This window comes from Amblyomma americanum, chromosome 1 (assembly GCF_052857255.1).
Source record: "Amblyomma americanum isolate KBUSLIRL-KWMA chromosome 1, ASM5285725v1, whole genome shotgun sequence".
In the NCBI taxonomy this organism is placed as follows: Eukaryota; Metazoa; Arthropoda; class Arachnida; order Ixodida; family Ixodidae; genus Amblyomma; species Amblyomma americanum.
In genome coordinates, this window is record NC_135497.1 from 118,031,340 (window position 1) to 118,134,515 (window position 103,176).

General features: G+C 43.8%; 7 protein-coding genes and 1 long non-coding RNA gene across 14 annotated transcripts; 5 read left to right on the top strand and 3 right to left on the bottom strand.

Annotated features, from left to right (window-relative positions):
• Positions 1 to 3,218: 3,218 nt before the first annotated feature.
• Positions 3,219 to 45,621, top strand: mRpL38 (mitochondrial ribosomal protein L38). Its single transcript, XM_077646655.1, has 9 exons — positions 3,219 to 3,502; positions 7,737 to 7,895; positions 7,977 to 8,185; positions 9,071 to 9,189; positions 16,392 to 16,550; positions 22,648 to 22,784; positions 33,069 to 33,156; positions 38,337 to 38,518; positions 45,397 to 45,621. The coding sequence occupies exons 1-9, from the start codon at positions 3,379 to 3,381 to the stop codon at positions 45,534 to 45,536; spliced, it is 1,317 nt and encodes a 438-aa protein (XP_077502781.1). The 5' UTR covers positions 3,219 to 3,378; the 3' UTR covers positions 45,537 to 45,621.
• A 6,271-nt stretch (positions 45,622 to 51,892) lies between these two features.
• LOC144113537 (AN1-type zinc finger protein 1-like) lies at positions 51,893 to 58,375 on the bottom strand. Of its 2 annotated transcripts, XM_077646662.1 has the most exons (7): positions 58,064 to 58,375; positions 57,693 to 57,735; positions 57,551 to 57,596; positions 57,238 to 57,463; positions 55,757 to 55,950; positions 55,614 to 55,694; positions 51,893 to 55,534 (listed from the first exon to the last, which is right to left on the bottom strand). In XM_077646662.1, exons 1-7 carry the CDS (start codon positions 58,131 to 58,133, stop codon positions 55,367 to 55,369), a joined length of 828 nt encoding a protein of 275 aa, XP_077502788.1. In that variant the 5' UTR covers positions 58,134 to 58,375; the 3' UTR covers positions 51,893 to 55,366. The 2 variants fall into 2 exon arrangements, with proteins under 2 accessions (XP_077502788.1, XP_077502789.1); XM_077646663.1 differs by lacking the exon at positions 57,551 to 57,596.
• A 193-nt stretch (positions 58,376 to 58,568) lies between these two features.
• LOC144113536 (periodic tryptophan protein 1 homolog) lies at positions 58,569 to 60,176 on the top strand. Its single transcript, XM_077646661.1, has one exon. It carries the CDS (start codon positions 58,660 to 58,662, stop codon positions 60,073 to 60,075), a length of 1,416 nt encoding a protein of 471 aa, XP_077502787.1. The 5' UTR covers positions 58,569 to 58,659; the 3' UTR covers positions 60,076 to 60,176.
• A 69-nt stretch (positions 60,177 to 60,245) lies between these two features.
• LOC144113535 (ankyrin repeat and SAM domain-containing protein 6-like) lies at positions 60,246 to 73,715 on the bottom strand. 5 transcript variants are annotated; one of them, XM_077646657.1, is made up of 14 exons: positions 73,555 to 73,715; positions 73,396 to 73,459; positions 70,946 to 71,155; positions 70,080 to 70,265; positions 66,259 to 66,303; positions 64,249 to 64,456; positions 64,018 to 64,115; positions 63,856 to 63,940; positions 63,711 to 63,747; positions 63,048 to 63,230; positions 62,104 to 62,226; positions 61,969 to 62,041; positions 60,435 to 60,502; positions 60,246 to 60,376 (listed from the first exon to the last, which is right to left on the bottom strand). In XM_077646657.1, the coding sequence occupies exons 1-14, from the start codon at positions 73,633 to 73,635 to the stop codon at positions 60,248 to 60,250; spliced, it is 1,590 nt and encodes a 529-aa protein (XP_077502783.1). In that variant the 5' UTR covers positions 73,636 to 73,715; the 3' UTR covers positions 60,246 to 60,247. The 5 variants fall into 5 exon arrangements, with proteins under 5 accessions (XP_077502783.1, XP_077502785.1, XP_077502786.1 ...); XM_077646659.1 differs by having other exon boundaries at positions 73,232 to 73,459; XM_077646660.1 differs by having other exon boundaries at positions 73,533 to 73,715.
• LOC144113540 (uncharacterized) lies at positions 60,499 to 61,967 on the top strand. Its single transcript, XR_013310817.1, has 2 exons — positions 60,499 to 61,487; positions 61,629 to 61,967. It is a non-coding gene; the product is annotated as an uncharacterized LOC144113540 (long non-coding RNA).
• A 41-nt stretch (positions 73,716 to 73,756) lies between the features above and the next one.
• LOC144113539 (trafficking protein particle complex subunit 2-like protein) lies at positions 73,757 to 79,186 on the top strand. 2 transcript variants are annotated; one of them, XM_077646665.1, is made up of 5 exons: positions 73,757 to 73,818; positions 73,896 to 74,148; positions 78,588 to 78,848; positions 78,938 to 79,017; positions 79,086 to 79,186. In XM_077646665.1, the coding sequence occupies exons 2-5, from the start codon at positions 74,116 to 74,118 to the stop codon at positions 79,126 to 79,128; spliced, it is 417 nt and encodes a 138-aa protein (XP_077502791.1). In that variant the 5' UTR covers positions 73,757 to 73,818; positions 73,896 to 74,115; the 3' UTR covers positions 79,129 to 79,186. The 2 variants fall into 2 exon arrangements, with proteins under 2 accessions (XP_077502791.1, XP_077502790.1); XM_077646664.1 differs by lacking the exon at positions 73,757 to 73,818 and having other exon boundaries at positions 73,825 to 74,148.
• A 3,930-nt stretch (positions 79,187 to 83,116) lies between these two features.
• Positions 83,117 to 84,768, bottom strand: LOC144113329 (alpha-scruin-like). The gene is made up of 3 exons (XM_077646336.1): positions 84,698 to 84,768; positions 83,293 to 83,435; positions 83,117 to 83,226 (listed from the first exon to the last, which is right to left on the bottom strand). The coding sequence occupies exons 1-3, from the start codon at positions 84,766 to 84,768 to the stop codon at positions 83,117 to 83,119; spliced, it is 324 nt and encodes a 107-aa protein (XP_077502462.1).
• Positions 84,769 to 90,185: 5,417 nt separating this feature from the next.
• On the top strand, positions 90,186 to 94,901 carry LOC144135186 (beta-scruin-like). Its single transcript, XM_077667930.1, has 5 exons — positions 90,186 to 90,373; positions 90,609 to 90,853; positions 91,731 to 91,915; positions 93,294 to 93,350; positions 94,663 to 94,901. Exons 1-2 carry the CDS (start codon positions 90,198 to 90,200, stop codon positions 90,826 to 90,828), a joined length of 396 nt encoding a protein of 131 aa, XP_077524056.1. The 5' UTR covers positions 90,186 to 90,197; the 3' UTR covers positions 90,829 to 90,853; positions 91,731 to 91,915; positions 93,294 to 93,350; positions 94,663 to 94,901.
• The last annotated feature ends 8,275 nt before the right edge of the window (positions 94,902 to 103,176 follow it).

Below are 103,176 nucleotides of genomic sequence, written 5' to 3' on the forward strand. Positions count from 1 at the left end.
CTAAATGCTCATGAAAACCGCTTATGACTGAAATTTCTCTACCGCGTGCGAACATATTGCATGAATGAGGTTGGCAGTAAAGTGCAGGAAAGCTTATCTACTTGCCCTTTAAGGGAAGCTGAAGCAATTTTCGAAAAAAAATGAGTTCTCTACGTCATTTTATAGTTCTTAGTCCGCTGAAAAAGAATATCTTTCAAAAAGAGCGGAAATAAGCGCAAAACGCTGTTTTTTGGAAGAAAACGCGCCCCATCGCCTCGGGGCGCAGAGAGAACGCCGCGATTGGCCGGGACCGTCGTGACGTCATCCACGGGGATGATCGGCCGGCACCGATGGCGCTGCGTAGCGCGTTGCTTCAGCTGGCTTTTAAGGACTGCGTTTTGGAAATTACGGATAATTCAAGCAGTGTTGAACAGCTTGGACTTTCGCCATGCATGTTCGAGCCATCAGCAGCTTCAGAAAACGGCGGAACCAACGACGCCGCGGAGTGCGCCGGCAGCGAAAGTCCAGTCGCGACATCTTCGCGTGTTGGAAATCTCGACTGGATGGATGGATGGATGACAGCTTTTATTTCCACCGGAAATGGAGACCATTTACTACTAACCGCCGCCGGCACGCAGGCCGGGAGAGCGGGGGCCGGAGCCTCCGTGAATAAAGGCTTACAAAGATTTTATCTCTTCGCGGCATCAGCCGCCAGGCGGATTGACTTGTTTCTGCCGAGCGGGTTCTTCGCTGCGCAGTAGGGCTTCCCAGCTTTCTCTGCTATCAATATCTTCGTCCACTCCGGGGCAGTCGGCGCATTCCCATAATCTCTGCTTCCGGGTAACCGTGGAACCTCCGCACTGTCGGAACATGGACGAGCGCGCGCAAACCTATTCCGAAATCGTTGAGAACTACAGACTAAAAAGAAAACTGGTGCCACCGCCGGATAAGAAGCTTGACAGGGGTATAATAGAGAAGCGACCGCATGGAGGTGCCTGCAAGCCGGAAATTTCGTTAACCCAATATGGGCATTTCACGTCCTACCAGGGTAACACGAAAACCAAATCTCGACTGATACGTATGTTTTGCATAGGTGCATGCGCGTGCATATCTTTTGTGTAGGTGCAAGTGGCAATAAAAAAAAAAGTAAATTGCGCTGAAACGTTGTCGTGTACCGCTGCTGCATAAAACCCTGGCCACCAACTTCTTTCCGGTGACAATCTGTGTGTGTGTCCTCCTGTTCCTGCGTCTTTTATCGCTGTTTTTTTTTTCTCCTGACCAACTTCTTGTAACGCCTGTAAACGTGATGTAATTCAGATCACCGGCACGCTTACGCGAGTCGCACGGGGTGAGACATTTGTTTGTTCATTTGTTTATAGTTACTTGCCTAATTACTCCCGAAGGCCTTTTAGAACTACAAAAGAATGCCAAACTGGATGAGTTGGAGTGGGTGACTGCTGTACTGTAGCGCGAAGAGTCGAGGTGACCGGGAGGAAGGTCGTCCCGTCTGCGCTTTCCTTTCGCATGTTCGGGCTACTGTTCAACCATGAAAATTCTGCACTTACTCCCGTGCGTTGTTTTTTTGCATGCTGAACACGCCTTTGAACAATAATTATGGTTTCGTTTCGGAGCTCTCAGTGCTGCTCATCAAAACTAGTGTGCTGCGAGATATATATAGTTGCTGTTGTTGCGTATCGAGGTAACCAGCAGAATTACTTATGGCAGATATATGCTTACCGCGGCTCGACAACTTTGCCGTTCTGACTCAAGGACAGATTTGCATGAATTCTGGTGCCATTGTCGATCGTCAGCCATGACCAAGCGCTCATGAATGCAAATGTTTGCATTGCTCAAGTATACTAGGTTGATATAATCGGTTTTTTTGTTCAGTTAGGTGCAGCGGCATGTGATGCGCGCTGATGAAAGATTAAGGGAATTACTTGTGCTGTCATGAGCTGCAAGCAATCAGGAAAAAGCAAAAAGGTACATAGTGCATAAGGAGCTCAAAAGGCGTCAAGACTGTGTACCTCCAAGACAGTGCTCGAAGTGGCCTTAGCTCAGCATGGATGTGAACCATCTGGAAAAGGCAGTTTACAAACAGGTAAGAAAGTTATATAACGAAAAAAGAAATATTGATGCACACATTTTGTGCAGGCAGTTTCGGCACGCTGCGTACCACCAGATTGTCTGGTTAACGTGGAAGAGGCTGGGGGAGAACCACCGACGGATTCTACCAAGCTGTGTGCTGAGCGCTGTTCGAAAGAAGTACCATGCCAAAACTGGTTTATATACTGGCTTCAAGCATTAGACGGAACGCCCGAGCGAAAGAAAGTAAACGGCACTGGCAGAAGATTACGTCGATCTGTGGTTCGCCAAAGCGCGGGCCGCAGCGAAGCAAGCGCAGCCGGACGGCCGGCCGACTCTTCGTGAATGGCGTCACTTCCGCCAGTTTTCCCTCTCTGCCGTCCCCCCACCCGGCGCTTCCGGAAGCGACGAGGGGAGCGAAGAGCGGAACGGCTGTGAAAGAGGAGAACAACTAGGCGAGGAGGCGGAGAAAAAGAGAAAATAGAGGAAAAGCGAAAAAAAGAGGGCAAGGAGGGTACAGGAGGAAGAGAGGCGCCGTTGCGAGAGGGGTTTCGGCACGCCAACGAGGAAATTGCCGACAACGAAGCTTGAAATGAGAACATGCGCACGATTACTTGCTCGGTAGCGTGGCAGGCACAGTTCCTGTCTACGCCAAACTGTGACCTGCTGCTGTGACCACTATGACCTTGGTGGCCGTGATGCCAGAAAAAAATCGCACTCATCTGTCTTGCTACTCGGCTCTTTGCCCCCTCCCCTCCCATCTCTCACGGCGCGGTGGAGGTGACCGCCTGTGTCCACTAAGAAGTGAAACAGTTGCAGCGCCTTTCTTTTAATAACAATAATAAACGTCTCACGGCGCACCTTTGCATAATTTGATGAGGCATAATTGAGGCTTCAAAGTTACGTGGTTTCGAGCAAAACTGCAAAAACCTTTGTATGGCAAAAGCTCCTTTTTGGCGAGCACACAAAGCCAACTCTCAACTGCTCTGAGCACCCGGCAAACACGCGCAATTTTTTTAATTAGCGGTAATATGTGTATTTTTATTTCTTTTTTCCAGGACTAAGGAAGAATCCAATCGATCCTCCAACTTTATCTGGATTGTATTGGATCCTAATTTAGATACAAGCCGTAAATCAGTCCAACTTGATCCAGTGCTGCCAGGGTGCTGCGCACGGCATGGATGGCATGGTTTTGCCAGTGGTTTAGCGCTTGATACTGCTGCTTCTGCCTGATCGAGGGTTGTGTCTTATGAAAGTGTTACTTTGCAGCAGAGTTCGTAAAATACCTGGACGCAACTCTTTAAAATTTCAGCAATGGCTACACTGGCCGCATTTTTGAAAAACTTTCGGGCTTTGAGGCGCCTTGAGCCTGCAATGGCTCGTTGTGTTCGGCTTCCGCCAATGGATACCTTGAAAAGTTTGGAAGAGAAGATGCAAGGTTAGTGTCATTGAATGTTATTTGTAGCACACAGTTTGAAACGAAATACCTGGGATTTTAGGTTGCAGCTGTTTATTGTAGCGGTGCTAAATTGCTTTAATGCAGTGGTGGTCCCTGTTTACACTTTGCTCCACTAAATCTAACACCTTGCATTGGTAAACGTGCACACATTTTGGCTAAAAAGCATTTGGTAAGCCTTACTGGTACGTTTCAGTCAGTTCCTTTTGTGCTAATTGGCTGAATTAATTGCAGTAATTTGCTCTTGGCCTACGCAATTTGTTTGTAGACGGTAAAGGGCGAAACGAGAATAAGTTTGCCAAATGATGTTTGGTCGGAGTTGAAGGCTCCTTTACGCTGTTCTGTAATTGGCAGACATCACACACGCATTTTAGGCACCAGCTTCAAAGTGTTACGCCGCACGGAGGCTGATTCGGTGCTCTGTAAAGGGCGGGCGTGTGCATGAAGCGTTAGCATTAGAGAAAATGAAAGGGGACAAGAACGGAGTAAAACATTTCGGTCGGACTATTACGTGCCTATGTATAAAGTTATGCCAGATTGAATAAGAGCTTCTACCTGTAACATTCCGGATGCCTTTTATTCCGTCCCGCAGTACACGATCGCGCCTTTGGGAGATTTGCGGAGCGAGCAACTCCAGGGGTTTTCTCCAATAGTTTGAGTTAATTATCGCATTGTATTTCTTGAAGCCCCCGTATTCCGGCCCAGGAAACCGTTCTTCAAAATACCAAGTACAGTTATCTTAAAACAAAGAAAGTATCGTACCGAAACCAGAACTCTGCACTCATACACGCGTCGAATGGCCTCATCGCCATTCAACGCGCGTGTGGCCTAAAATTCCTCAAACCTCAAAATTCGTTCCTCACGCGGGGAGTGGGCAGTAACATAAGATTAACGTTTGTGACGTCGCAAACGCAGTGTTGCCCGCAGAAATAAGCGGAAACGAGGCCGCAGAAGCGGCAAACTTCATTTCTGTTTTGGGCAGGAATAAATTGTTGCATGGCTGCAAAACGTAGTGGCAATGAACAGGACGGGGAGGAAAAGTTCTCGCAACAACACTGGAGCCTGACCCCACTGCAGTCCTCGTGTTGAGCACTTTCTTGAAAAAACACCACGCTACTGAGTACAACAACAGAATATGAACTGACGATGTACATGCAACACAAGCGCTTGTCATCCAACATCCTTTCACCTTCTCGTGTTGTACCCAGTAGCCCATTTTTTAAAGATGGTTAACCAACTGGCCCCTGTTTTCTCCTCACTTGAGTAGTTCCATCTCAAAATTTAGCAATCATGGCTATGAAAGTTATACATATCAAAGTCGGAATGTTTAATAGACTGTGCGTTCTATTTTTTGTGGGTCTATCATTGCACTGTTTTAGAGTGTGTAGTTTTTAATTTTTAGGACATGAATATTCATGAACAATAGAAAGCCGTAGTGTGTTAGCTTGTTTAGGCTTCTTGAGGTTCATGGCAAAAGCAAGATGAACTGCTTTGCACTCATTTGTTTTCCATTGTTCTCAGTCATACATTTTTTCACCCAGCTTGTCACTGTTGCTGTAATTAGGTTCAAGTAACCATCATATAAAGGCAGCTGCGGTAAACTTTGTGGTGTTGCTTTCATGGGTCCTGGTTGCGCTAGCAAAGCCTTGAAGTGTAGCTGTTTGGGCTTCTTGGCATGATGTAACTGTAACAGAATTAGCGCAAATTCACGAGGATGCAGTTAACGGAATCGACAAGATGAATGCTGTTTGGCTTGTCATGGCATTGTGGTAACTGAATTCTTATCACAGTGCAGATCAGCATTCAGAGGTACCTATGGAATGTAAATATGAACATGTTGTTATCCGACAGAGGGACGGGTTGTCGGAGCATACATGTACAAGCTAGACAGTTGACTTGCTACTGGTAAACAATATGCCGCTGCGGTGGCTCGGTGGTTGCTGTGCTCCGCTGCTGACTTGAAAGATGCTGGTTCGATCCCGGCCGTAGCGGTCGCATTTCGATGGAGGTGAAATGCTAGAGGCCCGTGTACTGTGCGACGTTGGTGCACGTTAAAGAACCACAGGTGGTCGAAATTTCCGGAGCCCTTCACTACGGCGTCTCTCATAACCTTAGTCGCTTTAGGATGCTAAACCGCATTAAGCCAAACCAAACCAGATTGCAGCCCAAGAGGGACACTTTTTGGTAGCAGACGGCCACTTGCCCCAGATGCGTTATGAGGTGCATTCGCTAAGAGCTAAGGTTTCAATGCAGGCTAGTATTTCTCTAAAGAAGGTGGCTCATTGAAAGATTGTCTGTAAAGGATGGTAAATTGGGCAGATTTGTAATAGTTCATGAGAACAGCTGCACCCATAGGCTCGGTGAATGTAGAGCAGGAAAGTGGTATTTTATTCAGAACGTTGCTGAATAAAAAGGAACATTACAACATTACTGAAACATTACATAGCTAAACAGAGCAGAAAGCACAATTAATTTTTTATACCTACTAGCCATCACGCCTGCCCTGTCTTGTGTGTTCCCTCTTGTCTTCGTTCTTTTTGCTTTGTGGTTTCTGTCAATTAGATAGCCATCATGACAAGTTCGGGAAAGCAGCTATAGCTAAGTGCTAACTTACTATACAGATGTACTCATACCTGAATAATTCTGCTATGGGTCTTGCGAATATAGGTTTGAGTTTAAGCTTTCGCTTACCAAGAGAGAGATGTTTGTTGTGCTTAGTATGACTTGGAATACACAATGTGTGGTTGAGGCTTGAATTGCCATGCAAAGAGCAAACCGTGTGGTCCTGAAAAGTTATGCATTCAGCTGCAAGTAAAAAAAAGTAAGGTTACTTGCCATGCTTGCACAGATTGGTTTTGCATTGACTAAATGTGTAGAGTGCACCAGCATATGAGCAGCAAATGCAGTGTTGTGCTCATAACCACTGGGCAAGAAGAATTAGCCGGAAGGCACAGTGCAGAAGGATAAGTGATTAGCTGTGAGGTTCTTACTACAGGAAACCATTTATATGTCAGCAAGACAAAAAGGACAAGTTCCCCAATGAGAAAAAAAATTCACAGGACGGTTACAACTACGAAACGCGAAATTCAGGGATAGCTGTGTAGGCATTTAGTTTTGGCAGGCGGCTGTTTCAAACAGAGCCACCCGTAGGCTTATGCGACTCAGGTTGGCTGTGACATAAGGTGACATCAGACGACAAGACACGTACAGAGGCACAGCATTAATAACACACCATACGTGGTGTCATGCGGGATGATAACCATACCCAGGTTGCTGTGGTAACTGGTGGGTGCATTACCATGGCAACCATGGTAACGCACCCACCGGTTACGGCGACGGTGGCAACGCGCAAGCCAGGGACAGTCGTCTAGCTATCGCTGTAAAAGTAAAAGGGACTCTTGAAAAATTACGGAGTGCTGGCAAAATCAAAATAATGGCTGGTACTGGTTAGCAAGCAACACATGGCAAATGCAAGTTTGTCTGCGATGAGTAACTATGAGAAGTGTCAAGTAGTTGTGGAGGAAGCTTGTCTCTGCCGCTTGGGTTAACTGGGAAGACATTCTTTTTTGGTGAGAAGTCAGGTTCCTACTTCCTCCCAAAAAAAGAATTAGAAAACTGTGCACATTGTGTATACAGCTTAATAAACTCAAGGTAAAATATTGTAGGAAAGTGCACTGTTCTGAGTGGCAGAGGCTTAGATTTGCAATGAACTTTCACTTCGTGCATTATCTAATATCAGCATCTCAGCATGGAGTGAAGTTCAGTTTTCTCAGGTGCAAATGACCGATTGTTGAAGCGGTCAGGGGAGAAGTATGCAATTGTGCATGTATTTTTGGAAGTGAGGATGGTATATAACCTTCCTTACTGCCTTTATTGCAGTGAAGTTTTATTATAAAATTCTGTAAGAAGTTTTTCAAATGAACACAGTAGCCAAAATACCTGAAAAACATAAAATTAGTTGCTGGTAAACATGGAATTTCTTAAGAAAAAGCAAGGGCTGATGAGCAGATGTTAATTCATCCATAAAAAGGTGCTGTTTGTCTTCAAATATTGTTTTCCAACAGATCGAAATTATGGCACGTTTAGTAAATATATTGGAAGAAAGGTGTCATTATCAAGCATTAAGAACCATATAATAATTATGTCAGCATGTCACCTTCACTTTTATAGCTTGCTCTGTACCCATGTACTGACCACTGGTTCATTTGATGTGCAGCTCTAAAAGCAAAAGAGCCAGTGTTTGAAGAACGAGTCAATATTGGTTTCAAGGTCGCACCTCACAGTGTCAATAAACAAGAATGGAAAAGACAACGAAAGATAATCCAAGAGAACAAGGACAATTATGACCTTGCTGAGAAGTCACGTAATGGAACCTGTAAGTACTGTTTGCTCCAGAATAAAAGTTCAAGACTGCTTGGAGTTTGCCGTCTGACTCGTTTTTGTCTTTTTTCTTTAGTGAAGATACAATGTGAAAAAGCCAGGCAAGAATGGAGAAAAACCTATGCACCAATGCACGTGAAAGAAGTGGCAGACCACTACGGTGTCTTCAGAGACCTTTATGAGTTTGGATTCTTTCACCCTGTTATTCCAGTGGATGTTTTGTACGAGTATGATGCAGAGTATTTCACACCTGTTCATTATGGTAACATAATTCTTCCTTCTGAGGTAAGTCTACTTGGTTTCCATTTATTATAACTTAGTTACTTGATTTTAGCAGTGCATTTGTAGAAATGGAATTTTCTTTCCAACGTGCTCTGTAACTGGTGAAGTTCTCATGCTTGGTACAGTGAACAGGCATTAAGGAATCAAGAACAAGCATTGCTGATTAAGTTCTTGATGTGCCTCAGTTGTAGGATAGAAAATGAAGCGGGGGAGGGTGGGGTGCAGTAAAAAGCACGGCAATGTGGGAACAAAACAGCCAGACAGTAAGTAAGCGAGCACATTACATATATGAGAAGCATTGGCCTCTGTGTCATTCTTGTCTATGTCTTGCTTTGTGCATTGTTCTTATACAATGTTTCAACTCCTTTTATCGTAGTGCCCATTACACGAGGGTGGCTGTGTTGCTCCTCTTGCATTGCCTTCTCAAATTTTCGCTGCATACAGGTTTACACTGCATCCCTCGGAGGCACTTCACTGGTTTTATGCTCTTAGCACATTAACTAAAGAGAGATTCCTTTGAAGTTGTACTTAACTTGAAACCCAGTGTACAGAAGCTTAAACGAAGGCACAGTTGCAGTGATGCTATGAAAGGGGCCAGCTGGTGGTACATGCTGCTGGGTATGTACTGCATTTTTAAAAAAGAAGCACCATAGGTTGAAGGAAGGAACTTCACTTGACAGAGTGCAACTGTCAGCCAATTTTGGGATTGGCCGTTGAGGATTTCCAACACCCAGAACATGTCAGTTGATGGTCGCATTCTGCCCTGTGAATTGTTTTTTACCTTATGGTGTTTTGCCTTTTAGAGATTCAGTGCATACCTAGTGGCTTGTAGTTGCAAGTATATTCATGTAAGTAAACACTGTAAACAAAGCTTCCTTCTTGTTGCAGGCTGCAAAAGCACCAACAGTTTTATTTGATTCCGAGCCTAACATGCTTTGGACACTTGTCTTGACAAGCTTGGATTCTCATCTCCTTGAAAATGACAAAGAGTATCTTCATTGGTTCATGTAAGTAAATTATAGCAATGCTTCTTTCACACTGTACGTTGTTGTACTGAATATTGGCCAGTAGCAGAAGCTTATAGACTGTATTTGGTAAAGAATGTTCTTTTAATTATTGAATGTGGTGTGCAGTGCACACACAAAGAAATGTTAAATAGAAAGACTCCTTACCTTAAGAGAACAAAACCAGAAACCCTCCCAGCTGTGTAAATGTGTGTGTATGATACTGCTTTCCTGCCAGTTTGTGCAGGTGCCCCACAGGGGTCACCTGTTAAAGCAGGTGTTTGTGTGTACAGTGCAACACCATGGACCCCGAGCCCCCACACTTAACTGTGTTTGGCATTGCCATATCTTGGGAAAAGGGGATCCTGGTGGTTGAGCCAATGCCGAGTGTTTGGACCTTTAAGGCCCCTCAGCATTGGCAACACACCACTTTGGCCTCAGCTTCCTGTAGACGGCACCTCTGGCTTGAACCGACCGGGAAAAATTGGCAGTCTCCTTTTCCTGTCCTCCTCTCAATCTTTCACTCTCCTATCTTCTATCTCACAACTTTCCTCTCTTCTTGGTTTTCATTTTTTTTTGTTTTGTGGCGGCTAGGGTTAAGCTGTCGTGGAGTAATTACCCTGAGTTGCCCCATATGTGGTTATAGTTAGGGAACCTGGGTTATACAGCTGTCATGGGCAGGGCTTACTGGCAAGTTCCTGTCCCATCCCCTAGTTGGGCTCCATGGCGAGTGGCTGGCACCATGACCGAAAAACTTATTTTTTTTATGGTTCCCCCATTTCCAAAAATGATCGCTGTCTGAAAAAAGGGTGGAATGAAGCAGCAGGCTTTTTTCACAAATGAAAGGTAGCATTCCATAAATTCCATGTCATCCACAGCGAAGTAGATGAAAAACAAGCAAGAATCCTGTCCCCCTTCCTGGTATCAAAGTGCTTGACAGATGCATTGGGCCTGCGCTACAAGGTATCCGAAATAGCCAGTGGTGACCTGCTTCTCGAGCTGCATGACATCTAGTACTCAAAACTTGCAAACATCGTGTCCATAGGGGAGAGCCCTCTCTCCGTCACTTCCCATTGATCTCTGAACTCTGTCCGAGGCCCTGAAATTTGCTTTGTACACCTCACAGAAAAAGAAATGCTTGAAGGGCTCACCGACCAAGAAGCTATTGATGTTCACCAGATAAAGATCCGAAAAGATAACAAGGAAATAGACACAAGACACCTGGTCCTGACATTCAACATTAGCACGTTGCCTGAAACAATTGAAGTCAGCTATTTAAAAGTAAACATAAGGCCATATATTCCTAACCCTTGCAGATGTTTCAACTGCCAGAGGTTTGGCCACGGCTCTCAGAGCTGTCGCGGCTGTAAACCTTGCACATAATGCGCTTTGAAGGACCACCCTTCTTAGGGATGTGGTGCTGCCCTACTCTGTGCAAACTGCGAAGGAGACCACGCTGCATACTCCAGGGCGTGTCCGTCCTCAACGAAGGAATAGAAATAATCACCATAAAGACAAAGGAAAACTATTTCATTTAGAAAAGCGAGAACGTGATTTGCGCTTACAAATACATTCTCCTTTACTGCAAAGCCAAACTTTGTCAATGTGGTACGTGAGCGCGGCACACCACGCCAGGCTTCAGCACCTGTCTAGGCCACACGCAGTGAGCCTGTGGCAGGGCCGTCTGCATTCACTGGTGGATTAGCTAACACTACTCCACCAACTTGAAACCAGGCTGCGCAAACCCCCGGGTCGGCGGGCCTCAAGGCCTCTTACCACACATTGAGATCCTACTCAAATGTCCACGTGCCTGCTACACGGTCATCCAGCACCTCTACAGAGGTGGTGGACACGACCCAAGGCAGCCCTGTGCCTTTGTACGCCGGACGGACAGCCTGACTCCTTGGATCGTTAAAAAAAAAAAAGTGGCTGCGAGTCACGGGGCCAAAACCAAGTTAATCTAGCTTTCAATCTTTAAATACACAACGTTAAGATAGCTTTCATAATAAAGTGGAACTGCAGAGGACTCTTAATTAGCTATAATAACATAAAAGACATTTTAAACTTAATTTCTTCAGTTGCATTATGTCTGCAGGAAACCAATTTAGGCCGTCGGCACACAGTTGTGCTTAAGAAATATACTGTTTTCTGCCGTGACAGAGAAGGGGCAAGCAGGCTCTCGGGAGGCGTAGCCATCATTGTGAAACCTGGTGTAGAAGCTTGTGAGCTGAAACTGAAAACTAGATTCAAAGCCCTAGCAGCCACTGTGGTTGCTTACAAAACGATTATGCTGTGCTCCATATATTTTAAACCGCACTTCAAAGTAACACTGCATGAATTAGAGAACCTGTTAGAACAGTTACTGGAGTTATGTCTGGTACTCGGAGATTTTAGTGCTCACTCTTGTTTTTGGGGCAGCAAGAAAATCGATAGTAGAGGTAAAATAATAGAGGATTTTATTCTGTCTAGTAACGTTTGTCTGTTGAACTCTGGTAAACCTATATACTGCTCCTCAATTTCAGGAAGAATGAGTGTTTAGATCTGTCTTTTAGTTTACCGTCCGTTTTTAGTGATTTTAAATGCGATGTTTTAGGCTACCCCTATGGAAGTGGTCACCCACCAGTTTTTATCAGTTTGTCATCGTCACCTGCAGTCATCTCAACTAAACCACGACATTGGAAACTGCATTTAGCTGATTGGGCATTGTTCAGAGAAAAAGCCAGTTTAGACAGTATCCTCTCAGAAACGCATAGCACAGATGTAAAAAAGGCAAAAGCTAAAGCCTGATATATATGTCGCAGTGCTAAAAAACATAAATTGAATAGTGTGCGCTAACAGGATGAACACAGGAAACTTGGAGAAGACGAAAGAAGCACATTTGAAATGTACCAACTAGCCTGCCAGAAAGTTTAACTAAAAAACATCATGACAAAATTATCTGTCTTCTATAAACAGCTCAATCACATCAAAATGAATGTGGGAGCAGGTTCGAAAATTAAGTGGCAGCTACCCCCATTCACAATTCTTCTGACAGACCCTGGTATAGAAGAACAAGCAGACATTTTGGGTGAACATTTTTCTACAGTTTCTAGTACTTCACACTCTACCGAGTCTTTTTTAAAATACACAAACACTACTGAAAAACAAAGGCTTCCTATGGGTGGCAGTGTCAACGAGCCTTTTCTCTAATCCCGTAAGCTTCTTGATGTCCACCAATGTGGTTTTAAAAAGTATACTCTGCAGGTCCGCCTGGAAAACACGGTCCGAGAAGCATTATGCACATGCGCAACATTGTCTTGCGGTCTTTTTTTCATATGGAGAAGGCATATGACATTCTAAGTTCGTCTCGGTGCTACCCTCTCGAAGAATTTCACTCGGGAGAATTGTGTGGAGAATAGTAAAAATGAATTCCTTAGCCAGCATAATTCCACAGGCCATTATGTATTCAGTCGATGACCTTCAAATTGCATGCACGTCATCTAGCTTATCAACTTGTGAGCAACAAATACAAGTCACATTAAACAAATTAGCATTTTGGGCAGACAGAAATGGATTTAGGTTTTCTTCACAAAAAACAGTTGCTGTTCTTTTCTTGCTCCAAAGAGGACTGCAGAGTGATCCCACCCTCCACTTGAATGAAACCATACTTCCAATAAAACAAGAACACAAATTTTTAGGCCTAACTTTTGACAAAAAGCTCACATTCCTACTGCACATAAACACCCTCAAAAAGAAAACAACCGAGTATCTGAATATGCTCAAAGTACTCTCACAAAAACGCTGGGTGCCCCAGTGAGATGTGCATATTGCACATCTATCGCTCACTAATACGCTCTTCCTTAGACTATGCATGCGTAGTGTATGGGTCTGCAAGGCCATCATACCTTAAAGGTTGGATCTAATACAAAACCTAGGCTTGCGTCTTTCAACTCGAGCATATAGAACATCCCCTGTAAATAGTCTTTACCTATAAACAAATGAACCGCCCCTTACAGACTGAAGAATAGTGCTTACCTGTGCATATTTACTGGAAATAAGGCCCCCACCCAAACATCTCTGTTACCCCGTAGTTACTAAATGCCCATCCAGAACACACTTTACCAACAAACCTCATGCTGCCACACCACTCCTCCTCCGCTTTGAAGAAAAATGCCAAGAAATAAGCATACTAGACGCACTTCCTGATGTTGCCCGAAGACCTGACACCTTACCACCTTGATACATGTGTCCTGCTGTATGTGATATTACATTGACACGCAAAAGAGCGAACCCCACAGGAAAGTATACACCAAGAGTTTTTAGCAGGAAATGGAAAATATGAGAAATACATACTTTCTGCACTGATTGTTCTAAAACAGCACTCTATGTAGAGAGTGCGACAATACAAGGGAAATGGGAGAAGGTAGTCAGGCTGTCTCAGTGCGCTTCAATTTTCACAGCAGAATGTTTCGCCATTGCTGTAGCTGTAGAACAAATAATGAAGAAAAACATAGAGAACAGTGTTATCTACACTGACTCCCTCAGCATAATTACAGCAATAAAATCCAGAAATGCAGTTGAACCCATAATAAGAGACATAATACATAAGGTGATAAAAGCTGATACGCAAGGACATAGAATAAAAGTCTGCTGGGTCTCTAGTCACATGGGAATTAGAGGGAACGATAGCGCTGATGCATATGCCGCACTTGCCCGTAATGGTAAAGTAAAACAAATTAACCTACCTCATAAAGACTGCGTGAAGTTTGTGCAAAATAAACAGAGCAAAATAGCAGGCTTCATGGGACAGTGAGGTTAACAACAGGCTGCATTTTGTAAAGCTCGTCCTGGGTGAATGGAAGACCTGTAGGCACGTGTCTCCGCATTGGACACTCATTGCACATAACTTCTACTGACGAAACAACACAAACCTCTTTTGAAAGATGGGGAGATGAGCTCACACTAAACCTTATTTTATTCTCATGTTCAAAACTCTGGAAACTAAGAAAGAAGCACTTTACTCAACTTTATAAGGATGCATTCCTTTTCGCTGCTCTTGGGAGATAACGCAATTGTTAACATGTCTTGTGTTCTTAGCCTTTTAAAAAAAGCATATGTTCTTGAGAAACTGTAATTTTTGATCCACTGCATCACTTTATTATATGATACACTTCTGACACTTTCTCATTCCTGAGAAGAAGGCTAAGGTCTTTATTGGATTTGTTGGGAGCCTCCAGATCCTTTCCTAGTCAAGGTTGGTCGCTGAGGTTACCCAACATTCTTATAAAGCTAGTACTATTAGCCATTTGTGAAGTTTCTTCTCTTTGTCATTACTAGGTAGTACAACTAACTTTTTAGGCTTTTTATGCCACCATTGTTTGTTTTTTTCATTTTTATAAAATTCTGCAGAAAACAATTTTTCCATAACTTGAACTTGGCGCATTGCTTATGCACCATTAAACCCAATATAGCACAACACAAAACTTCGTGCCGATGCTTTATTAGGTGTGTTTTCTTGTGAGTGGTTAGCTATAGTTTTTATTATACGCTGTGACATTTTGCTTATCAGTACATCTAGCATTGACCACATTGAGTTGCCTTCATGAAGTCCTTTTTGTTTGGTTTCCTCAAAATCACTCAGCAATGAAAGCAGCCTTGTATGACTGAAAAGGCATCAGTCACATTTTTATATGAATGTACTTAGTTTTGAAACCAATCCATAGGGGGTAGTGTTAAAGACTTTTTTTTTTTCTGGTTTATGAAACATAAGACTATAATCTGTGCGTCTTGATGCATCTCTTAGATGACGGGAGAAACTGTAGAAATGGCACCAACGTTTACGTATCGGCTTGTCGTTGTCATGTAATTTCATTTAGCGAATACTGTAGTTCATAGACATGTTCATAAAAGTTTACTGTTATTCAGTGCCGTTGACTTACAATCAACTTTAACAGGGCCCTTTATTTTTAAGAACTGTTGCTGCAAGTGCTAAGCTGCCTGTCCATTTTCTTTCTTCTTATTGCTCTGCTTGGTATAGTGCAAAATAACTTGGAGGCTATGGGCTCGCATAATGTGGCTAGTGTGCCCTGTAAGCTCCTATGCCATTTTTTGCAACTGCTAGGAACTGGGGCTGTCACTCATCTTAGCAAGTTGGAAACTTGTGCACTTGTACTGTGAGAGCAAGGAGAAGTTGCAGCATGGTCTAAGGGCCACAGATGTAGCATTTTCAAGCAAGCATCTAGGTTTTAACCTTGAATTTTTTGGCATCGCTACGTTAAACATTAATGAAAGGGTCATTTTGTGATGTCAGCCTTTAAGTGTGACCTGTTCTGGGCTTGTAGTTTTACCAGTTCCACCTTATAGATAGTGGGTGAAGTTGTGAAAACAATTGAATGCTCTGCAAGTGATTATACCATTCTTATTTTATCCAGTGAGTGCTGGTAGCTGCCTGTATGGATGCATGAATGATTTAGCTCACTCCAAAATTTGAAGGTTAACTTACAGAAGTCTTAGTAAAATCTATGCTGTGCAACAAATTAATGCTGAGAATCGTGCAGGAGGAAAATATAAGCTGTACTTTGGCTAGAAGCTTTTATTCATGTTGCAGCTACGAAGGGAAACAGGAAGGCATAAGAAAACAGCATTGTAGGCATTGGCCAACACTGGAAATCAGACAAGTATTTGGGACTAGAAATAAGCAGTTGCAGAGTACATGCTGAAAATACCTCATGGCAAATGGCTCTTGTGGGGAGCTGTGTACATGTGATCCTTGTTGTAGAACGTATGTTGTCCCTCGAACTTCTAGTGACACGCCCTTGTCACACCATAAAGCCTTCACTCAAAACAAGTATCAAAGTCTTGGTGGATCTGTCTGCCTTCAGAATCAGTGTGTAAGGTGGCTCTCTTCGAAATACCAAGTTGCCTGCATGTTTGACTGCCGTGCTATTGGATAGCTATGATTGCTTGCATAGATAGGCATGGCGAGTACACGAGTAATCTCTGCTGAACACATTGCTAGTCATGTTATTTTGCTGGCTATCTGCTCTGCTGAAGTATCAGTATTAATGTACTGATGTGTGTGTTTAGTGTACTTGTGCATCAGCTGCTGTTTTCAACAACCTATGTTGTATAATTAATTCATTTGTCTGTTCATCAGTTTATTCACTCAGTCACCATCTGTTTCACTTAACCACCCACTCATTAATTATTCTATTTCTCTTCTACAGTGGCAACATAAAAGGAAACCAGGTTCCAAGTGGTGAAGTGGTGTGCGACTACATGCAGCCTTTTCTTCCTCGTGGTACTGGCTATCATCGGTTTGTGTTTGTTTTGTACAAACAAGAAGGATTAATTGACTACTCTAACCAGAAATTGTCTGCAAACAGGTGAGAAGGTGGTTCAGATTTCTTGAAGCAAGTGCTGACTATACCTGTAAACCTGAAAAAAAAAAAAGCGTAATCTCTTAGTTGATGACCCGTATCTGTTTGTAAAAAAATTAATTACGCATTACATTCACTCAGGGTTGCTTAGCATATCCAGAAGCAATACACGGGACATGAGATTTCCTGTAAATCAAACTAAACAAGCGTTATGTATGGACATTCACTGTACACAAGGTTGGAAAGTTGGGTGAATAGGTAACGATGATTCGGGGCGCATGTGCCTGTTTGTCTTTTAGTGTTCCGTTTCACCTTGGTCACCTTAGGTTCCCTTCAGTCGAAAGTAAGCGCCTGTGTTGTGTACCCCTTTCTTTGTCCTTCATCCTGTTCGCGCTACATATCATGGATGACTGTACACACATGGCACAAGTGCTAAAATTGGGGTGCACACAGACATGCACTCATTTTAAATATGAGGTGCAGACTGCGTAAAGGATAATGTGCATATTTAATCGTCTTATATAAGTTTGAAGAGTTATATGCATCACACAACACCCTCCACCTCAATTGTGAATGGATTTGCTCCTACCTCTATTGGGTTTGGTAAAAAGACTTTTTAATGCAACAAATTGCTTTTTGAGAAAAAGAAGGTAGTATGCAGAGAGCACGTACCTTGATTGTGAACTGTATGCAGTCTGCGCTTTTAAGGTGGCTCTGCAGCTCCTTTCTATTGATAACAAAAATACCTAGCAGTCAACAGGGAACCTTACATGTCATGTCATCTAAAAAAATTCTTTCAAAATGTGCTATAAGAACAAGGAAGGAAAAGGTGTTGCTAGCTGTGGCATCTGCCATCGAAACCTGAAGCACTTGAGCTGCGGCCAGCATGAGAAAAAGGGCAGGGAGAGGCAAAGAAAGAGGGGAGCAATAGGATAGGGATAGGGGTAGCCCTCTTTTTTGATGCTATTGCTGTTATGGACGTCAGCAGGAACGACACTATGATGACAATTATAACTATTATACCTTATTTGCACGATTATAACGTGAGGGCAGGGTTTGAGAGCTCAAGAGCATTTAAAAAAAATTGCATTTATAAATGCAGTCTCAAACTGTTCAGGCCAACCATAGCCGACAGTCCCTCCAAGAAACACAGGCATGACTTCAGTGGCAGTGCAGGTAGAAAGAAGGGATGAGATAGGACACAAAAGTAGAGCGCTGACTTCAAACTGCTTATTTCACCAAACGTGCCACGTATATATAGGTATACACCAGCAAGATGAAATCTGAAAAAAGGCGAAAGAGCAAAGGGGAAACAACACTCGTCATGATGCCACAACATAGCACCAGGAACCTAATTCCAACCATCAGGTTTAACCAACTAGCCCAACAAGCATCAATCTTAAACACAGGCAGCATGTTAAATTTGCGGAAGCAGCAGGTATGTTGACATTCTTTAAAGGGGCCCTTAAAACACCTGAGGAGAGTGCATAAACTCGCTCCATCTCTACATTTTGTGGTCATGAATGCCTGAGCCAAATAATACACTTCAACATGCAGCAGAGAACCCTCCTTCATGTTGCATATCTGCGTATGTCTGTTAAGAGATTGCTGTTAGATCCTTTCAGACGTCACCCAGCCGCCGTTGCTGTGGCCAGTCAACCATGTTGCTCCTATGGGTCAAGCTCTTCCCCCTTGGGAATTCCCATGCGTGTCGGCAGCCAATGATGGGGCAGAGTGGGTGCGGCCAGCAGAGCAGCGCCGTCCTTTGAGCATGCAAAAAGTGACGAGAGGAGACGGAAAAGCACGAAGACGCAGAAATTCAAATTTTGACTATAGATAACTTCTTCTAACAGATGCATTAAAAACATTCTTACTGGAGGATATTAAGTGGTATCCTTTAACATACCAGGCGTACCACCACTTTACTCAGAGCCCCTTTCTGAGCAAGCAGCACATCAGATGCACGTGTGACAACCTAGCAAAGCCAAGCCTGCGATACATTAATGCATGCAGCCTCGTACGTAGCTGCAGCCGCTGTCACTGCCATGCTGCCTACTCATTGTTTCATGCTGCCTAGTCCTGTGCTCATTTGCCCTTCTTTGCTTTCCTAACTCAGCTCAACTCTTTCAGTGCCTACTCTTTCTCAACAACCTGCACCGCCTTCTTTCCGTATCTATAGCCACCTTCTCCTTTGCATTTGCATGCTGTGCGCTTTGCCCCAAGGTCATTAAAAAGCTGGCTTCTCCTAGCAGCTCTCAAGCCTGGTGGTGAAAGTTGCGCTAGCTACCTTGAAAAGCTTGGGGAAAAAAATTTGCACTATTGGTTCTGAATATAACGCGAGGTGCATTCTGAAGCATTATCTGATGTTTCCCGTCACATTTGGCGTATTCTTTGTTCTCAATTCATAGAATTAAAGGTTTTCTGCCACTGAAAGTTAGGAGCCTTAGTCATAGCTGTGATGCTTTGGTATTTTGAAACACGAGAGGAGTTGTCTATTGAGGCAGCCAACAATTGAAGCAAGAGTCGATTTTCTCTTTAACTGTGCATCAGTTATATTCCATGGCATAACCAAAATTCCCTCACTTAGACCCCAAAATTCCCTTTGTCCCAGGAGCGAATTGAAAACCTCTGCTATTTTGAATGAATGAGACATTACAGAATGAATGAAAAATACCTCAAACTGTAAAAGTAGTAGTATGTGGTTATTTCTTAAACACAACAAAAAGGAAAGAAAAGATATTTTCCGAAAAGATTTTTGCTGGCCGCAGGCACCTGCTATCGAATACAGAAACGCCTTAGCTGTGCCCAGTGGAAATAAAGTGACAGTGAGTAGACAGAAAGGTGAAGTAACAGAGGGGACTGCTAGGGAGAAAGGATAAGGTTAGGGGCATAGTAAATCGCACTAATATCAATAAAGTAGCTGTACATGACCTAGTGCCTGCCCACGGTTGTCTCAACACTGCACTGCTTGTCATTGCGGGCGAGTGTCCACTTGTGTCATAGCACCCGCGCAAACTCTCCAAGGTGGCAGCTGCTAGGGCACAAAGAGTCTCTTCTTTCCCCTCTTCGATGCAAAGATGCAGAGATGCTGAAGCAGCTTGGAGTGGGGTGAGGCACATGATGCACACATGCACCGCAAAGCGGCAAGTGGCGGTGCGGGCACGGAAGGGAAATATGTATGTACAAACTACGCGCTTGGCGTGTCCTATCACAAAAAATAAATCGCATGCATTTGGACACTGCACAGAACAGCCGGCATTGGGGTGCTTGGCAGTAATCATCATAGGTAGCACATGCGGAGCGTCCTGTTGTTGTGCATAACTATCTGGCGAAGAACAGATGGGATGTAAGCGCGTCTGTTCAAAGAGCACGCAGAGGCAAACTATAACAATTTTCTTTTCGCCATATTTTTACTCTTGAAATCTGTTGAAAATGGGGAAATTCCTCGAGTGGCGCATCACTGTTGCGCACTAACTCAAAGTTTGGAATTTATTTATTTATTCATGTTGCCTCACAGGCTGCAAGCATTGGAGCATTGAGTGAAGGGGAGGGGGATACATAAATAGGGGTAATGACAGGAGCTTGAATAACATGAATAAACAATGCTTATTGACAGTTAGTGCTGATCACTGAACATTAAGAGCATCATTATACAGTAGTTATTGATGCATCAATAATTAGAAGAAAATTAGGCAAAGGTTTAACCTGGCTAAACCTAAGTAACCAAAGTGAAAGCTTGTAAGTTAAGCAGTTAAGACTGGTAAAGCTTGGCTAGACTTGGTTGCTGCTTGGTGGTAATGACTGTTGTTTAGCCAAGGTTAATCAGGATTAGCTTTAAAGCTTTCGCTCTGGTTACGCTCTTCGTCTCTGTGCGGCAGCCCCTCGGCGAGCTACGTCCACTGGATGATCGGATTTGACCGGTCGTCTTTGCAACCTCTGAGACGCAGACAGTGCATGAGGCGTCTTGCCTGGATCATCCGTGACGAGTCCTGCCGTTAATGTCGAGAGCTGTTGCAATCCGTTGGCACCAGCTGAGGCAGCGGAGGCTATCTAGACAGAGTGAGCGCACGGCTCCGGCGTAGCTGCGGTTGAGTGATGTCATGGTTGTCATGTTACTAGGCAGAGGTGAGCGCTAGGTTTCAGTGGTGGTGACGGCTGATTGACATCGTAGCTGTCACGTGGTTTCTCCTCAGTTCAAGGTCAAACTCGCACATACGGCTCAGACGGCGAAGAAGCTATGGAGGGGAGTAGTAAAAGCTTTCGCTTTTAAAATGACCTTTACTTTGGTCCTAAATGTAGCTGAATCACAGATGTTTATGATGTGTTCTGGAAGGCGATTCCAGTGAATAATAGCCTGCAGCAAAGTGGATGTATTAAATGCAACAGTTCTACCTGAAAGGCGTTGAAAGCTTAGATATATTTTTGCGAGAAATACTTCAAATTCATTATTATGCTATTTATTTCGAGGAAGGAAAAGAGATAGTGTGTAATTGCTTTAACCACCTATTTTGCATGAGTGTAACCTGTCCATTCCCAGCCATCCCCAAAACATTGTTAATGGCAGCTTGTCTGGGGCAAAAGTTTGCCTATTGAACTGTTTTGATGATACGTGCTCATCAGAGGCTGTGATTGCTCTTCACTCATCGGGTAGTGGTAGCACAAACTTAGCTAATTGAAGGCTTGTGGCAGTAATGTATGCAGTGCTCTGGGCCATTGGTGAATAAAAATATTTTCTTTTTCCTAACGATTCTGATGACAACAGTTTTGTTTATCTCTAAAAGGCGCACCACCATGTGTATGTACTGTCATGAGCAAAAGTGGTACAGTAAAACCTCGTTAATTTGACCCCGTTAATTTGGATAATTCGGACTGCCGCCAGTGTCCCACCAAACGTCCATGTAAGACTATCATGTCAGAAGCTCGGTTATTCGGACGGTTAGTTTGGGCGGGCTTCCCGAAGTGGTGTCATGTCGAGGTATGACAGGCACCGCACGCTATCATCCATACATTCGTCATCTGACCTGTGTATTACATTCTTTTCCCGTGCCCTTCTGACATGGGCGCAATGGCAGGCGCATTGCCGATCGGCAGGCCACTGTTGATAGGCCAAGTCCAGCTGTATAGTTTCGTTTTTCGAGCGTCTTGGCCAGCCAGCAGCGACTGCGGCTATCAGCTAGCCAAGCCTATCGCTGCATACTGTCTAGAAAAATTACCGCCTTATCGCTGATGTTTTGTTTTTCGACAGTCTTGCCTCTCATGCCGCTGCGCATTTCCGTCACTTCCGTCCAAGTGGTATTTCTGTTCTGCAGCGCGTTAAAACTCCGTGCCCGTTGCAAGCTGTCTGCTGTTTGTGCGGTGAAGCCTCCTTACTCTCTATGCTATATGTGAAGGAGCTCGAGCGCTACCGCGTCACACTCTGAGAAAAGCCAGAGAGACCCTTACCATTATGGAGCTGTTTCAGCTACTTCTGACACTCCCGATAGCATGAAAGAATTAAAACATTTGACTGGCATTGTCACGCAGCTTTAATTTTATAAGGAGGTGACGATTGCCCAACTTTTCACTAAATAAATTTTTCTTTCATGCGAATGGTTTTTGACAGTTTTGGGTGGAGGTGGGTGGGGCATTCGATAATTCGACATTCGGATAATTCAGGCGTTTTGAATCAACTCCTTTGAAGCCTGAATTAACGAGCTTTTACTGTATATAAAACCAGTGCTTTGGTTAGACTTGATTGCTGTGCCACTTTCTAGCAGCGTTTCAGCAGCGCATACTATCCAGACAGATGAAGAGGTGACCGTTTTCATCCAGAGGCATATCATTTTGTTCGTTTTAATGAGTGGCGCTTTGGCTTGGCATAAATGCTGAGAGGTACCACAAGAGCAGCAAGCCATGCATCTGCATTTTATGCAACTTCTTTTCCTGGCAGTATTGTAATGAAGCACAAATGCTGTTCTTGTGTAACGCTGCTTGGATTCTTATGTGGCTGTAAATATGCTTTTGTTCATTTCACAAAAGATTTCTGGTATTATCCGCTGCATTAGAAAATAATTCTTTTGGACTCTGATTTTTGTTTCCTTTTCTATGCTTTGCTTTCCTCTAGTACCAGCCTGAAGGAGAGGACATTTAAAACCTATGACTTCTACAAGGAATTCGAAAATGTGCTCACACCTGCTGGCCTAGCATTCTTTCAGTGCACCTGGGAGGACAGCCTGGTGGACTTCTTTCACAAAACTTTGAGTAAGGATGTTGTAGTAGTGTACAAGAATGTGATTCTCCGTGTGAATGTAGTGCACAGAGCTGCATAAGGTGATGACCCATGACAGTGCTCTCTGAACAAATGAGGCTCCGTGTTGTACGAAGTGGAAAATATAGTTTCATGTGAAATAGATTTTGGTCCAACGTTCTAGGGGAATCCCCTAGGTAGAGTAGATTTGTTACAAGGGAGTAATAACTAGCATCTATCCGAGCACAGCCATACTGCTGCAAAGGAAAGCTATACAGCTTTCCTTTGTGTGCGTGTGCTTGGGTCGATGCTGATGAGTAATACTCCCTCACTGAAATTGAATCTGTGTGAAACTTTTGCTGGTTTACAATGCCTGGCACGATGATATTCTTCAGGTAAGTTCAACATATATTTAGTTACTTTTGCTGTGCAGAAGAGATTACCAACGGTATTTTTGACTAATAACTGCCAAACCCACCACAATGGCGTTCAGCTGCTCAGCCCAAGGCCAAACCAACCACAATGACGTTCGGCTGCTCAGCGCAAGGTCGCGGTATGGGATCCTGGCCACGGTGGCCACATTTCGATGGAGGCGAGTAGCGAAAATGCCCATGTGCTTTGCAGTGTCAGTGCACATTAAAAAACCCCAAGTGGGCGAAATTAATCTGGACCCCTCCACTACGGCATCTCTTGTAGCCCACGTGCAGCTCATGTTTACCATGCTAATGACTGCCTCAAGTAGTCATGGTAGTCCTTCAATCAGGAGATAAGGAAGTGCCGAATAGTTGAGGTCATACAAAAGTAAGTGCATCATCGTAGTTGTCTTCTCACTGTTAGTCACATGTGAGCTTCCATCGAAAAATACAGTCAGCTTGTATATTGCAAACTTCGGTGTCTTGAAGTAAAAAATAATAGCAATAGTAAAAGGCAGGGGCACTATAAAAATTATACAATACTGTATATAACATATCATTACAGTCGACTGAAAATCCGCACGGCTGATTTTTCGGACATGCTTGATCATTTGCACTCTTTTTGCAGCACCGCGACATGGCTCATAAAGCCAATGTATAAGAGCGCCTGAAATTTCGGATGCACCACAACTGACTGCTCGATTTTTTGGACCTCGTTCGCACACGCCGCCATTATCCAAGCCGCCATATAATGTGTACAGTGGAACCTCATTACTTCAAACTGCAGGATAGATCGAAAACTTGATCAAATAAAATGAAATTCAAACTTAAAGGGGGCCTCTTGCGATACTGAAATTCTGCGCAAGTCGGCACATTGCACCCGCGTGGTTCCGAATTCGCACGGTTCTTGAACGTCTTCTGCCGCACAAAATTTATTAAAAGCAGTCAGAATTCGCCGAACTCATCTATGCCGAGTCTTTCGTTTCGAATACAGAAAGAGGTAGCAGCAAAGGGCGTGGAACGGCGAGCGCGGAGACTGCAAGCGCAGGAGGAAATGGTGGTGCATTTTAAAGCGAGGTCAGCATACTCGCAGTGACCTGCGGCGAAACGTAACGCAACCCTGACTTTTCTATCATAAAACAGTAAATAACTGGCGTTTCGATGACAGGCAAGACGCCCCTCATTATACGCAAGCCACCGTAGAGTGCATATCGTTGAATATGATGCCGATTTTGGCTCTAGTCGCTAGGCCTAACGAGGGAGGCCAACGCCAACGGAGCGCTTGCTTCGGCTGTTTCTCGGTTCTTATTGTTTCGCCATCTTTGCGTTCTCGTTCTGGGCCCATTGTGCTGCGGACATAATGCAGTTCCTACAGCGGCGTGATCGCTTTTGCCGTTTAGACTTTGTCCCAATCCTTGCATTCATCGGTGACATGCCGAGGGCAGCACAGCCAGGAAGAGCTCGTGAAAGCGGTTGCTGCCCGTCGTCTGTGCATGTGTCGCGCGACGAAATTTAGTCATTAGGAGCTTTAGAAAGTGTGCAACACAACTGACCTCTTCCTTCAGCATAATGGCAATAAGTTCGTGAATTTTTCCATGAAAATTGATTTTCTGGACTGCCTGATTTTTCGGTCGTTTTCATGGTCCCTAGAGGGTCCGAAAAATTGGTCGTCAACTGTATATTGTGATGTTCTGCCTGCATGCAGAGCACTGCTGCGCCCAGCTGTGCCAGCGCACATATGTTAAGAGCGCCGGCAAGATGGTGTGGAGGGGGTATGGCTCACAATTAGACGCATGCTACGTGTATTCGTATGTGCGGTGACTGGACGTGTGGGCCGCACCGCCGAATTGTCCGGGCCCAGCCAAGACAGTAACAAAAAAATCTTGCGAATCTCATCGGGTGTTTTTTGGGCAATTCGAGGGCGGCGGCGATGCAGGGCCAAAGTTTAGCCGCTGGCGAGCCCATTTGTACCGGAAAGCCAGTATCTGTTGAAATTGGGGGGAAAAAACTGTGACGTTGTGCTGATGCCAGAGCAGCAGATAGCCAGTGAAAGCTAGACGAGGTGTCACTTAAGTCAAGTGCATGAATGCAGGGGAACATTTGTCTTGTGACATAGTTTTCTGCGTACTTGTCTTGGGGCTAAAGGTCTGAGCATCAGTAAGAGATGGGCGTTGAAATAAAAACTCGTTGGCTGAAGCAGCACTCGATGATCACACAGAGAGACATGCCAGCACTTTCACCTTATGGCCGTACTGCTTAGGTAGTATAAAGAAAAAAATTGGCGGTAGTTTAGCTCTGGTTAAACCTGGAGTGACGTGATAGCTACAGCTGGCTGCGTGGAACTTGGTCACGTGACCAACCACGCGACGAACCACGTGATCAGCCATGGCGCCGCGCTGGCAGCTGCTCTGCAGCATGTGACCAACCACGTGACAGCGTGGCGGCGCCGCCACGCTGAAGGCTCGAAATGCTACCGTAATGTAGCTATCGCTACAAAAGAAACGTTAGGATGCTGTGTTTGTCAACCAACAGAAGCGTAGAGCCACAAATATCAACTAAGGCCACCAGCATGGCTTATCATGCATCACAGCAGCGGTAGAGCAGTCAAACCTGTCACCAGAGGCGGCGCATTTGTGTACCAAGCGCAAATTTTACGCGTCATCCCAAGGAAACACGATAGAATACACGAGACTTAAAGGCCTCCGTTTCGTTCTGTTAAAGTTCAGCAGACTGCCTTAATGTCTGCAGTGTCGATGTCTTACGCTAACGGCAATAATGCGCTCAGGTGCACGGAAGGCTTTTTATTACGATTTCATGTGAAAAGGCACCCTCGCTGCATTCCTCGGTATTGGTATCTGACGCACTTTTTGGCTACATTGGGCTCGCATGCTGCCGCACAATTTTCCAACTACTCTGCGTGTGAGACATCAACTTGTTTAAATTTTGCCGTGAACGGCCACCGACATTTGGGGGGCATGGCTCGTTGCGCAGTTCAGCGACTGGGAGAAGTTTTGTTTTTACGAGGCCTCTGGAGCTCACAGTCAACACGGTGACAGCACGGTGGGAGTTCGTGCTTATCTTCGCATTTTTCTTATCTGATAATCTTTTGTGCGGGCGCTTTGAGACAAAAGAGGCGCATCAAAGCCATTTTTAAAGCACTTCTTTTTTCACAAACTTCTGCCCACCTTTCCATGTACTGTGGCCTCGTTTCTCGCGTTAGATATGTATTTGTTTTTTTCTTCTTTATGGGCCACAAAAGCCAACCCTCACATTACAATCATGGTTGTGTTACATTCGGGTAAATATGATATGTATTGTAAAGCTTGTGGCTGTGGCAGTGGCCATATGCAGTGTGCAAAACTGCGTATCATTCTCAAGTATGATAGGTTAAATAAAAAGTAGATGTTGACCTTCGAAAATCTCAGGTTATGGTTGGCATCTACTGGATTTAATGTAAATTTTCGTGTTCAGGTGTTTCCTGGCTGATATATTTTTCTCTCTTTTTCTATGAAAAACATGTACAGGGAAAAGGCCGCTTTTTATTTTTTTGTAGTGCTAGCTGTCCCCGACTTCGTTGTCCCATCTACATGCCTTCTCCTTGTCCTTCCCTCTACAGGAAGGAAAGAAGAGGGGAAGTAAAGGGGAAGGGAGAGGAAGGCGGAGGAATAGAGAAGGGAAACGCACCAAGGTGAGAGGATATGTGGACGTGTGCAGAGAGAGCAGTAGCACTCACGCGCAGGTGTTCTAGAGGTTCGGCTCTCACTCTCCTCTTGCGACATGATTCAGTTGCACCGCGTGTGATTAACGGCTTGAGGATGTTGCACGTTTACAGGCAGCATCCTGAGAGCATTTGTCCTCTGTTCAACCTGCTGCATGTTTGTGGATCTGGCCTCCCACAAACATGTAGCATTCCAAGCATGGTGCTTCACCAGGGGCTACTGTAATGAGGTGCAATTTATTTTTTATTTCATTCATTCATGTACCTAAATTTCCTGTGCAAGCAGAAATGGCAACTGTTAGTGGCAGTAACCAGTGACAGGTGCAACCTGCAAACGAATCTGATATTCTACCTCGGATATGACGAACATTAGTATGCCACCTTGGATACAACGAACCTTGATATGCCATCTCGGATATAACCACCTTTTGTATGCTAACCTCGGATATAACGAACTTGCATATGCCACCTCAGGTAGAACGAACTTTTGTGTCTGGACCTCGGATGTAATGAACTTAGTGTGTTGACCTCGGATATAATGAATATTGGGCTGCTAAGGCATTCAAACGATCCGCGGAGTATCTCCTAACAGTTTTTGTTGGGGCATATGTCTCAGAAATAACGGCAAGTGAACAACACATAACAATGGCACAAAAAATTATTTTGGATTTGAACCAACTCTGATGTAGAGCATGCAGCTGGTGAGGTGCTTGAGACTGCTTGGCTGTAGCAGCAGTGGCATGCACACGTTCGTGGCAAGTGTTTTGTAATTGTACGCACCAGTCGCCGGAGACTAGGTGGGATGCACTGAAGACAGGTGGCACTATGAGGATAGGGGCTGCGTTTTATACCAGAGCAGAGAAGTGCTTAACCGATCAGCTACAGGAGCTTTGTGCGGTTGGACTCGAGGACCGATTCAGAGTGCGACCAGCACTACCTATGACTCATTCTAGAATGTAATCAAAAAGTACCCCAGGCAACCATGTAACTGGGGAGTGGCGATGCCCTGTCTCTTAATCATATAGCCCCTCCCCCTCTCCCTTTGTAGACCCTCCTGCCAATACTTTTATTGGACATGTACCACCTAGCATCAGTTTCTCAGCTCATCATAAGGGCCAGTTTTCCACCAGGCCCTGGGAAAGTGGAGCAGAAACTTCCAGACGACCACCTTCATGTGTGCGCAATAGACATACCATGTGTGGTTACAGTAGCCAAGTTCCAAGCAGTTGGGTGGCTTGCTGAAGCAAATGCTTACTTGTCTTGGGAAGATTTTTCTTCTGTACCTTGCATCTTCATACCTTGTTAACCCTTTGAAATCTGCTCAATCTTGAGGGATTTCTTGAGACTGAATTTAAAAAGCTGAGTCGTCAAAATGCAGGTTTTCTTTTAGAAAAATATTGTGGCTACTCATTTTTGCAATAAGAGGGCTAGAGTAAATTAACAAGGTCATCAAAAGTCTGGGACTCAGTAGTCCAGGCTTGTTAAAAAAAAGGGAGAGAAGGAGTAGCTTTAATGGTTTAAAAATGGGCACAGTCAAGGAGAAAGTGTAATATCAAGTCTGCAATTAACCTCTTTATAAAGCATGGGGATGCACACTGTTGTGATAGAAGGCAAGTATACTGTGCTAACAGTATCGGATATTCGCCAAAAGAGAAATGCTGCAAACTCGCCTACATGCCAGTTTGTAGGTGTCGCCTAGTGTCCTGTGTGCTAGATAGGCTTAAAAATTCTCTTTGACCTTTTCAGGCGCCTTCTTTCTCTCCATCAAAAAAATATCTTTGCACCTAAATATTATATTGAAGCTCCAAGAAAGAGAATTCATTAAATTTCCAGTGTAGAGTTCTAACGGTTAATAATTTACAGGGATATACAAAATTTTGTAAAAACTGTCATAACTGATGCAGATAACAAATCGAAATGCCAGGAATTGTTATCTAAATGCTCGAAGAATTGCAGCATCAGTTTTTGTTTTGAAGATACACATTACACACTGAAATTGTAAAAAAAAAAATTATTACTGGTGGCAAAACCTGTCTGCACAAATGGCAGACGACGTGCTGTTCTGAGAAATCTCATTTGCTGCATTCACTATATGGCTTAAAAAGCAGTCTTACTCGCGACATGAAGGATGCTAAATTCACCTTAAACAATAAAATCACTGCAAGGAGCAGCACACACTAAGAAAAAGCTGCGAGTTCGATGTGCACACAATTGTGTACAAAGCAACTTAAAGGGATAAACAATTCAGGACAACTTAAGTCATGTCTGCCCTTTTCACTTCCCCAGAACTCACTTGGAGACATTTTCATTTTCACCGGTTTTTGTGTGTGCACGATTTTCCACACATTTTTTTAGTGTCTGTGGGCTTCATTTTCTGTATCTAGGCTTTATAGTCAGTATGTTGTCAGTGAGGTCGTTCACCTTAATGATGGTCTGCTGTACTTGCAGCTCTAGAAATTGCTGCTAGGTTTTGTTTGTTTGTCTCATGCCTGTACAAGTGCACTTAAAAACGTTAAATACTAAGACTTTTGAAAAATGCTGAAGGTGTTGTATATTGAAGAAATAGTATGGTGGTTCCAAACAATGCATGATAGGCAATTGTGGCTTTGTTTAGAGAGTATTCCCATTAAAAAGACATTTAGGGAACGACAGTGCTTTACTAGATAAGTGGTAATGTGCATGCCATGCTTGAAGGCTTTGCGAGGTAGTTGCAGTGCTTCCATGCTCTTTTTTTTGTTTTGAAGGTACTGTAAAAACCGGACTATAGGTATGACCGGAATATAGGTGGACCCCCAACTAACCAATTCTAAAATAAAAATGAAAAAAATTTTTTTCAATGGAAAAAGTATCGAAAGTCACCCTTACCTTGAAACAGATGCGACTGAACAGGCTGCACAATGGTGACAATATGTATTTTCATTTATATGCTGCCTATACAACCTTTGTTCATTAAGTTTCGAGACATTTATCCCCAAAACAAATGTTGGTGCGTATGTGTAGCGCCATCCTTTCGTGCTAATCTGATCTATTTATGTTAATTGCTGTGGCAGCGGCTAGATGTCACTACATGTAGAAAAATACGTTGTCGCTAGTCGCCTGCGCATTCTACTGTGAATGAATGTGGCGAGACGGACGTCCACCTCAAACAGCGTGTAAACATAATATTCTGTGTGTAGCTGGGCAAGACAGCCACACAGATGTATGAGCTCCTTCGCGACGCTTACGGCAACGAGGCATTATCGCAGGTGCGAGTTTTCGAGTGGTGCAAGAGGTTCGTTTCGAGGAGAACGGCGGTGGAAGACGACACAAGGAAGGGGTGCCCTTCAACCTCGCGGAATGAAAACAACGAGGCTCGGATCAGGGAAATCGTACAGCAAGACTGCACCATTACAGTCCGCATGCTATCAGATGCTCTAGACATTAGTAAGACAACATGCCACCAAATTTTGCGTGAGAATTAGGGGAAACGAAAGCTGAATGCCAGGCTTGTGCCGCACTCCCTCACGCAGGACCAGAAGGACACGCGGTCATCAGTGAGCGCTGGTTTGCTCTCCGAGGCAGAGAAGGATGCTGCATCCGTTGACAACATCATTGCTGAACAAGAAATATGGTGTTTTCAACACGATCCTGAAAGAGAGGCAGAGCGCCAAATTGCGGTCCACAAGCTCTCTGGCGTCGAGAAAGGTGCGGTGACAGAAGATCAGAACAAAGACGATGCTGATAGTTTTTTTCGATGCCAGAGGTGTCATACACCACGAGTTTGACCCACAAGGGTAGATGGTGTATCAGGAGTTTTATATCCGCATGCTCTAACACATGCGTGATGCACTGCGACGCCGTCGCCCTGACTTATGGGCAACTGGACAATGGAGCCTTTTCCACGATAACCCGAGGCCGCACACTGCTCTCAGCGTGACAAAATTTCTCACCAAGCACAGCATTACTGTACTTCCCCATCCGCCATACTCGCCAGACCTCTCCTCATGCGATTTTTTCCTGTTTCTTCGTGTGAAGAGAGCCCTAAAAGGTCGCTGGATGGGGAGCGTGGAGGTCATTCAAGGCGCCACGACAAAGGAGCCGACAGCCCTGCCAAAAGAATCGGTTTCCAACTGTTTCCAAGACCTCAAGAAGCGTTGGAAGCTGTGTATAGACTACAAGGGAGACTATTTTGAAGGGGTACTTAACAAACTATTTCAATGCTAAATGCATTTTTTTTAATGGACTCAGTCTCGGAACTTTATCTAACAAAGGTTGTATGTACACCCGGCCGATTTTTTAACAGTATCGCGCGCCTATCGACCCGCATGTCTGTCAGCACCTTATCGTCACGGCACGGAGCGGTGAAAACAAACGAGGTAGGCGCATGTGTACGTTACTCTCGCTTTTTTCGCCGCTCCGTGCCATGATCTCTACTGCTTTCACGTGGATGCATTCGGCAGTCACAGACAGATATCTTGCATGCAGCTCCCGAACGAACTCCGCATTCTTTCCTTCCAATTCTGGATACGCTGCGGTGCATTCATGGAATGATGTTTTCTTCTGGTTGCTCCAAGTTGTAATATGCAGCTTCTGCCTCCGCCAGTACCGAATGCTGTTTTCAGGTACTCCAAATTTGCGCTGTGCCGCCAGGTTACCGTGAGCTTCCACGTTCCCAGTCGTGTTTTTCTTGAAAGCGACGGTGAATTGCTGTCGGGTTCCGCTCATTTTGAAACAAAACGTAAAAAAGCAGCCTTTAACCAAAATAGGTTTGCAACAACGGAAACACAAAATGGAGTTGCCACAACGTCGCCACGCCACGCTGCTGCTGATGGCGATGGTGATGGAGGCTGTTGACTTCAGCTGCCCATTGTTGCAAGACTTCCGTAGTTTTTCTGCCAATGACTGGCATATAAGACGGGGGTCTACTTTTCGCCATGGTTTTTTGAGTTCGACCTTTATTCCGGTTTTTACAATAGGTGGTGAGGAGCTGTGTGACAACGCTCTCACTTTTGCTGTTTAGAGGAATGTTGCTGAAAAAAAAAAACAATGCAGGGAAATATCTATTTTTGAAATGACAGGTTTGTTTCTCATACATAAATTACCCATTATGTTACACCAATATGCTCTCTTTGAGCACCTAAAAATTTGACCTTCAGTAAGGAAAAAGTGTATTGACTATACATTTTGCCTATGGTTCTTCAGAGCACTTGCATTAATGATATCGCTACAACACTTTGTTTTTCTTTCCATGTGCTTTGTTCAACACTGCCGGCATGTAGTCTTATCACACTGTTGTCACATGAGACGCAACCAGATTTGTCTGGAATGATTGCCACTAGCTTGCAACAGTTTCTGTGATATTCAAGGTTCTTGTTCGATCTTTGGGTGCCTTATCTCAAAAGTGAACACAACTTGGAGCGATGTCCATTCTTAACCCCATGTTCATCGCGTGTGCATGCTGCCATGGCTGCTGCCTAGTTGTGTTCTGTTTGTGGGCCCAAGTTTGCCCAATAATCAGTTTCCTTTGAAAGCCTTCTGCTGTCTTTCTGGCAGTTGATAGAAAAACCTTTATCATGTGGATGGCTTGAGGCCACAGAGGATTAGGAGTGGGGGGGTTAATAGAGGCCAGCTATGGCTGCCTCGCATATGAAGCGCCATAATGCACCCAGCTGAATCCAGTCTTTGTATGTCAGTACCAAGGTCAGTCAGTGCTGCCGATGGCTATTCTGCAGGCCTGTACAGTTCCGCACAAAGTTTGGCTTGGTTTATTGGGGTTTAATGTCCCAAAGTGACTTAGGCTATGAGGGATGCCATAGTGGAGGGCTCCGGATATTTCGACCACCTGGGGTTCTTTAACATGCACTGACATAGCGCAGTACATGGGCCTCTAGAATATCGCCTCCATCGAAATTCAGCCGCCGCAGCCAGGATCGAACTTGCGTCTTACGGGTCAGCAGCCGAGCGCCAAAACCATTGAGCCACTGTGCCGGCCGTTCTGCACAAGGTGACATATCGGTATGGTCTCCTCACGCCTGCGAGCTGCCCGATTGTCATCACTACCCGTGACAGAATTGTCTAGCAACTGTTTCACTCCTACATTATGCGTTCTAACTTGAATGAGTGAACTTGTATTGTTTACATTTTGAGCTTGTATAGGAGTTACATGTTGTAAAATTATTGCTTTCCAGAAATGCGAGTCCCCACTTTTGAGTATGTCCACCCTCCAGAATACGTCCCAAAGCAAGTTCTGTACCCTCACAAGCAGCCTTTTAACACGTAAGCTGTTCACAAAATTTCTTGTTTATCTTGAGAGTAAGGCTGAAATCTTTGCTTTGTGATAAACTATTGGAAAGTGTGTCTTAAGTGTGCTTTTTTTATGATATGTGGATATAGGTAACAAATTTTTTTTTCTTTGATGAAATAAAATAGCTTTTGTCTTACTGTGCGCAAAGCAGTGGGTAGCTGCTGCCTTAGAAGAAACTCCTGAAATTAAGCGCTGCTGGTACCTAAATAACATTGGATATCATAGCCAGGTCTTACCCCCGTATTCAGAAACGGACCTTATTCTTACGTTTTCTCCTCTGTCACTTAACAGCATCTTGGCGTGTTTCGGAAACCAACCTTATACTTAAATGACACCTTTTCCGGCACTTTAGCGCTTCTCAAAGGAACGATTTGAAAGTAGCTGTGGACCTACCTTCAGTGCTTACTTATCGTAAACAACATGGCGGACTGCAGAGCTTGTTGATTTCACGACCAGCGGTGAGGTGTGATACAAGTGCAGCTGGATGAAATCATCGTTGCGAGTGTTCAGGGATCCTGAAAATTACTGTACTGGAGCAGATGCGGGTACCGGAGCAGTACACCGTGCTGCGTTTGCATGTCAGCACCGAGTGAAGCACGCAGCAAGCGTTTGGAGATATGAGTACACCAAGTTACAACAGTGGCTGCCGGAGCCACATACTTGCGCTTGAGGTTTGAGCAGTGTTGCTTCCATGCCTCGACACCGTGCAACATATGTACGAAGGTTGCTTCATTCCGCAGCGCATCTAGCTTCCGAACACTCCTGCTTTGGGCTGTGAAAGGTGATTTCATGAGTTTCGATGAGTGAACCTGGCTTTTTGGTTGTTTTTCGGTTGCTGGAACATGATTTTCATGAGTGTGTGCGTGTATAACTCCAGTTGAAGTGATGATCAACATTGTGGTGTGTGGGAAAGAATTCAAGTTTTTGTCAGTGCTCACGTAAGTGAAAAGTTTACAAAGTGGACGCTAAATAAAAGAAATGTGCGTTTTAAAAATGTTCTCAATACTGTGTGCCAGTGGAGTTTTAGTTTGATATCGACATAAGTGGCTTACGTTTTGAACTACAGTGAAACACTGAAAACAAAATCTCGCTCACACAGTTTTAAACAGCAAAAACATGTCTGTAGAAATAGAACGTTCTTGCGGGCTAGTTGGTTCATCGCAGAAAAAAGGTTAGTACTGCGCGAATTAGACATGACAGGAGAACAGGAACAAACACGAACGACTTCCAACAGTTGGAAGTCTGCACCTGTGTTGTCGTGTTTGTTCCTGTGTGTCTAAATCGCGCAGTACTATCCTTTTTATGTCTGTAGACGTTTTACTTTGAAATATGAAACTGATCCACGGTGTCCTCTTTTGCCTTTTTCTCATGCTTGCGCATGCAGTTGTGTACTTATAGCTTTTTCTGAAATATGTATTGAGTGCAGGATTGCCTTGCTTGGCTGGCTCGCGTGCTATCTACAGAATTCTTGGATTATGCTTGACAGAACTGTGGCTTTGTAGTTGATCTGCTTTTATGTGGTGAAAGGGAGAAATTTGACCTCTTTTATTCCTGTTTAGTTCTAGTAGATCTGTGTTTTGAAAATTCTTCTCAGGCTTAGTCACTGTGCCTTCATATGTTGCTGAGGTCAAAACAATGTTGAAACCAGAATATTTGACTAGGGCAGCCAATCTTCCTAATAGTATTTTGTTCTGGGTAATAGCACAAGCCTTCCAGAAATTTTAAGAAGCATATTTCAGCACCAGGAGCTGCATGCTATAGCCTTTAAAATGGGTAATTTATGACTTGGGCAAATTTATCAGCCCCTTTTTCAGTGAAACAGACCACACATAAAAACAAGAACATCATTTCAAACTCTTTTGTTGCAGCTGCTTAGTGAGTAATACATTAACAAACCAAATACATCAGCTCGCTTTTCATCCTTGTGGGCAACACCCTGAGGGAATTTTCACTGCACTGTCAACAAAGCATAGAAAAAAAAAGCTGAAAATGTAGTGACACAGCACAGACAGTACTGAATGAAACCCATGTTCTGTCAGCTGTCAGCAGCAGGCATGGTTCCAGGAAACCGAAAACACGCTTTGACATACGCCCTTTTGGGGAGTGAAGAAATACAGCTTACTGTATTTTGCGCGCTGCTTTTGAGCTTGGTTAGTGCCATACGCTTTATATGGCCTGTGGATTACAAAATAGTGAGCCTGTCAATCTACACTGTGTTAGCAGAAGTGTCACTTAATTACTTTGTTTGCCTTGGCTGTTGAGGAAATTTTAAAGTTTTATATCTGCCAAGTGTTCTTTTGTCTTCTATTTGCTATCACTTGCAGCATTACCAAGGTGAGCAGGCAGTGTATTACACACAGACATAGTCTTTTGTTAGCCACAAATACAAAGGAACCAAATGTATAGCCAACTCTTCAGGTGCAGATGGGCTCAAGAGTGTGAGGATAAAAGAACAATTTGCACTGCTCTGTTCAGCCAGCTTCTTTCGGTCATGCAGTACAGCAGCTGGTTTCACCCACTGGTCAACCCACTGGTCCATGACCAGTGTTTCGGTCACTCCAGTCTGTCAGCATCTGCAGTAATGTTTCCAGTAGCGGCTTTTTATCACATTGTGTTCTTAGCGCCACAAAATATCGACAGCGAACAATAAGAAAAAAGCAAGTGAGTGGCCATAATGCAGGTTACGTAAAGTAGAAAATGCTTTCTATAATTTGTTAGATCGGTATAACGCGTTTTGCATGTGGAGGCACTACATGGGGCAGGTTGTTACATACATGAATTATAAACAGTGCAAGCCCAAAAGCACAAGCAGGCAGCTACAGTTACTATGTCTTTAGCAAATCGCTACGAGGAATGTGTTAAGGAGACATTATATTCTCAAAATGTTTTTCTGCTACTTGTTCTCAGCTTGCCTACCGCAACAGGTTTGCAAAACAGAACTAGTAGTCAGCTATGTTTTCTTGCATGTGCCAGGCCTCCACACTCTTACGTGTTTGAATTCTGTGTAGATATCAGAGCAGCAATCTGAAAACACGTGTCCAAGGATTACTTTGTGACACATTGATTGAAAAACCCTTGATGGGCAAGTGAAAGTGATGTCAGTCACTTCTGCCGTGTTTACACAGACGCCACAGCTGTGAAGGCTGTATTGTTTTGCATGTTCAGACAAATACTACTGTGGCCAGTAGTCACCACAGGCTGTTAATAAATAAGACGGAATATTCAGATTTTATCACAAGTTGGAGAGGTGGCATTGTACAGTGCTCAGCTTATTCCTCTTTTTACACTTAACTAGAAAATATTCCTTCAGCAGATGCTTTTACCCAATAGTGCAATGTTTATGCTTCACAAAATTAAAGCTAGATGTACCTTTTTTTTTGCTGCTTGCTGGATAATCGCCACCATAATGTCAGCTCCACACAGCAGTACAACAACATACAAGACAGTAGATTACTGACAGAGCAACACAATGAAGTGCAAGCTAATACGCAATAGCACATGTAGGGCTTAATTTTCAACACAGTCCTCCACTTAATATTTTGTTTCCTAAAGCAATGATTTGTGAATATATGCAATATGCAGCCAAGTGTGCTTGACGTTCAGGTTCATAAAAGCTTCACCATTGTGGCCAGTTTACTTAGTGCACTGTTTATTTTGCAAACAAAAACATGAAAACTTAAAACAGTGTCCCAGAAAGAATACAGCATTCTGAGTATAGCTGTACCATTCACAGAAAATATTAAAGGGGAGAGGGCAACGGACAAAAGGTCGCAACCCACTACTGAATAAATATGCAGAAATCACAATCACCACTTTAAAGTTCCAGCACTGCCTCTTTTTGCGACGCAGCCATTGACAGAGCGAGAGATCCAGTGCTTGTAAAGCAGGGGGATGCTGGAAGTGGGCTGCGCAGAAAGGCAAATGTTAATTAACGAGTAATGGACTCAGTTCACATTTTCAAAGCGCTATACTTGAGGCAGACTTAATACTGCGTTTTAAGTGCCCGGGAATTTCGTGCAGACATTCTTCCCCAGAGGTCTGTTTTTGCAAGACGAGAACGAGTTTGTGGAAGTAGTGATGGTTGGCCAGCGGCAACATTTCCTTCAACACTTCCACATCAAACAGTGTAAATCACGATGCTAGGTTCAGCACTCGAATGAAACCAGAAGTGTAGCAGCTGCTCAACATGGCTTTGATTTGTGAACATCTGAAAAAGCTGGGCGCGCTTTTACAAGAGGAGGCGAGCAAATGGAAAGCTCACCTTTAGGAAGTGCACTTGTATAGCTTACTCGTTCACAGGTCTCTTTGCTAACTTGTGTAAGTTGCTCGTTCATGGATCGTTTCAACGATACCCAAGTATGTTTCGAGTTCCTTCGCACATGTCGTCTGGCATTACTTGCGCTATTCTCTTGCTGTCAGTCCAACATCGACTTTTTCTTGAGACTTCGCATTCACTCATAGAACAGCAGTTTTGTTCATAAGCACACCGCAGCATCTTGCAGCAAGATACATGGCACGTAAATCACGAGGGTCTCTTCGGCTAGAAAGAGGTCATATGATAAACTATTGAAGGAAATATTCATGTGAACTAGCCATAGCCAAAAAAATTGCAAGCAAAAGAAACCAAACGCTGCAGCTTCGCGCGAAGACTACACCATTTACGAGGCAACGTCAGTGACATAGACACTACCACTTATGCTGTGGTGATGGTTCCCGACTGTTGCTGCTTGTGGCCAGACATAAGTTAGAAGGTGCTAAACTGAGCCGGTTTAAGAGTTTCATTCTGTGCAGTCCCTCTGAAGCATACTGCGTTGTATATATTGCATACCATCCCACAGGTTAACTTCTACAGTAGTAAAACGAAGAATGCAGGGGGAATTGTTCCGCTAGCCTCGCTCCCATGACACGTACATATTATTGGGATAAGAGTGTGTTTCGTATGACCCTCTTAAAATGGCCTAAGGTTGGCTTGCGAATCGGACTGCCCTTTTCCTTACTTCAACTTAAGCTGCTCTTACCAAAGACCATTTTATCACATTAAGGAAAGGAGTGTTTGTTATTTATGCAGCCCGCACATCCACGTTAGACAGCCAGGATGGTTTGTAATTAAATAGAAGTGTTCTCATGCTTCTTTTTGCTGTGTGATGTGCAGGTACCTTGACATGTACCGGGACCCAAGGGACATCCGTGAAGAAGTTTACCTTAAGCGCCTGAAATCTCTCAATCCTTTGGAAGATGAGCCACCCATGCCAAAGTACCCCAATATTTACAAGATTCCACAAGGCACACCAAGCTGGCTGGTGGATGAGATGAGGAAGGAACGCTTTCGCATTGGTTAGTGTCTGACAGGTCCTCGCAAGAGGTTTGCATGTACAGATGCATCGTTCAAGGGGGGACGCAGCTTTCAAATCACGAATATCTCGAATTGAATTTTAGAAAACACCAGATTTCATAACTATAAAGTTTTTCATATTATATCGTGTGATTTTTGCCGGAAGCAACTAAAACTTACTTCAAAAATGTTTGTTTGTGACCATAGGTAGCAAGAAAACTGGCTGAGATCTCCGCGAAAATGCCAGTTTTCTCAAATGAGTTTTTTGAGTTGGCTGTCCTGCTTGAAGAAAGCGTAGCATGGCAATGGCTTTATGGTTTTTAATGCGGTTTGTTGCATTGTGTTCCTTGACTTCTTTACTCAGTGATGCTTCTATATTTCTGAATTACTTTCTCATTTTTTCACTCTCACTAATTTGACATGATGATAATGAGTGCATTATGCAAGTATGGATATAATGTTATGTGTAGAAAATAAAACTTGTGTTCATAAAAATTTTGGAGAATGCCACTGCTTGAACCCATTGCTTTGGCTAAAATTTACGAGTGACTCTAGGCTCCTACTATGTTTTGTTGTCAGGCCAAGCTTTCTGCAGCTTTGGTAGAGCAATGAAGCACATTAAAATTTAAAATGTCATTTTTGTATTCATTTAGTGCTCTTCTCAATAAATGTGCCAAATTTCATTGTTCTACGCCAAAAACTTCCGCTTTAAAAACCCGTGCTCCCCCTTAATCGCCACTGACCCTTGATTCAGTGTATCGAAGTGCACTGTATCACAGTTATAGATAGGGGTTGGTCATTGCAGTTTAAACTAAAAAAAAAACTATAAAAGTATGCCGAATTCACTTTTCAATTCAATTTTTAGCCAAAAAGGTCAGTATACTTTGCTGGCAAGACATATCTAGCTGGCTGCTGAATGTGAGTTACACTCACTTAAAGTTGAAAATTAACTAAGTAGGGAAGCCAGGGGCGTGATGCGTCGATGGTATTGTAGGATAAGAAGCGCAGTAGCGCGATTTGAGGTATTGCTCCGCTAGCTTCCATGCCTCTACAGTACCGGGAAGCATCATCTCGTCGCAGTCTTCTAGCTAAGCACTGTTTCTTCACTATCTCCTGGTTTGAGCAGTTAGTCGGTTAAATAGGTTAACTAAATACGTTTAGGACATTGACACGAAACCGCGAATGGGCGTCACGAAAAGGCATGTTTTGGCTACCGTGACGATTGAGTGGTTTTGAGCAGTTAGTCGGTTAAATAGGTTAACCAAATACGTTTAGGGCATTGACACGAAACCGCGAATGGGCGTCACGAAAAGGCATGTTTTGGCTACCGTGACGATTGAGTGGTTTTGAGCAGTTAGTCGGTTAAATAAGTTAACCAAATACGTTTAGGACATTGACACGAAACCGCGAGTGGGCGTCACGAAAAGGTATGTTTTGGCTACCGTGACGATTGAGTGGCAGTTCCATCAGTGCCATCAACACGCAGACCACATGATGCCCCGCTCTCGTGCTCTACGCAGCGTGACAACTCGACGATAACATTTAAACCTAGTTCTTAAAAGTAAACTTCCACTTCCGTTTTTGTCTGCCAGCTGTCTCATGCATCTTGAGTTACGATATTAATGACGGTCGCAATTTTTTCTAGAAGCACAGCTCCAAGTACTACCATTTGCACGTTAATTACTGGTAAATAAATTGTTCAGGATGATAGATATACTGAGATAGAGTTTAAATGACTTTTGAACACACAGGATTGCTACATTATGTCACCGAAAAAAGTGAGTTTTTCATTCATCAGAATTACTAATATACGCCGAAAAAAACTGGAAGTAGCGTCCTGAAATAAAAACAGAAAAAAGTTAGTCAAATTTTAAAAAAGTGAAAACCAAGAAGTCCAACCCCTAGTTATAGACAGGGCTCCTAGTTCCCCACAATTCCGCGGAAACATGTATTTTCGTTGGAGTTGTGTTTTAGCAGCCACATTTTTTCTTTTTATGTTGTTGACAACAGTAGGAGTGGTCGAAAGATGGGAATGAGATTAATTTCATCATCTGAACACTCTTGAAAACTTGAATCTAGTAATGAGGGGAGGTCTGCTAATGCTTTGACATGCTTACTGTCCAATTTGCTAGCATGTCAAGCACGGCAGGTCTAGTGACATGTTCACACTGTTCTATGAAAACAGTCACAACTCTGGTTTTCGAAAAAAATATTTAATTGTTGTTGCAAAGATGTTTTTAGTCTTGAATAACACTCGGGGCATGCTGTTATGACGGTACCAAGCTGTCCGGGAATGAAAGTGAGTGGAAGACAGAGGCCAAACTCTGTTAGGGCTGTGTCCTGCTTGCAGGCACGACCACATGTGCAGGAGTGTGCACTGGGGCATCGTCAGAGATAATTCATTCGCAGAGGGCATTGTGTCAAACAAGCTGCAAGGACCAGCGTTGAATTGCAACAGCCACATAAAGTTTTAATGAAGGCATCATTGCAGTGTGCAAGGCATGTTTCAAGAGTAGTTATATATTTGTTATGGGGGGGGGGGGGAAGGGGGGTGCATTATGTTTTGCATAGAATACTACAGATTTTTAGTTATAAATTTGCAGAATTTTAAATTTTCCACCACAGGAAAATAAGCATCTTGATTGTCGATTTTCTTTTTAATAGCTGTGCACATTACAAAGTTTCCGAACACCACTTCTTCAATCTCATCTTAACTGTTTAATACCCAAATTATGAAGGAATCAAAGAAGAAAAAAATTGTTACCTCCACATTATGCTGGCTAATGTACCCACATTCAAAGGCCAATTTCAAAACTTTGTTAGGATGTGTCGCCAGTCAGCAACGATTGTTATTTGGTCCATTTTGTGCAGCTAGTTTTAGTTGCTTGAAAGAATGGATCAAAGGCCTTAAACCAATTCAAAGAGCCAGAGGCAGTAAACAATTTTTTATCCAACATACTTCTTATTTTTCTCACAACAGTTGTCAGAAAATGAGAGACGAGGAATTGTTGTACATTGCCCTGGAAGTTGCTTGTTCGTGCCCCCGTTTCTTCACACAGCTTTCTCACAGCGGTGCCAAATATTTTTACTGCAAAGCGCTGGCTACTGAGAACACATTGACGTCAAATTTTGTATGCAAGCTGCGTGAATGAGTACATGGTGTGCAAACGATATGTAATGGATCTGTGACACTGGGCATTAAAGAAAGGGTAAATAGTTATCTCTTGAATTGGGTGAACACCAAGAACTATTGCAAAAATCAACCCCGTAATGCATGGCATATAAAATGTGATACAGAGTGTAAACATGTAAATAATTTTCATTTCTGCTCATATCAGTGGTGAATTCCTAGCGTATTTGAAGTAATGGTCTTCAACATATATATCTGTGCAATATCAATGTGTTAGATGCCAGAGGTGCAGGAGGCCTGCTAAAAGATAAATTCATGCAAAAGCAACCCTAACAGCAGAATGGCCAAAAATTTGTGGTCGTACTATTGCATTGGCAGGGGATGGGGAAGTTTTAAATTTTGCTCTAGATTTACTATATGCACTTTGATATTTGTGCACAGTTTTATCAACAATGCTTTCGTATCCAAAGTACGTATGTAGTCCTAGAGCTTCCATAATTTTTCCTTGCATGTATTATACTAGCCGCAACGAAAATAAGCTGTCCATTTATTTCTTGAAATTATCAGAATTACCTAAAAATAATTATGCTGTAATCACCTTTCCTGTGATAACTCTTCCAGTTCTTTATACTTCTGCAATGAAGGGACCTTATAGTGATGAAATCCTAGAAATTGATGCGTTTTCAGTGCATGGGTGTTACAGGCTTAAGCCGCTGAAGTTATATGTACTCACCAATTTTGTGTCATTTATATTACCACTAAAGCTCGGTGCAGTGGTTGTAACCAACAAAGCTTGCAAAATTTTCAAAATACATGCTTGTTTTCAAATATATTTGTCATAGGCAAAGCTCAGAATACCTCATAATACATGCCAGCATGCAAGGATGGTGTACTACATGCTAGAGTTAGTAGTGACTTATTTGCCAACCAGCAAAAATGAAAGTACTGTAGACTTTAAGATGAACTTGAAGAGACCATGACAATTTGTTCGTCTTATCAGAACTGCCCCCAAAAAAGCTTTGAGCATGCTACATGTACCCCTCTTGCAGGGTATGTTTTCTAGCGAGGAAGTTTTTGTTTCCTTTAATTTTTTCCCCTAGCTTGCATAGAGAGGGCCTCGCAGCGCTTTGAGAGGACCATTATGCGGAGTTCATCTTAACCCAAGGACGTGTGAAACAGTTCATCTTAAGCCTTTTTTTTTTTTTTTTACATGGTCTATCGGAAACCAACCAAATATTCTCATACTGTTCCTATCCAAGAATTCATCTTAACAGAGTTCACCTTACCCGAAGTTTACTGTACTATGAACAAACACAGCTGGCCTGCAGGCCTTTGAAACTGAAAAAAAAACCATGTAGTGGACTACGTGCTCTGACATAGAGACTGGTGCCCCAAGTACTATTGCAGTGGAAGTGTTGTGCCCCAAGTACTATTGCAGTGGAAGTGTTATTACATGTATTTATGTAACTGGGTGCTTTCAGGTAGCGACTGCCGACGCCTCTGTATTGTAAGCAACCCCCCAAACTTTAGTTGTTGAAAATCTGTGCATTTTGAGGCATATATCTCCAGCACGAATGTCCCCAGACATTGCCCCAAATATTCCAGAACCTTCAGTGAGATTTTGTAGTGGTCTACCCTGTATCACTGTTGAATTTACTGTTAAACATAGATGTAACAAACCTCCATGCAGTGAATTCCTCATTAGTAATAGGTTTCTCAATTCCACGATGCTGCTCCCATTGAAGTGAGTGTATTTGTTATCTCTAGGTAACGAAGATGTCCTGGCAGTTCAGCTTGATATAACAAACACACTGTGCCAACTATTTAATATTTAGTTCTGCGCTACTTAAAATTTGACGGCATTGTGGGAAAGTTTTCTTTCGATCAAACATAAAATGTTACCACAGGTATGTCTATGATCGCAGTGAGCAAACACAGGTGACACAACGCACCGCTCTCCAGCACTATCCGCCCCTCTCCGCAATAAATGCAGCAGTGTCCACAGCAGTTTACAGGGCTTGCGATTTTGTAGCATTACACCAAGCTGCTCTGCAACAGTTCATGTTCAGAATTTGCGCAAAACAACAAGACGTAGCAAAGAAGGCATGGGACAAGCCATGTGTGCCCATCGGCGCCGCTCAATTCACATTATTCCAAAGCCGCCACGGTGGCTCAGTGGTTATGTTATGTGGCTGCTGACCCGAAAGACGTGGGTTCGCTGCCAGCCGTGGTGGTCGAATTTCGATGGAGCCGAAATTCTAGAGGCCAGCGTTCTGTGCAATGTCAGTGCACGTTAAAGAACCCCAGGTGGTCGAAATTTCTGGAGCCCTTCACTACGGCGTCTCTCATAGCCTGAGTCACATTGAGACATTAAACCCCCATAAACCAAATCAATCACATTATCCCAGTGCCAGCAGCTGCTGCGCACCAGTAGCGAGGATGGCGGATAGTGTGGCAATGCGAGGACAGTCCCGGGACAGGTCGGGCAGGCCGAGAAAGGAACACGCGACGGAGAGGCAGGTGCCTCCAAAACCCCTGCCTCGACTCCAAAATGCGTAGCGCCGTTGTGCGAGCCATGGCAGAAATGGTGACAGCTGCTGCCACAGTCTCATTATAAGCACAATCGCAAAAGGCTTCTCCATTTTTATAACTTAGAATGATGGGAGGTTACTGTGAACATTTGCTAGGTGATTTCACCTCAATTTATTTTGGTTTTGTTTCTGTATTATCCTTTCGAGTCTTCATTTAAAAACTGCATGTAACGAAAAATTGCATCAATTTTGTCAGTTTCGCTGTATCCAGGTTTTACTGTATTATAGGTAACAGTGTGTGGTTGTAACAAGTTGTTTTCAACTTGGAAGCTGTTAGGCTTCGTTGTATGCATATTGTTTTTCAAAGCACTGAAGCCCTAAAAAGAAGCCACGGGCTAAAATATGGCTTTTTTTTTTTCTTCATTGCAAAACTGTTTCTTCAATTATTTTTTTCTCTGTAGACTTTTCTGTGATGGGCATGAATGTACACCCCTCCAATTTTTTAACCTGAACGCGCAACCGTCGACTGCTTGCCGCAGCTGTGCCGGGAGAAGAAGGAGAGGAGAAAGCCTGCGAGGGCAAGGGCACACCCACAATTCCTGCTCCTGGAGTAAGCTTCGTCTGCTAGGCTGTTCTCATTAGTGCGAAGCAACCCCTGTGCACCATCGGCTTTTATGCATCGGAGGCCCAAGAAGCTGCGAGCAATTGTTTTTATCCACTGCATATAGCATGGGTGATTCTGAAAAAAGCGTAGATTTGGGAACTGCCTAGCATGGCCAAGAAACCAGTTGCAATCGTTACTTATGAAAAGCTGATTGAAGAGGAGCCTCGATTTTTTTAATTTCGTTAAAGCAAATGCTCTCGACACGCTACCCGCAAATAGTACAACTGGGGCCTGTACAGTCGTGCTTGGAACGCAACGCGTTTGCACCAGTTTAAAGCTGCAAACACGTAGCAGATAGAACACGAAACAAACACTCGCAGAACTCGGCCATAAAACTTGCTTCGCACGAAACAGAACAGCCAAGCAGACGACGCTAGCTACAGAGGCATGATCAGTGCGCATGCTCGTTGCTTCTCCCGATTTCCGTTCTGCTTCACCTGAGCACCACTGCACCAGTGAGGCGACGCTCGCGTGTTCATGTTAAAAAATTGAAAGGGTGTACTACACACACTGCCTTGGAAAGAAGTCGTGCAATTTAATGTGTTCCCCATGCAGGAAAATACAAGGACCTGAGGCCTTTCAGCATTTACCCAGAGGAGGAGTATGAGGACCCCAAAGTAAAAGCGTGGAGGGAGCAGAAAGAGTTTGAGCGCAAGTGGGCTGAGCAAAAGGCTGCCAAATCATCGCCATCATGAGTGTGTCTGTATATGTGCAGTTTTCATTTTCATTCATGCATAGCTATTTAAAAGAGTACAGAGAAATAAAAAACTTGACAAGGAATTACAAGAGTTGCTTTGCCATATCTTTCTAACATGTACTAGTACCTGAAGCATGCTGGACACACGAGCATCAACTGAATTGCATTGCTGTGCCACGTAAAGGCCTGCAACTTGCTGTGGAGATTGCGCCTGGCTCTTCGATTTCATGGTGATGAGGGTGCTTTTATGACAGCTTCCTATTCCTTAACACTTTAAGATGCTTTGTCTGCCACCACCGCACATAGCTAATATGCAATGTTGTACAGGCTGCAGAAATAGATGGAAGTTGCTCTATTCAGTTTTTTGTTATGGATGCTACATGGACCGACACACGACCATATTAGAAAAAATTGCAGACATCAAGTGCTTTGGGCAAAATCTGCTGCATGTATGCTGGAAACAGGTTTTTCAGTCTAAATTTTGCACCTTTGACATAAGCATTTTCCAAGTATGAAAAATGTTTTCTACTGCAACACTCCACTGCATTTCAAATGTGTAAGATTTGCTAAAGTTGACAAGCATGCTCAGCTGGAAAGAGTGTAGCAGAGTGAAGACATAACGAGGGAAAAAGACAAATGACTCGTCACTTCTTTCTTTCGTCCTGTTTTCATGCTATTTCACTCTTTCCATCATGTACAGGTGCGGACATAAGTAAACGGAGCACTCCATTCCGTTCTAATTGCAATCTCGCCTTTCCTGTAGGACATCGGGAAACATTTGTTCATGAGAAAGCGAACTATCGTCTACTATTAGCCTGCACATACCACAATTGCCAGTCTCTCGATTAGAAAGCGAGTGAAAAATGTTAGAAGGCAATAGCGTGCTCCGTTTACCTTTGGCCGTGCGTGTATCAACCAGCATAGGTGTGCACACTGTGGGGCAAGGAGGACAGCTTCCCCCCCACATCTAGCAGACATTGGGAAGGCAGGCACAAATTTTGCAGTGTATCCTGCCCTACCATCCAGAAGACATGACTGGTTGCTACCATGAATTTCACCCCCCCCCTCCCCTAATGGAGAGACCTGTGTGCACGTATGCAAGCCAGCTCAACACTTTCTTGTGGTTCTTGCGTAGCTGATCTGGGTGGTCTGAGGTCATGCCATCACCTTTCAAGTATTTAGTTCAAATTAACGAGCTTGCTGTATGTTGCTGCACGGTATCTTGAGTAGGGTACCGTGTAGCGACATACAATAAAAGCTCGTTAATTTGAACTCCATGGGAATGCCGACGCAGTTCGAATTAATGAAAGTGAAGAGTATATGCTGTACATTGCGATTGGGAAGCAGTGAGGTAATAAGGTTGCCCATTGCCCTATTTTATTGTTCTAAATATTCCGTCATCACCTTCAGAAAAGGCTGGTGGCGTTTAGCACGTCCCAACTTTTGCAGCAGAGGGCTGTACCCGAATAGTCACTAGGCTGAAAAACAGCAGCAGGGGATCGACTGACTCGCGACTGCCGCTTTCGACTAAAACAGCCCAACCCTAAGCTCGGAAAGCGAAAGTTGCCAGGACGGCCTCACATATGTACGTTGCTTGATTTTCTGCGCAAACTGTTAAGCCAATGAGCGTGCTTTTGGCGATATCCAGTTTCAATATCGCAAGGGTATCGCCTTCACGCATGGTTTCAATCTCTTGAAGATATTTGGCGCGTTAATTACCGCAGCCTGATGACATTTCCAAGCCACTACATCATGCCTTACCGCATAGGTTGTCCACCATGGCTGCAAGCAAGCGCATGGAAGATAACACGTACAGAGGGCACTGGAAAACCGAGATATAAAGACGTACATAAAAAAGCAACCATGGGTCAAAATCGTTTCGTGCACGACCTCATTGTTTCGGACTCGGAGTGCTGAAGACGCTGCGATGCGTCTGACAACTGATTTCGCTGTAACTCTTTACTAGTCGCGTTGTCCATGCACTCAAGAGCAAAAGCTAACACGGCAATCTAAGTTTACCGAAAGCCTTAATTCGAGATCAGCTCCTGCAAACAATTTAAAGTCTTGTACGACTCTCGGAGGTTATGCAGATATAATTAACAAGTTTTATACAGTCGAATTCAAACTAAAAAGGAATTGATAGTTTGATACATCAATTATTTTATGTAAGAAACTCGCTACAGATAGGCATATCTGTAACCCAGAAGCAAGAATACCTGTAAGTCGACCCATTTTTCAAATTTTGAAAATCCGATGTGGGGGGGGGGGGGGGGGTCGACTTAGAATCGAAACCAAAGCATCGCACCATAAATAAAGGCGAGACAAAGGAGATATCAGGCATGCTACAGTGTGGTTGCATTTTTCGCTGCAGGGCTCCGTCGAATCGCTCTTGGTGCTGGCCTTGAGCAGCTGCTATGTCAACGCGCAGAACCAGCAATCCCATCCCGGGCGAGGCGGCCGATGGTGGCTGTCGATGAGCAGCAAACCGGCACCAGCCCACTCCCCACACGTGGCCGCAGATTGCGCCTGCTGATAAGCGGTGACGGCCCGATAATGCATTCGCGTTCTACTCTCAATAGGCATCGTCCAAGTTTTTTTTTTTACTTTCAACCGCGCTCAGGGGAGCGTCGACAGTTGACGGAAGGGCCGCTGTTCCAATCGCGGCGGCACCCCCACTCGGAACCGCAGTGTCGCCGGGGTGTCGATAGCCGACGGAAGAGCCGACGCCGCTCACGCGTAGTTACGCATTCTACTATACTGCCGGCCGCGTTTCACACGTTTTTAATGCAGTGCTTCGACATTTTTGCTCCGGTTCCGGTAGGCGACCGCGTTAGTTCACAGCTACATTCAAGATGGCTGTCATTCTTTACGCTGAAGAAACGAACTGCGCGCCGGGCCGCAAGTTCGACGTTCGCAACGTGTGATACAGGTGTGACAGCAGCAGCGAGGCTAAATTTTCAGCTGTTCCACGCGATGTCGTTATGTTTGCGAAGTGCGGGATTTCGCTGCGCGACGATGTTAGAGCGACGAGCTGTGGGACCGCAGCAGCGATCACGACGGCAGCGCTAGTGAGGACGATAGCGCAAGTGTGGACAAGTAGTCCAGTGACTAATCCATTTTCGTTTTGGAATGTGCCCATGGGCGCTCCGGCGCGTGGCAGCCGATAGCGGCTGGCGATAAGCGGAGGCCGCAGGATAGTGCTATCGCGTTCTATTATCAAAGGCTAAGTGTTAATACCTCCAAGTTTTTTTCAGAAATGTGATGTGGGGCGAGGGGGGTCGACTTACAATCGTGTACGTTGCACCCACGTCACGCGCTTCTTGCAGCGACGCGGTGCCCGCCAGCCTGCTGAGAGCGCGCTGCTCGCTGGGTATTGCTAGGCCTAGCCTGGTTCGCATCAAAGCCGCAGGTACGGTGGTTTTAAACTAGGCAATGCCTATTACAAGATGCCTAATCCTGTTACCATATGCTATAAATAGAAAAAAAATTATTATAAAGTTAAGGTACAGATGGTTTCCGCACCCACCTTGGCAGTAAAGCGAGCCAGGCAATCGAGGCCGCCGTTAAGCCTTAGTTGGGTTGGCTTCACTGCTTCACAGCGATGAGGCGTGGAAAATGGGTACAATAGACCAATGCCTCCTGAAGAACATGCCTGAAGCGTCTCGATTTCAATGGGCCCCGAGATCGCTACGAAATTGCGCAGACTGGCCGCTAGGCGGCGCTAAATGATGACCCTCAATTTCGGTTTGAATGGCTGGGAGACTGAAGTGCGGCGCCCGATCATGCTGTTTTATCCTTATTTTCGGTCCTTGAGCAACAACTTTTTTTTGTTAATGACAAAAAAACGTTTTTGAATGTCTCAGAGTGCAGCAAATGCTTAAGTCTGAGCTGACTTCCATATAATACTGAAAGAGGATCATCAGTTTCGATTTCGAAATCTGAAAGCGTGCTATGCACGCCGTTCTATCATGCTGTTAGGACCTTTTGTCTGCTGCACAATCAGTAACTTCTGGGCGATTTACAACAAAAGGAACATGTTCGAAACATCCAAGTGCTTGAAGTGGCTAGAAATGCAGCAAAATAAGTATTTACACTGCATGATGCATGGTTGTATATTGTACTGCTGCCAATGGCAAGAAATCAATTACTACTTCGGACAAGCAAAAAGGAAAAATAATCCATGAGATAGAATACGGACTGGAGGAAGTCAGGAATTACCTGTGCTCTCAACTGTAGCCAGGTAACCCGTGGGAAAGGAGGACTGCATGGCGCTCAATGGATGGAAGCCTCCCAGATATTCATAGCCCCTCTATAATGTCCACACTCAAATGGTTGTCAAATTTTATTCCAGAGAAATGGCGTACCTAGGCTGTGAGTGGTTTCTTCTAAGCAGAGGGTAGCAACACTTAGCACCAGTCCTAAGCTGGCTGCTACTTTCAGCTGGTAATTTTATGCAAGAAAGCAGTATTAATTCCTTATGAATGGTATGTGGTGTGGCAGAAGAAAGCAACATATCCTCATTTATCAAAGAATGAGAAGAGGGCAGCTGGCTCCTCCTAAAGTTGGATCGATCTATTGCTGAAAACTAGATATTAATATATCTCCCTTGGTCAAACAAGTTAACATTTCTATTGCACTTTGCTGCACGAAGTGTCAATATTAAGAATGTTTGCTGAACAGGTCTAAACACCTTCCAAAAAATGAAATTGATGTTGAATTTGTGCACATGAGCTGGCTATGATCAGATACAGCTAAAGTCTGCATTGAAAGCTCCACCCACACTCACGACTACTCCACATTAATTTTTCGCGGCAAGAAAACGATCCGTTCTTGAGGCTTTTCTTGTTGCCTAAACAAAGCTAATCACTAGACTAAACAAACTCGCATGGTCACCTTGTTACTAAATTATGAATGCAAGAATTTTAGTGCCTGACTTTAATAGAGTGAAAATTAATATGTTGCTTTTGTTTGCTGCAGAGATTGGTTAGTGGAGGCCTAGTGGTCTGAGCATCCATCTCATATGTGGGAGGTGCAGGGTTTGCTCCCCAGTGCGCCAAGTACATGCCAGTTTCCAATTGGTACAAGCTTTCCCCTGGCCCGGTGTTAGACTTCTCTGGGAGTGAAATGGTTGAAAATGGGTCTTCGAGCCCACTTTGTGTCGACAAAAACACCTTGTGCCATGGTGCTCTTCGGCTAAAGCTGCCTTAGCACCATTCAAATTCAACCATAGTTAATGGAGTAATACTCAAACCCATGGGCCACTGCTGCCAACAGCTGTTCTTTCTTAGTTGTATTCTACTACAGCAAACATAGCTTGCAATCAAGCTGAAGCTTCACCTTCACCTGCTGGAAGCAGGTTGCAGATACTTCATACTGTGGGAGCAGTTACTTTGCTTGTTGCCTAATACAACAGCTTAGTTGCATTCTCAAACTTTTCATACTTGTTCAGCATCTAATCTAAATGTTACGCATCAGTCAAAGAAGTAAGTGGAGCTTCACTGATGCTCCAATCTTAGTCTATCACACAAAAACACGCTACCAAAAGCACAAAACTTTTATGGACAAGCAATGTGCCGCCTGAAGAGTAGCCTGCAAAACGATCATGGTGGCTGTGCTGTAGTGGACAAAATAAAATGCCTCCATCACGTTAAATGTCTGTAGATGTCCTGTAAGGAACATAAGTGACTTGCAAGAAAAATTGCCAAAGGGCTGCTGATCGGCCTGCCGCACCCACGTATCCAGTATGACATATGGGCATACTCAGCACTAAATCCAGTGTTTTGGAGGAATAAAGTTGCACCCTTTTGCCAATGCTATCAAAACGTCAAGACATGCTCGGTGAGATGGATGACTCAATGCTACACATTTTGCGATTACCACGAGCATTTTAAGCGAGGCTTCAAGTGGTCCTCCGAACTAGCCGCTACCTGTACGTGGTTGGTGTTCTCATCTTCTCAGCACCGGTCATCAACAACAGCTTGATAAAAATGCACATTTGCATCCATAAACAGAATTCATGAGCCATTACATTTACTCAGCAGCTTTATAGTGATACAGCAGTAATTTCCAACAATTACGGCTTCTTCTCAGGGTGACACAGAGGTCTGCATGAAGCCAAAATCGTATTGTTCCTGAGAAGAATCCTATCATTACCATTTGCATGGCACTTGTCAGGAATGTTGGGGCATTATGCTCTCAGGTGGCACAGGAGCAAAGGCTGAAATTTTGCACCCTGCTGTCTAAACTTGGGCAGCACACAAGGTTTTCCACTTTGTAGTGACAGCTGTAAGAGGGCCTCCCTTTTTGGGCAAATGGTGTTATCAGTGTAGTACAGTCAACTTTCAATCACTTAAATTCAGAGGACCAAAAATTTATTCGAATTACATGGAGTTTGAATTATGGGAAGCCTTTAACTGCACCTGTTGTTGTCAGGGCCAAAGCATCAGTTGAAATAAACCAGACCTTCGAATTAACCAGGATCTATTTAGGTGGTAACCGAATGGTCCCATATATTCTGCAACAGGTAAAAAGAATGTTATCCAGATGGGCCTGAATCACAACGAACACGTGGGCTGGGCTGTGGGCCTGCACCCACACCCCAGGAAGCAGGGATGCAGTACAGGCCTTGCCACTTGTTTGCCCCAGGACTCGGTGAAAGCTCTAGGAGTTGCGGGAGGCATCTTCATTGAATGACAGTTGGCCGGACTGCTGGAACCATGCATGTTTAAAGAAGTTTCTGGCTTATATCACTGACAGTTCACCGAGAGTTTTGGCAGAGGTGGAGGAATGGGAGAAAGATTTCTGCATTTCCTTTGAACCAAGAGCAAGGTTGTCAGCCTATGAACCACACATGCTCTAATATTAGTCCCATTGACAAAACTTTGCCCTCTTCAAAACTATGGCCTTGTCAACATGACTATAAAATCATTGCATCACCACTTCTGAAGCCAAACTTAACATTAGCAGTACAGTGGAATTAGCTAATACAGCAACACATTGTCGGTATACAAAGCCATGAGTTTTGATTTCCCACCATGCACATGTAGCAGGAACTGTGTAGTAGTCAGTCACTTATACAGGGAAATTTAGGCCACCGTGGTGGCTCAGTGGTTACGGTGCTCGGCTGCTGACCCGAAAGAGGCGAGCTCGATCCCGGCCGTGGCGATCAAATTTCGATGCAGCCGAAATTCTAGAGGCCCGTGTACGGTGGGATGTCAGAGCACATTAAAGAACCCCAGGTGGTCGAAATTTCCGGAGCGCTCCCTTACGCTATCCCTCATAGCCTGAGTCGCTTTGGGACGTCAAACCCCCATAAACCATAAACCATACAGGGAAATTTAGCATGGAGGATAACACTGAGCCAGGCAAAGACAGGGAATTATGAAAGTTTCATTTTTTTTCTGGTCGGGCAAAAAAATCAAGTGATGTTTCTTGAGCTGAAATTTGGGTAAAAATCAGGTTATAAAGCAAGGAGTTCCATAGGGGGGGCTTTTCAAGATATTTTTTGCACCATAAAGAATTTACTGTAAGTGCTCGTTTTTGAGTGAGAAAAAAATTGCTGTACTTTTTGCTCATTATTTTCAAAAATGGCACTAAAAATGGAATGTGCACAATGAGACATTATTCTTCTAATTTATTTCATCTATTCTGTAATGCACGTTACCTCCTGCATAGCACTTCTAGAGCCGTGAAAGATCTGCTTGCTTTGTTTGTACACTTAGAAAAAATTCATTCAGTATCAAGGCACCCAAAATCCCTGTTGTAGGACGTCGTTGGTGTGGTTTAGTGCTTGGTACAATGATGTCAATAAGGAGCCTGGTCTCTACTTGTGTTTTGGTCTCTCACTTCTAAACATACTTTTCAAATTTATCCTCAAATGAAGTAGAGTCATGAATAACAAGCGTCAAGAAAGGCTTAAAACCTTCAATTAACTGAAAACACCTATCTGGAATAAGCACATGTTATCACGTCTTTCCTGTGCTGTATGCTCATCTTTGTGGACCGGAAAACTTCCTTCTCTAGAAGGCGCAATTTCAGGTAGAGATTAGATTTAATACAATATTCAGGAAATCTGTTCGGGGAGCTAAAATCGGGTAAAACCCAAAAATTAAGGGCCCTATATGTACTGTACTATGGAAACTAAGAATGATTATAGCGGTAGAGGTAAGACTGCCTTTGTGAACCTAAAGTATTTTTCACAGAGTGCAAAACACAAAACACTCAAAATATATACATGGGCTAAATGGAAGCCCCTTCAGGTGCCTGTTTTGTTTTGTTCAAAAATAATTATTTTCCTGCCTAAAGAGTATATTCAGGTCTTAAGAAAGGCAATTCATTAGTTTTTTAGTGCAAAGGGCCAGCAGTTAAGTTTTTACAAGGATATACAAAATTCCGCACAAAGTGCCAGGTTGGTTAGAAATAGTAACATCGAAATGCCCTAATTTGTCAAGTAAGTGCCCGAGGGATTGTGGAATCACTTTATGTTTTGAAGGTGCTCATTACTCTCGACATAGAGCAAAATCAACTGATGTTATTATTGGCGGCTAAATCTGTCTGCAGAAAAATGGCGGATGACGTGCTACACAGCTCACTGTTAAGTGAAATATTATTCACTACGTTCACTGTACGGCATAAAAAAACCACATTTGTGACAAGAAGGATGCTAAATTTGACTGAAACAATGAAACCACACCTAGGTGCAGCACACTCTTAGAAAAAGCTATGTGTTTGCTGTGTACACAATTGTGTACAAAGCATCCAAAGGGTAAGAGGGCAACTCCGAAGGTTTTTCCAATATTTTGAGCTATTGATTGAATCACAATCCTTGGAGCCCCATGTCTCCGGCTTAACAAACTGTTTTTCAAAATACCAAGTAGAACAATTTTAAAAGAACAAAAACAGCAAACCAAAACGAAAACTCTGTTCATGGCCAGAGACGATGCTTTGGTTTACGCAGCAATGACATCACATACAGTACTCAAAAAACTCTTGTACATGTGTTGAATGGCTGAAATAGCAACACGAAATGACACTTAGGTCATAAAATGCGTAATATGACTTAATACAATCTTAATAACTTGTTGTTCATGTGGGAAGTGGGTAATAATATACTATTACTGTTTGTGACGTCAGATATGCAGCGTTGCCCGCAGAAATCGCCTGAAATGAGGCCACAAAAATGGCAAACTTTAAAATTGATGCCTGCAGGGATTAATTGCCGCACAGCTCCCAAACTTGGTTGAAAGGATCAAGGCAAAGAGGAAAATATACAGTAGAAGTTTCATTAGAATATGAATATATATACAAAAAGCCCCAGGGGTTGCCGTTTAAAGAAGTCGTTCTGTATGGTAACATGCCATGAATCAAGGCTCTTCAATAAGAAGCTAGGTAGTGGCCGAGATCACTCAAGATAACTTGTTTGCTGCAGGTTTTTCCTTGCATTGCTGACATGAAAAACGGGGCATTTCTTAAACACAAGGCCGCAACTTTGACTCCCATTCTCTCTTAGCAGCCATTAGTGGTGCAGATAATTAAAAAAACTCCCTTAAAAATCATACCATTTTTCTCCTTCTTTGAGCAGGAGATGCAGAGCGGTAATGAATTTTTTTTCTGTCTAGTACAAGAAGGTACCTAGACATATGGTATGAGAGAAAAACTGATCAATAAACACTTAGCTGCTTATGAACATCCATATATATAAGCATTGGGTTACATAGCATAAGAGCACAAAACACAGTGGCACAATAAAGCATTGCAAGACATGCTGTTCATATGCTAGCTTTTGTTGTTTTTTCAAAATGGTGGCCCCTACTAGCACAAAGCTAAAGTTCAACTCTCTTCATAATGATAGTCAGCCGCTAGAGCATCACAGTTAGGAGGTACATATTCAAGAACTAGTGTTTCTGCTTCGTTCAGGAGTTTGGAGTTCAACAGTGTCTCAAAGATGTCGCTCATGCCAAGTGCCTTTAAGGTGCTTGCATGGAACAGGAGCAATCTCTGCAAGAAAAAAAAAGCATTACTGTCTAGAAAGAACTTGATGTGCATTTCAGCACAGTGTTTAGAAGGGCTTGCCTACTTTCTCAGTGAGCCTGTTGTTCTGGTTTGGGAGTTTCTCTATTATGGCAGTGCTGTCAATTGCTCTTCCGACTGTCCACAACTGCAGGTAGATATCTTTATAGATTTCTACATGAGAGCCATAATGAAAATAAAAAGCATTACCTTAGAAAAATGATAAGGCTTTGAGCGGACTTTGTGACCCTTTGGGAAGTAAACTTCGAAATACACCCTGTCAGCAAGAGGGACACTCTTCTCGCCTGCAGCGTGCATCTTCATTTTCATGAGCTTCACTTTCTGTGCCGTAGGAGATAAGCTTGCTTTGCTTGATATAGGTTTCTCAACTGGCTTCTTGGATTCTAGAGAGAAAAAAAAATAAGGTAAAGGCGTAATGCAGAGGAAAGAAGTGGCACATTACTGGTTCTTGGAAACTAGAAAGGTACAACCTTAATAGCAAAGTCATTCACAGTTTTAGGACTGAAGAAAGAACCACAAATGTTTGTCAAGTGCACCAATTATTGCATTTGGCCAGCTGGTGGCATAGTTGCTGCTCAAAATGTCACAAGCCTATTTCATGCAGGAACTATGTTTGAAATTAGGCAGACATGTATGTTTGCTGCCATGATCTAAGCAGTACTTCTAAGTAGAAAAGTGTGAGGGAAACCTAGCAGCACTTGTTAAGCAGATACAATCACAGGGATGTGCATAAGTGCGTTGGAGCATGCTTTGCGGCATGGAAAAAGTCAATCTGGAGCAGCTTCCCCAAGTTTTGTAGCATGAATGTGATGTTGCGAACTGTGATGAAAACGAGCGTTTTTACTTTTAATGAACAAAAAAAGTCTCCTGACCTAAGGCATGAAATGCTGATACCTCACAGCACACAACACACAAAAACTTATAAGCATAGACAGAAACTGCTGTAAAAATAAGCATGTGATCAAGAAAATTCCATATGCTTACAGTCATTGCATCTTTCCAGGTCCAGTCAATATTGCTTAGCCACTTTTAAGTCACTGTGGTTTCTGAGCTTCACATGTTCTAGTGAGTCAACCTGTATACAATCCTGAACATGCATTCTGCCTAGACCACCACCTTCTTACAAGTGATAGCCTTTATATATGTAGCAAGAATTCTGCATGCACTGTTTTAAACATGCATGCTCAGAAAAAAGAATAAAAAAACATTAACCATCAAGAAAAGAAAACAAGGGGGAGGAAAGTGCACCGGACAAATCATGGCCAGACCCAAGTTGCCCAAGCCGAGCCGTGACAACATGAAGCTGCATGTCAGATTGACATGGCCATTCAACATCAAGCTGAATGCTGCATGCAGGCCACCCTTCTCAACCAACACACGTAGGCATCAACCCTGCATTTGAAGAAACACACAGTAGATCTAACACAGCGGTACAGTTCGAAACAATAGGTAAACATTTCCCCGCTGCAGCTGGCCTACAGTGTTGTGAAGTATTTACTTTAAAACTGAATGTTATCCTTGATAATGAGGAAACAAAAGCGTAGCCATAGCGGTCAAGATGCAAATGCAGTAACTGCTTCTGCTCCCATGCTAATTGAGCAGAGGCTGGTGCTCTCAGCATCACCGTAGAACACCATGAAGTGCTTTTTGCGACATAATAGTTGTCTTACCTAGTATTTTTTTCACTACCTTTGTCGTAAGGGGCATGTGCTCCGACTGTGATGGCAGGCATTTGCATTTATGGTCTTGAGCATGCCGGTGCCGCACACAGAAATTATCCGCACAGAGACCACATGTTATTGGGGTCAGCTCTTTTTGTGAGCAGTCACCGAAACTGCAGCAGAAGAGCGTTCCAGTACGACTGCACCTTGCCTCCTTGTCTGTCAGCACATGAGTCTGGGCGGCAAAAGACGTTCAGCGAGCATTGCATGACACTCTTCTTCCGCACAATTTATAGTCAGAGAGACTCAATCGTTTGTATACCTGGACTCGATCACACACATGCGCATCTGAGGTTCGATGATCACTGCTGTTAACGAATGCGCGATGGTACACAAGGTGCATTAGTCAAATGCGTTACGACACGAATAGAACTTTCGAAACAACGGCTCTGCATAATGCTTACCAGAATGTGTTCTTGCAGTGCACACACTCGAAAGGTAAAAAATCTGAAAACGACAGTCAGAATCAGACAATCTGAAAACGATTACGTAAAACGAGAGCACACGGTTACCGTAACTTGCACGCATGATCGGATTCAGTCTTTCCTCATTTACTGATTTACCTTTCCTTACTGATTTATTCATAGAAATGTGCATTGACCAGAACAACGAAACATGATAAATAATGTCGCCCTCTGCGTCTGGTTCTCTAAATGAATATCGCAATTACAACACCAAACTGTTTCACACTCTCCACACGATCACATATGTGAAACGTCACACATAATGGCTCCGTTTTCTAGAGCAACGAATAGGATATAAATAAGCTACTTACCTAAGCGATTGCATGATTCCACGTGACAGTGTTTACCCAGCTGAGGCAGCTCTGCCATAACTTTACTCATACAAATCGAAATCGATGAGGAGTACCACGATATCGTTTTACAGCCTTCCCATAGATGTTTACTTTAATCACTGCGCCTCGATTAATCGGATTTCAGCTAAACACATGATTTAACATAAATTGGCAGTGATTTTAGGTCGACACGTATTGATGCCAATGCAAAAAAAAGACAGTGAGGCCCAGTCAGCCGCGGCAGCCAAACGCAGGCGGCGAACAGCTGGCTAGGCTAGCTAGACTACTGGTTTCGACTACTTGCGGCTTCCCTCGGCCTGCGTTTGAGTTTAACATTTGTTGCTAAGAAAATCCTTGGAACATTCTGTACTAAACCAATTGTATCTGCAATACAGTAATTTAAAATGTCTGCATATTTTATTTTCAAGACTGTGAGACTCTGGGACAAATGTCGTTAGTGCAGCACACAATCAATCCAATCCACTAAAAAAAGAAGTGGGGGCGCACGTTCATAGTAGTTCGTCATACGCTGTCCGCGTGTTCGGATTCCGCGGTGAACGCATCAAAATTTTGCCATGAATTTTGTTCCTTGTCTCACATGGATCCCTCGAGGGGTAGCCAAGGCAAACCCTCAAAAAGTAAAACTGCTCAGTGAACAGCTGAAAGAGCTTATAGAAAAGGGTGCGCCCGACAGCAAAAATGTGGACGGCATGGACGATATGGAAGACTGCAAAGCAGAGGCGTCCGAAGACGACATTACTGCCAAGTACGGCCTGGACACGTACGACGATGAAGACAGCGAAGCGCCGCAGCTGGGAAATCTTGGTTCTCTTGCTGTCTACGCAAACAACGCCGACGACCCTTACTTGGACCCACAGCACGGTGAAGATAGCGAGGAAGAAATTGACGACTTCACCATAAGACCCACGGACAACTTGATTGCGGTGGCACGTGTTGATGAAGATACGTGCGCTACTGTTGAGGTCTATGTCAACAACCACCAGGAAGAGCACCTCTACGTTCACCATGACATCATGCTGCCTGCCTATCCACTGTGCTTAGAATGGATGAACTTCGATCCGACAGACCCGAATCCAGGTAACTACTTGGCAGTTGGCGACATGACTCCTGTGATCAGCGTCTGGGACTTGGACTTAGTTGACAGCTTAGAGCCTGCTTACAAGCTAGGAAAAAAGGCTAAAAAGAAAAAGAATGCAGTGAAGGCTACAATGATGCACAAAGACGCGGTTCTGAGCCTATCATGGAACAAGCAAGTCAGACATTTGCTCGCAAGTGGATCGGCCGATCACAAAGCCCTCGTTTGGGACTTGGATGCGGGTGTCCCTGCTAGGTGCCTCTCAGCCCACAAGGAAAAAGTTCAGTCCGTCGTTTGGCATCCGTTTGAAAGTCATACTCTACTGACAGGAGCATGTGACAGCACCGTGAAACTTTGGGATTGCAGAAGCAGTGATGCTAGCTTCAAGTCTTGGACTGTTGACGGCGAAGTGGAGAAAGTCTTGTGGAACCACTTTGATCCCTTTTACTTTTACGTCTCCACAGACAGCGGTCTTGTGTATGGCTTTGATGCTCGTACAGATCAAGCTGTGTTCACTTTGTCAGCCCACACCAAGGGTGTCACTGGAATGGCATTGAGTGCCTACTGCCCTGGCTGTCTCATCACAGCCTCTGAAGACAAATCGCTTAAGGTATGGGACATATTGGATCACAAGCCTGTATTTGTCTTTGAAAAGGAAGCACTGACTGTTGGCTCTGTGCTTACATTAGCCAGTTCCCCCGATGAGCCCTTCGTGGTGGCTGTTGGAGGTGACAATAAGACACTTGGGTTTGCAGTGGTTGACCTGAAAGAATGGGCTGGGTTGAGCTGCTTTGAAGGCCGGAAGCTGCTCAGAGCAGAAGTACAGACAGATGATGCCAACATGGAGACAGATGTTCCTGCAGGGGCACTTGGTGGCCTTTCGCTTGACACCTAAATTTCTGCTTGCTTACTAACACGCAGTGTATTGGCTCAATATGCCTTGTAGCTGGACTTTGCTCAGCAATAAAGGCACAGGCAAACTTCTGGAATTTTAAAGCACACTTTATTCTTTTGATGACTGCACATAGAACTGCCCCCTTGATCTGTGAAACCCAAGTTATGACTTCTCAACAGGCTGGCCGCATCTTCTGCAGTTCATAGATGGCTTCCTGCAGAACTTCTCTGCTTATTCCTGTTAGAACACCAATTGCTTCTATACTCCCAGGATCCAAATTAACAAATGCTTCCCAGTCAACCTACAGACAAGACACATAGTGAGGTTCTTTCCAGGTATATCAGTGTAAAATGGCTCACCTCATTTTCTTCGAAGCTTCTGGCATATTTGCCGAGACCTAGTGCTTGCAGAATGCTCATTACTCCACCTGAGAGAAGTAAGCAAAGATCTAGATTCAACTACAGTTGACACTTTCGGTTACCAAGATAACAAAGGCAGCCCATATATCCACTGTGACTTTTTTTTGTGACAAAACAACTTGTTGCAATCCACAGATAAGCCTGCTGCATAGGTGAATAAGAGTTCTGCATTTATTTATATTCCTGCAATGTTATGGAGCATTCTGAATGTGATCTATTACTGGGATTTATCTGTTCATAAAAGCAGCTTAGATTTATTAGCAGAAGTTTTTATCTACTAGCTGATTAATAAATAAGCAAGGCTTGGTCTCCAGACTTGATCAATAGTCATCAGCAATTTTCATTGCCACTGTGGGCACTAATACCAAACTAAATATTTTCTGTGTGCTGATGGTGACATCAAAAGGGAAACACGTAATCTCAGTTGCACATTTTCTTTTTTCAAATGATGCGTTACACATTAAATACATGGTTCACCATGTGGCATTTATTTATGACTGTCATATTGAACTATTGTTAAGATGCGTTCAGAGTGTAGGCCATGTGACGCATGAAAAAACTGCAATATAATTGCTCATACGTAGTTTAAATTCACCACAGTAATTAGGCCAGCCTGCTTCAAAAGCTGGAATGACAACAGTGCATTGGAAGTTGCATATCAGTTTTTTTTTTCATGCCCTGTGTGACCCGACGCTACTAACGCATAACAGCCATCAGTCGGCTGATGAAACCACAATGGAAACTGCACCAAGAAGAAATTCAATTATAAATTATTGAGCAGTTGTAGGCGAATACCATGTGATGAACTATATATTCTAATGTCTTGTGCATCATTTGAAAGAAGAAAACAAGCAGCTAAAATTAGGTGTCTATGGTCCATTGAAGGTACCGCAATAATCACGAATAATCAGTGGTAATGTTGTTGGTTGTTGATGACCGGTGGAATTTTTTTTACCAATTAATAAGTTTGTAGGAGAGAAGAAAGGCTGACAGGCCTTTAATGTTGGTGAAAAAACAGCGCACAAGCAGACACAGACAGAAAGAAGGGACAAGCGCTGTGTCTGTCTGTGTCTGCTTGTGCGCTGTTTTTTCACCAAGATGCAAAACCAACTAGCCCATTCAGCTGCTTTACAGGCCTTTAATGATTTGTTGTGCCAGTCACCATACCTTGCGGCATTTCATGGAGTGAGATGGACTTGCTTAGCCTGTAGGTAATATCTGAAGTGGTACTATGATGAACAAGGAAAAACAGCTGCAGTTGCTTTGGTGCCTAATTGCTACAGAATCATTCATTTGGTAAATAAGCATCTTATGCCACTGCAATTTGTTTTTTGTTTTTTTTGCCATCAACTCATGCAATCTAGTTATATCTGAGGCTGTAATGCAATTTTATATTTTTATTTGGGCTTGATATAAGTATGTGCAAGCAGAATTGCATGTCCTTGATAAATAAAGAGCGCATTTGTTTGCTTACCAGAGCTCTCAGATTCAGTTAAAGGAGGCTGTTTCAGGTGATGAAATTTTGGCTCAATGGCCCTTCTTGTGAGCTGCACAGAAATGGAACAACATTCATTTTAAAGTGCCTACAGATTTCTTGGTAAACACACACCTTTTGTGAGTGCGTCCCGATAGCACTATCTGGCAAGGCTGCTTGAACGCCTTCCAGCATTTTCTTATAGTTTGTAAGTGATGGTGGTGCTGCCCAGAAAACAGAGTCTACTTCGGGGAAAATCTGAGGGGAGATAAAATATCAGTACTAAGAAATAATTCACATAATTTTTTTTGTCATATGACATGAACTGTAGGGGCCGAAAGTTCCCAGGATGTGTGAATGGCGATCTAGGCATATAGCTGTGATATGTACAGTTGCCTGATTTCAGTAGCACACATTAGAGAAGCCAAGTCAAAGTGCAGTCTTGAATTACAGGCATACAACAAAGCTATGCACTTTTGGTTGCTGCTTGTGTGTCCTGGGGACTTTTGTCCCGAAAAGTACAGTTGCGCTCGGTATGACTTAATATGTGTTTAGAGCTTCCTTCACGAAGCAAGAGAGCTGGTGGTGGTCGAAATGCATTCACGTAGCCAAAAATTGCTTTCTGCAATGAGTGTCACAGTGTACTTAATTGCTATGGAGTGAAAACTGCACAACTGCTGCTGGCATGGTGCAGGTAATTTTGAACACAACTGCACATACACAAATACAAGGCAAACAGGTGAGAGCCAGTGCTGAAGGTGAACTGCAAACACTTGTAGGTGAAGACAATGCTTTTTCATGCTTGATACAATTACACCAATGTTGCTCCAGCACCAAGTTCCACTTACTAAATTTGGTACGATATGTGTCTGGTTTCCCCACATTTTTTTCAAGCAAACAAGATAAAAAAAAATGTGATTAGCAGCTGCATTTTAGAGCAAAATTAGTCTTAGAGGCCCCTTACATTAAAAATGCTACTTGTGATATCATCACATCAGTTCATATTTAATTTTGCTTGACCTTATTTGAGCTCATGATTAAATATCGTTGATTGACGAGAATTTTTATTCATGACTTACTGTTTCAGGTGATGTAAAAGAAATATCTAAAGCAGGTACTGTCTCATGTGTTGTTGATGTGCTCATTGACTGCAGGTCCACAGCCAGAGAGCTGGGTAAGCTGGCTGCCCAACCAATGCTTGTTAGTAGTGGCTGTCTGCCTCTCCATGTTGTCAGCTTCTGTGTTACACTGCCAATCCACTCCTAGAATGCAGTGTTTAAAACCAAAAAGCGATGTTACACATTTGTCAAAATACGAGCTACTGTAGCATGATGTAGCACAAGTCGTGTGCTACATTTGAAGTCAACGATACCCCCGCTTTAGTTCCACGTACATTTAGTGCTGTGCTGTGGTGAAGCATTGCATAAGTTGCATGTTGCATCAGTGGTCCCTTTTGAATTTGAAGGACAGCATGATCTGTATTCATTTCCGCCATATTTCTACCTTTTACTTGATTAGCAGTTTCAATACAAGCAATATTATGTTTTTATTACTATTTTTGTGCTTTGATACAAAAGGAAGGCTAGTTCTTTCCTGTCTTTTCAGTACAGTTGAACTATATCAATAAATTAAAAAATGCAGCTACTGGTGAGGATATGGGAATGACCTTCCGCAATATAGCAGAAAACTGGCATTTCTATCTGCCCCATGCTAATAAAAAGCACCTATCAAAGTTTACTTACCTTCAGCACTTTCAGGTGCTGTGAGTCATTCGTCTTTCTAAAAAGTTATTCACAAGTTTAATAAGCTGGCCAAATTGCAGTGTGGCTTCCGTTAGTTCCCCCCATTTTCCACCAAATGAAAAAAACCCTGAAATATCAAGTGCACCTCTCTGTTTCAGCCGCTAATTGTGATGACAAGCCAGCAACTGTTTCATCAGCCAGCATTTGGATAATCTTGGTGTTGCCATTCTCTGAAAACAAAGTGAGAATGACGACTTAGGCATGTGCCTGATTTATATAACATGCAAACCTTTAAAGCTCTACAGACCAAGATAACAAGCAATGTCAAGAGCAGTGGCACCATTGAATGCTTCCGTGTAGACATCAGCACCTGAGCTAATGAGGTAGCGAGCAACGTGTAGTTGCCTGTGAAAAGAAGGAAAAAAGAATTAAAAAGACAGACATTGACCATAAGGTTTCTTTAAAGAGAGGTTCTGAACATTCAGTCATGTAATTTGGTTTAAAAAAAAAAAAGGTGGCTACGAATACCACATGATACCCGTGATATACAGCATGCATGAGAGCTGTCCAGCCAGCTGAGCAGTCTTGCATTTCCAGGTCTGCATTGCTTTCTACCAGAAGTGCTACAGCATCAATGTAACCCAATATGGCTGCTTGCATCAGTGGAGTGGTGCCTTTTTTTGAGTGACACCAGTTACAACATGGTGGATGTTCCTCCAAAATTCTTCTGACTTCATTCAAATCACCTAAAGAAATCAGGAGTGCAAGTATAACACATCAGCTCAACAAAATTCAAACTACAACATTGCGGCAACTGGGTCACGGGCCCATTGTCGTTTTGGCTGTGTATATTTGGTGATACAATTCTTACATTTAATGAGCCATGTCTCACATTCTTCCTACCTTAAAAAAAAGTAAGGCTTCAAAAATCAAGGTTGCAATAACAAATTAAAGAAGAAAAGTTTCACAACTCATACTGGTTTCACAAGCGGTGATTGTTTTGGCTTCAAATAGTTGAGCACACTGCAAAAAAGTCTGTCGATGACGTATGTTGATTCCATTTCACCCTAAGCAGGCATTGGAAAATTTAATCATCTTTATTTACTCCGTTTCATGCATACCAGTAAACACTGCCATAAATAGTGCACCTGTTTGCGCAAGCTAAATCAGCGCCCGAAAAATAGTTCGCCATACAACCAAAGTGAACAGAGGCATATTTGGTTTGACAAATGTATCAACTACCATGACTGGCAACCTCCTGCACTTTGTTTTACCTCTTGCCACATTTTCATCCTACGACTCATCGCGACTTCGAGAAGAATGACATATGGTGGCATGGTTTGCGGCTGATAGGACTAATCGCTCAGGCTCCATATGCACCTAAAAAGTAATGCACACACTGTTGATATAGCCAGAGGGCTGAAACACAGCACCCCGCAGCTTCGACAGCGATTCTGAATGCTAGCTCTTCGTTTTGTACAGCTCTTTGTTTTCATCCAAACACTCGCCAAGGCTTCGAGAGGAACGAATGATATTTGGTGGAGTAATATGGTTTTGTGGGTGCACTACTTCCGCAGCCTCCGCTGCATTGCCTGCTGGTTATGAAACAGAGTGTATAGATTAGCATTACAAATGTAAAGAGTAGCTGTGCAGAGTGACTTACATGTAAAAGGTTGCACAATGTCAAGAATGAAATTGATATGAAACTGCTCAAAGCAGTTCTGCATGTACAGAAGAGTGTTGACTGCTTTCCTTCCTCGCTAACGCTGTCTATCTGTGTTCTACCATTTCCCCATATTCCTAGCAGCTGCTGTTCAGGCGCTAGCCCTGAGCAAGTCAGTTACAGTAGCTCGCACCCCCTCCTACTTGCCTTTTTTCCTAAGTAAATGTTACAATAAAATACAGGACGAAGTTCAGTAAGAAAGGTATGAAATGTTGACACTTTATTGACCATGTCTAAAGATGACCTGTCTGAAAACTTCCTTGTGAGGTCTAAAGAGAAAAAGCAGAATTTTCAAGTAACTTGTAGTATGTGAGCTTAGTCTGAGGACGTAGTTGTTGGTTTCATTGTGTCAACTACTGCCTTTTGCCATGGTGTTTCCCAGTTTATGCAAAATGTGCAAGTGGCCAAAATCAAGCTCATCAAGTGCTTTATGTACTTTAGTGCAATGGAAGAAACTCGGGACAGTGGTTCCTCTTTAGAATATTTAATGAGAAGTGTTTACTCGGAATTTTTACAAATTTACGTTTGGAAGCTTTCTTGTATCTTTGATGGCTGAAATGTTAATAATCCACCTAATTAGGTTGATTGACTGCATACTGATTCCACTCCTTGAATAGGATACCATAATGGTTGAGTGCCACCTGCTTATGGGAGTCACCATGGTTCCATCTCAAACCAAGTCAAGTATAAGGGATAGAACACGTTCTGTGATACCGCATTAGTTTTATCCTTGCATAATGAAAATTTTTTTCAGAGCTAAATCGCTGTCTATGTGGCTGCCAAGAATACGTAAAAATTTCCTATATAGACAAAACATTGACTTACATGCTACAATAGCATCAAATATGTCAGTGACGTTTGGGTTGTGCTCTGTAGGAAATGGACAAAACAAAGTCAAAGGCGCAATGAGGACATTATATGCAATGAAATATGCATTATATGCAATATGCAATGAGGACATTAGAACTTGGCTTCTAGCCAATTAGAAAAAAACATTGGCTTGGCAGAAAGAGTAGGATGAAAACATACAGCCCTCATTCTGCTATTCTGAGCGCCTCTGGAAGGAAGGCTGCATTTAGGAGGCATTGCAAACAGGTAAGCTGGTTTGTTAGCACTGTTAAAGAGAAAATAAAACTACAAATGCAGTGGACCTTCATTAGAGCAAGGCCACTTCGTTTAAAAGTTTATAAAGGTCCTGATATGAGTGCACGTGTTTTAGACTGCATTATTGAAAGGGCATTGTCGTAGCGCAAGGTGTTAGCCAGTGCAGTCGTGAAGAACTAGATGGAGGTGCAGAGGGGCTGATTTTTCGCGTTCTCTCTTTTCACTTTGAAGCAAATAACTTTGCAAATTCCATGCTGTAGCATTATACCATGACCTTTCACAGGTGCACATTATCAGATGCACACAATTTGTGATGGAGGAGGTCACAAAATCCTTACATTTGAGTGCTGCCTGTCAACAGGCACCACCACAATTTCATCTCGCTCAAGTCAATGAAGAGGAAATGAATCGGGAGGAATAGAAGGTGAACGAAGAAAGCTGAAATTTGGGTGAGTTGGTAAGCATTCATGGTGGGTGAACAGCGCAACAAAGGCAGGACAAAGGCAAGACAAGCGCTGACTAGCAACTGAGTTTATTGAAGAACGAACCACTTTTCATTCTTCAATAAACTCAGTTGCTAGTTAGCGCTTGTCTTGCCTTTGTCCTACCTTTGTTGCGCTGTTCACCCACCATGGGTGAATGAGGAGATGTGACAAGCACAATGAGACTGCCCAAGCTGTGTGTACCACCTGCTGCAAAAGCTTCCAAGAAAATACAGCCGTGGTCAGAGTGTGGGTGCAAATGTTCATAGGTGAGACACCTCCATTCATTTGTTCACACATACAAGCTGGTGAATGGCAGTGGAGTTCCCCCTTCACACATCTAATAATAAGATTAGTGAGTGGCAGCAATGAGTAGCTTTGGACTTGCCACAGTCATAGGTGCCTTGGTTTGAAAGCTTTTGCAACAGAAGGTGCTTCGTAGCGCCTCGAAACTACCTTTTGCACTCACTGCCTCATATTTGTTGGCGAGCGTATAAAAACGAAAGAAGCAAGTATAGTGGCGATAAATGCTGTGTTCTCAGGTGTGCTGGCATCTGGCAGAAACACTTGCAGGGAGCTGCTTATTTGCACTTCTTTTTACTGCATCTAAATGAATACGCATTCAAGTCGCCAGTTTAAAACAATCTGTTTCTTTCACTGTCTGACGTAGGTACCTTGGAAGTGCTGAAATTCATTGTGATGAATGCACTGTAATGAGTGCATTATACTTTCGAAGTTTCCATGGTCTATAGAGAAACTTATGCTCCAGGTTTTCTTCTCAGTCCTGTTTACTTCCTCCAATTTTACATTTATCGGGAATACCTCGAGAAGTGATCTTGCCTGAAAAAGTTTATGCCCTCATGTACTACCTCGAACAACCCGGCGCCAACACGCCCCAATGTTGGAATTTATTTTCATCGCGCTTTTACCTGGGTAGTACGAAAAAGAAGCGAGTCGTCCTAGAATGTATCGTGGACAAGTCTAGGGTCTTTTTGCTATCACCGAAGTAAAAGCGCGGTGAAAAAAAATTGAAACAGCGGAGCGTGTTGGCACTGAGTTGTTCGTGTATCTTTCCATCAAGGTAGTACGTATCCAGTTTGGGAGCACTGAGCTGCAAAAGAAAAAATTTAATGTTTTTGATAGCAAGATGCCATAAAATAGTTTAAGATGACATGTGTGGCTTAATGTCCCAAAACTGTACATGGGCTATGAAGGGCACCGTAGTGGATGAATATGGATTAATTTTGACCACCTGATCTTTTTGGCCACCTGCCGACATGACTGAACACAACCACTGATATCACACAGCACACTGGTGTTTTTGCAGTTTGCCTCCGTAGAAATGTGGCCACCGTGGCCACCATGGCCAGGATTTGATCTTGTCACACTGGGTTCAGTATTCGTATGCCATAGTCACTGAGGCACTGCAGCGGTTCAGCAGTGCAAGAGGCATCTAAAGGGCGTCTTTAGGGGCTTTTCGAAGTTTCCATGGTCTATTGAGAAATATATGCTCCAGGTTTTCTCTGAAGTCCTGTTTACTTCCTCCAAGTTTGGCATCCATGTGACATTTCATTTGGACGCAAATCGATTTTAAAGTTTGCCGTTTGCTCTCAGTTCAGTGCAGTGTTGCTATGGGCAACACTGCATTTTCGACGCCACAAATATTCCCCGCACATTAATAATCACTCCCCACTGCATTAACAAAATTTTTAGGCTTGTATTATATCGTCTCAGGCATTTTATGAAAGGACTCATCATTTTCACTCGCTCTTTAAGGGGGGACATGGCTCTTAAATACCAAAATATAGCAAAAAAAAAAATGATTTTTTGATAATTCTTGTATCTGCTTGTATGCTTAATTTTTTATGTGCTCCCAAAGTTTCATTGCTGAGATCAATCGGGAAGTTCTCTAAATAAACTGTTTCGTGAACAGTAGCAGCTGTGCATTGCAGGAAAACGCTCGAATAATGGACGTTTTTATTTTTTACGGTTTTGTGCCTAGATACTCAGCTTGTGGACCAAATTTCTTCAAGACTGTTCCATCTATTTTGACCCAGTTTGTTTTCTTGCACTCCTTTGATCATAGTGCGGATCAGGATAGTATTTGTTTTTCGAATTTGTAAATTTTAAATTTCTTCTGTGAAATTTTCTTATCACCCTGCATATGTCAATGTATATTGCATTGCAAAAGATTTGAAACCAAAAAAAAATTTGTTTTGCAAAAAAAAAAAAATCTATGAATGTCGACCTGTAATACAGCAGTAGGAATTCAATGAATGTTGAACCAGTCTTCCGCCACATTTTAACTCTGCATCCTTTTCAGAAGATTTAGAGGAAAAACATATATTAGAAAACAATTTTCTGGAGTTGTAAGAGTAAAATTTTGTGAGAGTAGTTATAAAATTATTTCTTATGTGCTAAAAAATTGCATGAAAATGCATCAAGAACTAGAAAAATTTTTGCTGAAAGATGTGTCCCTTTTAAGCCACAAGTGTTTTTGTAGTAATGTTTGTGACGTTATCTCTGTGTCACACAAAGCATCATCCCTGGCCACAGACTGAGTTGCGGTTTTGGTACGCTGTTCTCACTGTTTAAAATGGTTCCACTTAGTAAATTGATCAAAAACAGCTTGCTATGGTGGAGAGAGGGGACTCTAAGGAATGTGATTTGACTATCATTTCAAAATATTGAAAAAAACCCCCGGCGTTGCTCTTTAAGAGATGGCCATCTAGAAGGCCAAGCATGTTGTTAGAGGTGATACTGGCTGACTGCCTTTGTGACCCAACCGCAAAAGTGTCATCATAAAATGCCGTGTAATATAAAACGCATATAAATATAATATTTATACAAGACCTGACTACGAATGAAGCAGTAATTTTTGTGCAGCAGCTCTTTCAGTACAGCTTGTAATAGCTTAACACACAGTGTTTACTGTATTCAGACAAGTAGCACCAAGTCTCTGTCCTTTAAACGGGAATCAAGCAAATTTTACATAGTTATCACACGCATGACATTGGGAGTCAATCTGCAGAGACATGCAGCAGCTGCACATGGCTTTACCTTGCTGTGCCACCTGTGCAATACTTCGAAGATATTCGGCTACCTCCATTTTTGCACACGCTGTGGCTACATCCAGTGCAGTTTGGCCATAAAAGTTGTTCTGGTTTGGGTTTGCCCGGTGGTGCATAAGCACCTGTGCAGCACGCAGATGGCCTCCACTAGCAGCCAGCATGAGAGGACTAGCACCTGTAAGTATGTGTGCAGTGCCCGGTATTAAGAATGGGGCTACAAGTTCGCACCTTGTTTTACACCTGCCTAATGATAGCCAAGCTACAAGAAAGTGAAATCATTTTTCTTTTATTTGTGGCAGTAAAGGAAGTTACTGTGCATGTCCTTTTGTAGCTTTAGGGGTAAACCTTTTTCAATGGCTTGCAGGTAGTAATAGTGGCATTTAACATACAAGTATGCCAGGCTTAAAAATATACAACTAGATAACTGAGCATCGCATCTACAGTGTGCTAAATGCAAAAAAAAGTAACAATAGCTTTGTTATTTCTAACAGTAAATTATCACCCAGGCCTGTTATTGAAAAAGTAGGCTAAAGGGCCCTAAAGAACAAGTGACCAGTGTGAAAGCTTTGGTCAGTGGGCATAATAACATGAGATTTGAAACGGGGCAAGCAGAGGTTTGGTTTGGTTTATGGGGGTTAAACGTCCCAAAGCGACCCAGGCTATGAGGGACGCCATACATATATATGCACCTTGCTATCATTAATATTACCCATTGAACCAACATGGTCCTTGACCTTAACGCTGTGCTTGTAACGCTGTACCAGAACTTTAGATGCAATAAATTGAGACCTGTTTCAGAGTGCACAACAGAAGGGACACAAAAACGAGCTTCATGACTACACTCAGGCCATTTACCAGTAGCTAGGAGCACTTGGTTCACAGAGCTGCCTCGCTGAAGAAGGGCACCAATGACTGATACATGGCCGTTTACAGCAGCAGCGCCTAAAGGTGTAAGCACTGAGCCACAATGCACAGCGCTGTCTGCAGTGTCTGCTCCTGCTTCCAGAAGGAGGCAAACAGCCGAGTGGTGGCCTCCTCCAGCAGCCAAAGCCAGCGCACCTACACCTGTTCAGAAAGCGACACAGCGCATGCAGAGACAGCAACACAACTCATTTTGTTTATGCTAGTCTTTATGTTCCAAATTAGTTACATGATATAGCAAATGCTGCTGCAATATGTGCTGCACTGGTTTTGAGCCCTTCACTGTGTGCCAAAATATCTGCAAACGGGTGCTATTAAAGCTTTACCCTTTAGCGCCCGGTGCCACAAAATCACAACATAGCGTTTCCACGCTGTGTACTCATTGGTTATTACATGGAGCTTGAATACAACATTTGGTGTCGACATGTTTCCAGTTGCGAGCAATTTTTCACCGAAATGCTTGGAGCCACTATAAGAAAGCTAGGTGAAGAAAAGGCGGAGCAAATATGCGACTTCCAGGTAGCGTTCGAAAACTACCTGTCTCTCATTTTCTGAAAACTTTTGTGGAAAAAAATAGGAAAACATTTGTTGGATAAAATATTGTCTGTTGTCCCTGGCTCTTCAAGTTGGTCTTTCACACAGTTCAGACTAGCTGCACAAAATGGACCAAATGCCCATTGTTTCAAATTCGTGACATACCATTTTCTCCAAGTTCAGCGTCGATAACAAATAGTTGATAATGTGTTTTTAATGTGGGTACATTAGCTGGCATAACGTGGCAGCAATAATTTTTTACTTTGATTCCTCTGTAATTTGGTCATTAAAGAGGTTAAAGTAAGTAATGGGCTCTTGTGAGGCACAATTAGGGCCCTTTGTTTTTGAGTAAAACACAATTTATCCCGTTCTTCCACCCCAAGCAGAGTTTTTAAAAATGAAATTAAACTTGATTCCTACCTGAAAATGCATCTTAAATCGTCAGTGTACAAAGCTGAAGGTACTGCACAGAAACTAGCAAATGTCTTATACTACTGCAGTGGCTTTTTCAGTTAGCTGATGGTTTTAAATCTCTTCTGATGCTTGTTATCCACTGCATGGTTTCATCTATGGATAAGTTTGAAAAGTAGGTCTCAGAAGTGAGAACACAGGCACTAACCGGACTTTTCGTTGGTAATGACACCCTCCTCGGAGGCTGTTGGACATTTATAATGGCTGCGCTAATTGTGAATGATTTTGCAATGCATGTATAAACACATACAGGTCTAGTAGAGACTTGCAAGTGCTGCACATGAGGAATGGTAATACACACAACTAAATAGCTGTAATTACACAGAATAGAAATAGGACGCGGACAGCACTTTCTTAGCCAAGCTGCCATTTCTAGACTGTTTATGAGGTAAAACTTCTTTTTGGGCTAGCTGGTACATCTCAATCTTGTACCACTTCACACAAACACAGGCACACCACAAGAAAGGAAACAGACACACAGTGCTTGTGTGTTGTCTTCATTCTTATAGTGCGTCTGTGTTCACGAGAAGTATAACACAAGATTGTTTACGAGGTAATGAGTGCAAACAGAGAGCTATATGTGAAACAGCTATGTGTGCTAAGAGTAACTTATTTTTGCCGGAAAAAATGACACAAAAAAATGTGATTTATTAAAACACCTGTTGAATAACCACATTTCTGGTTTTGGTTTTACAGGGTTTAACGTCCTAAAGCGACTTAGGCTACAGAGACACCGTAGTGGAGGGCTCTGGATAATTTCGACCACTTGGGGTTCTTTAACGTGCACTGACATCACACAGTACATGGGCCTTTAGCAATTCGCCTTCATCGAAATGCGACCGCCGCGGCCAGGATCGATCCCGCGTCTTTCAGGGCAGCCAGAGCACCATAACCACTGATCCACCACGGCGGCATTTCTACCAGAATTTCAAATCGGAAAATAGCGCCCATTTCTACCTCCGCGAATTCCGGATTAAATAAAACCCGAAAAAGAAGGGCCCTAGAAAAAATAGATGGCTTGAGAAGGGATCTTTTTTTTATTATTTGTTTAAAATATGAGCGTCGGCAGTGTGAGCAAGGTCAAACGGCTCTGGTATAAGGAAGAAGTTTTGGACAAGAACAAAAAAAAAAAAACTAGGAGAGAGAGAGAGCAAGAAAAGTTCATAGCGGACAGAAAAAGGCATTCGAAGAGTAAAACGCTACAACTGCACAAACCTAAGCGGCCGGTTGCATTCACAGTTGCGCCATGGTGTAATAGAAGAGCCACCACAGATACCTGACCATGCTGTGCGGCGTGCATGAGCGGTGTCCAACCGTAGTTGTTCGCCAGATTAACATCGGCGCTTTGCCCAATAAGGTATTCAGCCAGAATTTTGTACCCGTTCGTGGCTGCAATTTGCAATCCTGTTGTACCTTCTGCATCTTGGGCGTCAACGGCAGCTCCTGGAACGGGGAATCAGTTGTACATTAAACGAGGAAAGCGACACAACTTCGGTAATGGAGAAAAAGTACTAACGATTTGTCAACGAACTACGTACTGCTGGCAAATCGTTTTCTAAACACAAAGACAAAAATGACGCGACTTTCTCCATTGATTCACTGTTGTTCATTGTTTGCATCAAAGTAATAAACTGGCGTTTTATGTAACTCGGCCTACGCGTGGGAAGTTCGTTTCGTAGTAAAGCGAATGTGCCGCGCTCGCTTGGCTACGCTTGGATTGGACCGAATTGGCTGGTAGGTCATGGCAGGCTTCTTGTCTTTTTCCACTAATTTAACGCTTCATTTCCTGAGGCTTTCGCTACGTAAGTCTGTTCGGACGCACTTTAGACATGTCTGGCTGCTGCATAGCGTTTTGACTATCATTGGTTTACCGTTTTAGTTTTTCAGCAGCAGTTGTTAAGATCAGTGGTCATGTCTGACAGAGAACGAGGAAGCTGAAGCTGCTGCTTCCGCGCGGGCGCTTGGCGTGTATGAGGTGAACAACTACGACGCTGATCATTGTGAGCGGCGGTACCGTGGCTCACTTTGAGGAACCAAGAAAAGTAGTGTGTCCGGAGAAGCGCTAAAGTGGGAACCCAAACTGACTCAGGAAAAGTGTAATGGCTGTTGCCGTCGCTGTGATCGGCAAAGAGGTAAACGCCCATTTTAATGCTCCTCATTTTATCGGGTATCTCTCACTTTTCATTCTGAAGTAAGCACGGATGTTTGCTCTGTTAATCGTCTAATTAACAGCGTGGTGTTTTCATTCATCTAGGCAGTCTGGCGCTTTGCAGTGGTCAAAGTTCAGCGGCAACATTCGGAATAAGCACTGAGCTGTGTATGACCTAATATATTTAGCAGTTGAATTTGCCTGCAGCTTCATTGAAGGTTTTTATGCTAATAATTAATTAATGTGCCCACTGAAAAAGCAATGAGTATAATATGAAGCAGCAGTGCATGCATATCTTGTGCTTCTAATTTGTGTTATCGTGCTGGAAACCATAGTGCGCCATTGGCAACAGTTTATTACTCGCGTGACGGCTCTTAATTGCTGTGGCTTGACATTCGTTCCGGGTTACCTCGTCCGTGCAATCGTCCTTTCTTTTGTTTGACTTTACAGGGTGTATGGCTTGCCCTGTGTTTTATTTTTTTCTTGTTGTGGTGCTTGGATTAGCTAACTCTCTATATGTCCAAGTAGCATCGAACATATAAAAAACAGTAGTTTAACGTTCTAAATAAGTATTGTTTTCATATAGCCTTTTAAGCGTTACTATAATGTTAGTCAGCCGCCGCGGTGGCTGAGTGGTTATGGCGCTCAGCTGCTGGCCCGAAAGACGCGGGTTCGATCCCGGCCGCGGCGGTCGAATTTCGATGGAGGCGAAATTCTAGAGGCCCGTATACTGTGCGATGTGAGTGCACGTTAAAGAACCCCAGGTGGTCGAAATTCCCGGATCCCTTCACTACGGCGTCTCTCATAGCCTTAGTCGCTTTGGGACGTTAAACCCCCATAAACTGAACTAAAATGTTATTCATAACTGTAAAACGTTACAAATATATTTCAAGCGCTGGTTCCCCGAATTTGACCCATTGGTCTAACAAAGATGTTTACTAGTAGTACTTTGCAACCACATCTTGGATAGTATTCATCGTAAACCGCATACACAACTCCATTATTTTGTTAGTAAACCTTGATTAGCCATTCACCACTATCACTCATGGGGCACCGCTCAGTAATGGGTGTATGAGCTTGACTCCATGGTAATCCATTCAGAGATGAGTGAATTAGTGTTGCATGTTGTGCTGTATAGTGGAGCTCAAGTGTTGCCATCATTGTTGGTTCTTGCAAAGTGATGTAAGTTGTGTGCTGTCACAACTGGTGGGCCTGCAAGCTTGTGCAGGGCTGCTTCACCATTTTCGAGAATGTAACATTTGTTGATTACATGTTTCGTTAATATTAGGGGCAGGTCATCCTAATATTTATCTGTAACATTAGAAATGCGGACATAAAGAGTGTTAAAATAACATCTGCTCAAAACAAAAATCTAGCAGTTAGAATGTTTTGGTGCCACCTGGGTAGTTATCAAACAGCTTGTAATCTGCTTACTGTCAGTTTTTATTTAGATGGATAATTTCACACTGCTATTCCATGCTATTTCTGTAGTGAAAGTAAACTGCTCAGTTGCATTTCAGGGCAGTAAATGTTTAGTAGACCTGTAGCTGGATGCTCCGATATGTATCGAAAACGTAATGTTAAAAATCGTCTGTCTGCCTGTTTGCATCTATTTTTCATGCTGTTGTTTCCTGCAAGTTCCGAGGAGATTTTGTAGTACAGTCAAGCCCACTTATAGCGAACCTGAGAGTCACGTGGATTGCTTTTGTTGTATCCGAAGTTTGTAGGAAATGTACATGCCCTAGTATGGCCAGAAAACACGCTTGGACAAAAGTGCCAATTATTTCTTAAAAGTACCATTGAGCTATGTTTGTTTCTTTGAGACAAGACTGTATCAAGCTGCTTTCTATAAGCTCTCAACCATGTTCATGTGCTGCTGGCTGAGGCATTAGCTGCGTACGAAAGCGATTGAAGTATTCCTGGCAATTGATTACACTGGTTGCTAACCTCATCTTTGTTCCTGTAAGTTGTAAGGATGTAGAGGCGAAGCTACCGTTATGCATCTGCTGTGTGCTGCCTGCATGTGTCGGCAGCACGGAAGATGGAACTTAATTGCACACGTGACGTGTGCCACGTGACCGGGTGGGCCAGGAGTACCTTCCTTGGCTGGTAGTCAAACGTCCCAAATTGCTGTCTTTGGTTGATCACTGGCTGTGTGTAGTAGTTTCGCTTTCAATGCTGCCCCTGTGTCATGTTTGCCAAGCTTCTGCTTCCAGTTTAGATGCGTTACCCAACCAGCACACACGCACACACAATTGACCTTTTAGCCTGTTGTGGCGTGATTGGCCAGTGGTTAACTTTCAGTTTCAGTGCCTCCTTTTTTGTTGTTTTTTGGAGGTTAGCACTTTATTTGGGGGGATCATGGGAGCTGGGAACACTCTTCGGTCGCTGCGCTTATGGGAAACGAATGTTTTTTGACAGCGGGGAGAGTTTTCGGCGCCTCCTAGTTCGTTATAACCCAGTGGTGCTGCCACGGTTGTTCATTTTATCGGAGACGCAGTTCCATAGCCCTAATACCTATTTTGACGGTAGCTCCACGCTTGTTAGTAATAACTGTGGTCTTTATAAGTGGTCTTGACTGTATTTTCTGAAGAGGAGGATAAGGTTGTGCAGAGATGCAAGGGCACGGTAATTCCTTCTCAGAGTGCAGACCATAGCTGTGCCAGTTCCCGCTTATTTCTATAAATATTCATTAAGAAAAATATTTTGGAAACCCTGGGATCATTTTATGGTGTACTTGAGTGGAGACGTGGGTCTTGAAATGGTAAAAGAGTCATATTCGGGCTCAGTATGCTATAAAGTACCTACCTCCAAAGTTTCAAGGCCTAATTCGACCTCCGGCTACTAAAAAAAGTGATATGATGCTTCCAAAGCACTGAAATGCTGATTTTGGAGCAAAATGCGGCAGAACTTCGCACCTGTAAGTTCTCGCGACCGTGTTCCCGATGGCCGCCATTTTGCTCTTTAACATTCGAAAACGCGCTCTTCCCTACATCCTGGTATTACTGTCATGAAGTTGTCTCAGAATATCTGCATTCTGCTGCTTTCTGAGGCCTCTGCAACGACCTTCGTGTGGCTGGCACGCGCACTTCAAGTGTGATTTTCTCCACTTGGTGTTTTTTGCCAACATGACTATCCTTACGGAAGTTTTCATTATGTTTGTTGGTGCAATTTCAATTCAACTTGTACAGTTGAATTCGGAAAGAACTGAGCTATGGAGCTATGCTATTTTTGTCGCTCAATTGAAAATATCAAAGTTTGTGAAAAATAATTTCACCTAATCATATTTCATAATTATGATGCTTTGACAAAACTGAACATCTTTATATGATATATTCATATGTACCTCAATAACAACATTAACAGTACTGCTCTGCATGGCAGGTATTGGCTACAGCTGTATTCCAATAGGAACCAAAAACTATTGAGGGAAAGTGTCCAAACGACCCAAAAGGAATTATCTAATTAGGCTTCAGTTATTTTTCCATATTATGAGAATTTACTGATATATACTGAAAATAACCATATTTTTTGAAAACGGGAGGAAGAAATACATATACGCACCTAATTTCATTACGTTATCTCTAGTAATAAACATTATTTTTAAGGCCTGCGTCTCCCATAAAAAAAAAAAACTGAAGAAGGGTAAGCAACATTTACATGGTATAGCAATGCAAATTTGGGCAGCCCTTATTTTCTGGTAGCCTTTGTCAGGGGAAAAAAACAAAGTACTGAACCAAAACATGCTTTGATTCCAGGCATCCCCCTTTAGTTAGAGTCTTGCATTTGGGAAAAAAAAAAGGGGTGCATAGATTGCCAATATAGTAAGTGCTTGAATGTGTGGCTTTTAGAGCTTGCTGTGTATGTTCACATTACTGTGAAGGTTTGCACAGAGCTCACTTATGTGACTGCAGTGAAAAAAAATTTAAAGGATAACCGTGATTTTGCTTTTCTGTAATGGCCTGGTGCTATTATGTGTAAACTTCTGCTGTTGGCATTACTCCACTTGATGCTGGAACTTGAGTACTGCACGTGGAGTTTTACATAACACCGCTGCTCGCAGTCATTTTCAACTTTTTATCTCCATTGCAATTTTTGTATTGTGGTAATAAGTAAGCAAGTAGTTCAGTCTCTTTGAGTGTCCAATCCTGGATATTGTACATTTTCGTGTTCCAGCCCTGCGGAGAGCAGAACTAATGACGTGATTTCAAGAGGTAGCTAAATGCATTTGAAGCTTGGATGGTAAATAATTTTTTTTAAGTGGCTTAATCGCCCTTGCACTAGCATATAGGAAGACTTAGGCCTACTGGTCCTCTGAGGTGGTGTGGCATTAAAGCACATGTACATAATCATGGAATTTTTCCCGGCAGGCTACAAGTCTAGCCACAGTGGTCAAGATTAGGATGACTTTTTTTATTACAGAACTCTCCACTGTTTGTAAAGACTGCGGCACCATGCAATGAGCTCAAATTTTTGTATACCATACACACGTCTCTGGATGTTGTTGAGGAAAAAATATCACCTGGGAATAAGAGCTCTGGAGATGTTCGGGAGCTGTATTTGGGTCTGCTGTACCCAACAGAAGACTACAAAGTGTATGGTTATGTGACAAACACTAAAACAAAGTTTATTGTAATTGTGGAAACATCACGTACAACTCTCCGCGACAATGAGATTCGGCAGGTAGGTACAATGCCAGTTCATATCACCATCTTTATAAAAAGCCCTCTTTATTGGAATCGTTATTTGTGATTAAAGTGAATCTGTTGCAGATGTTTCACAAACTTCATGCTTCGTACTGTGATGTTGTTTGCAATCCCTTCCATGTTCCTGGTGACCAGATTGTGTCCAAGTGAGTTGTTCACTTACATTCTAAGAGAAATTGTGTACAAGCTGATTTGTTTGTAACATGCATTTCAGGTCATTTGATGTTGCTGTCAATGGGATAATGACGGGAGAATGATTGGCCAAGACGTTGACTACTGCGGCAAATGAAGAGAAAATAAAAATGTCATGTGGAATTTAGTTGTTTTGTTATTTTGTTAATTTTGTTACAGAGGGAGACAAGGAAACCAGACTGAAAACAAGTGTTAAGCCAGCCTTTCAAAAATGGCATCACTCCACTTCATGCTGGAGCTTGAGTGCCGGCTAGTCGAGGGCAACACAGTGGCAGCACTGTGTCCAGCAATCGGTTCAGGCATCTTGCTTGGTGATATTATGACTTTCCGATCAGTGAAGAGCAGTGTGTTTTTAGATAGCACGCCCCATTCTTCACTGTTGATGCCCCTAGTATGTAAATGCACAAGCGTGTAAAAAAAAAAAAAATCTGGTGCTCTTTAGTCTGCACTTTTATATTCAGCCACTTTCTTACCTATGTTTGCTGCGGTACCACTATGCCAGGCCACTGCAAGCTTGCAGGCTTTTTTTCATTATGAATACTCTGAGCAGACATCAACAGAGTTCATGCTGACAGGTTGCTTGTCTCTAGTCTTTGCAGTCTTGCAGCCTCCGCAGAGCCAGATACAACCATTGATAAGTGCTGCAGAAGCAAAAGCTCGAGGTACTCTGAGAGGCTGACCTAGGGTCCATCTGTGAGAAAGGAAAAAGTAAACAGTTACATTGCTGTGATATAAACAGAGTAGTAGGAAATGAAGTTGTGAAAAAAAATTGCCTGTCATGCTTCAGGGAATACAGGAGCACATCAGAAAAAACGGCTTCCACATCTTTCAGACATTCCTCCCATCAGCCACACACATCCCTCCTTAAGGACTACGGCCATGCCCATTCTGGGTTCGGGCATTGTGCTCAACTGTAGCCGCTTGTTATTGTCCATGTCGAACTCCTCGGCAGGACCAAGCAACCTGTAGAAAGAAGCATTGGCCACTTAATTGGTCAGGGTGCATAAATGTTTTTGTCTTTGTGGTAAATGCATGTCAAAGGGTACTAGGGCCAAAAAAATTCAAAATCCACTGCTCTAGCATTTATGACAGCACCAATGTAGCTATGAAATACTAAGTAATGTAAGGTACTGCAGCTAATTCAGGAATATGGATTAAGGACATCCCAAGACAGTCTAGGAGAAAAAAATTTTCCTGACCTTCCAAGATGTCCTGCCAAAAACAAGTACTTTGCCACCTGTAGCAACTGATTCATGGCAGGCCCTTTGAGCCAACATGTCAAATCAAATCAAATCAAAGTTTATTTCCCATCTAGCACTACAGATGGAGGAATCGTAGAAAAAAGCTGCCCTTGGGCAGCTTGACGAGTCTACAATCCTAAATATTGACAGGGAGGCAACACGAGTTTATACAATTTAAAAAAAAAAAAAGCACATCAAGGAAGCATCGGAGAATACACGAAACAGCAATATGTATACATAATGAAACTTAAACAATGTTATTCAAAAACAAATTATGTAGTTCACGACGTGAAAAAGAAAACAAATCGAGGTTAATGTGGATATACCTATTTAGAAGAGATGGAAGTGTGTACTGAAGGCATTCCCTACCAAGATTTAGCCGAGGTGTTGGCACTGTCCATTCGCCACGTCTTGTTGGATAGACTGATTCTTTTTTCCTTAGTTCTGCTAAATTTTTAAGATTTGTTACATTCTTCTTGATTTCTGTTTTAAAAGTAACACTGAGGCGATATTTATAAAGATTATGTGCTTTAATAACTCTGGAATGACAAAAGAAAGCTGCACTTGGATGTCGGAACGGTAAATTATATGCATTTCGGAGATATCTTTTTTGCATTAAATGAATGCGTTCAAGGTTAGTGAATGTTGTCTTTCCCACGTGCCTCTTTCCACGTTCATGGTGAATGTTTTTGTTGCTACCATATCACCACGCTTCCTGATAAGCGTTGAGTAGCCACCTGGCAGAGTAACTTTCTAGCTTTAAGCACGAACTGGAAATCTGCTCTTTGCAAGCGAAGCTGAACAAATCCACCTGTAAGGGTGTATTATGTAGTTATTTCTGCTGTGATAAATACTGTTTCATACAACGTGCATGCAGTGTCAGTATTTATGTTTTGACTCGCTATGTACACAATTGTGTGCAAAGCGAACTTGTAGTTTTTTCTGAGAGTAGGCTGCATCACGCAGCGATTTCTTTGTTTCAGGTGAATTTCGTGACTTTCATCTCTCAAATAATGGGGTTTTTGTGCCATCTAACGAAAAGTATAAATATTTCGAAAACAGTGAGTTTAGTAGCATGTTTTCGGGTATTTTTCTGCAGATATATAAGTATTATTTTTTTGCAATTTCAAGCGCAATGCCCACCTTTGAAATGGAAATTATTTCCGTGATCCTTCGGGTGTGTACTTGATAAGTAGCGGCATTTCAATGTTGCTTTTTTGTTCAATTATGACACTTTGCACAAAATTTTGCATATCCCTGCAAAAAATCAACCGCTAGGAAGAAAAATACTTAGTTTCAACGGAAACAAAAAATGGCATTCAGGGAGTAGATAGCCTGATTCACAAAATGTGATAGGGAGCGTATCTTTCGCATGAAAGACTCGGGGCATTATTCTTACTCCATACGTCTCTAACGCTATTTCTGCCCTGAAAACAGGCAGGGCCGGCATGGTGGAGTGATTTGTAGCTGACTCAGATTTTTCCAACCCGTTCATTGCAGTGATTTGTGGTCGTCTCGTTTCAGCGCTTCGGTGACCGTAGTCTGTGAAAGCAACGCTCTCTTCGCATACCAGCTTGATCCAACTTGTCCCATGCCAACCGTTCCCATGCGCGCCACTGAAGGGACGGAACGAAACTCCACGATTCCTGTGACACCATGACCCCGCACGACTGAGTCGAGCGGGTCGCCGATTTATTCACAGTACACAGTCATGTAGCGATGTTTCTCGAAGGACGAGCGTACCTGTGACAAAGAGCGTGTCGTTAACGTATACTATAAACAAAAACGTAGCATATGGACGGGACGAAGAAGGGCGAAGACAGGACGGTTGCTACACTTACAACTGAAATGAATGAAATGCGACAGTGAACCACACCCCATCCCAGAGCAACAACACGCATGCGCATAACATAAAACAAGGTAAAAACAAACTGATAATCTTAAAACGTGTGGAAAAGGATAAAGAAAGGAGAAAAGAGAAAGAGCGATAGATAATAAAAGGTGCTAAGAAAACTCAAGTGCGTTTTAAAAACTTCAATTCCTTCTCCATCAGATACACAGATGGGGTACTAACGCACGTGCATTCACTACATTTCGAAATTTCCTGGGCTTCCAAGATTTCCCTAGCCAATTGGGTTTTACCACGCCCTACAATCTTAGTACGATTAAGCAGGGGAAAACAACCACTGCACTTCTTGCAATGCACTGGTACGTGTTCCCCAGTTTGTTGGCGAAGTGAAGAGGTATGTTCACCCAGCCTCACGTTTAGACACTTGCCCGTCTGCCCAACGTACACAGACCCACATCGGAGAGGGAACTGATAAACAATATCTGTTGCGCATGAGACGTACGGTTTTCTTTTTTGTGCCACAACCTGGTTCTCTTTCCCCTGCTTAATCGTACTAAGATTGTAAAGCGTGGTAAAATCCAATTGGCTATAGGGAAATCTTGGAAGCCCAGGAAATTTCGAAATGTAGTGAAGGCACGTGCATAAGTACCCCATCTGTGTATCTGATGGAGAAGGAATTGAAGTTTTTAAAACGTACTTGAGTTTTCTTAGCACCTGTTATTATCTATTGCTCTTTCTCTTTTCTCCTTTCTTTATCTTTTTCCACACGTTTTAAGATTATCAGTTTGTTTTTACCTTGTTTTATGTTATGCGCATGTGTGTTGTTGCTCTGGGATGGGGTGTGGTTTACTGTCGCATTTCATACTATTCAGTTGTAAGTGTACCAACTGTCCTGTCTTCGCCCTTCTTCGTCCCGTCCATATGCTGCGTTTTTGTTTATAATATGTCTGACCAACTGGCCCCTCAGTATACTCTGTTAACGTATACAGCTGCGTGGTAGTTTCGAGGCTCTGGCATGGCACCAACCAGCATCCAGCGGTCCTTGAACGGGTGGTATTTCAGGACGGCCGAACCTGAAGTGACAACAAGGCCACTTAATTGTCAACGCTGTTGACATCCTTTACCTGAATGGGTTTTACCTGAACCCAGCGGGTTTCTGGGATCCAGTCCGCCCACAAGCAAGATCACCGGGAAGTGCAGATCGCACGGCTGCCTCGTCCACTGGAGCTCGCGCAGGCCCGCCGACTGCCACTCGGGCTCCACCCGCAGGCCCAGGGCGCTTCTGCGTTAGCGCCGCAAAGACACGGGGCGATCAGGAGAGGCCTTGTTCAGGGTGCCGAGCGTTAATGGTTTCGCAAAAATGTGCGTTCGCGGTACTTTTTAACGTCATTGACCGGCTGCTTCCGAATTTTTCGCTGAACAGTACTGTATTACGATATCTGGCTGCCATGAAACGTACCAGTGAAACTGCATGGGCCGCTTCAAGTCTTTAGTTGTGTCAGACGACCGCGCAAAAAAAAAAGACAGTAGATGGAGCAGCGATACCAAGATGTTCTCTCTGTGCTCTGCGCTCTGGAAGGGTCTGGGATAAAGTTGTGGTATGCCCGAGATATCATAGCTTGCCGCTTCACGAATATTATACAGCAATTTTTTTTTATTGCGCTTTGTAGAACCTGAGTTATCTGCAGTCAAATTTTGAATTTCAGCGTCTTAGCGCCTTTCCCTCTCCTCTCGTCACATTTTTCGCGCCGGTCCCACTTCCGGAAGCGGAACTTCCTGACCCGCCGGAGCTACGCAGCTTATTGGCCGCGGCCATGGAAGATGCCTGACGTCTGAAAGAATTTAACCAATAACCACCTATCAACTTGTATACGCTGGTGCGAGCGATGGAGAAGGGTGGGAGCATGAAATAGTCGCCGGGAATGGTTCGCCTACTTTCGCGCGTGCTTGTGGGTCATCTGCTTCGTGTACAAGTTTATTATTTGGCTCAAGTTTCCAGGACAACACAGTGCAGTGATTGAGCGAGTTGATGTGCTCTCTACGGAAGGTGTTTCATAGCCTGTTTAATGCGACATCATGCGGCCATATGACCGGCACGCGCTAACTGCCATAGCACTAGCCGCCTATCTACATCACGACATCCATTATGACCGATCGATTGTGGGTTTACTAATGCAAGGTCGGCCTTTGCGGCCGCCTTCGGACTCAGCTGTTTCTGTGTACTCGCAGCTTTGCCGGTGTTGAGTCAGGGGCTGCAGGGGCTCATGTGCGGATGATAGGCTCCTCTCCGCGGTCCCACAAGACCTAGGGAGAGGGATACGGGACATATGTGAACAGCAGTGTCATCTGTATGCTACCTGAAATAATTCCCGCCTTTGGAACTTGACTAGGTATGCTTACACTCTGACACGTCATATTGCAATGCATACGTAACAAACTTGAATCTCTCGGTCTGTTCGCTTATGTGTGAACGTTGTCACCCATACTTCGAACTCAAGCTGCACTCTTTTTTCCGTTAGCTCAGCTAAGTCTAGATAAAAATACTTAGCCCCGTGCTCGGGCGTCCGGTATTCAATGGGCTGAGCTGCTGTCTCGCCGGTAGTAGGAGATGACATATTACGGTATGGGACAAACCTAAGCAGCGTTCTATACCATCTGTAATGCGAGCTGGCGGATGATGTTATCGGCTGTACATCTGGAGAGCAGGTGGTGCCCTAATGTTTTTTGGATGGAGTCGTGCACCGCTAATACGAGCCCCATTGTTATGGACGACTCGAATTACGGACAGTTTTTTTTTTAATTTGAAGTCCAAATTGTTTTCACGTATTTACACCTCGTTAATATGGAAACTCACTGTACGCACGATCGACAGGGTGAAACTGCTATAGCCCACTGGGGTCAGTGTCTTTTTGTCGTTGACTGAACGAAGATCAGAACAATCTCGACTGCCCCAACCACATCTTTCCTGTATTTTGAGCGGAGTGCACTAGCAGAAGGTGATGGGAAAGTGCAATTATGCTTGTGCGATTGCCTCATTTCGCAGTCTCATCTCGCAGTGCCAAGGTGCCGGGTCGATGGGCCTTACCAATTTTAGTAATTTTTCAGGAAAGGAAATGGCGCTGTAACTGTCTCACTTCTCGTAAGGAGTCCTCAACCGCACCGTGAGGTATGGGAGGAAGGTGGAAGTGAAAGAAGGAGAGAAGTGCCGTTGTGGAGGGCTCTGGAGTAATTTCGACCGCTTGGGGATCTTTAACATGCATTGACATCACCCAGCACACGGGCGCCTTTTGCGTTTCCCCTCCATCGAAACGCGGCAGCCAAGGCCGGTTTCAAATCCAGGTATTCCGGCTCAGTAGCCGAGCACTCAAACCACTGAGCCACCGCAGCGGGTACCGATTGCCGCATTGTATGAATGGCTTTTACAAAAAGCTCTCTGCCGCTTGTGCTATGCTGAAAGGTGCATTCAGCAGCTTTCAGCCATCTGTGTGCAGATATGTACTAGCGGTTCCCAGTTAGCAGCGAACGTTAGAATGGTATTATAATAATGTCATGTAAGTTGTGCTAACAATGTACTGCATTCAAACGCTACATTAATGTTAAAACTTAATATACAACTTTATATGTTATATCAAAAACGTTGCGCAGACAGAACGACGACGTCCGCTGATGCAATTGCTGCAGCAGTAGATGCCCCCAATGCCCCGATTCCCCCTTTCTGCTATCTGGCACACAGATGTTGGAAGCTAATGAAAAGGCGCTTAACTGCTCACGTAACAGCTTGCAAGTAGCGCGACGCTAACAACAACAACAGGATTTTTAAAAAAAGCTGATGCTAAATTCGTATACAGCGAAGCACAAAGAGGAATGCACGAAAGAGGAAATTTTTAAGTAATTTATTCTAATGCTCACTTTGAAATGTTATTATAATGCCATAAATTAACAAATAATGTTATGTGTTGTACAATAAACGTTGGTTTAACATTGCAGATAAACACCTTTACATTCATGTTACATTTATGCATGTTTAAATGTTTCATTAATATGAAGGCAGGTTATTCTAACGCTTGCTTGTAATATTACAAAACATAAGGAATAGTACATGAAGAACATTGAAATAACATTCGACCAAAACAAAACTAACATGATTGTAATGTTAAGGTGCTATCTGGGTTCGTGCATTGCGAACAGTTTTATAGTAGGACACACGTCATCACACTATGAGACACCATCACTTGTCTCATGAATCGCGTTATTTGTAAAAATGATGGCGACTAGAATAATGCTCTTGAAGCTACTAAGATTTTCTATAATTTCCACTTCCTTGCAAACCACGCATACATGCCGACCTCATTCGTTGAGTGGAATTTAGTGCAGGAATACATTTTACGCCTATGGCCGCCGCTGTGGCTGAGTGGTTATGGCGCTCGGCTGCCGGCCCGAAAGACGCGGTTTCGATCCCGGCCGCGGCGGTCAAATTTCGATGCAGGCGAAATTCTATAGGCCCGTGTGCTGTGCGATGTCAGTGCACGTAAACGAACCCCAGGTGGTCGAAATTTCCGGAGCCCTTCACTACGGCGTCCCTCATAGCCTGAGTCGCTTTGGGACGTTAAACCCCCATAAACCAAACATTTTACGGACATATCTTCATCTCTCTGTCTGCATATTTTTGTCCGTCCTTCCGTTTGTGAGCGATTAACTGATCCCACGCTTTTTATGTGCCAGTATGAGTAACTAGGGCCGTTTGTGCCGACCTCAGCTGACGGCGCTGCAGCTTCTGTCATCTGTGTGCTGCTGCTGTCGAAATTTAAGGAACAAAGACGAAGAAACTGCACGAGCCTGACGACTGGCTGACACTGGGCCGCTATCGCTGCCGCATGCAGACAGAACAATCACATCCGCTGAAGCAATTGCTGCAGCAATAGATGCGCCCCAATACCCCAATTCCTCCTGTCTGCCATCTGGCACACAGGTGTTGAAAGCTTATGCAAAGGGCGCTCAACTGGTCACGTAACAGCTTACAATTAGCGCGACACTAACAACAACAGGGTTTCACAAAACTGACAGTAATATCGTATGCGATGAAGGACAAAGAGGAATGCACGAGAGAGGGAAATTTTATGCATTTATGAATGCACAATATTCTCACGAGATGACCAAAGCGAGGCTCCTTGAAAACGCTGCAACTTTTCATCTCTTTCAAACGTGCAGATTATCTTTTTCATAGTCTCTGTTGTGTTCGAGCACGCTTTAATAGCTTCCCACGCTCGCACATTCTGGTGTCCGCGTTTGCTTCCTTCATATGTGACAGATTTTGTGTGTGGTTGACTCATAGCGTGCAACAAATGTTCCAACGCTAGTGTCCTCGTTCCTCGCATCCGCCTGACCGACCTCATCCGGAACGCGTCACATCATTGGAAAGTAAGTGAAATTAAAACAAATGGTTGTACCGAGAACAGCGAGGATTCTGAGTAGACATGTCGTACACCCGACGCCACTGTTATTGTCATGTGGGTGCCTAAGGGACGCAACGAAAAGAACCTTTATAGGTTCTTTTAGTGGCAACCATCATTGTGCTGTAGCTTATTTATGGATGAGATCAAAACATTGAACAGCACACAAGCATTCCTGCAGTAAGGAAGCACAGATAAGACCACCAATGATTCATTATTACGGACGGCTCGCATCATGGACATTTTTGCTCGGTAAGAAATGTGGGGCACAAGGACTGCAAGCTGCTCAGAAAAAGCAAAGGTCGCAAACATTGCGTGTAACTATTCAATACTGGCCGCCGCAGCCAAGATCAAAAAGATAATGTCATCTGCCAATGGGTCCGTTTGGCCATCTCCTTGACATCAATAAGTGACGCAGTGCGCACTGATTGAAGTCGCAAGTTGAGCTGCCTTTTGCAGCCTTTCTCGACACGCTGCTGCAGCTTAACCTTCGCTTTTGACTTGTTGGTAGCGCAGTCATGCGTGTAGCACCGAGGTCTATTTGGTGCAATTACTCTAAAAGTAAGACTACCCTGTTTCTGAGATTACTACAGTTTCATGTGACACAATCGCTGTCAACAGAAATGTCTTCTTCCGATGTCATCACAGTTTGTCAGGTCGTCTATTCAAAAGAGAGAATGTTATTCCTGATAAAACCAAGTGTCCCTTCTCCGTTCGTGTTTTGTATATCGACAGTGGCATTGGGAAAAAGAGCTGAATGATGTCACCCTTGTTTGCATTGTTCCGAATTAACCCTTTACGGAGCGTGAAATTTTATGAAGTTTGACATTCATACAGATAGTAAAATCGAACTCGGAACGGCTCGATGAACTGATTCCTACAACTGGTCCCAGGAATCAAAACTTCTCTAGCCAAAGTAAGCGCTTGTGTCGTCTCGGTACCTTCCTCGCCTTCGTATTTATGGCTCTTTTTCACCATGAATACGAAGCGACTACCCGAACTGCCCTCTTAAGCTGGGTATACCTACAGCAGTAGCGCATAAGCCTTTCCGCTTGAGAACGGACTTTATAAGATTTAACTTGTCCAACACAACTCCACACCTCAGCCATCCGACAGCAGTTTAGAGACTTCGTCTTTGAAAATCTGACCTTCGTCCTTGAACAATGCCGTCGTGCCATTATTCCTGGCGTTCGTTTATGCCGAATAACAAAATACTCTCGCCGTGTTTTTAAGGTCCCTCTATAAGGTAGCGCCATTCTTGATGCTGCCGCCGTCCTCGCTTTCGCACTTACTATTTTCCCCGTCTTCTGCATCTACGATTGGCTCGGTGCGCTCCCGGAAGGAATCGCACGGGCTATAACGGTGGTTTTTATTCGGCATCGAAAACGAGTGAAAATTTCAGCGCACGTGCAACACACGCGTCATAACCAGTTCCACGCGGGATTGCATGAGTCATTGCGACTGAGCGGAATGGAGCTTTTCATCGTAAACTGACAAAAAAAAAACGCCGGCAAAGCTTCGCGTTTTTAATATCCGTGGACAAGCTTTGACCCTTACGCAAGCAATAATGGACAAGGCGGCTCGAGGAGGAAAGGGGGAATACCTTCTCAGTACAGAGGGTGTTTCCTAGGACGCTTCTGTGACAACTCGTCCGTTTATGGTGGTGCCTACCGCCGTTCGGTTGTGAGACGCTATTTTGTCTCTCGAGAATTGCATACATCTCTGGCATGGACAGGAAGCTGGGAAATGATTGCCTGAAAATACTTGTGTGCTTGCCAGCTGTAAAGGACAATCTCGTGGCCCTGACTGCCTAAAGTATCGCCACTCGGAATAACACTGCGGGGTCGCAAAGTTGTGCCCGTGGAAGGAAATGACACAGTTGACGTCACCCAAAACGGTGAAGCTGAGCATCGAACTTCCTAGCGTTTCCTCGAGCCAAGCTGCTCCATGTGGCGGAGATCGAGCAAGCGACCACCTGTAAGCAACTAGCCTTTGTCAGATATACCACTGTCAAGCAGCACTGAGCAGCAAGAGCGATTTTCCTCTTGTCCCTCTATGTTTGCGGCCAGCACGACACGGCGATTGCAGCGACACGGTAACAAAATTGAAAGTTGGTTTTGAGGAAAGGAAATGACGCGGGAACTGTCTCACATATCTCGGTGGACACCAGAACCGCGCCGTAAGGGAGAGGATGCAGGAGGGAGTGACAGAAGAAAGGAAGAAAGAGGTCACTAATTTTAAGCGTGAAAACAATTTTCCAGACTTTATTGTTGCGTGTATGGTAATGTTTTGTTACAGCCGTTAAGTCTGCGCGTGCACGAAGAAAATCTTCTGAGTCATGTTTATTAAGTTCTGCCATGTAGAATGAGTACATACGAATGGAATGGACATATATTGCATGTATGACATATTATACATGTATGTGTACATATTATGAGTGGAAAGAATGTCGTTTTTAATGAAGAGTACTGCTGTGCAGTGGTGATGCTTGTGAGAAATAGAGCTCTTGTGGATGAGGAGAAGTCGGGTGCTTACTTTAGGGCGTGATCAGATCGACGCGACGGTTTTTCTGCAGGACGCTCAGCAGCGCGGAAATGTATGACCTCAACGCGAAGCAATGGTCCTTCATCCACCCAATGCCGATGGCTCTTATGGGGATGGCTGCAGCCACCATCGACAGGCGAGTCTACATCGTGGGAGGCATCACACATGGCCTCGACGGGGACACCCTCAAGGACTCAGTGTATGCATTCGACCTGAGCAAACACACGTGAGTGCCCGCTATACGCCTTGGACTGTTCTGACGGCGAATGTTCCCCTTTATAGTTATTTTTACAGGTGAAAGGGATGAATAACCTGCCACACAAAACTGAAATGCACAAAATTCATCGCACAAAGCTCTCTCGTTAATATTTTTTCCTTGCGCTATGTTAACCGCAGTAGAGAATCGGTGGCAGACGGGATTCCTCTGCTCTCAGTAAAGGCAGACACGCCGTGTTTTGCAGCTGGACCGAGCTACCAGCAATGATGGAGAAGAGGGCCTTTTGCTCGGCCGTGCCGGTGCAGCCTGACCTCTGGCTAGTAGGGAGAGTCGTGGAGCTGAAGCCCGAGGCCAAGTGCACCACGCGGGTCGACGTGCTCCGACTGGCCTCGTCCACATTGGAGCGACGATGTGACATGCCATCGCCCAGGCACTTTGTTTGCTTGGCAAAGATAGGCGAGTGAGCAAGGCGGAAATTTGGGCGAGTTGGTAAGTGTTCATTTTCGCTCCCAGCGCAATACGAACGGGACACAAGACGAAGGACTAGCACAAAGAGGCGCTGCTTTATTTTTCACTCCCGAAAAACCCGTTGACGCTTCCAGGCCACCCTTAGCTGGTCATTGAAGATTCGTGCCTGCCGCCACAACTCGGACTTGTATATCTTGCACAACCTTCTCGTGTGACTGCTTGAAGGCTCAAAGAACACGCCCACGGCTATCACTTCTTGGGGACAAGAGGCATGTCTAATGTGCCAAGAAAGGACCCTGGCCCTACACACGCAAATGGCAAACAGGGACACTAAGACGGAGGAGTTAGATAGATCAAAACTACTACAGAAGTTAGAGCCCAGTATACTAGAAATAACGTTCAGCTAGGCGGAAATTTGGGCGATTGGTTAGTGTTCGTTTTCGATCAGCGCCTGTTTGTGCTATTCCTTCGTCTTGTGTCCCGTTCGTGTTGCGCTCAGAGCGAAAAAAAAAATAGGTGAGTGAGCCAGGGGCAGCCGCCGACAAGCTCAATCCGCCACCAGAGTTCTGCAGATAACCCTGTCTTAAGGCGGGTTCACGATGGCTAGTCGCAGTGGTTGATGGTGCGACAGGTTTAAATCGATTTGTTACACTCTTTCCTCGATTTCCTAGTGCTGATATGTCGCTACCTGTTATGGCGAGTTTTCGCGTCGTACAGCAAACTAAGCGCAACATCGTTGCGGTCATCGAGAGCGACACCAAGGCATCCCTGACACAGATAATCGGCGTCAGCGCAGCCGGTGTGTTCTTATTGTTGTTCTTATTCTTCGTCGCGACCTCTTTATATCAAGGGCTGCAAACGTGAACAGAAACGTTGGCCACCTGGCCACAACGCGCAGGCTACGAGGTGTACCTGGTTGGGGGCCAGGACGACAACAGCAGCCCGTGCGACGACGTGGTCCTGTTCAACCCCCTCCGTCGCAGTGTCATGCCGTGTGAACCGCTGCCGAGGGGCTTGGCGGGCGCAGCCGCCGCCGTGATGCCCGGCGATTGTTTCGATTGGCCACTGTTTCGTTGGATTTGGGTGAGTCTGGCTACTGCGCGTTTCGGCGGCGGCACCACTTGTTCCCCGCGGCCTCTACAGCAACGGCACATCGAAACAAGCATCCTTGATCAGTACTCACTCGTGCTTTCATCTTCTTACTAGCCAAGTGGGACGTTTTTGTTCCAGGCGGCATGTCCCAAAAGACAGTGTTTCGTGCAGTTCCCATCAGCGGTTAATCGGAGAAACCGCTTACAGAGAAATGAGGTAGCCACGGCTTATAACGGTAGATTTCATATCATCAAAACTCATGACGTACACATTTGTGGGACGTCCCAACTAAACTGAATTTAACTGCAAAAAAAAAAAACAAGACGGACGAGAATACTGGCTTGATGTCCGATGATGAAATTGATGTGGCGCTGTCGCAGGCTGTCTAGCCCCCGCTGTTACTTTGAATCTAGATAGCCGAATAATCAGCATAACGTAATGAATTAAAAGGAACATAACCTACCTTGCGTGAGTGGAGAGTAAGCACTCACATCCGACAGAGCACTGGTAATGTTTGGACATCCTTCACATTACACCGGTGTAACAGCGCTCGCAAGTCGAACGCGTAATTCGAACTCTGTTAGTTAGTTTTAAAAAGGTATGCAACCTTGTTAGTACTTTTCTGCCTGCAAGGTGCGGTCGCCTCGCGTCAATGAACTGGCTTGGGCGTGCACTGGCGATGAGACGTCCTGATTCTTTCATCAACGAACCATCTGCGCCAGAAAACCGCATTGACCATAATCGAGAAAAATTTGCGCAAGCCAAGACGGGAGGAAGAAACACGCACACACACACACGCGCGCTCAAGTATGTGTTCGTGTTTTTGCCTTGTGTCCCGTCTCTGTTTGCGAAAAATTTTCTTGATTATACCGTTTCAAAAACTGGACCAAAAAACTACACTATACGAAGCTTTGACCATTGTTGCTCGAACTTGCACAGGCAAGTACTCTTCCGCCACGGCCAAACTAAACAGGGGAGGTGGGGGGGGGGGGGGGGGGGGGGGGGGGGCTAAGTAGGCATCAAAAATTTGCGCGTAATGAATAGGCGTTATTATCGTGCTTCAGTCTGCTGAAACAAATGGTGTGATTTGGCATGTAGTGGCCTAGAATGGAGTATAACCTTGATAATGATTGGTAATCGGTTATTTTTATTGGTGATTGGTAATCAGTTATATGATTGGTAATTGCGAGTGTAATCAATGACCGTGATCTGTAATGTGATAGTGGATTGGCAAGCGATGAGAAATGAGAAAGAAAAGAAATAAAAAGAGGATAAATGAGGAGAAGGCGCTATCGCGTCTACCCTTAAGGAGAAGATTAAGAGCCCTCCTGATTTTGTTCCTCAATTTCATTTTCACGTGATTTTGCAGCCATCTACAAAGACGACGACGCATAACCGGGACAGAGCGGTGACCGTCATCCAAAAGGTTTGATTTAGTTTTCTTTATGGTGTTTAACGTGCAAAACCAATGTAGTGTATGATGTACGCCGCCGTGGAGGAATACAGTCAATTTTGACCACCTAGATTTCTTTAACGTACACTGTCATCCCACAGTACACAGGTGTCTAACATTTTGCCTCCATCGAAACGCAACCGGCACGGTCGGGATCGAATCCGCGTGTTTCGGGTCTTCAGCACAGCACCGCAACCACTGAGTCACCGAGGCGGCTGCTCCAAAAGGCATACCTTTCAATGAGAGGTTAGCACCGACACAAGGGAGAAGCTGATATAGATTCAGAACCACGACGGTTTACGCACCCTAACGTCAGTGCGTTATCAGGAACCCCTTTTTGCTCTTAAGACATATTATCTCCCAGATTTGAACGCCAGGAACAAGTTTTATGCGAACAAGAAACGCGGACGGCGCTTCCTTGATTCTCTTAACATTTTTTTTCTTCCTATTGACCAGTGCATGCTCCAGCCACACAACACCAGAGATAGAAACCATGGATTTATTGTGTCTGAGGCTCATACCCGAGTCGCACAAGTAATTGGCCGAACATTGGAACCGTATTGGCAAAGGCCGGCCTGACAAAGGACCAGGACGAGACCATCCTGTTGCTATATTGGGCCGATGACCTGTGCTGCTTGGGAATATGCCTGGCTCACGCAAAAAGTATTTGCTGTTAAGATTGCGCATTCGCAACGTCGCTTTTTGCGCCCGTGTACTGAGCGATGCCAATGCACGTTGAAGAACCCCCGGTGGTCGAAATCGATCCAGAGTCCTCAACTGTACGTTGGCAATTAGAGTCCATGTGTTGATTCAAGACGTGAAACCCCACTATTCTCAATTCATAATTCAATTATTTCATTAGCTTTAACATCGCAAGCGCCGACTTTACGCGGAGGCAGACTGCTTAACCGACCAAGATTTTTGCGAATGGAAAACAACGCAGGAACCCACTTTCTAAGGACAACAGTCAATTAAATAAATGGTTCAAGCCGGAGCGCCATAAATTCGCCCGATCATAACACAGCAACTCAAAAGTAAAAAGTGCTTCTTGTGTCACAGGACAGCAGCAGCAAAAAGGCTCACTAATTCGGTTTTGATGAAAACTCTGCTCCTGATAAAAATACAGTTGAAAGCGGGCCCCGAGTGCATACCTGAGACGTACGTTTGCGCAGATTTCGCCTACTTCAGCCCAAAGCACCGTGGCTGTGCTCCTGTCACGCCCGTGAACTCTAAACAGGAACGCCTTGAGGCAAACACCAAATTTCGCTTTCCCATTTACATGCAGGCCCGGCTTCATCGTGAGACCTGCAGTCCGGCGCCTAAAAGCTGCAGCGACCACAACGCCTCTGGGTTCTTCGGTGCAGCGCAGTACCAGTACCACTCTCTTTCTGCCTTTTCGTGCCGCTGAAGTTTTCGTGCCTTTCCGTGCCGCCTTCTCGCCCTCGGCCCTCGGGGAAAGAAGGCGACGGCGTCAGAGGAGGATCGCTTGCGTAGGCTGAATAAAGGAAAAGTTCCACTGGCGCTAAAAAGACGAACTCAGACACGAAAGGGCAGGCGCCGACTCCAACTACATTTAGGTTAATGGCAGTTTTATTGCAGTAAATCCGGAAGAGAAGTTCTAACTTATTCGCAAACGGGCTTTTTCAATGAGACCCAGTTTAACCCGTGCTTGATGCAGCTACTACGGACAATAAAAGAATATTTGCTTGTCACAAATCGCGCTGCACGATTCTGTACACGCTTCAGCATAGCACAATGGGTCCCGATTTGAGGATCCCAGACTGCGCTGTCGTACTCCATAATAGATCTGATGTTTGTGAAATACAAAATTTCCTTAACCTTCTGAGGTGCATCTCGGAATTCCTTTTAAAGAAGTTCAACATTCCTTCTGCCTTTGACAATATATTCGGTTTGTTTTTTCCAAGTCAGGTCAGCAGAAAAATAAACACCAAGATATTTATAAACGGTTGTTTATCTTAAGGTTCGTTGTTTTAAAGGTAAACAGGCAAAATTGGAGTGCCCATGAACGTAAAATAATTACAGTAACATTTTTCAGTATTCAAACACATCTTTCATTTATCGCCCAAGAGTTGAATGCAGTCCAAGTTTTGCTGAAGATTATCTGAGTCACATGGTGCTTTAGTAGAGCGATACAAAATACAGTCGTCCGTGTATAGCCTAACCAGAAAAGTCACACTTTCGTCTATGTCATTGACATAGAATAATAGCAGTAAAGGCCCCAACACAGATCCGTGCGGGACGCCAGAAGTGACCGCTGCAGTGTTTTAAAAGCGCCCATTTATTTAAACGCGTTGCTTGCGCCCTTCCAGGTAATCTTTAACCCATTGAAACAATTTGCTTTGTATGCCAAGAAACGATAGCTTATGGAGTAACAGTAACAGGACATGGGAGACTGTCATCATCACCATCATTATCACCACCATCGTCGTCATCATCATCATCAGCCTTACTACGCCCAATGCAGGACAAAGGCCTCTCCCATGTCTCTCCAATTAACCCTTTTCTTTGCCAGCTGCATCCACCTTTGCCTACAAACTTCTTAATCTCATCCGCCCACCTAACCTTCTGCCGCCCTCTGCTACGCTTACTTTCTCTTGGAATTCACTCCGTTACCCTTAAAGGCCAGCGGTTATCTTCCCTTCGCGTTACATTCCTTGACCAACCCCATTTATTCCTCTTGATTTCTACTAGGATATCATTAAGCCGCGTTTGTTCCCTCACCCACTCTTTCCGCTTCCGGTCTCTTAACGTCACACCTATCATTTTTCTCTCCAAGGCTCGCTGCGTTGTCGTTAACTTAAGCTGAGCCCTTTTCGTTAGCCTCCACGTTTCTGCCCCGTAGGTGAGTACCGGTAAGATACAGCTGTTGTACACTTTTCTCTTGAGGCAAATTGGTAAACTGCCATTCATGATCTGAGAGAACCTGCCATATGCGCTCCACCCCATTCTTATCCTTCTAGTTATTTCCATCTAATGATCCGGATCAGCGGTCACTACCTGCCCAAAGTAGACATATTGCTTTATCACTTCCAGGCCCTTGCTGCCAATTGTGAACTGCTGTTCCCTTGCTTGACTGTTGAACATTACCTTGGTTTTCTGTATGTTAATTTTTAGACCCGGCGTTCTGCTCTGCCTGTCTAACTCATTGATCATAATTTGCAGTTCACCAGAGTGACTCAGCAAGGCAATGTCATCAGCGAATCGCAGATTATTTAGGTATTCTTCATATACTCCTATTCCCAACTGTTCCCAAATTAGGCCTCAAAATACCTCCTGCAAAGAGGCGGTGAATAGCATCGGCGAGATCGTGTCTGCATGGCTGACGCCCTTCCTCATTGGAATTTTATTGCTGACTTCATGGAAGACTGTAGTAGCTGTGCAGTTGCTATATATTTATATATATATATATATATATATATATATATATATATATATATATATATATATATATATATATATATATATATATATATCTTACAGTATATCTTATAGTATATCTTACAGTATATCTTACAGTATATCTTACAGTATTTTGACATCCTGATTGCACGATGCCTTTATGACTGCTGAGGTTTCCACTGAGTCGAATGCTTTCTTGTAATCAATGAAGGCTATATAGAGAGGTTGGTTATATTCCGCGCATTTCACTATCATCTGAGTGATAGTGTGAATATGATCTATTGTGGAATATCCTTTACGAAAGCCAGCCTGATTATTTGGTTGATTAAAGTCTAAGGTTACCCTGACTCTATTAGCGATTACCTTAGTATATATCTTGTAGGCAACGGATAGTAAGCTGATCGGTCTGTAATTTTTCAAGTCCTTGGCGTCTTCCTTCTTCTGAATTAAGATATTTGCATTCTTCCAAGCTTCTGGTACTGTCGAGGTCAATAGGCATGGCGTATACAGGGTGGCTAGCTTTTCTAGCACGATCTCCTCCCCATCCTTCAACAGATCTGATGTAACCTGATCCTCCCCAGCTGCTTTTTCATTTCTCCTAAGTTTGTCTTTACTTCCTCTTTTTTTTTTGACTGGCGGGATGTCAATGGTGTGCGCTACCGTCTCTCTCATTAACGCTCTGATTACATTGGCTACTGTACAGATTTGTGTAGGATTCTTCGGCTACACTTAACTATCTTATTCATATTGTTAATGGTATTCCCTCTTTGTCTCTTAACGTATACATCTGGTTTTTACCTATGCCTAGTTTCCTCTTTACCGCTCTTAGGCTACCTCCGTTCTTTAGAGCATGCTCAAATCTCTTCATATTGAACTTCCTTATGTCGAATACCTTGCGCTCATTTATTAGCTTCTATAGCTCTGTCACTTCTCTTCTGTCGGTAAGGTTCGACGCCCTCATGCTCGGGCGTTTCTTAATCAGGTTTTCTTCACCTGAGATAGCTTTCCGGTATCCTGTCTAACTGTTCTAACGCCTACTTATACTGCGCACTCTGTAATGATGGCAGTCAGATTATAGTTCATTCTATGAACATCAAGATCGTCTTCCTCAGTTAAAGCCAAATATCAGTTTTTCAGTGATATCCTGAATTCCTCCACTTTCCCTCCTACCGCTAACTCGTTAATGGACGTCATCTTCACTAGCTTCTTCCGTTCTTTCCGGGAAACTGTGTCGAAAGCTTTTAAAGTCTAAAAATACTCAGTCTACCTACTCGCGGCAGTCGGAAGCAGAGAAAATGTCATGACTTAATTCCGTTAACTGGGTCATGCTTGAGCAGCCAGACCTGAAACCATGTTGGGAGTCGGTGAGGAATTTATACCTTTCGAGGTGTTTCATCACCGACCTGTAAATGATGTGCTCCATTAATTTAAAACAAATACATGTAAGGAAGATAGGCCTGTAATTAGCGACACTATTCTTTGAGCCACGTTTGTGAATAGGAACTACATAAGCCGTTTTACACTCGTCAGGAAGAAAGCTAGATTTAAGCGATTTGTTGAAAGAAATCACTAAATAGTGAGCAATTACACCAGAGCGGGCCCGCAGGACATACGAAGGAAGCCCGTTGGGCCCACCTGCAGAACCAGCTTTAATATATTGAAGTAATTTTGCTACACCACTGTGCGTAATAACCTGGTCAGTAGTATCACTCGTTAGTGCCTCAGAGACTGGAGTAAATTTGTCAGAATAAGGCGGAGTGAAAACAGACCGGAATTAAGTGTTGAATGAAAAGGCCTTCTTATAATCATCATCCACTAGTACACCGTTACAATCTACTAAGTTTGGGATTCCTACTGGCGCTCTTCCTATCGATTTTAAAAATTTTCACATTTCCTTGGAATTGGTTTTCAGATTATCTCCCTCAGCATAACAATAGTCGCGTTTGGCTACCCAATTATTAATTTTTATTTGAATGCCAAGACGCTTTAAGGAGTCATGGAGAGCAATAATTGCTCTTTTTTTACCTGCATAGGAGGCGGTGTCTTTTGTTTTGATAAACAAACGAGTCTCGCGAGTCACCCATGGCTTATCAGCTCGCCTTTTAATAGGCATATGTTTACTAGGGATATACTGAACAATTAATTTTTCAAGTATATGTTTAAACATTAACCACAACACATTTCAATCTAAATTTTCACTGGCCGCAGTGAATTCACGTAAGGAAGATTTCAGCTGAGTGCAGATGGAAGTATAATCACCATTTTCATAGAAATAAACCTTTCTGGTTCCCGCATGTACTATTCGAGAGTTAACAGGCATAAGCTGTGCAAACAACGCAGCCATGGTCACTTACTCCCGGAACGCCCATAACGTCACTAGTGATGGACGGTATGTTAGTAAAAATTATGTCGAGGATAGAATCACCATTACTTCATTGCCTTGCTGGCGCTGCAACAAACTGACCGGTACAGGTCATTAGCTAAAATAAATTCAGAAAAACCTACTGATAAGGCACTCGAGTCTGTCATATTGCATTCATTGTTATCCCACAGGATAGTGGGCTTATTAAAATCACCACCTAAAACAAAATCTTGGTTAAGCGAGGATAAAAAATTTGATAGGTATTTAAAAACGTCAGGATCAGTACATGCAGGAGAACGGTAAAACGAGCCAAAAGCTAAGTGGCGACCATAATCTAACTGCACATTGCACCAAACTGATTCGCCGCACTCCAGAGGCGAGGAAAAAGCAGCAGATCGCAGGCCAGGATTCACAAGCATGCAGAACACACCCCCTTCCTGGATATTCCTGTCACGACGATATATTTCAAAACCAGTTGGGAAACCTTCAGTGTCCAGAATAGAATCATGAAGCCAAGTGTCTCCGCCAATGACAATATGTGCCTAACGGCAGATAATAGAGCTGCAAAGACATCTACTTTATTTTTCATGCTTCGGCAGTTTACAACGAACGGTCAAGGCCTGCAGTACAGATGAAGAACAGTCTTGCCGGCCCCTAGTAGAAACTCTCCGGCTAGTTCTGTATCTTGTTTCTAGTTATCTTTTATGACTCTCGATAACTTGGATGTGTTTCTGGTGATAAAATGAACATTTCCCATCTACTGCCAGTTTGTCCCGCCGTAGTAAACAGGGCTTTTCCAAGGCACGAGCATACTGCAAAAGCTTCCAACGTGCATGTTTCACTGTAAAAGTGAAGTCCTCGCAATAGCACAAAACGTTCCTTTTAGCCTTGGGGAGCATGAAGTACTCGCTCCCCATGGATGGCGGTTTATCAACATCCCTCACGAGTATATAAAAGCGGTCTCTCACCGGTACTCACCTATGGGGCAAAAATGTGAAGGCTGCCTAGAAAAAAAGTGTAGCTTAAGTTGAGGACAAGGCAGCGAGATAAGGAAAGAAAGATGAGAGGTGTAATATTAAGAGACCTGAAGCAGGCAGAATGGGTGAGGGAACAAACGCGGCATAGTTACATCCTAGTCGAAATCCAAAGCAAGAAATGAGTTTGGGCAGGACACTTAATGCGAAGGCAAGAAAACCGCTAGTCCTTAAGGGTAGCGATGTGGATTCCAAGAGAAGGCAAGCGTTCCAGGGGGCGCAAGTAAGTTGGGTGGGTGGATAAGGTTAAGAAATTCGTGTGGAGACGGTAGACGCAGCTGGCAGAGGACGAGGTTAATTAGAGAGGCATGAAAGAGGCATGTGCCCTGCAGTGAGCATAGTCAAGCTGATGGTCATGATGATTACTTTGAACTACTTAACATGTGAAACATCGTTTCGGGGGAACGCTAGGCACTAACATGAACTCTGAAAAGAGGTGTGCCGTGAAAACCAAAGTGCGACAATTATATTGGAGTGAAAGCGACCTTTGTTATATTTTATTCCGTTATTTTTGTATTTTGTGCGCATAAAGTTCAGTTCGTGGATACTTCTGTCCTTTAGCTTCCTTGTAAAATCAAGACAATCAGGAATCAGATTCTAAAACCGGCATCTTTATAAATTTTTGGCAGACGGTTTGGGAGGGAATGGTATAAGCAGAAATTTTCGCAGGAATATGCATAGGTCGAGAAAAATCAAGGCGCGTTGATCATGCGGCATTCGTAAAACCAACATCTTGATAATGATAATGTATAGGTAAGGTAAGCTTCGATTGTGTCGCTTGCCAACTTCTAAGGATACCTGAACTGTACTGTGGTCTTTGCAAAAAGCTTTGCCATAAGCTTCTTAGATAAGAGATGTGAGGGGCACCTGTTGCTGCAGCACTCGCTTCGGTGGTCGTGGCTGCTCTATCTGCACGCGGCAGGGATAGCCGCCTAGAAGACCCTTGTAGTCAGGCCGCTGCACTTTCCTCCCTTTCGTTCAACGTTAGCAGCAGCAGCAGCAGCAGTTAGATGGCAGTAGCAGCAGTGCTGTCGGCTCTCGTCGGCAAAAACGTCCTAAGCCAGCACTGACCACACTGGCATTTAAAAGTCGTTGACTCGAATCGCACTAAAACTTCCATTTATCTGCTTGAGTTTTCTCGTGGTGTGCACGGACGGATGCACAGATAGGACAAAAACTACGTGGATGGAGTTGAATATTTAGCCTTTAAATACATTCCTGCATTAAAAAACAGTTCATGAGTAGCGTCTGCATCTACATATGGTCTGGAGCCTAGTAAACATTCAACAAAATCTTGTACCTTTAAGAGCATTATTCTGGACGCTATTTTATTAAAAATAGCATGGTTTGTGAGACACGCTATGGTGTCTCATAGTGATGTCACGCGACCTATAAGTATTCGCAATGCATGAACAGCTAGTACATATAGGTACAGAGTCGGCTGAAAACTGCTGCATTAACCTAGTACTAGCTACTGAGAGAGTTACTTCAAAGTAATTCATGCAGTACTGCAAGTACTAATGCGCGTCGACCGGGAATATCGGGGCACTGCCGTGCATTAAACCTCAAGGCCTTCCATCAGGTACTTCCACTTTCACACTGTAAAAAAAACATTGAACAGGATGGGTGATGTTCATTTCAGCCTGTCCATTGTCTGTAGAGTGAGTTTCTATATTACCGAGGACTAAACGCATTGTTAGATGTATTTACACTTAGCTGAGCTCACGGAACAAAAATGCAACTAGAGTTTACAGGATTCACGCAAACATGGCATTCCATAACGGCATATCACGTCTCAGACTGTCTATGCATATCCAGGTGGTGCTGAGGCAAAAAGACGATGACGGATTGATTGTACGTCATCGTACGTCACAATGTGGTGCTTGGCTATGGTTGTTTAACGCACTTTCGACGAGGAGGCGAAACACTCTGCATTCGAGCAATAGTGCACACAGCTGTTCGCATTGGCTGGTTAACAGCGCGGAGTTGACATCGAGGCTCTCGAGGGAGAAAGGAGGCTGCATTGGTTCTGGGGAGAAGCACTCGGAAAAATCGGAGATGCGTTCGTCAAATGCTACGGTAGTTCCGCCAAAAAGAATGCGACGCTCGCGCGTAATATGGATCAGACTGCGGGCGACGCACACGCATTGCGTCAGCAGTAATGAAAGGTTGGTTTCGGCGATGACGCCATCGTCCTGAAATGATTCGCTCTCAACCGTAATGAAGGCGCTGGTTCGAGGTGGCAATGTGACGGTGTCCGTAGAAACTCGAAGCGTCTGGCTTGGTCGTGGTGTATCGCTGAGGGCGACAGCATTCTCAGTCGAAAATGTGACATTGTTAACGCGTAGGTCAATAATCGCCCCATATTCAGGCAAAAATTCGACACCTAAGATGAGGTCGCGCGAACAGTTATTCAGAACAAGAGAGCAGATGATATATGTGGGCCCCCGGATTTGAATTCGGACGGTGCACATGCCGAGAGGTGCAATCAGATGACCGCCCGCAGTGCGAACGTGCGCCAGCCCATGGCGTGAGAACTATTTCGAGAATGGTGGCGAGCAGGCTGCTTAGTATCGAATGATCACCACCAGTATATAATAACGTTCGAACGTGGCGAAGATCCAGTATCACACGTATGTCTAAGGAAAGCCGCTCGCGAGTTGGAGGCTCCGGAGGGGATGATCCGGCACAGGCGTTGTTGTCTGCAGGCTTTGGCACCAGGAATTCGTCGGCGGGGTGTGTGCTTTGTAATGCCGTCAGTGCGTTGAAGAGATAGGAGAGCGCGGACGTCGTAATCGTCGAGGCGCCGTCATGTCTCAGCTTCGATGTGTCGAAGCGAAAGGGTACTGCGGACCAAGAAACCGTCGACGCGTCGTTGTGTCGAGGAAGCGTCGCTGTGTCGGTGTGAACGGTGACCGCGGACTTCAGAACCGTCGAGGCGTCGGCATGTCGTCTCCGCGTCCATAGGGGTCCCTCGCACAAA

What these genes read in the sequence shown, in the direction of transcription:
- LOC144113329 (XM_077646336.1), bottom strand. Translation starts at nt 84,768, where the DNA reads ATGTCATCTCCTACTACCGGCGAGACAGCAGCTCAGCCCATTGAATAC. An exon ending in ACGCCCGAGCACGGGGCTAA is followed by an intron (nt 83,436 to 84,697) that starts GTATTTTTATCT and finishes GCGCTAACGCAG; the next exon opens with AAGCGCCCTGGGCCTGCGGG. An exon ending in CAGAAACCCGCTGGGTTCAG is followed by an intron (nt 83,227 to 83,292) that starts GTAAAACCCATT and finishes TTGTCACTTCAG; the next exon opens with GTTCGGCCGTCCTGAAATAC.
- LOC144113539 (XM_077646665.1), top strand. Translation starts at nt 74,116, where the DNA reads ATGGCTGTTGCCGTCGCTGTGATCGGCAAAGAG. An exon ending in GCGACAATGAGATTCGGCAG is followed by an intron (nt 78,849 to 78,937) that starts GTAGGTACAATG and finishes AATCTGTTGCAG; the next exon opens with ATGTTTCACAAACTTCATGC. An exon ending in GGTGACCAGATTGTGTCCAA is followed by an intron (nt 79,018 to 79,085) that starts GTGAGTTGTTCA and finishes CATGCATTTCAG; the next exon opens with GTCATTTGATGTTGCTGTCA.
- LOC144135186 (XM_077667930.1), top strand. Translation starts at nt 90,198, where the DNA reads ATGTATGACCTCAACGCGAAGCAATGGTCCTTCATCCACCCAATGCCG. An exon ending in TTCGACCTGAGCAAACACAC is followed by an intron (nt 90,374 to 90,608) that starts GTGAGTGCCCGC and finishes CGTGTTTTGCAG; the next exon opens with CTGGACCGAGCTACCAGCAA.
- LOC144113537 (XM_077646662.1), bottom strand. Translation starts at nt 58,133, where the DNA reads ATGAGTAAAGTTATGGCAGAGCTGCCTCAGCTGGGTAAACACTGTCAC. An exon ending in GGTAGTGAAAAAAATACTAG is followed by an intron (nt 55,951 to 57,237) that starts GTAAGACAACTA and finishes TTTTCTCTCTAG; the next exon opens with AATCCAAGAAGCCAGTTGAG. An exon ending in AGCCTTATCATTTTTCTAAG is followed by an intron (nt 55,695 to 55,756) that starts GTAATGCTTTTT and finishes ATCTACCTGCAG; the next exon opens with TTGTGGACAGTCGGAAGAGC.
- mRpL38 (XM_077646655.1), top strand. Translation starts at nt 3,379, where the DNA reads ATGGCTACACTGGCCGCATTTTTGAAAAACTTTCGGGCTTTGAGGCGC. An exon ending in TTTGGAAGAGAAGATGCAAG is followed by an intron (nt 3,503 to 7,736) that starts GTTAGTGTCATT and finishes TTTGATGTGCAG; the next exon opens with CTCTAAAAGCAAAAGAGCCA. An exon ending in ACATAATTCTTCCTTCTGAG is followed by an intron (nt 8,186 to 9,070) that starts GTAAGTCTACTT and finishes TTCTTGTTGCAG; the next exon opens with GCTGCAAAAGCACCAACAGT.
- LOC144113536 (XM_077646661.1), top strand. Translation starts at nt 58,660, where the DNA reads ATGAATTTTGTTCCTTGTCTCACATGGATCCCTCGAGGGGTAGCCAAG.
- LOC144113535 (XM_077646656.1), bottom strand. Translation starts at nt 73,635, where the DNA reads ATGCAAACAATGAACAACAGTGAATCAATGGAGAAAGTCGCGTCATTT. An exon ending in GAATGCAACCGGCCGCTTAG is followed by an intron (nt 71,156 to 73,231) that starts GTTTGTGCAGTT and finishes CTTTCTGAACAG; the next exon opens with GTGTAGGTGCGCTGGCTTTG. An exon ending in CTTTTACATCACCTGAAACA is followed by an intron (nt 62,227 to 63,047) that starts GTAAGTCATGAA and finishes ATCTCCCCTCAG; the next exon opens with ATTTTCCCCGAAGTAGACTC.